The following is a 144,179-nucleotide window of genomic DNA, read 5'->3' as shown; positions in this document are numbered from 1 at the left end:
CGCTCTGTCCCTTGTTATCTGAGCATAAACTATATTAAATTTCAGTTCCTTACATCTGTGGTTGTCCCTTCTACACATCCCACAGGCCTTTGCCTTTCTCTTCCCTATGCCCAAGACATTCCCCATCAACTTTTCTATTGTATGTACTACCTGTCCTTCTGCTTTGAGGACAGTGTAACTTACTTTCTTTTAGAGTAGGCTTCTTGACCCCCACCAATTTAGATTAGGTTCCTTTATTAGATGGTCTCATAAAGGTATATTCTTTTCTTAGCATATATATCATTTTATTATTACATGCACCTTTATGATTGTTTAGTATCAGCTTCCCCTATTAGACTTTAAGTGTTTAAAGCTGGGACAGTTTCTGGGTTTTTCCCACTATTGTAGTATCAGATTCTTGTATAGTGGCTCTCATATAATAGTTACAGATTATTTGTAGAGAGAATGATTTAAATATCTGTACAATGCAAATGTTAAAAGTTTTCGTCAAGATCAGGGCAGAAGCTAAAAGTGAAGCAGTAGAATTAGTAATCTTCAGCTTCTTTCCATGAGCTCTTTCCATTTTGGATGTTAACTTATTCAAGCCATTTCTAGCTTTGGACATACAAAAATGAAGGCAAAAGCAAAACAAAACCAAAAAAACTTCCTTATCTTCATATTCTTACCTAGCTACTATCTGGTTTCCTTTTCCATTATAGCCACTGAAAAAATAAAAGATAACATAGTGTTTGGAGAACATGTTCAAGCTAAAAGGCTAGGATTAAGTTTTAACTCTTCTGCTTAGTTAGCTATGTGACCTTTCTTCAGTTTCAAACAACAAAGTAAGAAAAATAATATTTCCTGATAAGATCTCTTTGAGGGTCAAATGATAAAATGCACATAAGGTGCTCACACAGTGCCTGACACACATTAAGTGCTCACTAAATGTCAGCAGTGGTTTTCATTGTCATTGCCATCATCATTGTTGCAAAGTGAATTGTGTCCCCCAAAGTTCATAAGTTGAAACCTTAACCCCCAATGTGACTTTTTTGGAGATAGGGCTTTTAAGGAAATAATCAAGGTTAAATGAGACCATAAAATCAGTCCCTAATCAAAAAGGAATTGTGTCCTTATAAGATACCACAAGCATGTGTACACAAAGAAAAAAAAAAGTCCACATTAGGACCCAGAGTGCATAGCCATTTTCAAGGAAGGAAGGCCCTCCAAAGAAACCTGACCTGCCAGCACCTTTATATTGGACTTCCTAGTCTCCAGAACTGTAAGAAAATACATTACTGTTGTTGAAGCTAGTTCACTAGTCAATCCTCATCAACCTTTTAGTTATCTCTACATACTCTTCTCTTTCTCCTATTTTCTCTTTATCTACTGATTTCAGATTTTTTTCTATTGTGGAACAATCATAAATTAGTGATTCATTTTATATAATTAAGTCCCAAATGACCCTTTCTTTTTTTAATCTAGTTTGACTTCTGTTAGTCCTTGATCATCAACTTTTTTCTCCCTTGTGATAATCTCTGTTCTTGAAGCTGCTACTTAGTCTTCTTATGAATCTGCTTCTCAAAGTCTAGTCTCCAACTGCACCTAAATGCCAGTGTTCTTGAGGGCATTATTTTTTGTATTCAAGTCTGTTATAACTACTTAACATATATCCTTTGGCCAATATAATAGATGGAGTAATAATCCCTTAAAGATATCCATGTCCTAATCCTTGGAATCTGTGAATATATTACCTGGCAAAAGGAACCTTGTAAAAGGAGTTAAGATTATGGACCTTAATATGTATATATACTTTGTAGGTACTATGACTTGGATATGGTTTGCCCCCACCACAATTCATGTTGAAATTTGATTACCAATGTGGCAGTGACAAGAGGTGGGGGAATCTTTTGAGAAGTGATTAGGGTCGTGAGGACTAGGTCATCCTGAAAGGGTTAGTGCAGCTCTCCTGAGCACTGCCTATTGTGAGAGGTGAGTTGTTACAAAGCAAGTCTGGTGCTTCTTTTCAGGCTCTCTTGCACACTGTTCTCTCTTTCACATGCACTTGTTTCTCCTTCCATTTTTCTTCCACACACAGAGCAACACATAGCCCAACACCAGAATCTGATCGGATGCCGTACTAAGCTGTTAGACTTCCAGAACTGTGAGCAAAATAAACCTCTTCTCTTTTAAAATTATCCAGTCTCAGGTGGTTTTTTTTTTTTTTAAGTGTAGTTATAGATGGTCAGCATGCCTCTATATTATTTGCTTATTTTGTATGTGGTGCTGAGGATTGAACCCAGTGCCTCACATATGCTAGACGAGCGCTCTGCCACTGAGCCCCAGCCCCAGTCCTAGCCCTCTCTGGTGTTTTTAAATAGCAACAGAAAACAGACTTAAGACAGCTGAGTTATCCTGGCATGGTGGTACATGCCTGTAATCCCAGCTACTTAGGAGGCTGAGGCAGGGCAGTTGCAAGTTTGAGGACAGCCTGGGCAACTTAGCAAGACTTTGTCTCAAATTAAAGATAAAATATGCTGAGCATGTAGTTCAGTGGTAGAGCACCCCCCCACACACACACACCAAAAAAGACAATTGGATTGGCCCAATTTGATCACATAGGTACTTAAAAGTGGAAGAGGAAGACCTAACAATCAGTTATAAAGATGCAGTGGAAGAAGAGACAGAAGAGATTTGAGTGTGAGGAAGACTCTATGTAATGTTGTTGGCTTTGAAGATAGATGGAGAAACCACAAATAAAAGACTATGAGTGGCGTCCAGAATCTATCAATTGTTCTCATCTGACAGCTAACAAGGAAACAACTGAGAAGTCACAAAGGGACTGAATCCTGTGAGCAACTTAATAAGCAAGAGATAGAGTCCTCTTTAGATCCTCTAGAAAATAATCCCTGCCAACACCTTGATTTTTTGCTTGTGGAGACCTATGTTGGACCTTTGAGGCAAGGATCTCAGACTCATTATGCTGGAACAAAATTCTTTTCCCTAAAAACGCTTCATGTTTCTAATACTGATTGACATTAATCTTCTATCAATCTTCTATCTGCCTCATGCAGAGATCTTGAAATCAGCTTAAACTCCTTCCTTTCTTTTGCTTTATTTCTGTACATATCCCTACTGTATGTAATTGTTAAAACCAAATCTTTTTCATTCAAGGTCCATCACCACTGATTTAGAATCCCACCATTTCTCACTTGTATTTGTCAGATAATCTCAACACATTTACCTGCCTGTAGTTAAAAGTCCTTGCTAATTTATTCTTCTGTTCCTGATAGTGACCTTTGAAATGGTATCATGTTTCTCTCCTGCTTGGTTTCTCATTGCTATTTCAGTGTATTTCCAACTTTTAAGCTTTACATTCAAGGCTCTTTATAATGATCTCACCCTGATTTTCTCTCCAGCCTTGAATTTCTCTGCTCCTTAACACATATCATCCTATCTAGCTATAGTAATTGGCTTACATTTTATTGAATATGTGATTTTATGCCCTCTATGTCTGGTATGTAATTTAACCTCTGATTGGGATGGTGTTCATTCCTAAGTAATTCCTTCAGTCTTCAACCAAATTGTCATTTTAATACCTGTCACCCTTTTCAGACTGTTGCCCTCCTTTGTAGGACCTGTAGCACCCCATGTACATTTCTGACATTGCACTTATCTCACAGCATTATAATTTTTGTTTATATGGTATCCTCTTCCTTTTAACTCTAAGTTCCTTGGGGATAGGGGACCTTTTTTTTTTCCCCATTCTGTGTTAAGCACATATTGTAGTATCTGACACTTAAGGACTCATTAAATAGTGTTTAAAAAGTGAATGAGAAGAATGTCAAGGCATAAAGATTGTGAGCTACAGAAGAGGGTTTCTACACAAATTCTACATGAGTTTTTAAGCATCACTTAATTTTAGATGGCAATTTCTAAGGTAGTTCAAGGGTAGCCTTTTGTCAGTTCTACATAAAAACTAGTAAGACAGCCTTTGAATTTGGTATTGGGGTAAGAGTAGACAGCTCACTGAAGAGTCACTTTAGAAGAGAGAGCCATAAGGGTGATGAGACAGTAAGAATGCTACCAGACCCACTCATTTCGTCCACTGTACTCATTTACAAAAGGGATTACCCACCTTTGGTTTTGTTTCCCCTTTTTTAAAAGCTAAGATCTTCTGTTACAAGAGTCCCCATATTAAAAAACATTAAATTATCTTCAGTTTTCTTTTAAGTTTGACTGATGTTCTAACAGTAGTTACTGTGTGGGGGTTCCCAGCCTTGGGAAAAGAGTTAATAATGAAACTCTTGATTACAACATTAGCTGTGACCAGGGACAGTTTTATTCTATTCTTCGTGTTATGTAAAATGCTCCTCTGTTTAATAGTACCCCTTCTTTTCATTTAAGAAGGAAATATACATGGTTAAAAGTAAAAATTTTCTTCCTTTTTTTCCTCTCTTAGGAAGGCATAACTTCCACAGGATCTTGATCAAATTAGGTCCTGTTTGCTTATTTTGTGTTCTCAATCCACAGATCCTATTTTGGTCATTCTGTCACATCTTACAGCTGATAGTAAATAATGATCGTTGTCCATTCCATTTAAAATAATATTTCTTCTTAAGCCTATATCAATCAGTTTTGTACAGAGGAAAACAATGCAGATCAGAATACTTGAGGAGACAGAGCCTTGACTGGACAGACTGAGGGATGTGGAGAAGAAGTGAAGGAATAATGAACTGGATCTGGTCAGGGCCTGCTAAAATCTCTGTGTGCTTGGCATCATGGAATTGGGTGTCCTTCTCTTGGATGGTTGTCTAGGTCTTTTAACCACCACAAGTTTAATGAGACTTCATCATAACACCTTTTCTTACCACCATCCTACCTTGTGGTATGTTGGCATGACAGAGGCATGATTATAGAGCCAAGTAGTTTCCTAGAAAATTTTAACAGAAAGGTAGTGGTTTCATGTGTCAGTTTTACTTCCAGCCTTGCAATTTCAGTCATCATTGTTATCATAGGAAGATTTAAAAGGTGTGTGAGTGTCTACATGATGACCTCATCTTTTACACTTTACTCACTTGCTCTGGCACACTCTCTTTTGAACTTACCTGGTTTTCCTCAGACATTGGAGGCATGCTGTTTGTTCTAGTTCAGCATTGTCTAAAAGAAATATTTTAGACAATATTTATAGAAATGTTAGATAATATTTATTAATATTAGATAATCTGTTTATAAATTAGTCAATATTTTTAAAAATCTAGATATCATATAATTTAAAATTGAAAGTAGATGCACATACCTGAGTTGTTCCAAACTTTAAAATTTTCCAGTAAATCAATAACACTTTCTTCATCACCACGTCACATTTAAAGTACTCAGTAGGCACATGGTGGCCAGCCACTAATGGAGAGTCCAGTTCTAGTTATTGTCTATAAAGAGTGCTTTCCTACAGATAATTACAAAACAAAACAAACAATTCCCTCACCTCCTTCAAGATTTGTTCAGATCATACCCTGTCAGTGAGGCCTACCTTGATCATTCTATTTAATATAACAACACACCCCTGATCCTCACACTCTACACTTACAATCCTGTTTATTCCACTGTACTTCATTCACTTCTTTTCACCAAATGATTAATTTACCATTTTCATTGCTTATTGCCCCTCCCCCACCTTTCCTCCACTACTTGCTAGATGTGAGCTTCTTGAAGGCACGATTCTGTATCTTTGTTTTATTCACTGATGTGGCCCAACACCTACAATAGTAGTTGGCCCATAATAGAAGCTCAGTAAACATTTATGGATGAACTTTATTGAATGAATCATTATAAAGTCTTTTTGAAATTATTAATAAGTGCATATTTATATCAGAATATAATTCAGAAAGAAAAGCATCATTAGCCAGCTCTCTCTCAAATGCTTCGCGAATGCATTCTCTGTACATCATACCATTTTAAACTGTGAGAACTGAGGAACACACAGGTTATAATGTAGTTAGAAAGACAAGATTCACAAGAGAAGATAATATATGGAAAATGCTAAATTCTGTTGCAAAAACTAGAAAACTAAAATTACCACTGGTTGTGCTTCATATACTCCTTTGAGAATTTCTCAATAAGTATTTAAGTTGTTATATATTTACATATTACTGACTATTTGACAGGGACTTGGGGACTAGGAAAACATAGTAGTGTAAAACCTTGAAAATTGGTTTACAACAATGACATTAAAAGATAAAATAATTTAAATTCTAGAAATTAGTTTTATACGAACATTTTTGGTTTTTTTTGTTTTGTTTTGTTTTTGTTTTGCAGTACAGTTCCACTGAACTTCATCCTCAGTGCCACTTTACAGATAGGATCTTGTTAAGTAGCCTGAGTTTGTGTTGAACTTGCCACAATCTCCAGACTAACTGGGATTATAGACATAAGCCATAATGCCCAGTGTCTCATACAATTTGTTTAGAGATTCATTTATTATACAAAATTGTGAAGAAAATTATCTTGGACCTAGAATTATATACTAAACTGTTAACCATATTTACATTTTAATACTTGCATTAATATATACAGCATCCATATATTAAATACAATAAAATAACATGCTCATTATATATTGCATGTCATAGGGATAATATTCTATATTGGTTTGCAAACACTAGGGCTGGGGAGGTAGCTAATGGTAGAGAGCTTGCCTTGCATGCCTGAGGTCCTTTGTTCTATCCCCAGCCTGGCAGATGACAACTCAATACATATGCTCTTTCTGTGTTTTTATTGTTTGGTACAGGGGATTGAACCCAAGGGTATTTTACCACTGAGCTACATCCCCAGCCTTTATTTTGTATTTTCAGACAGGGTCTCACTAAGTTAATGAGGGCCTTGCTAAGTTGCCGAGGCTGAACTCAACCTTGGGATCCTCCTGCCTCCACCTCTTGAGCTACAGAGATTACAGACATGCACCACCACAGCCCTCAATACCAGGCTCTTTATTCTCTCTGTAAAAGTCTGTTCTGTCTGTACTCCAATCACTTTACTAGTGGAGGGAAAAGGTAAAAAATGCCAAAACAGGGAAGTTTATAGGAAAGAAGAAATCGCATATAGGATAAGAATTGAGAGTAGAAGACTTTAGAATAGAAAGAAGGAAATGAAACAGATTCCTATGTCCTGTCTTCTCTGGACTGAAATTCTAGAGAAGTTTCATATAGGAGTTGAGAAACACCCTGGTAAGTTTCAGGGATCCTTTAGCAACAGAGATGGTTTTTTTCTTCTTTTGCCTGTCTTGGGCAAACTGGAGAAATTTCAAGGTCTCTTAGAAAAGCATTGTGTCTAACAAATTTGAAATAGCAAAGTAGTAGTAAGAATTGAGAGAGGACAAAATTTCCTTTCTGGTTTTCTACAAAATTAAGGTTGCTATTATGGAATCCCTAGGTTTTTTTTGAGCCTACCTAGGGAACGTAAGTTGGGGGTACAAGCCAGCTTACATTATTTTGTAAGATGCTGGGGAAGAGCAAGGGAGCTCATCTACAATTAGTGGTAGAGCCACCTAATAAGGTTAGAGGGTAGAGATTTGGTTCCACTTTAGAATACCCAGTGCCAGCAGGCCCCAATGGAGGGATTTACCAACGGACACCCCCTTATGTAGAAAATACTAAAATACTGAGCCAACAATTCAATGTCATCATTGCAGGAAACTTGTCAAATGGCTAGACCCAATTACAGTTTTTCCCAATATCAGAGTGGTAATGTAGATGAGGAACCATATGCAAAAAGGAAATTATATTTTTTTGTATTGGAAATCAACACTTCAGAAACCTCCATATCTACTAATAGTAAAAACAAACAGAACAACCTCTCCCCCCCTCCTTTTTTTTTTTTAAGTACTGCAAATTGAACCCACTGAGTTATATCCCCCAAGCCCTCCACCCCCACTGCCTTTTTTGGAGACAGGGTCTTGCTAAGTGGCTGAGGCTAGCCTCAAATGTGCAATCTTTCTTCTGACTCCCAGGTCACTGGGATTATAGGTGTGTCCTGCCACTCCCAGTGGTAAAAACATTACTCTTACCAACTAAAAGTTAGTCACTCTGAATTGAAGCAGTCTTACTCCGAGTAAATACTCAATTAAATTCAGAGGTTTTCCCTTCCATTTGTTCTACCTCAGAGTGTAAACGTTGCCATGGAAGAAGTTATCTTGTTCTGGTGCTGACCTCTAGTGGTCATTGGCTGTCACTGGGTTGTCTGATCCAGCCCAATCTTCAAAAGGGATAATTTCCGTTCATTATTGTAACGTCCTTACTTGGCCTCCAGTCTTTAAGACTACTTATGTTTTGCCCTCACCTTGTCACAACCTCAGGCTCCTTTAAATCATCCAGCTCTCTCTCAGCCTCTTCCATGAGCCACTGCAACTTTACAGATGCTTTACTGTAATAGTCTTTTGTATACCTCTGTGGGTACCCAGAGATATCCCAAGGAATATGTGGGCAAGATGTTTGTTGTTGTTGTTAAAAATTCACTGTATTTAGCCATGGTATGTATAAGTAAAATGCATCAATTTGAATGTACAGTTCTATGATTTTTGACAAATGTGTGTTATCACATAACCACTACTGAGTCATGATATGAAATGTTTCATCACCCAAAGAATGCCCTCATGCCCATGTTGTATGCATCAGTAGTTCATTTTAAAAAACAACTTTACTGAGATAGTATTCAGTATTCATATACCATACAGTTCATCATTTAAAATATACAATTAAATGACTTTTAGGCTATTTATAGAGTCATATAACTATCATTGCAATCATTTCCGAACTACTGATATATGCAGCAACATGGATAGATTTCAAAGTATTATGCTAAGAAGTAACAAGAGAACCTCATACTGACTGTTTGTTATTATTTAAATAGCATGGTAAAAAAGTAAAACTATAGTGGTAGGAAGCTTATTCATGCTTGCCAGGATCTTTGGTTGAGGGAGGAGATTGAAAGGGTCATGAGAGTGTCATCCCAGCAACTTGGGAGGCTGAGGCAGCAGGATCACAAGTTCAAAGCCAGCCTCAGCAACTAAGTGAGGCCCTAAGCAACTTAGTGAGACCCTGTCTCAAAATGAAAATGGCTGGGCGTGTGGCTCAGTAGCTCAGTGACCCTGGGTTCAATCCCTGATAAAAACAAACAAACAAAACAACAACAACAACAACAAAGTCATGAGAGAACTTTTTCCATTGCTTTCATTTGCTCTTAAAAGAAACCTATATGCATTAGCAGTCTTCTTTATTTCCTTCTGTTTCTAGATCTAAAAAAAACTGTTATTCTTTTTATTTCTATAGATTTGTCTGTTCTAGATATTTCATATAAATGTAAATGTTTCAGTACTAAATTTATTTTTACAGCTGAATAATATTCTATTGTGTGGATGATATACCTCAGTTTATCTATTCATTAGTTAATACATTTAAGTGGAACTCTAGAGCACTTTTTGACTATTTTGTAAATAATATTGCTGTGAACATTTATGAACATTTGTATAAAAGTGTTTGTGTGGACATATATTTTCATTTAATCTGGGTATATTCCTGGGAGTTGGTATACATGCTGGATCATATGGTAACTCTGTTAAACAATTTGAAGAACTTTCCCCTTTTTATTTCCAAGTGGCATTCCATTTGTCTGTTTAGCAGCTGATTGATATTTGAGTGGTTTCTATCTTTTGACTATTATGAATTGAGCTACTATATGACATGAGGACATACCCTTTCATCTTTCTTGAGTAAATTCCTGTAAGTCGGCATTACTGAATCTTATGGTAAATGCATGTTTAACTTTATTAAAAGTGACCAAATCGTTTTCAAAGAGTACCATTTTGCATTCCTAGGAGCCACATGAGAGTTAGTTGCTCCACACCCTCATCAACCTTCAATGTTGTCAGCCTTTAGTTTAAGCTAATCTAGTCGTTTTAATTTGCTTTTTCCCAGTGATATGATGTTGAAAGTCTTTAATACTTGTTTTCACGTATCTGTTTTCCTTGGTGAAGTGTCAGTTCACATCATTCTGCAATAATTGTTCAAATCAGTTCTTTTCTTGCTTGAAGAAGTTACAGCTCAGCAGTCATACTGCTGCTACATTCACTCTTCTGCTTCTCTGATTACTGTTTTGTACCTTTCTCCAGTCTCTTCAGATCTCTGCCACTTCAGCTTCATCTTTTGCTACTACTTTTTTGAGGAAACTGAAGCAATTAGAAAAGAATTCTTAGCATTACAACCTCTACTTTCTAGCATCAGCCAATGTACTGTGCCTTCTCTCCTGTTCATTTTGGTGAACTGTTCTTGTTTTACATAAGACCACCTCCTCTACTTCTGTGCTTGGTCTCATCCTTTTTGCCTACCTAAGGACATTGATTCAGTCATTCTTCCCTCCCTCTCCTATGTTAATGTTAATGAATGTTTCCCTCTCTACTGGATCATTATGCAAACATAATGTTATTTTCCATCTTTAAAGAACATTTTGGAGTTTCTTATTTTTTCCTAAGCTCACCATCAAGGCGCTGCTGTGTTCCTTTTATCTTTTTCTTTTCTAAGGAAAAACTCCTTATTGGCTATCTCCAGTTTCTCCTCTTTCCATTTTCTCTTATACCATTCCAACAAATTCTTCATCTCTACTTCTCCCTCAGAATTATTCTTATTAAGGCTGTCAGTGTCCTCTTCAATGCTGAATCCTGATACTTGATGCATCAAAAGTATTTATCACTTTAGATCTTTCTCTTGAAAATATTTTCTTCACTTACTTCTAGGATAATTGCTCTACATAGTCTTTCCCACTTCGATCAATGACACCTCCATCCTTCCAGTTATTCAAGCTAAAAATCTAATCTTCACTTCTTTCTTTTGTAACCCACATCCAATTTTACTTTATTTTCACCTTTAACATATATTCTGAATTGAAGTCCAAACAATCATTTGGCATCTATAGATCATTTCCATTTACTTTTTTGAGTTATAACACTATAGAGAATATAATAGATTCTTTTGGAACCCACAGATTTTTTTAATATATCAAAAAATATTGTGCTAGCCAGGCATGACAGCACAGTCCTGAAATCCTAGTTACTCAGGAGACTGAGGCAGGAGGATCTTAAGTTCAAGATCAGTGTAGGCAAGTTCGACTCTGTCTCAAGATTTAAAAAAAATTAAAAGATTTGGGAATACTTGAGTTTAAGCCCTAGTACCACAATAAAAAAAAAAAAAAGTATTGTGTTTTTTGTTTGTGTACCTGCTTTCTCAGGCTTTTGGCATAGAACCATAGAGTTATAGAGTTACCTTTCCTGTTTCTGAAGTGTTTGGACTTACAATGAGCCACATCCCAGATCTCCAACCTGCAAATAACTTGTTGTGGAACTTCTTAGCCACTGAAATTGAGTTTGCCAGTTCCCTAAAAGAAATCCTATATTAGTTTGGTCTTTGTGGAAAACCCTAATATACATACCTGCACATCTCAATGACAACACACGCACACACACACACACACACACACACACACACACACTTTATTACCTTTGCTGCTACTATCCTGGTTCAAGTCACAATAATCTCTGCTTGCATTATTATAATAAACTGTAAAGTGTTCTTACTGCTTTCACCGTACAGACAAAATGACCTCTTAAAAAACACCAAATCATGTCAAAACAAAACAAAAGACACTTTTTTAAAAAAATACGTAACATGAGTTTCCCACAACCCCCATTATATCTCTGATCTTATTTGTACTATTTTTCCCTTTTTTACTACTATTCTGTTCCAACCATTTTGGCCTACTTGCTATTCCCTGTTCTAAACTAGACCTTCTCTTGCCTTGGATCGGTGGCACCTGCTCTTCTCTGTGCTTGATCATTCTTCCACTACAGTCCTCATAGCCATTCTCCCTGTCTCCTTCAGGTCTGACCTCAGGTTTCACCTTTTCAGTGAATCCTCCTTAAATATTCAATTAAATCTGTAAATTCTCTGTGCACTCCTAATCTCCTTTGTGCTATCTTTAAAAAACAAATCACCGTAGAATTTACTATATGCTCACATACTTATAAAATTTACTTCTTCATTTTAGTTGTTATTTGCCTCTTCCCCCAAGAATATAAACTTAGCAAGGACAAGGTGTTGACATATTTTGTTCACTTGTGAACCCCAGAGGTAAACTGTGCCTAACAAAAAGACTCAAATGTTTGTGGAATGAATGTGAATGCAAGAAATAGTTAATTCAGGTGTGGTAGTACTTGACTGTTATCCCAGCTTCTGGAGAGACTAAGCAGAAGGATCAGAAGTTCAAGGACAGATTGGAAAATTTAGCAAGACCCTACCTCAAAATAAAAAGGACTGTGGATGTAGTTCAGTGGTGGAATGCGCTGGGATTGAATCCCCAGTACTGGAAAAAAAATTGAGTTAAAAACTGAGACAATAATGAAAAAAAAAAAAAAACATTGAAAATGAACAAGGCCAAACTTACTTTGAGCATCATCTAGTGTTTGTTATGCTTTTTATGGTAGACTCAATTTTCTGTGTGATACAGAGATAAATCTGGGAGATTTTGAGAGACTAGAAACAAGAACTCCATTATTTCATTCCCTTATAGGCCCATTGGCTGAAGATCTAAAAGAAGGTTAGTGTGAGCATAAAGCCTAAAAACATGTACAAACCCTCTTTTCCTTTCTAACCTTTTTTTTTTTTTTTAAGAAAATAATGTTGTTTCTGGGAGTTTGCTCTGTGTAATTATTCTTAGATTGCTTAGTGAGGTAGAGATCAGATGTTTTCGAATAGTTTGAAGAGTACCAAAAAAATTTTTTTAGCATCATAAAATTCACTCCAAGTAAGAATACAAAATATAATTATGACCCTGACCAAATATGAAAGTTCCTCCCAAAACAACTCTATTAATGATTGAGAAAGTACTCATTAAAGAAAATACAAAATAGGTGAAAAGTATGTCAATATTTAGGGTTTTTTTGGTAGCAAAAAATATTTTTGAAAATAACAATGAAAATTTGTCTCACTTTAAAGCCTACATTACCATTGAAAAAATGTCAGCAGAATAAAAAAGAAAGAGAAAAGGAAAAATAAACAAAATTACCAGCATAAAGAAAAGGTATGTGTATTTGATGGTGGAAAATTACTTCAATGAATCACAATGTCTAAAGTCTGCAATCAAAATAAATCTGCAATAAAATTGCATAGGTCTCCCCCTGTCCCTGCGTTTTGCACAGACAGTTGTTATAGTGTTCAAAAAATCTGCTGGTTCATGTGTCACATCAAGGAAAGGCCACAACAGAATCTGTGTTACTCTTGGGGCATTTAGGTCAGGTTGCAGGTCAAAACACCTCTGTGTTTTAAAAAATAATTTCTTGAAGGACCATCTCTTTTAACTTAGCATAAGAACTTGGGGGCACATTTATTTGCAAATTAAAAGGAACAGTTTTATAATTTAATAAACTAAAAAAGTTCCTTTAAAAAAATACAGGACTGGGCGATGTGTGAGGTCCGGTCTCGATTTCCAGTATCATGAAAAAGTAAGTGAATAAAAAAATTTAAATACTAACAAAAGAACTCTTTTAAAATCCTGGTTAGTTGTGCACAATCAATATCTGATTACAAACATACAAATTAAGAAAAAGTGATTTGACCATTTATACACAACTTTCAGCACCAAATGGAGTTTGGTTTTTATAACTTCTTGCCAATGTTTTGTTTCTTCCTTCACTTTAGCTTTTACAATCTCAGTTTTATATGTAAGAGGGATGCTACTGTAAAGTTTTATTTAATTCACCTAAAGAAGTAGATTTCTGCAGGTTAGATATAATCTTTCATAATATAGCTACAGAGCTCTAACTTCATTTACAGAAACACTAATTTTTAAGTTACCCATCTGTTAAATAATTTTCTTACTTAGTTTAATTAACATATATTTTTCTGACTAAATTTGGTTAGAAAATACCATTTTCTTTCTTGTATTTCAAAATCGAAGTATTATAAAAGATCATGTCAGGCAGAAATCATTCCTTTTTCCTAAAAAAACAAGCAAAAAATATCTTCAGTCACCCTTTGAAAACTGTCTAGGATACAAAAAGTAATAGTACGTGAAAATTTGTTGTATAGATTTTTAAGAACCCCCAAAACAAAACCATGTCTGGACTGGAAAAAAGCATTTATTAACCAAATAAGCTCAGAAGTTAACTTCAAAAGATGAGAGTCTAATAAGTATTTTTAATTCAGTAAAAAACAAATAAAAAACTCCCACAAAATTCTGTTTCCCCTTTTTGGAAATAACTCTAGCTTGAGAACCAGTGATTACAACTAAACACTGGAGAAAATAACAAGCAAGCCATCCTGAAGATGGCAGAAGGACAACACAGCACATAAAACACAACAACGTAAATCTATTCTCCAGTGTCATATCCAGTCAGATTGTCCCCAGAATCCCAAAACACAGGGAGAAGATGAAGATTTTAGTCTCACAATAATTGTTTGTGTGCATATTACTCTCTGCCACCCAGGAATGAATGCTAAAAGTCCACGGGGCTGGGAATTTAATTTGGTAGTAGAGTTCTCACAATGTCCTGGGTTCCATCACCAGCACTGGGAAAAAAAAAAAAAGTCCATGGGAGTTCTAGCAGGTCTTAATTCCATTCACACTCTATAGGATAAATCCAAGGAATTAAGTAGTTTTTCACTCAGACAACAACTCTTCCCAGGCCATCTTATAATGTATAGACATTTCTTTGCCATTACCATTACACAAATTTGTTTAAAAATATGTCTAGTCAGGCACAGGGGCACATGCCTTTAATCCCAGTGGCTTGGGAGGCTGAAGCAGGAGAATCTCAGGTTCAAAACCAGCCTCAGCAACTTAGTGAGGCCCTAATCAATTTAGCAAGACCCTGTCTTAAAATAAAAAAGTGCCGGGGATGTGGCTGAGAGGTTAAGCCCTGGGTTCAATCCCTGATAACAAAACAAAACAAAAAAGTGTCTAGTTTATTGATCTGACAATTTATACACTGTTTATTTTCTTAGTATTTGTAAGCTAAGGTGAATTGTTTTGTTTTCTGGACACAGTCTGAAACTATGTAAAATGGTGTAAGCACTAGGATATTGTAACTAAGAGCTCATGTGTGACTTAGGAATGACCAAGTTCATTAATGTCTGACACAGAGGCTTTAGTCAGTTAAATTTGATCACAGACATAATCCCTTTACTATATAAAAAAATTGTACAGTATAAAATAGAGTCTTGCAAAGTACTTCATCCACTATCTGTGAATTTGCTTTAAGAATATCCTGCATCTAGTTTTCATGTAAGTTGCAACATAGGACATTCTGTCATGGGCTCTTTCTATTCGGAAGCATTCTGTTTATTAAGACTTGCCTTCCTGCAATTACCAATTCCTTGAATAAAAAACACACTCTTTTACAAAATCCAGTATTTATAACCTATATAAATTCTTAATTTGTACTTTGTGGGAAGATTTTTTTCCCCCTAAACATTAGATATAAAATTTATTGCATGCAGCAACCTAAGTAAACATGCAGTCAGAAATAATGACCTTCCATTGAATCTTTCTGAAGTCTCTACTGATCTCCTTTTGGCAGTTGACTCTGTTCTTAAATTACAGAAATGTGTTGGGTTTTTATTTTTAATTGATACCTTTTCCCGAATTAGTAATACCATTTTGATTATAGCAAAAGTTATTATAGCATAAATTTACATCACACTAAAAGACCTAACCAAAATTCTCAGCAAAAGGAAAACCAAACATGAAAGAAAAATAAAGATTTAGCTCATGAGGTATCCTTATAAGTCAAAAGCAACTAAAGACATATTTTCATTAAATGTTATCCTTATTCTAAATGACCACAACTAATGACCGTTGCATTGTGATGTTTTTGCTACATCTACCACATGCTCCTGAGTATTAGCTTTGATAAGTCTTATCCTAGGGGTAACTCTCAAGTTTCTGGAAATAAACACATGCTCCAATCAAAACAACAACACAGTAACAAACAAAAGAATCACAGATGTCAGTGGATGGCTTGAGATGAGAAGGGCAGTCATGATGACAAATTATGTGTAAGAAATTAAGATACCAAGCAGATAAAGGTATGAATTACTGTGCAAATCAGTGTGATTATATAATCTGAAATTTTGCCTTACACTGAAAGCTGAGTCCAGTAATAGGACTGTAAATTATAATAATAATTAAAAGATCCATTTTTTTTTCTTTAAAAATCAAGAACAAATGTATAGATTTCCACAACACTGTAAGCCTTAAGGCAATGCCCTTTCTTCTCCCTCCTTGTTATATACTCCAGTACTTGTGGCTGGTTCAGCCCTGGGCTCAGTTCTATCAGATGGGGACATAATATAATAAGGGTGGTCACCTCCCTTCTGCGCCAGTGGTTTGCAATGAGAACTTCTGCCCAAGCCAGAAATGTATGCTTTCCCAGCAGTATTCACAGTCATGATGCAGACAGGTAATGTTGGTCCAGAAGACTCTGTGCCACATAGAGACACATTATGTAAATGTGAGTGTCTTTCATGATAATTTAAAATGTTTCATGGAAGGTAATATATGTGTGTGTACAGGAAAATGCACATACCATAAGTATATAACTTGGTAAATTTTCAGACTGAATAATACAGCAGTGTAATCAAAACCTAGCTAACATACTAGATGCTTCCACATATGCCTTCCACTTATTACCTACTACCCAGGGTGACACCTCTTCTGACTTCTAATGAAATTAATGTGTTTTGCTTGATTTTTGTATTCTATATAAGCTAAATCATGCAGTTTATATTTTTATTTCTCTTCTTTTGTTCAAAATTTTATAAGATTTGTTAACATACATTAGTTTGTTCATTTTCAATTCTACATAAAATTTCATTGTATAAATATGTTTTGTAATTTGTCCAGTCTATTGTTGATGGGCATTTGGATGATTTTTAGTTTGAGGCTGTTATGAAATGCTGCTATGAATATTCTCTTAATGTATTTGATGTAAATGTGCATGAATTTCCAAACTCCTAATCTTTAACTTAAAAGGTTCATAGTGAAATCTGAAGTGTTTTTCAGCATTGCAGCCAATATATTCACTATGAGTACCTTACTCAAATGGGAGCTATACAATTCACGATAGCTAAACTATAGAACCAACCTAGGTGCCCTTCAACAGATGAATGGATAAAGAAATTGTGATATATATACACAATGGAATATTACTCATCCATAAAGAAGAAAAAATTTATGGCATTTGCCAGTAAATGATTGGAACTGGAGAATAACATGCTAAGTGAAATAACCCAATCCCGATAAACAAAGGCTGAATTTTTTTCTCTGGTATGTGGATGCTAACTCACAGTAGGGGTGGGGGGTAGGGAAGAATAGAAGTACTTTGGACTAGACAAAGGGGAATGAAGGGAAGGGAGGGGGCATAAGAATAGGAAAGATAGTAGAATGAATTGGACATTACTGTCCTATGTGCATATATGATCACATAACCAATGTAATTCCATATCATGTACAACCAGAAGAATGAGAAGTTATATTCCATATATGTATAATATGTCAAGATACATTCTACTGTCTTGTATAACTAATAAGAATCAATAAAAAAAATGGGAGCCATAGTCACAGGCATTATCAAATCTTTCCTGTTCTTACTGGACTTTGTTTATACTTAGGATTCTTAACATGTTATATTTAGGTTATTCGTGTCTGCTGTCAGATTGTGAATGCTTTCCAGTATTTTGTTTGACATGCTTATGTATCCTGGCACAGTACCTGAAATATAGTAAGCCAGCTGAGTGAATGGTGATAGCTATCACACTGCCAGTGATTAACAAAGCAAGTCCTCGTAGTTACGTGACTCATCTAGCTAGAATAAAATCCATGCTTTAGTCTGGCATCTTAGTGTCAAAGGGTTAGAAATGGGAAGTTATTTCTTTCTGAAAGAAGCCCAGAACTTTGAACTCAGAACTGAGCATGCTGTGGTTATAGGGAATTGCTGTGTCTTTACAAGCCTCTTGGAGATTTAAAGTGTTAACAGTGGTGATTCCAAGGCACAGTGTGGGAGCCAGATATAAATAGCTGAACACAAGTGGGGTAATATGCCACTGCCAAGCTACGACTGGGGGTGTTTATAAAAAGAAAAGCATTCCCTTCTGAACTCTCACTGTCAACAACATCCCATTCTGAAGACACACTCACCACAGCTGAGAGCGGGGAGTCAGTTTGAGATCTAGAATCATTTGAACCTCCTTCAAAGGCACAAAAGCCAGGTAAACATTTTGACTTATTTACACTCAGATTACAGAGGTGAAGAATTACAAGGAAGAGTCTGATCCAGGGCTTCCTTGGCATATACTCCTTGGGACAGGTATCTATCAAATGTTATATTCCAAATTTTTTTGAAAGATAAGTTTAACACAAAAGTGACATTGTGTACTATACTTTAATATCTTTAATAAAAAAAAACTGCTTCTGAAGAATGATGGGACCAAAATGATCTATAAAAAGGAAGACTATCTCCTTAATCTATGCTATTTATTCCCATTTTCAGAATCTTAAAATGGTATGATTGGTAAGGTAAAATAGAGATTTCATTTCAGTTTAGTTTCAGTAATGTTGGAGATATGTGGAAGGAACCAAGATTGACCTGCTGTCTCCTTTAATTGAGTTACTTTATGGCTCTAGATGACTTTAGCTCTTGAGGACCTCTTATCCTGCTGTTTACCCCTTTCAGTATCATTAGTACTGGAATGAATATTGGGCATTCAGCCGTAGAGTTATATAATCTTTTAGAATTGCTGCTTACCCAGTTTTTTCTTACTCTCATTCCCACCTTCAGAAAGTTGTACGAGACACTTGTTTTTACCCTTAGGCTTTTCTTCATCATATTTGGGAGAAGAAGGTCTCCTCTGATAATCTGCTTTGTACCACTGGCCTCCTTACCTCCTCTCTCCTACCCAATGGGCATGCCTTAGTTTTCAAAGAAGGTAGAAGAAGAATGGAAGATGTGTATAGATGTGTTCCTGGAGAATTCTTAGAAAATGGGACCTAGGGTATCTATTGGAGACTGTGGTATTTTAGTTTGTATTATTTTATGTACATCCTAAGAGATTTAGAGGAAAAAGTTTGTCTACCAGCAGCTATGGTGGGAGAGAGGACATATCTGGAAGAATAAGGAAATGGACAGATTTAATCTTGAGCAAACTGAAGTTCTTTGCGTTTTGTTTCCTCATCTCTAAAGTAAAGGTGTTAGAACAGTAGATAAAACTTAATGGTTCTTGCAGTCATTAGAAATTTATTGATAACCACTTCCTGACCACCATGATATCCACTCTCACCCAGGATGAAAATATATTGTCATTCTGCTCTACTCCCCTAAACTTCTTTTTTTAGGTCTACTGAATTGGAATTTCTTTTTAATTTAGAAAAGAAAAATGAAGACAGGACATTTTGAAATGGTCACCATGCTTCTGGCAGCCATGATTCTAATGGACATCTTCCAGGTAATGTTGGGAATGGGAAGCATGTGGTCACTGGAATGGAAACACTTGATATAACATTGCCTGAGGTATCTGTGTGGAAATAAGAGAAGATAGGTAAATGAATTTATTACAAGTAGGGTTTTTTTGGTCATTTTACCAATATGATATGTGTTAATGTAGGAAGTTGGGAAAATTAAGCAAAAAGAGGACAATAAAAATCATTCATAGTCTCTCCACATAGAGGCAAAGACTCTTTAAGGTCTTCGTTCATATTGTCCTTTGGCATTTCTCTGTGTGTTTGTGTTTAATTTACAGAACATAGATTGACACTAAACAGTATTTTTTTTACCTCACTTTTAAGTTAATATTGTGCTACATACTTCTCCATACCAAAAAATACTCTGAAAATACCATGTTTTTTTTCCAAATAAGGTAACTCTATATTGTTTGGTTACATGGGTTTTCTAAAAATCAAATTATATAATTAATCTTTTCTCATATTGATTTTTTTCTCTGATAGAAATTATATTTATTTGCAGTTAATTCATTTAGATTGTTTAATATATCTCATTCAATTTACCCCAATGTTAGCTGCCACATCAACACTATTTGTGAACTGATTTTGAATGCCTTTTTTTAACTGTCTTAAATTCTTAAAATCATATCCATTTTCTAAATTTAATATTTTGATAAATTGTCTGGAGAATCATTGTATATTCTATTGTCTGCACATTCTCTTGTGTGTTTTTAAAATTGAACTAGCTAGGTGTGGTGGCACACGCCTGTTATCCCAGAGACTTGGTAGGCTGAGGCAGGAGGATCATGAATTCAAGGCCAGCCTAGGCAACTTAGGAAGACCTCGTCTCAAAATGAAAAATTAAAAAGGTCTGGGGATATAACTCTGTGGTAGTGATAGTGTCCCTGGTGGAGTTCAATCCTCAGTAAGCAAAAAAAAAAAAAAAAAAGATATAGATATAGATATGTATACCCACACATATATTTTTATATATACCTTAAAATTCACCATTTAAAAGTGTACATTTCACTGGTTTTTTAATATATTCACTATGTTGTACAACCATCACTACCATCTAACTGCATAAATTTCACCCTAAAAAAACCTATTAGTAGTCAGCTCTAATTCCTGCCTTCCCCCATTGCCTGGCAACCAGTAATCTACTTTGCATCTTATAGATTTACCTATTCTAGACATATCATCTGAATGAAATCTTAAAACAATAGTATTTTGTGTCTTGTTTCTTTAACTTAGCATAATGTTTTCAAGGCCTATACAGGTAGTAGCCCCTATTAGTTCCTCATTTCTTTTTGTTGCTGAATGATATAGCTTTTGTATGACTGTATCACATGTTGTTTATTCATTCATCAGTTAATGGAAATCTGAGTTATGTTCATGTTCCTGTGAACATTTGTATACAGGTTTTTGTGTGGACATAAGTTTTCTTCCTTTCCTTTTAAATAATTTTATAATCACAATCTTTTATGACATATTTGGGGAACAATGCAAGCAGTGTGTTGTAGCATTGCACAGTAATGTTTACTTACATGTATACAGGAAATACATATATAAGTGAAAAGGAATTTTCAAGGGCTGTCGTTTATGCTACATGATAACAAAATTGTGAACATATGTTTCAATTCTCATTAGTATATGCCTGGAGTGGAATTGCTGGTTCCACTGGCACCTCTATGTTTAACTTTATGAGGTACTACCAAGCTGTTTTCCACAGTGACTGTACCATATTACAATCCTATCATAGTGTATTATGGTTCTGATTTTTCTGTGTGTGTGTTACTTGTTATTTTCCTTTTGTTTTTGTTTCGTCATGATAGCCATGGGTGTGGTGTCTTGCGGTTTTAATTTGTATTTTAAGTATTCTCTTGCAACATAATCGTAATGCATTTGTTTTATTAATGCTCTGTGATTTGTTTAACCAGTTTCTCTTCTTGAACATTTATTTAGATCATTTCCACATATTTTTATTACATTTTTTTGGTAATTGAATTTCATCAATATGCACTTTTGTTTTAATGGATAAATCAGAAAAATATATATAATCAGCTTGCTCACCTAGTCTTTCATACCTGTCTCTTAGTATCCATTCAATTGACCCTGAATGCTGGTGGCATTTGTGAACTTTGTCGCTGCTCAAGGCACGCACTGTACAGAACACACAATCAGCTGTGGTGTCTAGCCAGAAAGGCTTGATATCTAAAATTAGACATGTGGAGACTGGTTAGAGGCAAAGGGAAAAGACAGGAACATATTGGATCAACTCTGATATGAGGTGAGGAATGTGGGAGGTGGTTTCAGGGTCTCATGTCTTATATTGAAGTCTTGCAGATAAATCAGGCATTACTGCCCAAGCTGCACTCTGGTACATTCTGTGCTGCAGAGGAAAGTGCATTTCTTGACTATGAGACAGCAGTGATTTGATCTTCTGAAGCTCAAATTTCCCATGTCAAGAAACTGACCTACAAACCCAGGAGTGTAGGGGTCTCAGTGATTTCTGCAGGAGGATACTCTGTGGCTAATAATCAAGACAGTTTCTTATTCTGGTTTAGTTATCTCATTTGTAAAGTGGTTTTAATAATCATCTGTCCTAACTTTCATAAGAGTTTTCTTGAAAACAAAATTATAGTCTTTTAAAAGTGCTACATAAATGTCAGTTGTAGTTATCATTTGAAACATTTTCAATCTTGAGAGGCAACAGAGCATTTTGATTAAGAGGACAAGACTCTGGAGCCAGGCTGCTTGTATTCAAATCCCAGTGTAAGTCTCAATCTCTCTGTATCTTAGTTTCCTCAAAGTCTTTTTTAAAAAGGTTGCTAATGATAGTACCTAATTCTTAGGGTTGCTATGAGGATTAAATGACATAGTTCATATGAAGCACTTAGTGCCTGGCATGTGGAAAGAACTCTGAAAATGTTTGTTAGGCCTTAGAGATGGTGTAGTCACAGAGGGTGACTAAGAAGGAGTTACCTAGGAAAACTTCACAAATGAAGAACCAGCTTGTTATTGGTAGTGGTTGTAGTCAGTCAGTTTAAAAGTTTGACCTTAGACATGTTATGTTTGAAGGGTCTTTGGACATGCAAGTGGAGATATCAAGTAGTCATTTGGTGTGTAAATCTGGCACTTACAGGACATGTCAGTATTTAGATGATAATTGAAACTATGGGCAAATATATTATTGCCTGGGGTAGAATTGAGAATTAGAAAATCAGTAACCTTAAGAAACTCCAACATTTAGTGACCAGGTAGAATAAAAAGAAATGTCCTCTTGAGCTTGAATGGTAGAGGAATGTAGATTGGAAAGGTTGAGATGTAGTGGGAAATGAAGTAGTGGTGGCAAGAGTAGATATTTCTGTCAAGAAGTTTGATTGTGAAGAGGAAAAGAGATAGTAGGACCAAGTTTTGGTCTGATTTTTTAAAAAAAATGTTTCTCTCTCTCTCTTTCTCACACACACACACACACACGTACTTCATTTTAATTTGTTCACACAAACCTTCTAACTTAACAGCTCTTCATTAACGTTCTCTATAAGTTCTCCAACTGAAGTCCTTAAGCAGACTTAGGCAGCCATGTACCATACAACTATGGAGTAGTAGAAAAAGAAACTGTAGAAACCCATAAATAGTATTCCTGGGCAGACTTTCTCATCCTACTTTTGATCCATAAGTCAGTGTATAGGGTTCTTATTTAGTTCACCTATTTAGCCAGGTTTTATACTGGGTAGTTGGGATTTAAAGGTAAATCCAATACAGATTTTGCCCTTGAGAAACTTGCAGTATAATGCACAATTCCTATCCTGAAATAATAATCAATAACTATAATTTATTGAAAGCTTAATGTGTGGGTTAAGGGCTTTGCATATATTTACTATATAATTATAACAATCCTGCAATTAAATATTATTTTCTCCATTTTATCCTTTTTAAAGGAAAAATTGAACTCAGAAATGTCAAGTTACTTTCCCATTTGTAGTTAGTACTTGGTTAGTAATGGAAATTAAATTTGAATTCAGATCTGACTGGCTTTAAATTAATGTTATACCACCCTACTTCTTCTGGTATGTGAGCGTATGTGTCATTTAGATGATGTATTAAGTCTTTTCCAATGTATGTGACAGAAACACAGTTCAAAATAACTCAAGAAATAGGGAATTTATTAATTTTTATGACTGGTATAAAACATGGTCTTCTGATACAGCTATATTTAGGACCTCAAGTATGTTTTTTGAGCCTCATCTTTCTCTTTCCCTCTCAGTTCTTCAAGTCTTTCTTTATTGCTTTACTTTCAGAAATGATTCCCTATGGGACTAAAAAGATTATTATTGGACTTCCCCAGCCAATATTATCTTTAGGGTTTATGATTTTTAGAGGAAGAAAGATCTGTTTTTTCCTTTGGGAATGTTCTGTTTGCTAGGCCTTGATCACCTGCTTATATTTTGTATTGAAAGTGCAAAATCCATTTTGTCTATGCCATATGGGCAAGGGAGGGGCTATGCCCAAAGAAAAGAAGGTAATATGTGCCATTCCACTTACCTATCATGTACAGTATTTTGCATGTGATATTTTAGATTACCTCAGCAATCTTGAGTGTTTGAGGAAATGTAGCTAAGGATTTCATTCAAAGCCAGGACCACCACCCAGTTCTTCAGTTTCTTCTGTATAACAGCATTCAGGTAAATGAGTTACAGGCACTGTTCTGTTCTCATCCGCTTATATTTATTCTTCCGTATAGTTCTCATCTATTTATATTTATTCTTTCATATAAATGTCATATTAAAGCCTAGCATAATGGTACACACTCTTGTCATCCCAGCAATTAGGGAACCTAAGTCAGGAAAATTGTAAATTCAAAGCCAGCCTGGACAATACACCAAGACTCCATCTCAAAATAATAGAAAGGAGTGGGGATTCAGTTCTATAGTAGAGCACCCATAGGTTCAATCCCTCATACCAAAAGAAAAAAAAGTTACAGCTGAAAAAAAAATCATCAATAGCAATGGAATATGATTTATACATAAAAATCATGTCCACAGTTGGTTATAAGTAAGGAGAGATTGTTGTCATAGTATGAGAGACTGGGTATAATAATGTAAAAGAAAGTGATAAAGACTAAATATCTTTTTCAAGAGTATTAATCTCCTTTTCCTTTGAAGGTGAAGGCTGAAATGTTGGACATGGCAGATAATACATTTGATGATGAATACCTGAAATGTATTGACAGGATGGAAATGAAATATGTTCCCCAACTGCTCACGGAGGAAAAATCAACCCATCAGCTGTTACAAACTGTGTGGGAAAATGCAAAAGCCAAATGGGAAGCCAAGAAGGCTCAGATCTTTCTTCCATTGAATTTTAAGGATAACCATGGAATAGCTCTGATGGCATATGTTTCTGAATATCAACAGCAAACCCCCTTTTACCATCTCTTCAATGAAGCTGTGACAGTGGCTGGGAAATCTCGGAAAGGTTATATCTATGACTTCCAGTTCAAAGCTTTTCATTTTTACCTGACAAGAGCCCTGCAGTTGCTGAGAAGACCTTGTGAGGACAGTTACAAAAATGTGGTTTATAGAATAAGCCAGGACACTTCGTTTACATTTGGAGAGCTAAACAAAGCCAGGCTTGGCAATTTCACAATGGCATACTCAGCCAAACCTCAAACAGTCAATAGCCAACAAATTGTATTAACCATCCACACATGCTTTGGAATTCCTGTTGAAAAGTTTTTTGGTAAAGAAAATGAAAAAATTACCTTAATACCTTTGAGTGAGGTTTCCAGGTTTCACGGGATGGGAATAGCAATAATCTCATCCTTCAAAGCACAAACAAGACCTGCAGCCATTATGAGTGTGCATTTCTAGGTGGTAAGTGTCTCTGTTCCCTCTGTGCTTGTCTGGGAGGAATGGAGTGGGATTCTTAGGCCCAGGGAGAGAAGTGTTTGAAAGGAGAAATGACATTGGCAATTTCCAGGCTAGCTTCTTTTGTACTGTTTCTTTAACCATATTAATTTTTATCAAAATAATACATTTACAGTATTATTAAAAGTTAAAAAACAGAATAGTATAATAAGAGCAGTTATCAGCAGGGTCATTTGACAGTGGTTAGAAACATTCTTGATTGTCACAACTGAGGAGGAAGTGAGGGACTACTACTGGCATCCGATGGGTAGAGGTCAGAGACACTGAAATAATACAAAGGACAGCCCCCCACAACAGAGAAGTAACTGACCCAAAATATAACATAGTGCTATTGTCAAGAACCCCTACTATACCGTCAAACCTACTTTACAATGAAAAATAGCAATCCCCTGCCCTACCCATCCACTTACTCCTCAGTAGCATTTGTTTTTAATTATTGCAGCTATTTTTTTCATGTTTCTAAGGAAACAGCATGCTTCAACATGTGATTTCTTCATTTAAAATTTTTTTAGACACTGTCTATTGAATTCCTGCTAAAAAGAATAAGCACTTAGCCCTCATGTACTATGTTTTAGTTAAGAATTCTTTATTGCTTTCACTCCAACAGAAAACCTGACTGATAGTGTTCATTTAATAAGTCTAGAGGTAGGCTGTCTAGTGCAGTGGCTCATCTACATCATCAGTTACTCAGACCTTTTCTGTCTTTCTGTTCCCCATCCTTCAAATGTGGGTGTATGGATTCATGTTTGCAGGGTAACAGTTGCAGCTGTATACATCAATCTATGTCCAAGATAGAAAGGGAAGGGGATAACAGCCAAATCTGCCTATTTAATAAGAAAAGTAAAAGTTTTCCTAGAATCTCTAGTAAATTTCTGATTATAGATCATTTACTAGAACTATTTTCACTGAAAACCGGAAGAGAAGCTTGGAAATGGGGAAATTAACTTTCCTGGCTTCTGTAGTATAGGGAGACAAGAAAGAAGGGAATTAGAAATGACTGTTATGTCTGTCAAACCAAAGTATTTGATAACTACCACCCTCCTCCCACAATGTGTGCATATGACTGTTCTTGTTCTCCCCGAGTAGTGAAGACCAATCATCCAATCATAGCTGAATCAGAGTTCTTTTTTCTGTGCTTAAAAGTACCTCTTTTTCCCCAAGGTAATTTCATGATTTTTGTTGTTTAGTTTTTTTTTTTTTTACTTTGGTGTGTTTGTTTGGTTTTTTTTTTAATATCCCATCAGCAATTCAACTCTAAATTCTTTGACAGCAATAGAAATATCTTAATACAGTAAGATAATTTTTCATTTTATACTTCATCCTTCTCCTCCTCTTTGTGCTTGTCCTCCTCCTCCTGCTCCTCCTATTCTTCCTTGTGCTCTCCTCCTCCTCTGCCTCCTCATCCTTCTCTGCCTCCTCCTCCTCCTTGTTCTTCTGCTTCTTATCCTCCCCATTCTTCTCTTCCTTCTCCTCTGCCTTCTCCTCCTCCTCCTCTTCCTCTCTCTTTCTCCTCCTCCTTTCCCCATTCTTCTGCTTCTCCTTCTCTCCTTCCCCTTCCTCCTCTTTTCCTTCACTTTGTCTTCCTTTCTCCTTGTCTTCCTCTTCTCCTCTCCCTCCTGTGACTCCCCACCATCCTGCTCTGTCATATGCGTTCTAAGCTTGCTGAATGTCCTGAAACCTGTCCTCACTCTCATCAGGCTTTGCAGCTCCTTTATGAGAGATCCCCTATTTCTTGGATTTGCAACTCTTTCCCTGAATTGCTCCTTTGTTTGGTGGTGTGTATAAGAAATTATACACTGAGGCAAATTTTCTAAGACTGTGTGTCTGAAAGATCTACTTTTTTCCTTGAATAGTAGTTTTTGTAGATTCATATTTCTGTTTTAGAAATTATTTTCCTTTGGAATCTTGAAGATGTTCCTCCAGTGACATCTAAATCTGTAACTTCTGTTGAGAAGTTGAAAGGTACTCTACTAAAACTTTGGATGAGACCTGTCTTTTGTTTGTTTTGATATTTTGTGGTACTTGGGATCAAAACAGAGAGTCATACATGCTAATCAAACACTTTTTTACTGGGCTAAATCCCCTGCCTAAATCCTGTTTTGATTTGTTTTTTTTTTCTAAATCCTGTTTTTCAATCTGGAAAGTTTAATGTGTTTTCTTTCTTCTTAAACTTCTGAAACTTTGTGGTACTGTGCCTTGGCATATATGATTAAAGGGTGAATAAAAACCCTTTCTTCTATAAAAGTGGCCTCCTATTGATCTTCCCGCACAACAGGTGGAATCACAACCTTTGGTAAATAAATCTCTAGCTTGGCAAAGTGCATGTGAGCTGGGAGGATTGTGAATGAACTATAAATATTTGCAGGGAGGCCATTGTTTGGGACTTTCCTGAGTGTGGTGCAGCACACTCACGTATTTTCCTTGTTGAGTGCTAGAAGCAAACAGGACTTGTATCAATCCTGTACAAAATTGGCAGGTTAAAGGATACCCTCTTCTTATGTGGCAGGAAGTTACTAAACTAGGGAGGCTCCTCCACCCACCTGTGTGATCTTATTTCCTTGTTACTGACTGTAATCTTGGGGGATTAAAGAATATTCCTGGATTATGAGGATTACACTGAAGGTCATACCTAATGCTTACCTGCTGCTAAATAGTATGTGTTCCTTGCCTTGCATTTTTTTCTGCAAAACTCAGTAAACTGGTGAGGATTAGCCCTTTTGGGGTCTTGTGAGTGTGACTCTGTCTGAAATCAAAAACTGTTGCTGCTGGGTCAAGCATTGTGAGTGAGTACTACATACATCTTAGAAGTGGGTTAGACCTTTGATCTTGACTCAGTGTGCCCAAGGTACTGTGAATTAAAAAGGCTGGGTAGGGTGAGACATGCCTGGGTTAGGGGCTGATAGAATTGGATGGCAGAAGGTTTGTAACTTTTGAGGTGCCAAGGGTACAAAATTTAAGGAAATCTTCACTCTTAGGGCCATACATATACTTAAACCACTTGCACTTGCACTTGCCTCATTAAATTTTATACTCTAGGCCCCTCATTTGTCTTATTCTACTCCTGCATTTGACTTGCATTTGAATGATACTGTTTTTCTTGAGGGGGCAGATGAAGGATGCAACAAGTAAATTTGTGTTGAAAGGAAAAGTGTTCATTCTCATCAATAATTGTACATTGGACCTGACCAAAAACCAAGTTAACTAGAGTCAGCTGATACCTAATGGAAGCTAATCAAAGGCATATATCTTCTTCCCAGTTCCTCCTGTATCACAGGAGTTTAAAATTGACCGTGGTTTGGTTATATATTACTACCCCCCCTTATTCCTGGGCTAAGACCCTCAGAGAATGCCCATAACTGTAGAAAATAACAAACCCAATATTTTCCTATATGTATATACTTGTGATAAAGCTTAATTATAAATTAGGCACAGCTAGAATACACAACAGTAACAACTAATAATAAGATAGAATAATTATAACAATATACTGTACTAGAAGCCTTGATTGCCATCTCTTTCTTGAAAGAATCAAGGCAAATATCAGACTGCAGTTGACTACTGGTATCTGAAAGTGAAATCACTAGAAGTAGAAACTAGTTTACTATGAAAATCAACAAATACTACACCACCAAGTGTGTTAAACTTTACCAGCATATCACAGCCAGAAACAGTTGGAGTACTTTTGGTATTGATCCATTAAGCCAGATGTCATTTGTGGATCCCTCGCTACAAGCCAGATTTAGTACTAGTGCCTAATTGATGGGCTGTGTTGGGCAATGAAACCCATAAACTCCATGTTTTTGATTGGAATTGTGATATAGTAAAAGAGGTAGAGCTGCTGGTTTGATTCTGAATGAGTCAGGGCTCAGGAGCTACACGGAAAAGTGCATTATGAGTCCTGTGTGAAGATGCTGGGAGTGGAACAAGGATTAGGCAGAGGATACACAGCAGATTAAATGTGCAGACTAGCCACAAAGGGAGACCTTTGTAGATACTTACATGTATCATGTGTTTAGGGAGCTCTAAGCCACTGCACTTGAGTGTGTTGATTGAACCTGAGAGGAGTTATGGTATTTAAGCCTAGACTGGAGTTCTTTGCTGCCATCTATAGATAACTATGAGAATACAGGGTCCAAAAACCCTGTGGCAATTTAAAAACAAAAAACAAACTGCAACAATATGAATAGGAATTTTAAAAGCCCAGATCAGGAGGATACATTCAGAATCCTGTTCCATTGTGACAGGATTTACTATGACTCTGGATATGAAGAGATAATATTTCTAAAATGATAAAAAAAAATCTACAGCACTAAATTTAGTGTGCTAAACACAGTCCTGTGTTACTATGAGTTTCAAGCTAAAAATATATAGTGGATCTTATAAAAAGTAGTTAACTAAAAAATAGTTCAGTTTGCTAGGAGGTAGTGAGACCATAGATATTCCATTAGATGGTAGTCATCTAATAAGGGAATGAATTCTGAGAAAAAAATAACAAAATCCTTTCTTCTTTCTCAAGAGAAAAATCACTGCAGAATAATTATAATTGATACTATTTTTCTAGAAAACTTGGTAGAATATCACTGGTGTAATCAGACTACTTTCCTTATTGTTACAAATGACACAACTGAAAAACTACACCTGGATTGAGAGAACTGTGGATAGATTATAAATATCTACTGGAAAGCAATAGCTTTGGGATTCCCTACAATGCAAACATAATAGGTTTAACAGGAGAAAGCTTCAGAGAGCAATATTATCCCCTGAACTTGCATCAGTTTAAGAGCAGGATTGGCATAGCTGATCTGGCATTTTGGCCAATGTTTCTGTAGCGAGGGGCAACCTTGGTATAATGCTTTATATATTTACAGATTTGGGGGATCAGGGTATATCAATGTTGCCTAGTTGGGAAAGTGGCCTCATTAGAAAGAGGGCACCTCTGGACTTCAGTGGCTGTTTTAGCTTATTTTATTGAGCTTACTGAGGCCTGTCAAGCCAGTTCTCTACTAAGTCATCTAAAGGGGAAGAGAAAATGAACCCATGGGGCTATCCAACTTATTTCTTATAAATTCACCCAAAGTTCTTGAGAGCTTTAATAAATGTGTGTATTTCCATTGGTTCTGATTGATACCTCTTAGCTTTTCCTTGGAGTGGCAAAGTTTCTGTGCTGTTGTCTTAGATTGTCTGATATTGGAGCATCAATCCATGTAGCTAAAACAAATAGGAAGTGACATATCCAATACCAGATAGGAAGTGACATACCCAGTTCACCACATCAGTCAATGCTTAGAAGAATTTGGAAGACTGCCCACCAACAATTCTTTCTGATTCTCATCTACCACATTCATTCATCACTGTTGAATCAGTCAGGGATACAGACTCAGCAGGAAATACTTACTTAGAAATGTATTGCTAAAGGAATTGGCTTACACTGTTACGAAGCCAGCAAGGCAATTCTAAAATACACAAAGCAGGCTGGGAGGAAGGACAGACTGGAACTAACCCAAGCATGAGCTTATGCTGCTATTCAAAGTTTCTTCTTTTGGAACTCCTCTCTCTTAAGACCTTTCAGGTGTGATTTAACCAGACCTGCACAGTAATTTTGGGTAATCTACCTTACTTAAAATTAACCAACTGTGGACTTTGATCATATCTACAAAACATTCATTGTGACAACCGGATTAGTGTTTTATTGAATGACTGAGGACTAACCGATCCTAGACAAGTTGACATAGAAAACAGAGCCTCAGCCTATATTATTACCCTTTATTGAATACCAAGTTACTCCAAAGCTTAGTCGCTTAAAATAACATTTATTATCTTACTGTGGGTCAGGAATTCAGGCATAATTTAGGTGGACACTACAGTCATCTTAAGACTTGAATGGAAAGGATCTGCTTCTTAGCTCGTTCACATGGCTGTTTGCAGGGTACAGTCCTTCATGAGTTGTTCAACCAAGACCTCAGCTCCTCATGAGCAGCTGGCTGGAGGTCTTCCATGGTTCCTAGCTACATAGATCCTGTCATAGAGTATCACAACATGGCAGCTTGCTTCATCAGAGTGAGCAAGAGAGCACCAACACATCAGACTTCTGCAGCCTAACAATGGAAGTAACAGATCATCACTTTTGCTGTATTCTCTTTGCTAGGAGAAAGTCACTAGGTGCAGCCCACACTCAAGGGGAGAGAATTACAAAGCAGTGTGAATAGTAAGAGGCAGGATCATTGGCAGTCATGTCTGAAGTTGCTTACTATAATCCCAATCTAATCCATTAGTCTTGTCATCTCCTCTTGGGGATAATCCACCTTGGTTGTCCTTTTCCCATAATGATGAATTCTGTGTTGAACTCTGGGAACAAGAGAAAATTAGCCACAGAACCACTGAAAGCAAAGTCAGCCTCTAATTTCATAAACTAGTGTTTTTATCTGATTATATATGGTCTGTTCTTTGCTGAGGTTACATGAAATGTATTCATTTGCTGTAGTAAAAGCCAGTTTTATGTGAACATCCACCAAAATACTGAAGTCAGAGCAAGTATACTTATACAGGTATATTCTTCTTTCACTTCCCTTATTCTTCAACTCCTGATTCTTGGTGCTCGGGAACTCAACCAAGGTAAATTAGCATGGCTATTTACATCTTACAAATAGCTGATGATCCAGACCAGACAGCCCTGGAGAGAGCTCACTGGGAAGACTGGTAGAATTTTTCATTAGAAGTCCTAGTCCTTACAAATTATTTCCTTGTTGTGGTAGATTTGCTTATTGATCCATAAGCTGTAATAGAGACAATGGTCACATACACATCATCTGCTTTGTTAGTCCCCACATGGTTTCTTTAGGTGCTATCACTTATGTTTACATATGTAAGTAAAATAAGATTGAAATCACAAGTTATATTTTCTGCATTGAAAACACCATATAGAGGCACTTGAGTATGAATTTATCTTTAGTAATCCAGTTCTGGGTGACCCAGTAGCCTGACCATACTGTTAAGGCATTAGTGTTGTCACATGAGTCAATATAAGTGTGTTTCAGTCGGTCTCAAGGTGTTGTATCCCTTCCAGGATGGCCTTTTGAGGTTCACCTTATCCCAAAGAGCATCTGAGGCAAAGACCAATTTACCTCATTACAACAGATGAATACAACATTCCACCAGATTTGCCCAACCTAGGGGCAGGCTGTTTTATCAGTGTACTGTTGTCTTTTCAGGTGTCAAGCCTGGCACCCCTTGAGCCAGTAGCAAAGCAAGGCACCCCTCGAGCCAGTAGTTTGGGTAAAGTCTTAGATAAGTCCAGTGCAGCTTCTCGAACTTTTTCAGTTCATGGTGCTTAGTCATAATTTTTTTCAGTGTCCCTAGGCTAAAAGAAACATATAAAAGTTCTATTTTTTAAGTAAATACAAATAATAAGTATATCCTAATATCTCAGTAACTTAAAAAATACTACACATACTTTTTCAATAAAGTACTATTATTTCATTCTTAACCACACTTACTTGCTGATGGAGGTATGAGCCTATTAGACACTACATACAGCTTCTCAGACCTTGAAATTAGATTAAATTCTGTCTTATTTCCTGTTCCACATTGCTCTCCACATATACTTGCTTTTTGTCACGATTGCTTAAGACCCAGCTTTGGGAATATAGGATGATATTGAACAGAATGTAACTTGATACATAACATGTAACATATAACTGAACTGCCTTCTGTAGTAGTTCATTCAGTGTCCAGACAATAACAAGTGTGACTGTGTTTATCTTGAAAATTTAAAATACCCTTTGGTAGCCCTATGAGTTTATTTAGCATTCAGAGTACCAACCATTTTAAAACTCCAGTATTTAACAAGTTCAGGGATGTTTGGGTTTCCTTCTGGTAGGCAAGAGGGACTAGATCCAAAACCTGATCCAGTCATTGTTCATCCCATCTCCATTACTTAAAAAGCTTGACAGGTTTACTGAGGTATAACTGACATTCAGTGAACTTGTATAATTAAAGTGAAATTTATGATATGCGAACCCCCATGAAATTACCACCACAGTCAAGATAAGTAAGCATTATATATCTACTTCCTAAAATTTATTCATGCCCCTTGGAAATCCCTTCCTCCTCCTTTTCCTGTTTCTCAGCCTCATCTTCATGTATCCAAGTGTACTTTAAAAAAAAAATTTTTTTTAGTTGTTGATGAACCTTTATTTATTTATGTATATATGATGCTGAGAATGGAACCCAGTGCCTCACACATGCAAGGCAAGTACTCTACCACCGAGCCACAACCCCAACCCTGCTACAGGTATACTTCATTTCCATAAAGATTAGCTGGTATTTTCTAGAATTTCATTCATATACTATCATATTCTTTTTTGCAGAGCCTCTTTCACCCTGCATAATAATTATTTTGAGATTGATTCATGTTGCTGCACATATCAATAGTTCCTTATATTCTATTATAGAATACTGGATACAACACAATTTATTTGTGTACTCAACTGTTGAAGAAAATGTGGATTGTTTCCACTTTGGGGCTATTAAAAATAAATAATCTGTGAACTTTGTAGGCCTTCATATGGATATATACATACATTACCATTGGATAAGTATCTAGGAGAGTGTTGGCTAAGTTACATGGTAGGTGTTTGTGTAGTTTTGAAAGAAGCTGCCAAAGTGTTTTTCCAAAGTAGTTTTACGTTCTTACCAGGAATAAGTAAGAGTTCCAGTTCTACTACATCCTTGCCAACCCTTGTTATGCTATGTCCTTTTCATAGTTACAGTTCCAAAAAGATATGTCTTTTTCATTTGCATGTTCATAATGAGTAGTAATGATGAATATCTTTTCATGTACTTATTTGCCATTTATATATATTTAGTTAAACATCAGTTCTAATACTTTGCCCACTTTTAATGGGGTGGTTTGTTTTCTTACTGCCTCTTGAAACTTTTTTATATATTAAAGATAAAAGATTTGTATGATTGTGGTTTTCATCAAATTTGGGAAGTTCAGGCCATTGTTTCTTCAAATATTTTTTCACTCTTCTTTTGTGTGTGTGTGTGTGTGTGTGTGTGTGTGTGTGTGTGTGTGTTGTTGTGTTTGGGGATAGAATCAAGGGCTGAGTACATGCTAAGCACTCTTTCTACCACCAAGCTACACCCCTGGCCTATTCTCCCCTTTCTTTAAGAGATGGATAGGTTTATTTATTTATGTAAGTTTTTATTTATAGTGAGCTTCTTGAAGTTTCCTATAGTTCAGTGAGTCTCTGGTGGTTTTTTATTTATTTATTTATTTATTTAGTTAGTTAGTTAGTTAGTTTTTTCCCCTTTCATTTTAGATATTTTCTACTTTATGTATGTGTACATGTGTTCTGTTGCTTCTGTAATAAATTACCATAAACTTAGTGGTTTAAAACAACAAAGCTTTATTATCTTACATATATTTATTATATGACACATATTATAGGTATTCATTATGTAAATTATATATTTATGTAATCTTTATATAATATTATATTGTTACTTAATGTTTGTTATACTTGTTATATATATTAGTGTTATTCTGCATTTCAGCAGTCTGACATGGAACTTACTGAGCTAAAATTAAGGTGTTGTTAAAACTGCATTCCTTTCTGGAAGCTTAGGCAAGAATGTTTCCTTGTCTTACTCAGCTTCTAATGGCTACCTGTCATTCCTAAAATGTGGCCCTTCTTCCTCCAGCTTCAGAAGCAGAAATAGTATGTTAAGTCCTTGTCACATCGCCTCTGATGCTTTCTTCTTCCTCTCCTACTTCTAAGGATTTTTGTGTTTAGACTGAGCTCACCTAGATAATCCAGGGTAATTGTCTTATCCGAAGGTCAGCTAATTAGCAGGGCTGTTTGTACTACAGTCTTTAATTCTCTTTTGTCCAATAAAAGATACAGACTTATCTGAAATTGAATTCCAGAAAAGTTAGATATTTTGTCAAAGTTACATAGCTATTTGGTGGCTGTACTATGAATGCAAAAATACAATAGTTTTATATTTTGCATCCTACAAAATTATAGGTCTGTAGGCTAAGAATTGATTATCAATAGCTACAGATGAATTGAATTTTTACTAGTTTAGATTATATGTAACAAAGCTTTAATCTTTGTGTTTCAGGATTGAAAACTGAAAAGTGTGTCGAGAACTTAGGTAAGATATGCTTTAAAGTGTTCTCTCTCTAATGGAATTTTGTCAGTGTTTTCTCACAAGTATCCACCACATCATGGTGCTCTCCTACTGTCAGCCATCATTTTCTCAGAGCTAAATTGTGTTATCATTGCTACCTTTTCAGGTGGTGAGCTCATTCTTGATGTGAACTCCCCACCCTCAGCTCCATTCTTGCTTTTGCTCTTCTCTCAAACACTGCCTTGCCCTGGGACTACAGGGAACATGCCACTCGCCCTAGCCTATCCTTATGGGAGCTTTAGGACTCCCGAATCCCCTGCATCTCTAGCCATTGCCCTTATGCAAAGAGCTGAACTCTCATTCCTATGTTTTTATATCTTATAACAGTTGGAAGATGGAATGAATGGAGTGGACGGCTCAAAAGGAAAGGGTGGGCTGACAGAACCGTAGCGAGTTGTTTCTGCTTCCCCAGGGAAAAACAGAATGTAACAAATGTTTCTTAGAAGAAAGATGGGAAAGATTTAGGAAGGTAGAGAGAAATTCTAAGAGTATTCTTGAACAGCACTATCAAAAATCTAATAGATTTGAACCAAAGTTGCCAGAAAATGTCTTGTACAAATGTATCCTGTCAGTGGGTCCTTTTGAATATTTCCATATTAAAAGTTTTGAAAACAATGGTCCAATTATAGCTATATTCCTGACTACCTTTTCTATGAAATCTTCTTTGTGTAATTAAAAGGAATCCACATCCATTTGCCTATTGATTGAAATCTTATATTTCTTATAATAACCATATTTTATGTTTCTTAAATGTAAGCCAACTCAAATCTTTATTTTTAGTAAGCATTTTAAAATAGACTGAACCTGATATTCACATCTGAGTAGAGTAGCAAGTAATGAAAGCATATTTGTGTTTCAGAATATTTTCAACCGATCTATGTCTACAACCCAAGTGAGTATGCTCTTAATTTTTAAAAAATAGTCTTTATAAGGATGTTTAATGACTCTCCTGTTTAGCAAATGCAATTCTTAGCTGAATAAAAGAAGTTCTTTGCTGTTAAACTTGATGACTGTGAAGTGGGGAAACAGAACCTATTCTGGGGAAATTTGCCTCCCTCCGGTGAGAGAGAGTTGGTTTTGTGGGTGAATAATATAGAAACTTTCTGAGAAATAAGGGTGTTGGGACCTGAAAAGCTAATTGCTCAAGACCAGGTCTGGGAGGCTTGTGAGCCGTAACTCTATATTTGGTCATTGATATTAGCCTGTGTGAAACCAAAATTCAAATGTAAATAGAAAACTATATTTACAACTCTCAAATATGCTGACATTTGATATGTCCACTGAGAATAAAATCTACCTGGTAGAGAACAAAGAAAATTACATTTATTTGGGGCTAATTAGGATTGCAAGCCAGGAAAACAGATTCAGGCAATCTTGAAAATGTGCTCCAAGGTTTTATAAAATGGCGGCTGCACTTATAGTTTTAAACTGCAAGAAGGGTGAAAATTAGAAATACTTGTTAGGAACTGTGATTGGTGTTGGTTAAAATTAAACTGTCTTGTAAGAAAGGGAATGGGTTTGGACTCTCTGGGTAGTTTGGGATAAGGGATCCCTTAACAGAAGGTCAGAGGTTAACAATGTTTCAAAGGTCAACTCAACTAGAAGTGGGCATGTCTGCACCCCACCTGGGATCTGATTCATGGCCTCCCAGCTCCATTTTAAGTGCCCCAAACCAATGCTACTCCATTGTAATTTTTTTTTCCTTGACTAGTATCATTTGACTAAAAATATCTAGCTAATTATAATTTTTTTAGTTTCCATTAATGGAGATATATTCAGATGTTTTCTTTGTATTTAAGTTCCTTATGTGTTTGGCCTATTTGGTTACAATAAGTTTTTCTTTATTGGAGAAAAAAAGATTCACCCTTTCCTTAAGGGTAAATTTATGCCATTTATTTCATATTCAGGAAGATACTTCCTGTCTTGATGGACTTGTTTAGCAACCCTCTTCTTTTTTGTCTTTTTTGTTTTGGGGGTTGAACCCAGGGGTGCTGTACCAATGAGCTGCATCCCCAGCCGTTTTATCTTTTATTTTGAAACAGGATTTGTTAAGTTCCCGAGGCTGATCTTGAACTTGCTGTTATCCTGCCTCAGCCTCCCAGGTTGCTGAGATTACAGATGTGTGCCACCATGAGTGTCCGCAACCCCTCTTAATTGGCTCATTGCAGTCCCAAATTCTGGTCACTTCACAGGGACCTTAGCTAACCATTCAAAAATAGACATTTTCCTGCTTTCTTGAGATTTCTAGGAGACTAGTTTTATGGTGGTTTTTGTTAATACAGAAGGCCAGATGATAGTTGTAGCCCGTTAGCCAAGGTACATTTAGACTCTGGCTGACACTAATATTCAGTAGCAGTAGTCACTGGATATACCAGATGGTTCCTTATGGCCACATTACCATGAAAATAAGTGTGCACGTGTGTGTTTGTGTGCACGCGTGTGTGTGGATGTGTGTGTGTGTGTGTGTGTTAAACTCAGGGTCTCACATGCTGGGCAAACACTTTACTACCACAAAGCTATATCCCCAACCCTTTTTAAAATTTTTATTTTTTGAGACAAGGTCTTGCTGATTTGCCCTCATGGACCTCAAACTTGTGATCCTCCTGCCTCAGCCTTCCTTGAAAATAGTTGAACTGTAGCTTTAGTAAGTTCTGTTTCTTTTGATTCCTTGTTGTTTAGATCAGTTAAAACTGAATATTTTTTTTTTTTGTAACTTAGGTAAAGAAAACCAGAGTCTTGAAGACCCTGGTAAGACATTTTCATAAACTCTGGGGGATTAGATTTTGTAAGCATTCACTTTACAGGTATGAGCAAGCAGGCATGTTTTATAGTGAGGAAGAATGGGAAGGAGGCAGTGCCTGCCTTACTAGTTTGGCATATCAGGTAGAACTCTTCATAAAATTGACACAGCAGTTCTGTCTCTTGTCTCACAATCTTCAGGCAGTTCCTGAAAATAGAGAACAGTTTGTTACATGAACTCTTCTAACTGGGAGAGTTGGGCAGGCATAACACATAGCATTACTTTTTTTCCAAAATGAAAATGATGATTCTCTGTATTTATTTCTGTCTCTAGCAATCTCAATAATAGATGCTATTAGTTATATCCCTTGATTATTAGTACATACCTAAGTATTATCCCCAAGTTTTTATTTTGTTTTTAAAATATTATTGCTGTTATTATTATTATTATTATTATTAGGATTGGACCCAGGGCCTTTCACATGATAGGCAAGTATTCTATAACTGAACTATACCCCCGTATCTTTTATTTTTATTTTGAGACAGGGTCTTGCTAAATTGCTCAAGCTGGCCTTGAATTTGCAATCCTCTTGCCTCAGCCTTCTCAGTACTTGGGATTACAGACATATGCCACCACTCCCAGATGTTTTATTTATTTACATTTTTTTAGGGGATTGAACCCAGGGATACTCTACCACTGAGCTTCATCCCTAGACCTTTTGTTTGATTAATTAAGTAATTTTTTAAAAATTTTGAAACAGGGTTTTGCTCAATTGCTGAGGCTGTTCTGGACCTTGCAATCCTCCTACTTCAGTTTACCAAATTGCTAGGATTACAGGCATGTCACCACACCGCCTTATTTTTTAATGATATTATTCAGGTACTCTTAAGAGTCCTGGGGTAGGACTCTCCTTTTATAATTTTCTGGTGAGATGATAAATTAGAACAACTTTCCTTTACCTTTTGTTTTTCTTTTTGGGGTTCTGGGGATCAAACCCAGGGCCTACTGTATGCTTGGCAAACACTATCACTGAGCTACACCCCTACCCCCTGGAGGGTAATTTAATAGTAGACATACTAGCCTTAAAAATGTTTTTATCTTTTTATCCAGTTATAACACTTTTAGTATTTGTCCAGGGAAATTAGACATAAACACAAAAAAATTATGTACAAAAATGTTTCATCACAGTTGTTGGAGTACCAGAAATTTAGAAACATTCTTAGTGTCTAGCAGTTGAGTGCTGTTAAATAAATTTATATACATTATGAAGCACTAAGCTTAAATTTGTTTTTGAAAGCATTTAAAGATATAAGAAGGTACTCCTAATTCAATGTAAATAAGTAGCCTGTGCAAAATGATTGAACTAATAACTATAATGACAGTGGAGCTGAACCAGAGACTTCAACCCTGTACTATTTCATTTAAAAGTGGTTGTCCTGTGACTGCCTTATGAAGATGAGGCTGGAGATCCAAGGGCTGATCATGGTAGTTCTTAGGGAGTTTGAACTTAATTCTGTTGAAAAGTGAAGAGACATTGAAAGGTGCTTTTATTGTTGCTTCTTTCTTTCTTCTTCCCTTCACTTTCTTGTCCTTTTCTCTTTCCTCTCCCCTTTTCTTTCCTGCTACCAATGGGGAATTAATAGATGAATGGGCACATTAACAATGTAAGGTAATTAATTGACACTAGTCAATATTTATTCCTGTCTTTAGGTATGAAAATCCTTGAATCCACTGAAATACCTGGTAAGATAGTTTTCTGTTGGTCTCTGAGCCCAAGTATGAGGTGAGAATGGTTACCTGGACATTAAAGAGAATGTTATCATGAGACAGTATTCACGGATATTTCTCTTATAACTATGTCAGTCGTCTACAAAAATTTAACTAGAGAAAAGTATAAAGAAAGTGCCTTTCCTCTCCAGCATTCATGTGATTTTGGAACAATCTCTGAGACAGGCAAGTTAGCTGTGCTGGGGTCATGGCTAAGAGCAAGATTGCTGGAACCTGGATGTACTAGACCAGCACCTTCCAGGTTTTACAGCTAAAGTAACTCAATAGAAACTTCAACTTCTTTCACAGTTGTTAGCTTTGGTTAACAAGTCATCATGTGGGATGGATCTCCAGGTTACAAAACCTAGTATTCTCCTGGCATAGACATACACTCAGTGAAGTGCTATGGCGGAAGACTCCTGTAAACTTGGTGTGGATTTCTACAATAAGGTTTTATGGAGCCAGAATTTTTTAGTCAGAAGCCAGAAACTATAGTGCAGAGGGAGCTTTGGGGCTTGTACCTCTTGAATTCATCAGGCCAGAGTTTGAAAATTGTTTTCACTGGAGCAAACTGAAAGTTACTGAAAACACCTGTGATTCTGCAAGTGTTTTGTTTTTTGGGATTTTTTTAAACTTTTTAAAATTTTCTAATTAGTTATACATGGCAATAGAATGCATTTTGATACATTGTGCACAAATGGAGCACAACTTCTCATTCCTCTGACTATACATGGTACAGTCACACCAGTAGTATAATCATATGTGTATGTAGGGTGTTGAAGTCTATCTCATTCCACACCTCTCTCCCCTCCCCTTCTCACTCCCCTCTACCCAATGCAAAGTTCCACAAGTGTTTTTCCAGCGTATTTACCATGACAGATTTAACCTACCTTGAATAAATAACCTTTACAAAAATGGATACTTTTAAAGTGAGAGCTATAACTGAGGACAAGGCCATTGAGGGGCCTTGAACTTCTATGGCCAGAGAAACAGAACAGCGACTCCAGTCATGTTCTTCAGAAGAATCTCAGAACTTTATGTACACAAGGGAGGGGAAGAAAAAAGCTCCCCAAATTAATTTTTTCCTGAGATAATAAGAAAAAATGGACATCTGATATTTTACCCAAGAGCTATGACAGTAAATGATACTTCTATGCCTCAGAATTATCATCTTTCAAGTGTGGTCAACACTTGTCATATTTACCTCATGGGAATATCTGTAGGGACTATAAAACCACAAAATCTTAGGTGCCATCCCCTATCTAATGTTTAAAATTCTTTCTCCTGAGTTCATTGTAGTGCTTTAAAAAGTGTTTCATAAGTTTTGTTATTATGGCAATGATAATCTTTAAAGAAATTAGATTTTCATTATCTGCTCAATTAAATCTAACCATGCAGTGCTGAGTGCTGCCTAACATTGCTGTTGATGGAAACTGTGCCTTGCACAGAAACAGTATGATCACAGTTTGTTACAGACATAGGGTCAGAAAAGAGAGTTCAACAACTTTTTTATACTAACCCAGATTAGCACTGATGGATTTATTTGGCCATAATTTGAAAGTGAACCCCTTAGTAATACATGACACACCTCATCTGTCCATATCTCTTCCACTCTCTGTACCTGAGTTTGCATAATGCTTTCATCAGGGTCTTGATAGTAACACTGTGGTTGTCTGAATGATGGCCACTGAGCAGGGAGCTGTGTAGACAGACATACCCAGCTTCGGGAAGTCGCTCCTCTGCCACTTTCCTTTAGGTAACATTATATAAGTTACTTTGCTTTTGTACGCCTCTGCTTCTACCTCTGTGAAACGAGGATACTCAGTCTTTCAGAGTAAATTAAGACCTAATGAAGTAAAATACATGATAAAATAAATAGTAATAAAATAGTAAATGGTAGCTATCATTATTAACTGAAAATCTTTTTTTTTTTTTCATTTAGGAATAAAAGTCATAGAACCAGATGAAATAACAGGTAATAAATTCTTTATTGGGGGTGGAGGCACCATGGGGTTCTAAGTCCTTCACCATAATCATTCAGTTATGTCAGGCTTAGGGCGTCTAGGGAAGACATTTGGGCTCTATGGTTTCTGACATCCTTGTCTGCATGGCAGAGGAGGGAAATGTTGAGAACTCATTTCACTGTGAGCAGTGGGCTGCTATTAAGGTTCTCTGGGCCAAGTAGAAAAAAAGGTGCTTGACCTGAAACTGGAACGCTTGCCGTCCAGCTGTGCTTTTCTGTTCCAGAGTGAGGCAGAAGGCTTTCCAGAGTGAACTGGAATAGTGAGGGAATCTGTGGACATATCATCAAAGAACTGTGAATGAGAACTATTCATATATTAATATTGAGCTCCTCGCTACCTTCACCGACAGGACACTGTTTTGCTGAGATTATGTTGTATTGTGCCCTCTGCTGGAAAGCTATGTGTAGTGCAGGCTTTTTTTAAAGGCAAGGTCAAAACAGTTCACAGGTTCTCATTTAATCCTGTGCCACTTATCTCAGAGATGAGGAAATGAACATAGGAAGATTAAAGGCTAGAAAGAGACAACCAGGACTCAAACGTTTCAAGTTTTGTGTACTTTCTCCCATGTGACACATCTTCCAGACAGATTGATATACATCTTTATTCTCTATCCTGAGCTCCTAGAATTTGGGTTTAAAACTGTGAAAATATGGTACTAATGAAATATTTCAATCCTAGACACAAACTTGGAGATAATGTAACATAGTGATTAAAAGTAAAGGTTTTGAAATCAGATATTTCTACCTCTTAGCCTCCATGATTTTATGTATGTTGTACCTCAAAACATTTATGGGTGTTTTAAAGAAGATTGTGAAATATGGGTAATATAGCTACCTAATAGGATTGTAATAAGTAAAGATGATAATATACATAGAGCATTTTCACTATGCCTGACAGATAACAAATAATAATTCATCAATGATATACTTGGGAATCTGAGTTGTTTGTGGAAAAAGTACTTTTTTGGTAAACAAAATTTTAACCTCTATTTTAATGGAAATGCATATTCATGGAGAAATTTTTCAAAGACCACAAATGAATAAAAACTAGACCCTTCTGCAACCCCCCATATATCTCTAAGCTTATTTTCCTGCCCTTTGGGCCCACTGTCAGAGATAATGCAAGTTTGCTTAATCTTTATTGGATCTTTTTCTTTTCTTTTTTTCTTCCGGATAAATAGATGTATAATGCCATTAACTGAAATTCTCTTTATATTTTAGAAGACGAAAGTCAAAGAAATACCAACAGTCCTAGTAAGCAATATCTCATTTCTTTTGTTGATTAGCATGTTTCTGCAATATAGAAAAAGTGAGAAATTCATTTTTCTTTATAAAAGAAGTTGCAAGAATTTAAGGTATTTTAACAGTGGAGTATGTTATATTCAAATGTTTATATGTATAGGGGCAACTTTGTTTCTTAAAAAATCATTTTCAGCTGTGTCTAGAGACTATGCTGTTTTAGTTCTAAATCTTTTCAACCCTTTTTTATAATAAATATTTTATAAAGTCCTTGTATATCCTGAAATAAAATTCATAGATGTGCCTGCACCCATAAAAAACCATAATGTTCTGACTATAATTTATATAACAAAATAACATTTCAATATGTAAATGCTTTGATTATATTGAAAGGCTTAATGAAAACAGACATTTGAATTTAAGAACAGATTAGAAGCTGTTCTATGCAAGAAGAAAGTGAAATTAAACACAGTGTACACTAGATAAAAATGTTTAATGTTTATTAAAACTATCTGAAAATATTTTGTTTATATGTAAAACAGTTTTTGGTTCTGGATTTGATCACTAAATAGATTTTTAACTTACATGTATGTCTAGCAGTGCATTTGAAAGTTGTGCATGAAGTAGGTTGATTTTTCATTGTGCGAGACTCTCTTGAGCATCTCAGGATATCCCACCTCCACCCCATCCGTGTAATAATAATAAAAAAAATATTCCTTGATAGTTGTTCAGATTGCCTGTCAGGGCTTACTAGCCTCTTGAGAACCACTGTTCTGCAGTGACATAGTAATGTATGAGTTTATCCTGCCTATTTCCCTGTCTCTATGCATACAACTGCATGTTTATAGGTATGGCAAATAAATTGACATGAGGCTTTTATAAAACTTTTTCTTGGTTTCACTTATGAAATACGGTTATCCCATTTGGGATAATCTTTCCCTCTACAGTCTGTTTAAAGAAAAATACAGCCCTAAATCCATGCCTGAGTTTAGAGCAGTGTAAAACAGATTATCTTGTAGATGGACTTCACTGCTCCTCTCCAAGAGTTCAGATGCAAGGGAAGCAGTCTTCTCTACAGCCATGTAGAACTATTTTTTGTCAGCTTGCAGAATCAGTGCTTTAAAATGAAGTTATATCTAATTGTACACTGGTACCTGTTTGAATGTGGATGTCAAATGTCTTGTTTGAAATAGAAGAGTCAGAGACAATCTTTATCTTGCACAAATATACAGAAAATAGAAACGGAAATTTCTAAGAGATTCAAAAGAACTTTAAAAATTGTCTTGGCTATATGGTAAATTAAAAAGCCTGAGAAACCTTAGCTAAAACCCAGAGCAGCATGTCCTAATGATAAATGCATATGTGCATGTATGTGTGTGTTGTGTGCGTATATATATATATATATATATATATATATATATATATATATATGCACATGAGAGAGGGGGTGGGGAAGAGAAATACAACCTGAAATTTGTTAAGAACTACATTTGTTTGAAAACTTTTCCTAAGTAGAAGCATTTCAGTAAGCTTATAACTCAACTCTAGCATTTACATATTCAGGATATATGGTATAGGTGATGATACTTGATACTAAAAATGATGTGTCAGTGACTGTGTGTTCTCATTCACAGCTCCAGCCCCCGATCCATTTCCTGTTCCAGGTCCCAAAACCAATCCTTCTGCATCCTCTGGCAAAAGGCTTCTTCCACCATTTGGGACATTCATCATTTTAATCAGTGCTTCTGCTGTAAATCTTTTTGTTGCTCCATAGTTTAATATAGTCTGTATCTTTCTTATTCTTTACTTGAAATACACTACAGGGATCCTATAGGAGATCAAAAGGAATGATGTATTTTTCACTTGTTGGCCAAAGCCACTTTATAAAATGAGAACTGTATATTTGTTATTTGTTTTGCAATACAGAAAGTTGGTCCAGATATAATGTCACAGAATTAACTTTTCTTTTATTTCTATATTAATCTTATTTTTTAAAAAGACAAACTGTATACTTTTGATTGGATTCAATAAAAGACTTTAGTATCAGAAGATGTTATTTCTGTAAATTGCCAGGTATTAAAATGTCCATTACTAATGTTAGTGATTAACACCAGAATCAGTTTTAAAAGATCTCTTCATCTCTTTGAAGGAACAGACTTTGCCTTCAAATAGTATCATCCCTTTTCTCTCAATCTCTTCATCCTCCCTCAATAATATAAATATTACTCTTTATAAACACTGACAGTTTACAAAATGTTTCACTAATTTGAATCTCATGTTAACCCAGGAAGATTGACAGGATATCGAATATATCAAACAAGGAAAAAAGAAGTTATATAGTACTGTGGCAGTTGAATAGTGATTAATTAAGGGATGGATGTTGGTAGCCAAGACTGATATAAACCAGTACTTTGTCAATGTTTTTGTTTTTGGTACTGGGGATTAAACCCAGGGGTGCTCAAGCACAGTCACATCCCCAGCCCCCCACCCTTTTTTAAATTTTGAGACAGGGTCTTGCTAAGTTGCTGAGGCTGGCTTTGAACTAGAGCCTCAGTCTCCCACGTTGCTGGGATTACACACAGGGGTAAACCCCTGTGCTCCATCTTTGTCGATGTTTCAAAACAGATTTAAGATCATTTTCAAATCTGAACTAGGTGTTAAGGATTTAATGTTTACTAGGTGTTAAGGATTCAGAATGAAGAATAAAAGGAGTGGGGAATAAAAAATAAAAGGGACTTGAAATGTGACTCAGTGGTTAAGCACCCTTGGGTTCGATCCCCAGTACTGGAAGAGGCAGAATTATAAAGAGGGTAAATATATCAATGGCTGCCAGGGGTGGGGTGGGAGGAGGCTGAACAGGGCAAGCATTAGAGATTTTTTCTGGACAGTGAAAATGTTCTGTATGACTTGGCAATGATGGATTCATGATATGACACATTTGACAAAATCTACAGAACTTATAACAGAATTAAACCTTAATTACATAAATTTTTAAGAGGCTAGGGATCCCAGGATGGAATGCAAATGCCAAGAGGAACCCAACTGTACAAATTTAAAAAACTGTGTGTTGGGGGATATTGAACCCAGAGCCTTGTACAAGCTGAGTAGCCTTTTTATTCAAAATTTTAAGGGAAGACTGTTTACAAGAACCACTAACCAGTTGAGAACTAGATACAGAACTTCTGGCAAATTGAGTTATAGAATACACCTTAGTAGTAAGGCTGAAGTGGGTCTTTCTTCCTCTTCCTCACCCCAGATTTAGAACTTAACATGTTAATGTGCTTAGGCTGCTGTGATAATGCAGTACCGTAGATTGGATGGTTTATAACAAATTTATTTCTCAGTTTTGGAGGCTTAGGAAGACCAAGATCAAGGTGCTGGCAGAGTTGCTTCCTTTACGGGCCCTTTTTCTTTCTTACAGAGAGCTGTCTTCTCACTGTGTCTCACATAGCAGAAGGAGCCAGAAGTAAGGCACTAATTCCACTGGTTGAAGACTCCACCCTTCTGACCTGATCACCGCACATCCAAAGACTATCATACTGGGTGTTAGAATCTAATTATAATTCTTACGGAGACACATTTAGTCCATAGCACTTGGTTATCATTTAATTGGAATACATAGTACTACATGTGGAAGGCATATTTAGGATGCCTAGGATGACTGGCTTGTCTTTAAAAGGCAGACCCTGACTCTTGTCTAGGTATATTCATCTTGTGGAACCAAAAACCTAATAGTACCAGAACATGAAAATAAGCATGGTGTACATCATTAGTGATGTGCCCACTAGATTATGTGGCTCAGTGAATAACAATTCTTATCATTTAGATCAACAGTTCTTGCTATTATAAAGAGGTATGCAGAATATCTGAAACTCCTTTCCATCTATGGCTACATAAATGAGAACAGTGGATGTGCCTATTTCTGAGCCAAGGAAAAAAGGTGCACAAGTAAGGAAAATCCTTTCCCAACACTGTAATGGGTAAGAAAATATGATGGAAGGGTATAGAGTAGTATAACAAATTTGCACGCTGTGAACTGTCAAAAGTGACTATAAAATTCTCGTTGCTAATTTGGAAAGAACAATCAGTTTTAAAGTTCCTAAAGTTCCTAGTCTCCTTACACAACTATAACCTAGTATGCAGAAATTCCTTCAGTGGGTTCTCATTCTGGATATACATGCATCCCATCTCTGACCATCCCCGTAAATATAACTGAAAGATTTATGAGACAGTTTCTTGTAAGACCTCGCAATATAAGCCAAAGCATCACACAGTAATGCAAAGTTGCAGCACTTCAAGAGGTGCCAACAAGATGAAGCCCAGGTATATATAGACTATAGTCAGAAATATAGTTAAAACAACTGGGTTGTTAAAGAAACAATATTTAACAAATGCTAACTCAGATTTTCTGTTTTCAGATACTAATGCTATATTAGGGAATTCTTATCCTAGATGATATCTTAAGACTAAAACCCCTTGATCCATTACAATTATGAATTTAGAATTTGTGTGGACATTAATGGTCTTTCCCCAAAAGCCAAATAAAGAAAGCACAGACAGAATTATCTAAAATTACAAATTAACAATTTATTTAAAAGTTTTCATCTTTTTTTTTAGAAATAAAGAGGTTTAAATAACAAAAAGTTTGCAAAAATGGTAATTTTGTTATATCCTAATTGCTTAGGTGTGTTCTGTAAATTCCAAATAAGTAAAATAATATAAAAATATATTTTTTTCAAATCTTTATAGAACAAAAAGAAAACCACATTAACCATTAAATACTTTTGGGTTTTTCTCTACTCCTCCCACAGATGAATTCAAAAATATAAAAACTAATGTACATTTACACTCTGAAGTACAAATCTCCAACAGCCCAGTAATTATGTGCAAAGTAGACATATATTTACTTGCTATGGAAAGTTGAATGAAGAATCATCACTAAACACTGATTATGGTTCAGAAAATGGTGTTGTGAAAATGTACAATCATACATATACTTTTGGTAATTATGTACTTCTCTTTTTAAAGTAATTATAGCTTTCAGAGGTAAATCTTTTGAAGGTTATCTTTGAAGAGTTGTGAGGTGGCTATTTTATTTCAGATTTGTCAGTAACTTCAAAAATCCAAGCCAGGAGAGGGTCATTTTCTTTTTTTCTCCACGTAGTCAGTCAGTTTCATTCTCTTAAGGAAGGCCTGATGAAGTTAGTTAAGAAGATGTATTCCATGAACCACCAACACAAGTTTGTGAACTGTCAACTAAAGACACCACCTCTGACATGGATGGATTCATTCAATCCATGTTCTACCAACTTAATGTCTTCTAGATCATCTTTTATGATGCTAATCAAGTGACTAAGGCCTTCCTGTTGTTGTTTCAAATGCTAGAATAAAATACAACATATTAATGTGTTATGCTATTAAATTGCAAGCTACTCATAAGAAAAAGACTATTTTTGACTATTGTACTAGCAATACAGTACCTAGCTCTAAATAAATCATGTATAAAAATTTTTACTACATCATTTACTAATAAAAATGTTATATAACCCACAGTAAAAAGTATACTCTCAAGAACAAAAAAACATGAGCAACATATTAAACAGAAATATTTTTAGATGGCTGTTCTTTTTAATCAACCTTTGATTAAAAACAAAGGTATAATATTAAAACAGAACTTAAAGAAGGTACTTAAATATAGATGAATGTAGCCAGAAAAATAATCATTTTAAAAACCAAATTTTCATGTTTTGAAGTACAGAGTATGTAATGATGGTAATGGTGATGATGAACATAGTTGCTAACATTTTTAGGAGTCCTTCCCATGTACTAAGATACTGTTTAATAGCTTCACTGACATTAACTTGCATATTAATTCATTTAAAATCCTTGAGCACCCCTTGGAGTACCAGGGTCATTTGTACTTTACAATTAAATAAACTGAGACACAGGCAAGTAATTTGCCCAAGGCTATAAAGTAGATGGCAAGCTGTGGTTCAATTCCAAAACATTTTGGAAAGGTGGATGTTTATATGATTTCTAATTTTACTGCATGTATAGACTCTTTAATATGGCTCTGCATTATAATATGCTGGCATCATAATTTTAATGCGAGTACTTACACCATAGACTATAACTGACCATGTGTATACTTTCCAAGAACCTAAAAGCCAAAGTTTTTTAAAGTAGCATAAAGCAGCAATATCCATTCTAAAGCACATAGTAATACTAGATTTGTTGTTAATGACATAACTATCTAAAATCCTCAGGGTCAGGCCAACATACCTAATATGTTTCACCAAGTTTGCCATCTTTATATATAAACAACAATAACAAAATATATATACGTACATATATAAATACACATACATATATTTTTCTTGTTGCTGCTGCTGTTGCTAAGGATTGAATCCAGTGTTGTTGCTAGGGACTGAATCCACTCTACGAATGAGTTACACCCCCAGTCCTTCTTGTATTTTTAATTTTATTTTGACAAATGGTCTTGCTAAGTTGCTGGGATTATAGGCATGCAACACTATACCTGGTTTGATATATGTTATTTATACCCAATCGATATGTGAATAGCTTTCATTAAATAAATTTGTATTTATACTAATGAAAATAAGCTACAGTAATATTTCTTTTTCATTCAAAGTGAGCCTTAAACAAAAGGTTGGAGGTTCTGGATACCCCAACCTCTCCATAGGTCCCTCATGGGTGAGGGGATCAATAACTCAACATACTTGTATGCGGCATACAGGTTGAGAAGGTATGATCTACAACAGGAGCTCTTCAATTTAACATGCATACAGATCTCCATATGACCTTGGTTGAGTAGATCTAGAATAAGAACTGAGATTTTGCATTTCTAGTGCTGCTTCTGCCTATGCTTTATGTAGCAAGCTCTAGATAACTTTGGGGCTTTTATTACCTCTAAATTCATCCTTTTTATGTTGAGAAGAGGTGGTGGTGGGGATGATTCACTTTTTTTTTTTTTACTGTGGTAAAACAGAAAATAAAATTTATCATTTGAACCATCTTTTAGTTCAGGGGTATTAAGTACATTCACATTGTTGGGCAGCAATCACCACCATCCATCTCTAGAACTTTTCACCTTCCCAAACTGAAATTCTGTACCCATTAAATAGTAACTCTCCATTCCCTCCTCTCCTCATTCCTGATAATCACCATTATTCTTTATTAACTGGACTACTTTAGGTACCTCATGTAAGTGGAATTATACAAAATTAGTTCTTTTATGGTTGGCTTCTGTCATTCAGCATAAGGTCTATCCATGTTATAGCATGTGTTAAGAATTTTTAGGAGGAAATAATATCCCATTGTGTGTGTATATACATGGACGTACATCTGTTCAGTCTCTGCTTTCAACTTCCTTGGGTCATATAGAAGTGGACTGATAGATCACCCAATAACTCAATTTTTAATTTTTGAGGCACTACCACATTGATTTCCATAGAGGCTCCACCATTCCTTAACAGTGCATGAAGGTTCCAACTTTTCCACATCCTTGCAACATATTATTATTTTTGGATAATAGCCATTCTAATGGATGTGAAGTGGTAAGCTGACACTTTTAAAAAGTACATCTTTTTACAACACTTACCTGCTTAATTTCTCGCAACAGATCTGCATCTATGTAATATCTTTCTTCAGATTTGACTGCTCCAAAATGATTTTGCATTCTGATTTGGGACATCAGTTCATTTAGTCGGCCCTAAGAGTAAGAATGGGTCAAAATACAACTGCTAACAACAGCAACTAATTCAAAAAGAGAATCTTTTTGAAAGGATAGTTTCAAAACTCTCAATTAAAAATTTCCAATTCTCGCTCTGTACATTATCTGAAGCACTAATACAAGCCAAAAAAAAAACATGACTAAGTTCACTTTAGAAAGGAGTTTTCAATTAAAGAGAACACAATGTTTAAAAAAAAAAAAAAAGCAAAATTCTTGTTTGAAAACTGCTTGAAACTTGTCTGCAAATCCACCTGAAATAAATTCTAGTTCTATGTCTTCAAAGTGCTTACTTTGAACTGAGTAGGTGCATTTAGTTCACATTGAATTGTATCTAGCTGAACCCGCAACTGTTCTTCATCAGCCTGGATAGCATAACCACTTTTCCTTTGAATTTCCTGTTTGATTAGGACCTGTTTAAAAAAAAAAAAAAAAAAAAAAAGTCATCAATACTAACAACTCTTTTTTCAGTTATGCAAGTAATTTTATTAGTTGCTGAAAAAAAATTAGCTGAAAACTACACTAACAAAATAGCTGGGCTTAACAGTTCAAGAGCTGACTCACGGTTCCATGGTACCAGATAGAAGTATCACTTAAGTGCTGGTAGAAGGAGTACAACAGTTCTTTTAAACCTATGGTTTTAATGCCTTTTTTAGAAGCAATAGAAAAGGTATGTAACAACACCAGTTTTACACATTGATAGCCTTTCAGAATCAAGGGTCTTTTATATAAAAATGTGAGCCTATAATATTTTAAGTTTTTAAAATTTTTATTGGACTTTTCCTTCAGATTTAAAAAGCACATTTGCCTGTCAAGAAACAATACAAGAATATAAATGGCAAATTTTCTCCTCATACTCGAGAAACAGTGGTGACTAAAGTTTGTTCTCCTTTACTTTTTGTTGTTCACACATACAAAACATGCATGCACATACATGGACCCAAAATACAACTATACTGTTTGTTATTTTGTGACATGTTTCTTTCTTTATGCCAACTTAACAGTACATCAGGAGTCTGCTGAGACCACTAAAGGCAGACTTGCTCTGCTCTTACTCCCAACCCCAGGTTGCACTGTGTCAAAATTGCAAGTTCCTTCAAACTTTCATCCATGCTCCTAATCTTTTATGAAAAATGAGGTATTACATACATATAATTACAAAGTTAAAACTATTACAATCACATGAAAATCCTTAAGAGGTATGGCTCTAATTTGTCTTTTTAATAGCTGCATGCCTTTTCATGTGTTATTAACCAATAATCAATCATCATTATTCTTGACAGGTGTATATTTGTTTCTAGTTATGACTATGAATGATGCTTTACACATTTTTGTGTAAAGATCTTTGTAGACCCCCAATAATGAGATTGCTGGGCTAAGTATGTCTTCAGGTATCTTAGAAGCTGCCTTCTCCCCAAATTCTAACAATGTAGATTCACAAACCACTTGAGTTACCTTTCTGCCAGTCCCTGGTAGAGGTGGTTAAAATTTTCCAATCTGATGAGGGTAAAAAGATTGCATTTTTTTTCTTTAATTTGCAAATCCCTGATTCCTAGTAAGCTACAGGAGCATCTTGGTTAAGAAGTAACTCTGTTCTTCTGTGAAGTGCCTTTACACATCTTTTGCCCACGTTTCAATTAGGTTTTCTTATCAAATTATAGAATCTTTTGGATAATATGTATATTAACACTAGAGAGAAAATAAGTGCTTTTTGTAAAATTTCCACAAATATTGACACATGGCTTCTGGTATCTTTTGCCATAGTTTTCTAAATCTTATGTAGTAAATTTTGTTTTATAGTTTCTGATCAAGTGTCTCTCTTAACTCCTCGAAGTTATACATGCAGCCTCATAAATTTGAGTTGAGTCTTTAATGTACTTTTGTATTTATATGGTGCTGTGGTCTAAATTTTATTTTCTTACAGATGGAGAGCCAGTTATTCCAGCATTGTTAACTAAACAATCACACTGAATTGAACTACACCTCTGTCATATATCATGTGTCCAGACATACTTGCATCTACTTACAGATTCTATATATTCTCTTCCAGAGATCTTTATGTCTAATCCTATATCAACACAACACTGATTTGAACACAGGAGTTTTAAAGTAGGTTATAAAACCTTACTTGTAAGGGAAGATCCCCTTCATTTTTTCTTTTTTGTTCCCCAAGAAGCTAGTCTCAAACACTTACCCTTCTTTATTAAAAAAAAAAGTTTAAAGAATATTTTAATCCATTTTTAAAAAGCTTTAATTTCTTTTTAAACTTTATGAAGTCTTTTAATCTAAGAATATGGTTTTATCTATTTGTAAAGACCTCAAATCAGATTTTGTATACTTTCCTCATAAATTTATTCCTAAGTATTTTATAGTTTTTGTTATCATAACAAATGGCATATTTTCCTATTTCCATTATGGTAAAAAAGCTAATTTTTATACTTCATAATTAGCCAGCTTACACTGGCTTACATATTCTATGGTAAATTCTCTTGAGTTTTCTGTATAATCATGTCATCAGCAAAAAGACTGATCTCTGTTCAGTGTTTATATTATTTTGTTGCTTATATTTTTGAAAACCTCCATGATAACAGTGATTAATAATGATAAGACTGGGTATTCTCAGGGTCTAGGTTCTAAATATGACTTTTATGTTTTGTGCCTTTTGGAATATATGCTATTTTTGGTAGTCTATTATATATTTTCCTTTAATGTGTCAATATACTGTTACACTGAAAGATTGTTATAGAACCAACCCTGCATTCAGAAAAAAACTTTACCCAGTTGTAGTATATTTCCTTAGAATTTGACAAATAGCTGAATTCTCTTTGCTTATACTTCATTTAGAATTTCTGGGGTTTTCTGGCCCTAATTCAATGAGGTATAATCCACATACAACAAAAATTCACCCACTCAGGTGTAGTGTTCTATTAATTTTGACAAACATACAGTCATGTAACCATTACCACAATTACGAGGACCCGAGTTTGATCCCTAACACTGCACGCACCGCCCCCAAGAGAGAAACAAAGAAAAAATTATACCAAAAGAAGTACAAGAAGTTTAAAGTAAATTCTAACTCTGGTAAAGGAAGTTCCCTTCAATATTTCTTTTTTGTCCTCCTAGAAGCTAGTTTCAAACACTTACCCAAAACAAAAACAAAAACAACAGTGAATGAAAACTTGCAAAAAATAAAACAAAGTGTTTGGGATATAGCTCAATGGTAGAACTCGTGCTTAGTATGTGTAAGGCCCTGGGGTAATCCCCCATACAGCCCACAAAAGTATATATGAAATATTTCCATCACCCCAAAAAGTTCCCTACTCCCTCTCCTCTTCTCCAGCTTCTAGCAATACTGTCCATTTTTGCATAATGTCATATTAATGGAATCATGCATTATGTAGCCCAAGTCTTTTTTTTTTAACATAATTGGCATTTTTTAAATTAGAAATATCTGTTAATCTTTTTTTTAAGGCACTAAAAACAGAGATGTAAAATGGTACCGTGATTGGAAAAAGTTTGACAATTTCTCAAAAAATTAAAAACCATATGACCCAGAAATTTCACTCCTAGATTCATACCCAGGAAAACAGAAACATAGATCCACATAAAAAACACACAAATATTAATGACAACATTATTCACAATAGCCAAAAGGTAGAAACAACCAAAGTGTACATTAATGATGAGTAAATAAAAATGCAGAATATTCATGATGAAATACTATTCAGCCATAAAAGAAAATGAAGCACTTTAACATGCTACAACATGAGTTTGTATTCCTTCATTTGATTTTTTAAAATGAAGTTTTTTTTAAGCCTATATATTTTTCTCTTGAGTAGTTTTTGCTACATCGCACTGACTCTGGTATGTAATCTTTGTTTTCATGATAGTTTATAATTTCAGTTTTTTATGGTTCATTCTTCTATTTTCTCTTGTTAATTAGGAAGTTCTGTTGTTTTTAACCATTAGTGGTTACATTCCCTTTTCTGGCACTGAAAAATCACAAGTATTTTTCTACTTTATGAAGACTAGACATCAGTGATTTCATATGTGCTTTCTTCATACCAAGATGCTTTATTTCTTCATGGTTTTCCCTCATCCTGTTACTAAGATGTGAACTTTAGAAAAAGTTTTAGTCTCCTTACTCATCCTGTAAGACTTCTCCAATGTTTTATTGAGGTAAGTTTGGTACTTACAATTTGGACCATTATTTCTTCTGAGTCTCTTTTTTCTATTACAGAAACCTGTATTCAGCACATATTTCACATATATCATCTTGTAAATGTTGGGGGGAAAAAATTCCAAATTACTACCTGTAAGGTTCTGTGGGAAAGATCCATGAGTTTCCTCTTATATTGCGCAATTTTGGCCATAGTTGTAGTTTGATTCTTTTGTAGCTCACTAATATCTTCGGATATAATCTGTGGGAAAAAAATGTCTTTTTGGTAAGTCAAGTATGGGTACTACAATTATTTGTCAGGTACACCTATATGCAAAGCCTAATTCTTAGATAAACTTGAAATTCATCTCTCAAAATACAAAATTCTTCCCCTTTAATTCTGCATTTATAGTTCTTCCTCCTTATGTGTTGAAAAATCATAAATTACTTTTAAAAGACTTCTTTTGAGCTCTAGAATATTTGGGCAATACATAGTAAAAATAAAACATGTATTTCAGAAATAAGGAATTTTAAGTAATATTATGAAATAGAACCAACAACCAGATCTGAAGGGAAAAAGATAAGATCTATATGATAATAAGATATAATACAGTCCAAAATCACTGTTACAGAATACTTGGAGTAATCAGATTGGAGAGGAAAAGAAATACTAATTCTACAACTGAATATATGTTTATGCCACTGGATCTTTGATTTGTTCTTTGCCTGGCTTAAAATCCTACTATTCTGCCTTACAAAATCTTAATCTTAACAAACTAGTTTAAAATTTCTCCATGTCACTAAAGCATCCCAATTGGATTTAATCCTATAACTGTCCCATCATAATTAATCATTCTATGTCACTGGCTAATATAGACATAGAAAAGAGGATAAGACTGTACAACGCAAGTCTACCTGTGCACATCACCTTGGAAGGAAATAAATGCCAGACCATTATGAAGAAACAAAATTAGGTGGCCATCTTACCACCCACAGTATTTATCAACAACCTAGGAATTAACCAAAAAGGAGCATGCAAGATTTTTAAAAAGAATATTTTAAAACAATTTTGAGGGACATAGAAGACATCAGTGATTAAAGAGACAAACTATTCATGGATGGGATGGTTAAACATCAGGATTCAATTCTTTACTAATTAAATGTAATTCTTTACATTTAATGCCATTCTATTAAAAATTCTAATTTTGAAAAACTGATTCCACTATCTTTATGAAAAAATAAAGACCCACAAAGAGCCAAGAAAACCCTGTGAAGAACAAAAACTGAAAATTCAATCCAATAGCTTTTAAGATGTGTTGCAAAGCCATAAGAGCAAAAGAAATGTAAAACTAATGTGAAAACAGACCAACTGGCCCCTGAAACATAACAGATCTAGAATTAGATCATTTATATACATATACATATATATATAAACATGTTATAACTGAAATTCTTAGATAAATGGAGTTAATCGAATTTCTTTTGGATATTTGAAAACCAGATCCACCATTCAAAGAAAAAGTTCAAGCCACATAATATATAAAAAGATGAATTCCATTGAGAACAAATGGGCAAATGTGAAAGATTAAACTCTAAAGGTAAGGAAAAAAATGTAGATGAATCTTAGAAGAATGGTTTAAGCAAATTCCCAAGGACAAAAAAGGAAAAAACAAAAAAATCAATGTATACCATTACAATAAAAGTAAAGAGTTCTATTGCACAAAGGACATCAAAGCAGAGATAACAGATGAAAAACTCAAAATTACTTGTAATATTAAAAATGAAGAGGGGTGGCCCAGTGAAGCAGCATAGGCCTGTAATCCCAGTGGCTTGGGATGCTCAGACAGGAGGATCGTGAGTCTAAAGTCAGCCGCAGCAACTTAGTGAGGCCCTAAGTAACTCAGTGAGAATGAAATACAAAAGAGGCTGAGGAGGTGGCTGAGTGTTAAGCACCCTTGGGTTCAATCCCTGGTACCAAAAAAATAAAAATTGGGGTTAATATCTAAAATAAATGAACTACTGAAATAATATATTGCATTAACAAAAATGAAGGACAAAAACCATTTGTTCATTTCAATAGATACAGAAAAAGCCCTTGAAAAAATTCAACATCCCCTCAACAAAACATGGTACTGAAAGAATGTACCTCATAAAGGTCCTATTATGACAAACTCATAGCTAAACTCCTACTGAATGAGGAAAAACTCAAAAGCTTTTTTTTGAAATCTGGAAAAAACAAAACAAAACAAAACAAAACCCAGCATGCCCACTTTTGTCACCTGAATACAGTTTTGGAATTCCTAGCTGATCTATAAGGAAAAGATACCCAAACTGGGCAGAAGGAAGTTAAACTGTCCCTATTTGCAAATGACATGATCTTATATATAGAAAACCCTACCACCAAAAATTTCTTAGACCTAATAAACGAGTTCTGTAAAGTTTCAGGATATAAAAATCAACATAGAAAAATCAGTATCATTTATTTCTACATACTAACAGTGAACTATTTCACTGTTAGTGAAATAACAGGAAATACAATCCTATTTGTATAACAAAAACTACTGGGAATAAATTTTTAAAATACTGGGAATAAATTTAGTCAAAGAAATTAAAGATCTCTGCACTTGAAAATATAAAACAATGATGAAAGAAAATGGAGACAAATAAATGGAAAGATACCATGTGTCCACAGATTGGAAGATTTGATATTCAAAAATGTCTACATGAGCCTGGCGCAATGGTACAGGCCTGTAATGCCAGCGGCTTGGGAGGCTGAGACAGGAGGATTTCAAGTTCCAAGCCAGCCTCAGCAACAGCAAAGTGCTAAGCAACTCAGTGAGACCCTGTCTCTAAATAAAATACAAAAGAAGGGATGGGGATGTGACTCAGTGGTTGAGTGCCCCTGAATTCAATCCCCGGTACCCCTCCCAAAAAATAAAAATAAAAACAAATAAATCCACCCTCCCCTAGGCAAACTACAGATTCAAATGCAGTGACTATAAAAATACTAATGACATTCTCACAGAATAGGAAAAAAAAAAAATCCTTGGCTTGGGGATAAGTTCAGTGGTAGAGCACTTGTCTACTGCAAGGCCCTGGGTTCAAATTCCAATATTTCAAAAAACAACTAAAATTTGTATGGAACCACAAACAACCCATAAATAGCTAAAGAAATCTTGAGCAAAATAAATAAATAAATAAATAAAGCTGGAGGAATCACACTGACTTCAAGATCTATTACAAAGCTATAGTAATCAAAACAGCAAAGTAGTGGCATAAAAGGAGACACAAAGACCACCAGAACAGGAAGAGAACCCAAAAATAAATCCACACATTCACAGCCAAGAGATTTTCAATAAAGGTGTCAAGAGCACACAATGGAGAAAGAAGTCAATTAATAGTGTTGGGAAAACTGGATTATTCACATGCAGAAGAATTAGATCGTTACCACTCACCATATACAAAAATAAACTCAAAATGGATTAAAAAGAATCTAAACTTGGAACTATGAAACTACTAAAAGAAAAGGTCCATGGACGATGGTCTAGACAATGATTTTTTTTTTTTTTTTTTTTTTGGACATGACCTCAAAAGCAAATTAAACACTTCAACAAAAGAAAAAGGGAAATGGAATTATATTTAACTAAAAAGCTTGTACTGCAAAAGAAACAATCAACAGAGCACAGAGACAACCTACAGAACAAAAGAAATTTTGCAAACTACCTGATGAGTTAATTTCCAAAATTTATAAGGAACTCAACAGCAAGAAAACCTGATCTAAAAATGGGCAAAAGACATTTCATAAAAAATGAGATACAAATGGTAAACAGGTAAATGCTTAACATTAGTAATTGCCAGGGAAATGCAAATTAAAGCCACAATGAGATATTACCTCATACCTGTTGGAACTGTTATAATCAAAAAGACAAGAGTTAGGAGCAGGATCTTGGGAACCGGTGGCAGATGCCATGCTAGGCCACAAAGGCAGCAAGAAGCAGTCTTTGAAACAATCTAGGTAGTAGGCCAAGGAAATGGATGAGGAAGATAAGGCTTTTAAACAGAAATAAGAACTTTGACAAAAAGCAAGCTGTTCCTTATGTCTGCTGTGATGGTCACGTGACCCTTGATTCTATTCCTATTTAAATGTCTGGATTCCCTACCATAACATCATTTGCAACCTATAGTTAGAAGTGTTGTCTTGAAGTCTGTTGTAAATTTAACAAGAAACTTTCAATTAAAAAAAAGAAAAAAATTAAGTGTTGGCAAGGTCATAGAGAAAAAGGTACCCTTATATATTGTTGATGAGAATGTTAAATTAGTATAGCCAATTGTAGAAAACAGTATGGAGGTTCCTCAAAATATTAAAAATAGAACTACCATATGATCCAGCAATCCCACTACTAGCTATCTATCCAAAGGAAATTAAATCAATATGGAGAATATCTGATTTCTGATATTTATTTTAATACTACTCACAATAGCCAAGATATGTGTTCAACCTAAGTGTCTGTTCAACAGATGAATAGACAAAGAAAATATAGTATATACACACAAAGGAATTTGGAACATGGATGAATCTGGAGAACATTACGTTAATGTGGAATAGGTGAGGTACCAAATGACCTCACTCATATATGCATTCTAAAAAAGTTGACACAAATAGAGAGTAGAATAATTATCAAAGAGGTTTAGGTGACTGGGGTAGGGTAAACAGGTTGATCAAAGCATATATGTTTAGAAGGAATATTTTAAAAGTCCAGATAGGCAAGTATATAGACACAAAAAGTAGATTAAGTGATTGCCTAGAACTAGCAGTTGGGTGGGGAAAAGGTAGGTAAGATGGAGGGAGAGAAATGGGAATGACTACTAAATGTTACGAAGTTTATTTTGGGGTGATGAAAGTATTTTAAAATTGACTGTGGTAATGACTGCACAAACACTGTAAGCAAACTAAAAACCATTGGATCATACACTTTAAATGGGTGAACTGTACCTCAATAAAGGTGTTTAACAGGGAAAAAAAAAAAAGGGACATTACATAATATAATAAGGTAAATTTGCCATGAAAACAGTTCTAGATAAGCATGTACCTAACAACAGGGCTTCAAAATACATGAAGCAAGTGGGCACTGTGGTGCTCAACTGAAATCCCAGCTACTTAGAAAGCTAGTGCAGGAGGGTCACAAGTTGGAGACCAGTTGCTTAGGTAACTTAGTGACATCCTATCTCAAAATAAAAGGTGCAGTAGTGCACACCTGTAATTCCAGTGGCTCAGGAGGCTGGGGCAGGAGGATTGTGAGTTCAAAGCCAGCCTCAGCAACCTAATGAGGCCCTAAGCAAGTCAGTGAGACCCTGTCTCTAAACAAAATACAAAAAGAACTGAGGATGCAACTCAATGGTTGAATGCCCCTAAGTTCAATCCCCAGTGCCCAAAAATATAAAAAATAAATAAAGGGATGGGGAGTGTAGCTCCAGGATGTAGAGTGCCCTTGGGTTCAATCCCTAGTACCACAAAAATCAAACAACTGCCCCCAATCCCAAAAACAAGGGAGCAAAAACTTATAGAAGTTAAAGAAGAAAAAAAAAAAAAAAATTCACACCATTGCTGTAGAGTTCAGGAGAATATTCTTTCCAAAGGCTCATGGGTTATAAAATCTTAACAAAGTTGAAAGAATTGAAAGCATACAGTTAAATTAAAGAAACTAATGAAATACCAGAAAAATCTCCAAATACTTGGAAATGAAACATACTTTTAAATAATCTATTAGTCAAAAACAATCAAAATGAATTCTCAAAGGATATTAGAAAATAGTATGAGTATCAAAAATTTGAAAATTAATATTTTTGAATTATGTCAAATCAAATTTATATGATCTTAGGGACCCTCTTATAAAGAAGGTAGTTGTATAAAGCTATAATTGTTAATGTGCAGTATACTGGTTCCCCATAACAACCCATGAGAAAAATGGCAACCCATGAGAAAAAGAATTAAATGTCTACAATCCTCTTCCTACTTCCAAGGCCAGAGAATGAAAAGCTAGTTGCTTACATCTAATCTGGTCTGATGCTGCTTAGTCATCTGATCTTGAACCTTCAATCTTCGAAGCAGCTCTTTGAAACCCACCATTGGTACAGGAATTAACCTGAAGAAATACAAGTAGTCAATCTTCTGATATTAAGCCTATTACGACAAAATATAAAATTTTTATAGTAACATAATTTTACATCAAATTTCAAGATTGATGAATATGAAATCAAGTGTTACATTATATTTTATTCATCCTTTTTTACAAATAAGGAAATACATAGTTCAGTCAAAAATTATAATGAAAATCAACGTAACTGGGGAAATGGCACTCAGATTTCTTCATCCCTAGAAGTTTTCACCACACTATGCTGCCTCCCCCAAATATTTTTTTTTAAAGCAATGAAAATAAACTCCTTAAATGTTCATATTGCCATTAAAAGCTCAGCTTACATCTGTTTGCTTCCATAGTAGTAAATATTAGCTCGAATATACACTTACTTTTCAGAATCAGGATTATCCACCTTGGCTTGTTCCCAAATAATAGGATCAACACCTACCACAAAGAAAACATATTTTTTCTAAAACAAACTATTTTCTGTTCAAATATTTGTATGGGAAAGATTTTCCTCAAAGTAAAACTAAAACTCAGAAGCTATAATAAAAAATGATTGTAAAATAGGATCATTCTAAAAATAGAAAGTTTTATAGGACAAAGCTTAAACAAATAAAGAAGTACAGATTGAAAGGAAATGCCTAAAACCTATAGGATAATAATAGATTAACCTCCAGAATACAATAAGAGCTCCTATAAGACAAAGATCCTAATAGAAAATGGACCAAGGACATAAATAGGTAATTCACAAAAAATACAAACATTTAGCTAATTCAATTTTGCTGGTATTAAGGAAAATGCAGGTTACAATAAGTATTAACTTTAATTTCTTGTCATCAGCAGCAAAACATCAGCAGCAAAAAATATCACTGTTAAGAATTTAAATGGAGCCAGGTGCAGAGGCAGCACACCTGTAATCTCAGCAGCTTGGGAATTTGAGGCAGGAGGATTTTGAGTTCAAATCCAGTAAAAGCACTGGGGATATGGCTCAGTAGTTGAGTGCCCCTGAGTTCAATCCTTAGTTACCCCCCCACCCCCCCAAAAAAAGAATTTAAATGTTAGAGCTTTTTTTAGAGGGCAATTTGGCAATATCAAACATGTATATTAACATACATAATATGGATTCATATTACATTTCCAGAGATCCATTCTAAAAAAGTATATACCTGTGTAGTACAGACAATTCTATGAGGAAACAGTTTATAAAACTGAAAACTCAGAAACAACACTGGAGTTAAACAGCAACATATATCTGTAAAACACTATGTAGTGTTTAAATAGAATAAAATTTACCTTCAGGTACTGACATGAAAAATACTAAGGAAGACTACAGGTGAAAAGGCAAACATCTGTAAATGTACAGTGGAAAATCCTTTTTCTAAAGGAGCTATAAGTACATATGTGTAAATTTAAAATCACAGAAAAGAATTAATAGTTACTTCTAGAGAAGGAAAATAAAGGAGAACTAGTCAACCTAGTTAGGTTTTACAGTAAAACAAAAATAGGTTTTATTTGAATATTCAGTTTAAACAAGAGATAACCTATAGGAAATCAAAATAATATGAGGGTAGATGAATTATGTATTTTTTCTTTAATTCATAATTTCTCAATATTTCTAACAAACATTAGCTATATAATAAGCAGTTACATGAATGAATAAATACAATATTCAAAACTATCTCACAAATAAGTACACATGTGATAAGCTCATACTCATTAACATTAATGACCAACCAACATCTCCCAAAAGAAGGGGAACACTTATTTCTAAATCTTTCATTTTTTTCAATTGTATGACTCCAGAAACATACCAGCAGGAGGATTCTGTAAAAGCTGTTTGATCTGTGCAGGAGAAAGTTCTGTTCTAGTCATAGAAAGCGTGACACCAAGTTGTTGCAATTGTGTTTTTATATTGGCTTGTTCAAAATGTGCATATAGTGTTGTAGCTGGAACTCTTCTTGATGTACCATTTGGAGAACGCTCAACAACATAAATGACAACTTCTGTCCTGCAGGAAAATAACCAACTTATAAAATATTGAGCATACATAACCCAAAGCCACAAATATCAATACAACATATAATTTTAGAAGGGTGCTAGATGAATTCAGAAATGGTTTTTACAAGGGAATTAAATTTTTTCCTCAAATCTTGGAAAATAAACCCTCATTCACTTGTCAATTAATTTATATGATAAAAGTTAAAATGTGGCAGGTAAATAAGATAAAATTTATCAAAAGGTTTGATCAGCTTCAAGGTCCTATTATAAATATTATTTGATAATTTTTCCAGAACTAAGAAATACTTTGAAGACTCTGCTGAAACTTATGGTTTGCTTCTCTGCATTACTGATAGCAAGAAGTAAAATTCAATCTTAAAATCCTAAAGTAAATGCCTTGCCACTAAGACTAACAATTATATGTAGGACAAGGGAAGTAATCATTTATTCATGAATGAACACGAACAGTAATGTTAACTAAACTTTCTAGTAACATCACTGTGGCATTCAATTTGCATAAAGCCATGATAAAATATTTCCTTCTGGTCTTGAATGAAAATCTATGAAATTATTAGCATCTAATAAGTTAAGAAAACCAAAATCAAAAACAAAAAAAGATCTTAAACATTTATACAAATACTGAATAATCACCAGTTGGAAAGTAACATTCTGTTCTGAGATGTAATCTGTGCTTCAGCAACAAAAAACTCTTCTGATTACTCTTTTTGAACCAGGGCATACAGAAATAAACAGTATATTTTATGTATACTTACTGATCATCTGGCAATGTTTTAATACCCTCTACATTTACAGTTAAGGTCTGGTTTCCTCCCAAAATTTTGTGCAATGATTCTACCAACTGCTGTTGTTGGCTTCGAATATCTGTTTCCTTTTTGTTGAAAACTAAAACCACTAGCCCATCTTCATCTTTATTATTGGGCATACAACTATAACCTACTGCCTGTGAAGTAACAAAATAAATAATATTAAAAATATGTACAGATCTTAAGTCAAGTGTTTAACATTAATAGCTTAATAGATGTTCAAATGAGGGAAAACAGTTTAAAGCTTGATTATGAAGAAAATAACACATTCTGTACCCAAAGAGGTCACACAAGTATAAACTATATTATCCAAGAATAATATAAACATGGTGAAATTAAAGTATGATCTTTAGAATACTAACTGAAGAACTTTTACTGGGACAAAATTTGATATTCATTATTGTTGAATATTTTGAACCACAGAAACAACTTTTCATGTTATCATAAATATGATTGCAAAAATCATGGGCCAACTGTATTTATTTCAAAATATACCTGATTCATAGAATCTTAAAGTTTAAGATAGATAAATAAGTGATTTACCAATAAACACTTTTAGTGTACAATAATGAAACTGTCAGGTTAAAAATACTGTAAAAATGCCTATCATTTTATGGTTTCATGTAACAAAACTTTATTAAACAGACTGATTTATTTATTTATTTACAGTTGTAGATGGACAACATGGCTTTATTTATTTTTTTATGTGGTACTAAGTATCAAACCCAGTGCCTCACATATGCTAGGTAAGAGTTCTGTCACTAAACCACAGCCCCATCCCCAAGCTAGTTTTTAATGCAATATTAAACATGATAAACTATAGTTTGCAAAAATATTGCTCTTTTGCACAGAAGCCTTTTATCTTGTTACCACTTACATATAACTTTTAAAAAGTATTTAAATTTACTCAAGTGTACATTATGCATTTTACTAAAAGCATATTATACTTCAACTTTTGAAAAAAGAAATTTAAATTGTTATATTCAACTTACACTTACTATTGCATTTCTTATCACTAAACAAAAGGATTAAAATTTCACTAATGTACTCAAAGAGATATATAGGTTTGACCTTTGCAATCCAAAGTGCCTCGAATTCTGAAACTTGTGTCAACATGATGCTGTTAAGTGGAGATTTCCACACCTGCTCTCAAGTGATGGGTTTCAGTCAAAATAGCAATGTGCTTCAGACTATATGTATAAACTACGTATTATAAGTGAATTTCATGTTTAGACTTGGTTCCCACCCCCAAGGTGAGTTTCATTATGCATATGCAAATATTCTTACTCAAATCTGCAATCTGAAATGCGTTTGACCCCAAACCTGTACTTTTTTGTTAGAGTGATGAGACTAAGTTCTCTAACAAGTCAGGCTGATCACTTCTTGTTCCACTCTGTTCAAGCATCTGATCCTTAGCTTTGTAGCTCCAAACACAGGATTATGTACACATTGGATAAGTTTAAGAGACTGACATAGGCCAACATAACTCAGAAAAGGTTGAAGTACAGGGGTAGGGGGTATACAGCTAAGTGGTAGGACATTTGCTAGCATACAAAAGGCCCTAGGTACCATCCCCAGTAACACACACACACACACACACGCACACACACAGGTTGAAATATAAACTTGACTAAAATACATTAACTTATTACAAAAAACACACTGTCAAGTAGACCTAAATACTCTCACTAGCTGATGAATAAATATCTGAAGTCAAATTCGGAATGAGATGGTTGTTTGACAAACAAGATATTAGAACAAAGAAAATGTACAACATTGTTTTCTTGGCTTTGGCTATTTATAATACTGGCAATAGGTTTACATGTGCCAAGGAGAATTGTCCACTGACTGTTGCACTTTGCTTACCAATGTTATATGAATATAGCTAATGTCTAATTTTGAGTTTCTTCTTTACGGGTGTCAGACAGACCATTTCCCTTTAATTATAATCACATTTTCTTTAGTCATATTCTGATCACTCTGAGTCACACATACAAGAAATCATTTTGATTTTATAATTTCTGTATTTTTAAAAGTATAATCATACCATGTTCAAGGAGTACTAAAGAACCAAGCAACTTGGTTTTCTTGATGTAATTTTAATACAAAAGTCACGTTCTTTCTAATGTATTCTCTTTTAACTGAAAGTCAAAAACAGTATTAATACCTTAAATCGGCAAAAGGGATTTTCTTGTGTGAATTCCACAGGTGGAATATTATTATTGAAATATCCTTTTCCTGTTCCCCAAAATGCCTGCAGTTGATTCCATTTTGCCAAAATAGCATCTCTCTCATCTCCCAATAGAGTTGGAGCAGAAAGCGCACTCGCAGTATTTATCAGCTGGTTGGACTGGGTAGGAGCTTGAGCAGGCTGACTGAAGAGACCACCTAATGCTAAAAACAAACAAACAAACAACACAAAAAAAACCCAATTCAAATCCTTAGATGTAATAGGCAGAATGATGTCCCTCCTCCAAGATGTCCTTAACCTAACCTACAGACCCTGTATATGTTATCTTACGTGGCAAAAGGGACTTTGCCGATGTGATTAAGTATACTGCAATAAGAAGATTATTCTGGGATTACCAGGATGGGTTCAATGTAATCATAATTGTCTTTTAAGGTAGAAAAGGGAGCTCAGAGTCAAAGTGAGATTGGAAGATGCTATGCTGCTGCTCTGAAGATGGAGGAAGGAGCCACAAGCCATGAAGTGTAGGGAGACGGTAGGAGCTGGAAAAGGCAAGGGATTGGATTTTCCCCCTAGGGCCACCAGAAATATCACAGACCTGCCAACACTTTAACACAATGAAATCTATTTACCTGGATTTCTGATCTCTAGAACTGTAAAGTAATCAATTTCTGAAGTTACAAGCTGCTTTGTGGTACTGTTACGGCAGTATGGGAAACTAAGACACTAGAACAAATCTTATAACATTAAACATGTTGACTGGGGTTGTGGCTCAGTGGTAGAGCACTTGCCTAGCATTTGTGAGGCACTAGGTTCAATTCTCAGCACCACATATAAATAAGTGGATAAAATAAAGGTCTATCAACATATTAATAAAATATTAAACTTGCTTTTCCTAATAATGACAACTTTAAAAAAAAAGCATATGGACATGAAAAATAAAGTTTGTAAAGTTACAGGATTTTTAAAAATAACACTGCTATTATATTTGTATAATATAAATTGGGAGATATAAAGTAAGTTAAAATCATTATATCAGCCTAATAAACACTGATTACAAAGAAATATATAGTGAAAAGATTAATGTACTAGGCATCAGGATGCTAGGCTAAAGTTTTAGACAGCAGTGTAACTTGGAGCAATGCCTCCAATGGAAACAACGGCAAAGGTGACAGAGCAGATAAATACTTTCAAAGTATGAGTTAAGAAAGCTGTCAAGAACGGGCTGGGATGCAGCTCAGCGGCAAAGCATTTGCCTCACGTTCATTCTCAAAGCCCTGGGTTCAATCCCCAGTTCCAAAAAAGAAAAGAAAAGACAAAAAAAAAAAAAAAAAAAAGGAAAAGAAAAGAAAGTTGTCAAGCAACAGGTGAATCACTACATGGCATTAATTCACATGACAAAACAGTGATCTTCTGATGATCTGATTATATCAAAAGTCTCAGGTTGATACTAACAAAGGGAAGAAAAAGTCTAAGGCTCAGAGCTTAAGGCAAAGTTTATCTAGCTAGAACTTATTAGCAATACTGGATTTTCTTTGTACTTAATTTTGGTTATCTTTTTTTTTTCTTCTTCTTTTGGAGGTGAGGGCGGGGGGGGGTGTTCGTCAGTATACTGCCCAGGCTCAAGTAACCCTCCTGCCTCAGTCTCCTAAGCAGCTGGTACCACCATGCTTGGCTAGTTATACTTTCTTTATAGCAAATTATAATGGTTTGTTTTTCCATTTAGAGCAGCAATACAGATCTTCCTTAAAATTTTTACTACATAATATTAAGAGGAAAGAGATTTAAAGAAACTTCTTAAAGGGATATACAGATAAGGCAAAAAACCATGAAGATATTTACCAAAATGACCTGAGTTTTAGAACAAACACTACATTTGACATTTAAGTTCTCTCTCAGCTCTAAAGAGCGAAAGTACCACCAAACTTCGTAGGCTTCTACAGAGAAAGAGAGAGGCTCCTGTTACCATCCAGAAGAGTATTTTTAATACCCAAATGGGTATATAAAAATTGGAAAGAAATGGACTGGAAATCATTAAGAATCCTGGTTTAGTATAAGCTTCCTTTTTTAGCCTTGAACAAGAAATTCCAAGGCTTTTTCTTCAACTTTTAAATGAGGAAAGTGAAGTAGGATCTATACTGATTTATATTCTGCCTCCCCTTTTACACTGGATTACAGTTACACTAGTCTACTCAAAATTCACTAGCTAGAAGACATTAATGAACTCAAATTACAAAATCCAATAGACTCTCTTCAAGTCTTAGCATATTAGATTTCTTATACCTTCCTACCTTGTCAGAGCCCTTTTGCTATTATTTCTTTAGCTCCCCAAAGAAAATCTTTAACGTCTATTGAACATACCCACTCCTAAAAAATCCTTCTCCTTTATATATCTTTTTAAAAAAATTTTTGTTCTTTTTAATTATACATGACAGTAGAATGTATTCTGACATAACATACATACATAACTTCCCATTTTTATGGTTGTACGTGATATGGTCCTTTAGAGTTCTTAATATTTTCTCCCCTGGTGTGTGTGTATAAAAGTTTTTTTGTGTGTGGTACTGAGGATTTAACCCTGGGAGAATCTACTACTGAGCTACATCCCAGCACTATTTTTTTTTTATTTTTTCGGTACCAGGGATTGAACCCAGGGCACTCGACCACTAAGCCACATCCCCAGCCCCTAATTTGTATTTTATTTAGAGAAAGGGTCTCAATGAGTTGCTTAGCACCTCGCTTTTGCTAAGGCTGGCTTTGAACTCTGGATCCTCCTGCCTCAGCGTCCCAAGCCACTGGGATTATAAGAGTGTGCCACCTTTTAATTTTTTATTTGAGGCAGGGCCTTGCTAAGTTGCCCAGCTAGCCTTGAACTTGTAATCTTCCTGTCTTAGCTTCTCAAGTAGCTAGGACTACATGTGTGTGCCACCAGGCCTGGCCACATACAGTGTTTGTGTGTGTGTGTGTGTGTGTGTGTGTGTGTGTGTGTTTATTATGTATTCATGCAACAAATCTAAGTGTCAGACAGCTAAATACTAAGGATAAAATGGTAAATAAGGCAGACAAGATCTTCTAAACAAATTGAGCACATCAAACAAATATTGACAACTGTGAAAAGTTTCTCTAAGAACAAAGGCTATGAGTACTAAGTAAGGGAGTAATTAAGCCTGAGAGAGGGAGTCAAGAGAAGTCTGTCTCATCAGAAGTAGTCAGCTAGGCCATAGGAGTAAGAGTACAAACAGAATGTGCAAAATCTCTGCGGGGAAGAAACTGGCAAAAGCATAAGGAGTACTGAAGGATGTGGTAGGGATAAAAATAGGATGGGGGTATCAAAGAAGTGTTCCCATTTGCTAAAAATGTGACAAGGTGAGCATCAATAATAATAAGCCTGGTGCAGTGGTGCAGGCCTGTAATCCCAGCAGTTCAGGAGGCTGAGGCAGGAAGATCACAAGTTCAAAGACAGCCTCAGCAATTTAGCAAGGCCCTACACAGCTCAGTGAGACTCTGTCTATAAATAAAATACAAAAAATGGGCTTGAGATGTGGTTCACTGGCTGAGCATCCCTGGGTTCAATCCCTGGTACCAAATAATAATAATAATAATGATAATAATAATAATAACAACAACAACAACAACAAATGCAACTAACTGAAATATATTTATTAAAGCCCATACATTCAAATGATAATTTTAAAAAGGTCAAAAATTTTAAAAATTCCAATTCACTGGACTCTACTGGAAATGAGGCCACGAACTCCTTCTTACAAAAATTGTCCATTAAAAATAACTTTTCCTGTCTTTTCCATTAAACTATGTATCAGGGTAACCAATTAGACTTGGGGAGAATGAAGAAAAAACTCCTTTTACAGGAGAATTTCAGTTAGGAAGGAGGAAATTAGAAAATTACCATTTTGTAATTTCTCATAAAATAACTCAGGCAATGATCATCAATGAATGAAGTCATTAGATTAAAGACCAATGAGGAACTTGATAAGACAGAGATCAGCTACTACCATATTAACCCACTAATCAATTTTAGGGTCAGTGAAAGTTGGAGAGCCTTCCAATGTGATATATATGAAACACATAACACCACCTGCACAGCATTCTTGCCTACAAGTCTCAGCTGAATATAAGCAAGTCACTAAAGCTAACCTCATTTATCAGAATTATGAAGGATGAAGTTAAATAATACAAAGAAATAACCATTTAAATAATACAAAGAAATAACCATAAAAAAATACAGAATGGGGAACATTTCACAGGACAACTGGCCCAATTTCTGCAATAATTCATAAGAGGGAGAACAGGAAAAAGGGAAATTCTATATACTAAAAACCTTAAAGAGGCATAACAAGAAAATTAATGTGTGGACCTTATTAGGATTAGAAACACCAAATGAATAAAACATTTTGAGACATATGAGGACATTTTATTATGGATCAGGTATTAGATAATATCAAGGAATTACTGTGGATTGGAATGATGTCTTTTTTTTTTTTTTTGTACCAGGGATTGAACTCAAGGGCACTCAACTACTGAGCCACATCTCCAGCCCTATTTTGTAATTTATTTAGGGACAAGGTCTCACTGAGTTCCTTAGTGCCTCACTGTTGTTGACACTGGCTTTGAACTTGTGATCCTCCTGCCTCTCCCAAGCTGCTGGGATTACAGGCATGTGCCACCATGCCCTGTGATGTCCATGTTTTTAAAGAGAAAAACACTGTATAAAGGGTGAAATGATATGTTTCGAATTTGCTTTAAAGTATTTCAACTTAAAAAAAGGAAAAAGGAGCTAGATGAAAACAAATGTGACACATTCTGACTTTTCATGACTCTAGACAGCAGACATATAAAAAATAGTAAATGTTCACTGGATTCACTGAAATAATAACTGACCTTAACTATTTGATAGAGTAAAGAATAGAAACCAGATTAGTGTGCTAAGAGGAACGAGCAGTAGAGTCTACTCTAACGATCATTTCAAGTAGTCTGTGAAAGGAGAAGATTGGTAGTTGAAGTAAAATATGAAATACGATTTTTTGTTGGTTTACAATTGTTTTAAGAGAGAGGAAAAACAACTTCAGGTTGTTTACATGTGGATAAAAAGGACACAGAGAAAAGTTGAAGACTTTTAGGGGTTGAGGAATGTAGTTAGAAGAATCAATAGCACAGGGCTATTCTTGAAGATAGAGATCCATGGCACAGGCATAAAAATCAGGAGAAAAAACTGCTTACAGATGGAAGGAGAGAAACAGATTTAAAAGTGGAAAAGTTGAAGGAACTGCAATGAAGGATTCCATCTTCTCTTTGAAGAGGGGGTCAAGATCATCTGTTAAATAGAGAAATTTGAGATTTAAGGAAAATAAAGGTTCAAAATAACTGCTATAGAAAGTGGGAGAATAAGTTGAAAATAGAAAATCTATAGGATTACCAAGCAATGTTGAGGTCCCAACTGAGACTTGTGATCCAGAATTTACAGAGGTTATTCAATCTTCTGTGTGATTTTTTTCTCAAGCACCATTTGAACAGATTCACAGGTTTAGGCTTTCTCTCTCTCTCTTTTTTTTTTTCCAGGCAAATGTGATACATAGTTATGGAAATTTAGCATGCTGACAAGAGTCACTGAAATGTAAGGGCATGTAGTCTAAGCAGTTAAAGAGATTATATCAGGTAGACTGGGACCCTAACCAAACAGGCTCACATAGGCCAAAGATGGAAAAATTTAAACATCAATAAGAATCAATGCATTGGATTAAATAATGCTTGAGTCTCTGACCAAAAAATAAAATCAACTTTGAAGAATGTTAGGGAACCAATTCTTTATTCTGAAAGCAGTAGTAAAGGGAAAGTTTCAATCAAATAGATGAGATAAAGCTTTTCTTTATAGATGACTCCAACAAACAAATGGAAGAGAAATCAAGGTGAAATAGCACTATTTCTTAACCCCTACTGAATTAATGGATCTAGGTAATGATCACCAATGGCTGCTAACATCACACAAAGAGAGATAATCAGACATTATATGCCTTTTGATGATGAATACACTCCCAGGAAATAGTCTTGCAAACAAAATCTGAACTATCAATATAAAAAAGCTCCTGGATCCAACTGAACTCCTAAGAAATACAGAGAACAAAATAATGTGTTAAACTATAAGAATGCAATCAGGGGAATGAGATTGATCAAATTATGTTATAAGCGAGTATGAATACGGCATAATGAATTCCACCATTATATAAATATAATGCACCAATAAAAAAAGAATGCAACCAATAAAGTCTTAACAAAAAACTAAGACAAATGATCTGATTTCTTCAATAAATTAGAAAATAAGAGAGAGAAAAGAGTAACACAGAGTTTTAACACCGAAATCAATACTACTTATACACTTCAGAAAAGAAAATGATAATAAAGGAGGATTGTAGTTCCTCTAAAGGGGAAGTAACTATAAAGAGAGAAGGTGGTGGCCTTCTTAAGTGGCTGGCCAGGGTCAATCTCTCCAAGGTTCATCTTATGTATACTTCAGTAAGCTGAACTCTTGAGTAGTGTTCTGTGTTATTTTAAACAAAGTATTTTAATGAAATGATACTATACAAGGGACCCTATAATCCTAATCATGTTCATCAGTTTTCTCCCCAGTTGCCATCATATATAAACATGTAAAGTAGCTTTTGTTCCCCTTTGGAATGTTTATAATTCTTAAAATAATAATTCACTAAAGCGTTTTGAATGATGCACTCAATAATGTTAGCTATTATTGCTATGGCTTTATAGCGAAAGATGTAAACATCATACTTACTAGTTTGCTGCTGCTGTTGGGTATTAAATCCTCCAAATCCTAGTCCAGTTCCCAAACCAGTACCTAAACCAGTACTAGTTCCTGTTGTTGTGCCAAAACCAGTACCAAATCCGAAACCTTTGTTCTGAGTACCACCAAAGAGTCCTTTGAATGAAAAAAATGAAAATTGAAATTCTGAAGGTTAAAAAAAAAAGTTGACCTCTACCACATTTACTTCAACTATTGACTTTTGATGGCTTCTTACCAGTTGTGCCTGTGTTAGCTGGGGCAGAAAAGCTGAATGCAGAACCTGCAGTTGTAGATGTTGTACCAAATCCTCCAAACCCACCTAATTAAAAAAGGATAAAAATAGAAAGGAAGATTCTTTTCTACATATAAAGGCAATTTTTCAAATTATTTCATAAGTAATTGATACACATAAAGTAAAAATGTTGATCTAAATTTTCCTTCCTCTAATATTTTTTTAAAATTATAGTACTAATCAAGAAGTCAATATACAAGAACAACTAAATATTTTAAATAGAAATAAATATCACACACAATACAATATCCTCCACCTAAAGGTAATTCATTCATAGCTGAGAAAACATATTAAGCCTACTGCCATAACTCTAAAATGACTATTATGTACTTTAGTTAATTATTATTGTTATAGTTATTATTATTTTGAGATGTTGTCTATGTTGACCAGGCTAGTCTCAAACTCAAGATCCTCCTGCCTCGGCCTCCTGAGTAGTTGGGATTACAGGTATGAGCCACCATGCCTGACTCTTAGGTCCTTTTTTTTTTTTTTTTTTTTTTTTTTAGTACTGGGCATTGAACTCAGGGGCACTTGACCATGGAGCCACATTCCTAGCCCATTTTGTATTTTATTTAGAGTCAGGGTCTCACTGAGTTGCTTTAGCACCTCACTGCTGCTAAGGCTGGCTCTGAACTTGAGATCCTCCTGCCTCAGCCTCCTGAGTCGCTGGGATTACAGATGTGCACCATAGCGCCTAGTTCTTACATGTACTTTAAGAGTAGGGAATGCAAATTCAAATGCCTATAAGATTTAGACCAGTAAAATTAGTGAGGAAAGTAGACCAGATGTTTCCTAAACTGTTTAAAACAAAGCTTTTAAAAAATGACAGCAGTTCCTAAATTCCTGGATTATTGTTGCAGAAGAATGGTAGTTTACTAGATCACACTATTCCCACTTTCTCTCCAAGAGAGACAGAAAATCTGAATGTTCTATATAAAATTTACAGGTTTTGTTTTTGGTATGTGTGTGATGCTGAAGATCAAACCCAGGTCCTTAATCATGCTAGACAACTACCCCTGTCCACATTTCTAGATTTTAAAATCTTAATTCAACTTCAAATGTTTTAAAAAATAGTGTTGTGGGAGGCTGAGACTAGAGATTACAAGTTAAAGTCCAGTTTGGACAACATAGCAAGACCCAGTCTCAAGAAAAAGACTGATTTGGTGAATTAATTTATATCTATATTAGCTTATATTTCTACTTAAGTCCATGACAAGACCAAGCAACTTTTCAAAGGAAACATACTATTGTATAAGAATGTGTTTCATGAAGGAAGAGATAAGGGGAAAAATACAAATGGAAGCAGTGGCAGAGAAGTTGAGCGGAGCTTAGCACCACAATGTGGAAACTCCGACAAACAAATTTCTATTTTAGGTAAGTCTAGAAACAAAATTAATGTTAACCATTTCTAACAACATATGAATGGAATGGAATGAGAGTCAATCTAAAATCATTTTGTTTTTACTTACTGTCAGTTTTTAGCTGATTATCAGTGTGATGGCAAAAACAACTTTCAAGGCAAATATTTGATATATTAATACCAAGTTATACCACAGGTTTCCTAAGATTCTAACTTTAATCTCAAGTTCTTGTAACAAGACAGATTCATCAATATATTGTAAGACAAAGGATAAAAGAAAAAACAATTTGGTATTAACCATTTAATTCTGATTTGGAAAGTTACTCAGAGTACAATGTGTATTGCATACATAGGCACAACTAAACATTCTATTAACTTATCTGCAAACTACTGTCATAGTGCAAACTAAATGATAAAAGGAACCTGAAGTATTAAAACACTTTTAATCTTTTCATTACTCCTCACTTCCACAGAATAATTTATGATATAATCTGAACTGACTACACACTGAAAACACTAGTCAGTGTCTTACCATGTTCCACAATACCAAAAATGTTTTATTAATATTATTGCATCTTGCACAGACACAAAATAAAGTAAACAAGAGTTTCTACTGGTACATTGCTGAAAACTAAATTAGTCAACATGTGAAAGGAACTGAAACATAGTTTTATTATCACGACTCAAAAATTAACAGTGATAACTCCAAATCAACATTAAATCAAACAAATACCAACAGGTTTATTTACTGTTGTTGAATTATGAGCTGGGTGGCTTTACTTGGAAACACAAACTTCAAAATAAGGTTTGTTTTACCCAGTGCCAATTTTAAGCAAACAGGGGAAAGTAAACATACTAAAGGACAGTAATATGCATCCACTTCAAATATATCTTAATAACAGGTTATTTTATCTTTGGAATTTAAACTATTTCTCAAACCGTTTTCAACTCAGACACTAAGGTAACTTTTATTTCAGAAACAAGTGAATGAACAAAAATACCTAGCTTCCCAAATAAGTTTTAAGAGGTAAATAAAGTTTCAAAATGCATATAATTGGCATGGGCATAAAAGGCAAAATGGATGATAAAACTCATATACGAGCAGCTGAAAAACAAGATTTTTCTATGGTATCACTGTATGTAAAGTATACATAAACCTATTTTAAATTCAGATACATATCTATTACAGTTTGTGTCTGCAAAAATTTTAAACTTCAGATAATCCATAAACAATCTTTGTAATTATCTTTTTGAATGCAAAGACATCTGGTTCACTTTTTAGAACTCAACATGCTATAAATTAAATTTCTCTGAGCATTTCCTAAAAATCCAGTGAAGATCTGAATTTTTCCTATAATCATATGTCTTATAGAAATATATGCTAATCTAACAAGTTGACCAAAGGAGTACATTATTATTAAACAGGTGATAAAACAAGACTTAGGTTACTGCTGTTCGTATAAGACTGTTTCTCTTGGAAACACAAGAACAATAAAATGAAAGCCCGATGAAAAATGCCAAAAAAAAAAAAAAAAATGAAAAATGACTGCAGGAGTCCAAGAATTCCAGGAAAATCAGCCTGTCTGGTGAGCTTACAATTTGAAAGATACATCTAATAATAATTTGGAAGATACAAAAATTCATTCCAAATGCTTATTTTATTCGTTCAATTAACTGAAAATTTAACAAGAGAACATTATAGCTTGCAAGACCTTCCAAAAACCACAACTTTTAAGACAGTCACAACTTGATAAAAATGTCTTTGATTTGACATTAGGAAATAAATTTCCTTCCCTTATTAGACAAGTCACTGTTCTTTCCCAAACTCTGGAAACCACGAAACATTATTCTTGGACTCCAGCTCCCAACATTCGTTTACGACCCCGCAGTTATCTACCTGCACTTGCCAGACTGTTACCAAAATTGAACGGAGTCGCCGAGGTAGTAGAAACACCGAAATTCCCAATATTAAAGTTCACTGCAGGATTAGCAGTTAATCCGAAACCCCCAAAATTAAACCCACTGGCGGTGGAGTTGGCAGTCTCAAGCCCACCAAATCCTGATAGGCGTGTAGGCAAAGAAACAAAGTTGTAAAAGGGGAAAGGGGAAAAAGAAGAAAAAGAAAAGCAAGATAAGGATTAGAAAAACCAGCAAGAGACTTCACAGAAGTGAACAAACCTGACTTCGCTCCAAACAGGTTGAGAAAGCAGAGGAGGTGGGGACAGAGGGAAGCAGCAGGAGCGTGAATTCCCTCCGCTAAGACCACAAGGGGCTGGGGCTTAGGCACCGCCTCCCAGGGGGGGCAGGGACCCAGGGAGCCTCAGGGCAGCTCGGGGCTCCCCAACCTTATTCTCGCCCGAACTACGGTGTATTCCCGCTTGGTCGGAAGGCTGATGTGCAGAGGGGCTGTGGGTATCGGGTAAGAGGAGACCAGAGCAGTCTCCAGCCTCAACGAGTCGGACTCCCCATCGGCGGGAAGAGATCCGCTGGAGGACGGGGCCCTGCGGGGACCCACGAGCAGTGGGCGAGCGCCAAATAGGGCCTCGAGTACCCCGGCGGTCTCCTCAGGAACCGCTTCGGCCCGCCCTGCCGCCGCCCGCCCTCTTCCATTTGCCCCCTAAAGTCTTCGGCGTGGTCGTGAGACCCAGAATCTCCAAGCCCGCATCTCGGCTTGGACCAAAGGGGAATGGACCAAAGGCTTCCCCTGTTCCGAGAAGGTCCGGGGGATAACTCACCCGCGGGTGCCGCGGTGGCTGCAGCGGTGCCCGATGTGCCCGAAGGAGCCCCAAAATTGAAGGCCATGTCGCGGGAGCGGGGAACCAAATGAGAGCAAAACGCTGCTCCCGCGACGCGACGCTCAGTACGCTCCTCTTTTCCGTCCGGCAGAGAAACCACAAGCCGTCCTACCGCGTTCCGCCCCTTTCTGGCCTAGCCGATGAGGCGGGAACAGACCTAGGGCGTAGTGGGTGGAGAGTCAAAAGGAAACGCCCAGGACCCGGTTGCTTCCGGGGGGGTGGGGCGGTGTTTCGTTACTTCACGTGGCGTGGGGCGTCACAACTCAGGTGAATCCTGGGAAGTTCACCTGGGTATACCGTTTGAGAACCCTTAGAAATTGCCATAGCAGAGTTCTTTGGAAAAGTTCCGCAGGGGCTGAAGTTGTTACTGTAGAGATATACGATAGGCAGCTGGGAATATGCACGTGCTAGAGTACAGTTGCTGACCTACTAAAGAGAGGGCCTAGGATTTTGGAAAGGCTCTCTGAGGAAGTGATGTTTGAACCCAGTCCTGAAGGATGAGACGGAGAAGCAGAGGCAGGAAAGAGGACGCATTTCGGAAGAACTGAAAGATAATAGTATAGTGGCAGCACGTTGTGTTTACCATGTGCCAGGCAGCCTGCTTATCATTTTACATTATTTTGATCCTTGACGTCTAATGAGACAGTTGACGATTATTCCCATTTTATGGCACGGGGGAGGTTGTACTCTTAACCCGTGAACAGTAAGGTGAGCACAGAGGAGAGTAGAATGGCCAGTGAGCCTTATAACTGCTGATACCTACACCCTCCATTAGCCCTCAGGATAACTCCCAGAAGATTCTGCTGTTAAGCACTTTTTACAGGTCACAGAAGAGGAACGAGGTTGAGTTGCTAAACAGCTTACCGAAGCTACCCAATATCACCTTGCTGGTAAGTTTTGGAGTCTAGTTTTTAACTCAGGTTCTTGACTCCAGAACCAATTTTTTTTTAACATTATAAAGAGATTTAGACAGCCAGCAAGAATTTGAAAGTAGACAAATGAGACAATATCTCAGTTAATGAGAAAGGAAAAATAATAAAGGTTATGACATGGATTACTTGGGGAGAGTTCCCACATAATCCCAGTAATTATGAACTAGCCAAAATTATAGCATAACTCCACTGGAAAGATGGGAGAAATAGAAAAAAATATGTGTATAAGGAACATGGTAGGAAAGAGCCAGTCTTCATAGATGGGAGTCAATAGGTAATACTAAAACTGAAAAATTTTAAATAAATATACCTTAAAATTTACAAAGCAGATGCCATCTAGAGTCAAGATGCTAAATTAAAAAAACAAAAACAAAACTAAAAGAGGTACCTCTAGGTGTGGTGTTTGTTTTTCTTTTTCTACAACGTACATGTGCTCATGTGCTCCTATGGGTGATTTTAATAAAAATAAAAACAACATAAAAGCCCATGTATCTATCAAAAACTTACAAATGTCCTTTGATTCAGCATTGCTACTTCTAGGCATTTACCTTATAAATGACTTGGCAAAATTACAGAACACAACCTTATTCAATATGGCATTATTTATAATGATAAATGATTGGAAACTGGTTTGGTTAAATCAATTGTTGACACTTACACAAAGGGGTACTATTCAGCCATAGACTTGGAACAAAAAGGAAAGCTCTTTATGCATTAATAAGAAAGCTCTCAAAGATAAATCACACACACATGCGCACACAAAAAACAATTCAGAACACTATAGTATGCTACAATTTGGGTTAAAGGGAGCTAGAAAACATAAATATACATATTTGTTCAGAATATTCCTGGGAGATATACTTTTTAAAAAATTATTGGTTGTATCTGGGATGATGAATTGGGTGACTAGGAGACAGAAGTAAAGGAAGACTTCACTTGCTTTTTAAAAATGTAAAAAGTTTATTTATTCAAAAATTAATAATATTAATATACTCTTGGTCATTATTGCAAGATTCCTACTGAGAGCCATGATATGCAGGTGAGGATACAGAAACAAAGACTGAGGAATGTTTGGTTGATTCAATGTAGAGGGGAGGGAAAGGAGGTGTCTATCAGGAATGCTTGGTTTCTGGCTTGAATAACAGGACAGATTGTGATGCCATTCCCCATTGCGAAAAATGAGCTCCTTTCTTTACTTACTGACTTGAAGACAAGGTGACTGAGGATATCCAGCAGGTGTTTGGATATGTGGGGCTGAGATTGAGCAGAGAGGTTCATGTATAGATTATAATTGAAGGCAGGGAAATAAATGGGATTATCAGGGAGAGAGTATCAAGGGAGGGAGGTTTCAACTGTGCATCAGTTTTAAGAAGAGAGCAGAGAGCTCTCATGGAAGCCTGAGATAGACTGTCCAAGTCCAGATCACTGATCAATTTTTGTAAAATACAGCTTTATTGGAACACTAGCATACCATTTATTCACATTTTATTTACAGCTGCTTTCAGGCTTCAAACAGCAGAATTGACTAGTTAGACATGGCAGAACACGTGGCTAGCAAAACTAAAACTATTTTCTATCTGGTCCTTTGCAGAAAAAGTCACAATCCCAACTTAGACCTCCACAGTGGCCCTCATAGAGCAGTGAGCAGGACTGTCTGAGTATGAGCCAGGCAGTTCATTCTGGGTCACCTGGAGAACAAATTAGCTGGGGCTGGAACAACCCCCTTCTCCTAGGGAAGGAGCACCCAAGCTCAGGTTCCCATGGAACCAATGCCATCTCCCCAGCAAGACTATAACAGGGCATTCCCAGACAACAGTAAATCATTGGCATTCCAAATCCAAACCACGTGTTGCTCAGCAGCTTGTGTGTGTCCCCATTGCCATAACTGCTTCTTCATGCTTGTCCTATCAGAAGGGAGTGAGCAGGGAGACATAGTCTCCTTTCAGAGACCAGTGCTCTGGCCCTCAACTTACTTCTCCATGGGATAGCAGGAGGATGGAGGTTCTGTGCCTTCTTTTTTTCTGACAGTCTTGGCCCTATACATTTTAATTTTCCCCTATAAAACCTATTCCTTAGCCCATACTGTGTGGCTTTATGGAATTCACCAGGAAGAATGGCACTTGACAGCTGAAAACAGAAGATCCATCTTGCCTACCAGTGGGGACCCCAAAGGGACCCACTTGGCACAACAGCCTTCTAACATTTCTCTGCATTCATGTCCACTTTTCTAATTCATTCTTTACCCTGAAGCTAGAATGGGTCTTTCTAAACAAACCTGTTATCTCACCTACTTTCTCTCCACAATCCTAGTTAAAACACTTTAGTAGCTTCCCATTGGTCTTAAAATAAGCCAAAATACAAAAATCTTTACATTGTTTAATGAGACCCAACATGACATGACCTCTCCTTTTTCCACAGCCTCATCTTCCAACACTTTTCCCTTTCTGAATTCCACCCAAACATCTCAGTCACTTGGAGTGAGTATGCTCTTGGGCACATTCTATTCTCTCTATCTGAAATACTTTGCTTTGCCTAACTATAGCTCTTAGTCATGTTCTCAGAGCATCATGAAACTTCGTTGAAATATTACACTTACCCATATGGTCATTTGGTTACTGTTTTTCCTCTAGACCATAAAGTTCATGTCTATTTTTGCTCACCAGTAGCCTACTAGTATAGTACCTGGCATATAGTGGATGCCCAATGAAATTAGTTGAGCACATTTTTAGGTATAATGTAGAAAAGCCCCAGGCCTTGGTGCCACATAGTGTATGATTGTGTTTATATGAAATGTATAGAGAAGGCAAATCTATATAGACAGAAAGTAGATTTAGTGATTATCAGGGACTGGGTATGGGGAATGACTGTAAACTGGCATGAGAGATTTTATTGAAATGTTTTATTGAATTGTTCTAAAATTGTACAACTAAGTAAATTTACTAAAGATCATTCTATTGTATATTTAAAATGGGTGAATTTTATGGTGTGTAAACTATATCTCAAGGTATTTAAAAGTTTAAAAATAGTTGAACAAGTGGAAGAATATAATTTCTGTAAATGGAACTTTCATCTTGTGATAAACACACACACTTCTGGCCTTTATGTTTTATACCATTCACCTTATATCATACTTTCTTAATCATTGTTCCTGGATATGTTTTAATATCTGTTAGTCTTTTAAATATATTTTCTGGATTTTTCTATTCCTTGACTTGAAATATTAGGCTTGGTATGTTACAAAGTTCCATGTGTCTTTATATACCTTTGTTTAAGAAGGTATATAAAGGTTTGTGTCACTCCCCTTGTGACACAAACAAGCTGAAATTGGATTTGGGATTCCTAGAAAAGGCATATGCTGGGGACCATGTGTCCTTGATGTATAGGGACATATGTAACACAGAGCAATGAACTTTATGACTGATTTGGATCTGCTGTGATTTGAGGAATAAGATGTAATTTTGGAGAGGGAAAGGTTTTAAGATAATCTGAATTTTTGGACTAATAATGGGAATAGTAATTCCTAATATAGGGATTATGGAATAATAGTCCAGATGTCCCCAGAAACAGAAGCTTTAGAACCTCTCCAATAGCTTTCAGGTCCTCCTGAGTTTTTCTGGGTGGACTTGTCTGCATTTTACTTGCATGTTCCTGGAGGCAGATTTGAAATAAGGATATTAGTGCATGTAGATGATTTGGGAGGGAGCAGCAGCTAGGGGACAGGAACAGTGAGGCAGAATGAGGAAATGCTAATAAAAAAGCAGCTCTCACTGAGCACAGTCCTGGTTTGGGAGCCATACAGAAAAAGCATGAGCACTGTTCCTCTATGGATTAGAACATCAGTCATTGTGCCTTCTTTAGTTAGAGTGGCCCTTACATTATTAACTCTCCCCATTCCTGTGGGGCTTCCAAAGGCTCTGGAGAAAGCCCTGAGGCTGAAAAGTAGAATATGGGACCTGCTTGGAGTGGGACTCCAGGCTGCCTATAACACTCCTCCACACCTGAGCAGATATCGATGGTGGCCTGAAGGGATGTGATTCAGGGTTGCATCTGTCAAGATTCATTTTTCAAGTGAAACTCCATAGACAACTGCACATCAGATGACATATGATTCCCAGTGAACTTTTATATAAAGTTTTTATTAGTGAAACATTTCATTGCATTAAGGGTAGAAATAAATCATACCAAGAATCACATGAAATAAACCAACGGTATAAGATACATGAAGAACATTCTGACACAAGCAGTATACTCCAGTAATAATGTCCAGAGGGCCAACTATGAGGATCACCTTTGGCAGAATTCATATTTCAAGCAATTTAAAAATTAGTCTCCCTTAAGTAAAAACCCCAATAGGGGTTAGTTGTGTAGTGCTTGTTCCACTTGACCATTGGTGATCTTTCTAGAACATGATGCAATGAAGTCAAATGGGAAAAGTCTGGAGCTAAAAGTGGCAAAGCCCATTTCCTGCCTTGTGTTCAACTCCCAGTTTTCCCTGCCTGTCATGCTGTGATCACAGTAATGTTGACAATCCCAAAGCCTCTGGGGGTCTTTCCAAGATGATGGCTGTGAGGGAATAAGCAAGAGGAATAGTTTCAACCTAAAATCAAATAGGTACATTCATTCTTCTTAACCAACCTATAATTTTGACTGCAGTTTATGGGTTTGCCACAGACTTTTCAGAAGGAAAATATCAAATGTAATTTTAAGTTGTCACTATTAAGAATCATGGCACAAAAACATAATCAATGTATATTTGGTCTCCTTGCCCATATGAGATTTAGTCTAAATGTGTATATCATTTATAGTATTGAAAAATCTTCTCACAGATATTCATATCCTGAGAATAAAACTGAACCAATGAGTATACTGGCCTATCTGTTTCATTAGTGTGGACAAGTAGATACACGAGGAACAAAATATGCCAACTATATAATTAAATATTGATAAATATTTAATGTAGGTATTTGGCATTACTGAAGTTCAAATATATTTGATTTCAATGTTCGCCTTTTGGTGATTTGGGTTAGCTGAAGTTTCTATCTTGATTTATAGAAAAGTTTGAGAGTTTAATGAATTGTCCCTTCAAGAAGGGACACACATTATAGAGGAAAAATTGGGGCATGTAAATTGAAGTGATTTATTACTTCCCTATAGGACTAAGAAACTATGTAAGCGAAATCCATGATTTTTTTTCTTCATTTACTTACACTGAAAATCCAGTTTTAAACAACAACAAAAAAATCCCTTTGAATGATTCAGTTGTTAGGAAGTTCTATAGGCACTTTGCCAGAAAACTGTGTAGGCTTCTCAATTAAAATTGCATGGCAAACTTTGAGTATCAAAGAAAATACCCTTAAATATGCTTGAATCCTGAACACTGTGACCTAATGATGATTCCCAATCTTTTGCCTTTGATTACACAGAAAACCAAGAAGTGTTTGGAAGAGACTTGTCTCTGCTTCTTGTCCCAAGGGCACCTTTCTTTAAAGCACATTTGGTGGAGTACTTCAAATACTAGTCATTCTGTCAGCAAAATGATTGTCGCAGGAAATGTAGGGCATTTTCTCTACTCAGTGAATGACAGTGAGCCAGAAAACACTGGAAGAAACTGAATCTGAGGAAAGAACTTACAAAAACAGTTTCAAGTTACCAAGAAGACTGCTGCAGAAGAAACGTCTTTGTAATCTAGAGACTTCCTGAAATCTATATGTAACTTAGGCAATGGATGAGTAGACTTTTTATAGTTATAATTTTACCCCCCCAAAATCACTCAATAGTATTGTAGTTAATACAGTATCATATTTGGCAGGGATAACTGGGGGTGGGGTGTTCACTGAGTACATTCTCCCAGAAGCATCTTTCCACATCAAGATAATTTTGACCAAAAATAAAGTTAACTATCTACAGATGTATGTCATACCTAGCATTTAGTTCTACTCTACATGAAATATGTGTAATTATCTTCACCAACCTTATTTGTGCATTCTCTTTGTTCACAAAAGTACAACTTAAAAATCTTTAGGAGCTTATCACTATCCACTCATGGGTATCACCCCACCTGATCCCTTCCCTGCTTGATCCCTACACAGTATAAATGTAACCAGAAGACCATGTTATTTTCCTGGAGGAATCTGAACTGAAGACTAACATGAAATGCAATATATAATGTTTTAAAGAGGAAATCAGATGCATTTGAATAATGTACTAGAAGAGGTTACCATTTTACCCTGGGTTCAAAACTCTTATTTACTTCTTTTGGGGAGTGAAATGGAGGAATACAACATAAAGCAGTATATATGTATTTTGAGCACAAAATTTGGTGAATGAAACATACTGAATAAGGTTAAACCAGGTAGTATTAACAAGAGATGCAGAGACATCATATCTACAACTGGTCACAAAATTCTGTAGCTACCTAACAACAAAAAAATGACTGTACAAGAGTTTATTAAATACTTACTAAACATGTGAAAAAACAGTTTTAGAAACCATGTGATTTTATGAAGCATAATGGCCAGCCATGTCAGCCAGCTCTTCACCTCTGGCCAGTATGCTCTCGTCACTTGCCAGTATTGCCTTCTCCCTCCTCCTAACACACGAGGAATCTGTGAGGATGTGGAGTTTCCCCTGTCATGGTCTAGTTCAGGACAGTTCACGTGTTCCTTCACCAAGCTCAGGTGATGGTTAAATTCAGTTAGGTTCGTATGAGAGGTGCTCTTTCATCTGCTGTTCCCTGAGACACAGAAGAGAGACAGCAGGGAAGTTAGGTATTCACGTCAGAAACTGCCCCATATATGACAAGTTGGGGTTGGGGTGGTAGGTGGAGGAAGGTGGAGGGAGGAGAGCCTAATGGTGTGATTAAGTGTATCCTGGGCCAACACAGAGAAGGATGCTGCTCTGGTATGGGGTGAAAGTGGTCAGAAAAGGCCTACCGGAGAAGGTTAGGTCTGAAGTTTAAAGGACCTTTGAAGAAGCAGGCCAAGAGAAGAAAGGTAGTGAGATACATCCGGAGATTCCACTCCCACCAAGAAAGCCCCATTCTGTCTCCCTGCCTTACTCAACACACCCTTCTTTGACACACATGCCTTGCTTACCATTTGGTCCATCAGTGATGTAACCAGAAAATCACTGTGCTCCCAGTCAGAAAGTTCCAGATTCCATCCAATGAGCCAGCTAATGGCCCTTCGATGAAGCATAGTTGAGGAATCCTCCAGAAAGTTAATCAAGTAAGGGAGAAAGAAGTTCCTTCAGCCAGTACTCACCTCCTCCATGGATCCCTGTCCTCGACAAGCCAGCCAGATGAAGACCAAACCAAAGAATACGCCCAGTGCCAAGATGATGTAGGGTATGTTGGTGACAATCAAAGTAGTGTTAATCACAGACTTTAGTCGACTTGCAGTCTCTTTATCAATGAGAACACTCTGGGGAGCAAGAACATGATTGTCCCTTGATGACTAAGTATCAGGGGTGTAATGGTTTTCTTTCAAATCACCCAACAAAATTTGGTTATATCCTTTTTTTAGTAAGTCACATACTGAAAATCGATTTATATATTAGAGTAACCAGAGAGGGAACTTATTCATGAATATCTTTTGTCCTGAAGACATATATTACTCTTAGATTGGAAAGGAGGGAAAAAGAATTCAGAAATGCTGAGATAACATATTTTGTATCAGATAATTCCTGCAAAATTTAGCTCAGCATTACCTCCTTCCAGAAGTTATCTCTGACCATCTCAGACCTCACAAAAGACCTATTCTCCAGGCTTCCTCCTCACCCTCTGGAATCTCCATTTGTTGTTTCTGCATTCCCCATCATAACTGTGGTTTACCTGTTTATCTCCCTGTGACTGTAGGGTCAGTGAATGCAAGATATCTCAGTCACCTCTGCACTGAGTATAGCACCCAGCACACAGAAGGTGACCAGTTAATCCTGGTTGACTACATGAATGAATGAAACACTCCAAAAATGGTGCACGGAAAGTGTTATTTCTGTCTTGGTTCATCTATAGTAATCAGGGCCAGATGTCTCAACACAAAGCGTTCAGGTAAGTTGTAGGGCTAACCAGAATTCAGAGTGTTTTCAGCATGCAGTGCAGAGGTATTCTCATCTAGTGTCATGGATGAGCTGTATAAAGACCTTAATCTCATAAAAACTATGGGCAACAATTCTGGCTTAATTTGCACTGGAGTGAGTCAGAAGATGGAATTCTATGGCAGTTCTTTCAAAAACTGGCCAAGGTCCCTCAGGGTCAGAGTTTCCTCATTGGAAAAAAGATGTTGGGGCAGCAACTTCCAAGGTCATTTCCAGGTCTAACATTTCATTTTTCTAGGGAAGAGAAAAATCAAACTCTTAGCAAGAGCAAAAGCAAAAGGTCTTACTCAATGTTCTGGATTCAATTTGGTCTTTAACAATAAGGCAAAGCAAAAGCTAGGGGTGGAGAGCACTTCAAACATGCCACTCTTCTGAACTCAAGCTGGCAGGAAATGGTCTATCTGCATTGTCAAAAGTTCTGTGTTTGTGTCCCTCCCCACAAACCATGACAATGACAATCCTGGAGCAATCCCAACCAGATCCTCTAAATTGGCAAATAACTGCCTGAATTTTTCCTATGAAAAAATAAAGCTTGTCTTAGAACCATAATCAGAGTTCATAAAAATGACCACCAACATAATGCTAAATGAAGAAATAAAAGATGTAAACCTGCCTCTCTGGTATGATTTCAATAATATCAACTCATAATATCAAAACTAGAAAAATACTTGGACATCTGAAGATGTCAACTGTCCTCCTCTCTGAGAGAAAGACTTATCAGTGATTTACTTTATGCATACTTTTTTTTTTTTTGGTCATTTCCCAACAGTTCTATAAAGGGCACACGTTTTACTAAATATAAAACATTAGACTTTGTTTATTTGTCCCTGGAAAAAAATTTTAGAAAACATTGAGAAAAAAAAATACATTAAGTGGGCTTTAGATTTTATGAATAGTGATTTTAAAAATTCCTTTTCTTGCTAATTTTACTAAATTTTCTACAAATAAGTATTTTGAAGGAATGGAGAAAAATAATAAAATGCAACTTAAAATGCAACCATTAATAATGGAAGTTTACCAATCAATAATTTATTTAAGGAGGAAAAATGTGTTTTTCCTTTCAACACTAGATGAAAGGGGAAATGAAGACATGTATCTGATGTGTGACTTAGAACACAGTTTATCACAGGGTCTTACACTGACAGGGTTTCAAAGAAGGGGACAAAAAAGGCTTAAGAAGACATATATGAGCTCTGGCTATTCTGTTTCAGCAGAGCCTGACAAAGCCTCATTTCGCTTTTGCCATTTTGTTTCTCACATAACCAGTTCCAGAAGGGAGTTTTACCCAACTAATGTTCTTGAGAAGGAAAAATTCTGTCATTTCTCCAAAACTCCCAGACACAGACATTGCCACACAAACATTTAAGAGAAACTTTCTTAGGACAGTTTTAAAAGTTATCTTTCCCCCTACATGGTGGCACATGTCCATAATCCAGGTGCTCCAGAAGCTGAGGCAAGAGGATCACAAGTTCAAGACCAGCCTGGGCAATTTAGCGAGCCTCTCTCTCAAAATACAATAAAAAGGGCTGGGGTGTAGCTCAGTGGTAGAGCACTTGCCTAGCATGTGCTACTCCCAGAAGCCCCCTACACACACAAGTATCTTTCCCCACTTTTTCATATCCTAAATTATACATAGCAACAATAGAAGACATCATAATAGAAGTTTTCCAACCTTGGACAGTTAAAACATACCCGTGACTCCCTCCCTCTCAGAACTTACCTCATTGAGATACATCACTGGGAAAACCATGGTTCTAATGTCTCCTGTTTCACTACAAAGACAAATGATGACATTATTTTATAGTTTTCCTCATCACCATAGCACACTCACCTGGAGAACATGTTTATATGAAAATTTCAGTACACATTTTGCATTAAATTACCTGGAATTTATAGCAGACTTCTTAGTTATCTTTACAAACATATCAATCAGAAGTTAGATTCCAGTGTGTCAGCCTAGCAACTCCAAGGGCTGTACTTACTTTACATAGCATTTTATCAAAACACAAACCATTGAAAGTAAACTCATCAAAATGATCATTCTTCTCCCTAGAATCATCATAAAAAGACTACACCAGACAGAACAATGCCACTATTCCTCAGAAAGTTTTGTAAGCAGGTCACTTAAGTACTAGCTTTGAAACAAAAGTCAGCTGAATGTTTTCCATGTGCCAGCTTTGTGCTGGGTATTTTGAGGACATTATTTTATTCAATTTTTGATGGCAGTAATATGCAGAAGGCACTAAAACTATTCCAGACTTACAGGTGAGAAAATTACAGCTCAGAGAAGATAAGTAATTTGCTGAGAATTGCCATGAGTGAATGGTGGAAACAGGATTGTATTCTATTTTGACTAAGGTTCCAGATTTTAGCTACAAAATTATATTGCCTCTGAAATACATACACAAATGACAACATGTAGGGGTTTTTCTTTTTTTTCCTTTTCTTTTTTTTTTTTTTTTGTTTTTTTTTTTTGTTTTTGTTGTTTGGTTTTGTTTTTGAGACAGAGTCTCACTATGTTGCCCACGTTGGTCTTGAACTTATGGGCTCAAACAATCTTTCTAATCTTCTTGCTTTAGCCTTCCAAGTAACTGGGACTATAGGCACACTCCACCATGCCTGACTGATAAAACACATTCTTGCAAACCCTGTTTGCTTCTTAGAAAGAACCATGAAGTGGAATTAAATCTGGTGAATTCAATGGGGGAAACAAATCACGATTGACAGATGGTAGACAGATAAATAAAATATGTATAGTTTTGCATCCTGATTTTCCTTCAACATTATATCATAAGCATTTTCTCACATCTAAAAAAACGTCCCATTGAAAGTTTGGAAAGGAGGTTATATTTAAGAATTCAAATTTAGGAGTGGTTTAAAGATGGACTATGGGAGGAAAAAGGCTGGACTCAAGAAACAATTTTAACTGTCCAAATGAGACCTTGTGGCTAGCCCCAGATGGAGCAGAAAGAGGAGAGGGATAGCAACCAGAGTCACCGTGTATGAGGGGAAAGGCTCAATGGAGTGGGTAAAAGCAGGCTGTATGCACAAGTCTTACTAGCTCTGTGAGCTGCTGTAAGTTTCTTAAATTCTCTGTGCCTTGGTTTCCTCATCTGTAAAATGAGGATAATACAAAGTTGTAAACTAAGTGAAGTGCTTAGAACAGCTACAGAAAGTATTTGGTTAAATAAAACAAGTAAATTCCAAGACCAAGGCACCCATGACCCATGCTGATCATGCCCACACCCTGAAGGATGGGGTGAGCAGTTAGAAGCCACCCCACCAGAAAGTCAAGATAGTAAAACTGGTCTCTTGCCTCTGTAGAAAGAAAAACTTACATATAGTCATCCATTTTTTTGACATAAATGTTAATTTGGAACCTCTTGGCTGCTCTTAGGATAATTCCAGTCAACTGCAAATCAGAAGTGAGAAGAAAACATTAGGATTTATTACACTACAAACACAATATTTTCAAGTATCATTTCTGTGAGGTTCTAATAAATGGGTGGCCATCACCATGTTTAACAGGTAGAGTGATACAAGGGAAAACTGAACAAATATTGATTGTGTCAGGTAGACTGATGCTTTCATATGGATGTGCATCCTTGGGAATTCTATAAATTTTGATTCAGTAGGTCAGGAGTAGGGCCTGAGACTGGGCATTTCTAACAAGCTCCCAGGATACTGCCAGTTTACATGGCAAAACCTGTGAGGATCCCAGCAGGAAGGAGAGCCCACAAATCTGAAGTGCTGGACATCCAGGGCAGTTGTCCAGAGCTAAGAAGAGGATGGTGGTCCCTGCCTGAGAATGGCATCCAAGTCTAGGCCTACATCACAGAGCTCAGGAAGAGTGGTTATATCAGTTGTCTTCCCCAAGGCAGCTCCATCTTTGCACTAAGCTTATAGAACTGTGTCCATCCCTTGGCAACAAGCACTGCTCTCGGTTCGGCTGATGGGAACTGACTGATGACTGAGGGAGAAGGAAGAAAATCACACTGATCTTATTCAACGAAGGGTAAGATCACTGGTTGTCAGATACAGATGTGATGAGTGTAGTTAAGAGTGAAATGCCCATGAAATGTGGTACTAAAAGAATATTCTTTTATTATTCCATGATGTTCAAAGTTCCAAGATGAAGTTATGTGACCTGATGTAGCTTCTACAGTGAGAGACTCTCACATTGTGAAATGATACTCCTATCATTTCAACATGATCCTCTATGAATACAGGACCAAAGTGTATAAATATATCTGATATTTTAAAAATTAATAATATTGTATAATAAACTCTCAAAAGTACCATAGAAAGAAGTTTACCAAAAGTGACTGAAGCTAATATACATATTTAAATTTTAGCCAAAATATTCCTGGCAGTGAGCAAACAGAGAGATTTCTTCAACCTTACTGATCTGTGCCCCAAAGGGAAAAACATATATATATGCTTAGGTCCAAGGCTGACAATGGAAGGACTGACCAGGTAACACAGCTCCAATCCCAGGGGTTTCCAATAGCTGAATTTTCACTGTTGCTTCCTTCCTTCCTCCCTCCCTCCCTTCCTTCTTTAAGTAAGTTTGCAGATATTTCTGCATATTAGAGTCATAGACTCAACCCTCTGATGACAAGGCTGTGAGACCATGCCTCGACTTGCATTGATCTACTTTTTCTCCATTTGAATACACATATGTAAAAAAGACAGTGTATTTCTTAAGATGCTCAGGACTAAATGAATACTGCATATACAGAATAAAAAAAATATACTCTTTTACCAGGAAGAAGTGTGTACTCACAGGATTAATGTCCACAAATGTTTCATGATCTTCCTTATTTGGATGCATACCATCTATGGCAGAAATAAACCTCTCATCTGCCTGGTAAAAGTGTGGAAAAGACATAATAATGGGTGCACCTGCATTTTAATGGAAACAAATGAATGAAGGTGTTTTTAAAATTTTAAAATATAAAATGTATACAAAGTTCCAGAAGGCAAAGTTAGTTCCTAAAGAAAAAAGAAAAACCATACCTAAATAAACTTGAGGACAGTGGTCAAGCTAAAACACCTTTCTATACCTTCTAACTCAAGACTTATATTTCATTTTCTGCCAGCTCATGTACCCCACATTATTTTATTGCACATTATATATACTGCAGTCCTTGCTAAATTATTTATTCTTCAGCAAATATTTACTGAACTTATGAAGTGCAAATGCTTTATGTATATTAAGTAATGTTCCCAGCAGTCCTATGAAATTAGAACTACTATCCTCATTTTGCATTTGTAGAAGCTGAGGTTTACAGAAGTTACAAAATTTGTCCAGGGATATGTAGCTCTCAGGTTAGGGAGGCGGAATTCTAATTGAATGAGGACATCTCACATCAAAGCAATCATTTCAATTGCAATTCTTTGGGCTAGAGGGTGTGGCTCAGTGAAAGAGTGCTTTCCTAATATGTATGAGGTTCTGTGGTGGGTTTGTGCCCACCACAAAGAGGAAAAATAAATTCTCTACCAGTGAATGGAAATATATTTTTTCCTTGTTTCTGCTTTTTTTTTTTTTTTCTTCTTCATACCAGGGATTGAACCCAGGGGCACTTAACTACTGAGCCATATCCCCAGCCATTTTTATATTTTATTTAGAGACAGGGTCTCACTGAGTTGCTAAGGGCCCTGCTAAGTTGCTGAGGCTGGCTTTGAACTCATAGTCCTCCTGCCTCAGCCTCCCAAGCTGCTGGGATTATAGGCATGCACCCCCAAGCCTGGTTGTTTCTACTTTTATTTATTTATTTTTTATTGTTTACCAAAGATGAATCTTGTTCTCCTGGATATGTTGATGCAAGAATTTTTAAAGAGTTTGCCTGGTATAAGAATCCAAGGGCTGGGGAGATAGCTCAGTTGGTAGAGTGCACGCCTGGCAAGCACAAGGCCCTGAGTTCAATCTCCAGCACCAAAAAAAAAAAAAAGAATCCAACTATTATGTATAATTATAATGTACCAATTTAAAAATTACAAAAAGGAGAGTTTGTCTGGTTGAACTGTATGGCTATCTGCTAACAAGATCAAGGTCTGCCCACATGAAGACTGAACAGGGAAATAAGTTATTAAGGAAATCTACGCCAGATATGGATACTGAAAAGAAGATATTGCTGCCAGGAAAATATGTTTTTGGAGAAACGAGCTTATTGGCAACTAATTTAAATTCACTTACATACATACCAGCCCATGGCTCAAGGTACACTCCATCTCTCATATGTTTAGCAGTTTGCACTTTACTGCTAAACAGATCCACAAAGTCCCAATTTCCTTCTCTGTGACCTATGATGACCTTTGAAATGTATTTTTAAATATCTCTTGAGGGTTTAGTAAGAGTCAGAAACTGTCCACAATTATAAAAGGAGGATTCTGAACGTCTCTCTAGTAAGCCATTTTGAATAATTCTGCAATACATGACTGTTAAAACTAATCTTCAAGAAGAAGATAGCTCTGTCAGCTGTATTACTGATAATGCTGCCTCATTCAGTATTGTCAGTGGTACAGATAAAAGGAGCAGATAGCTCAGACATTAAGAAATACTGGGAATCTGTGGTCAGGGTTTAAAACTAATTCTACATCAAAATCATTATGAATCTTCGCCAAGATATGTTCTTTCTGAAAATCAGGTTATCCAGCTTTTAACTGTGTGAAACATGAAACCAGTTAATTGCTTTATACATATTAGCTACATGAAAACATGCAAAGCCCTTAGAATAGCAGCACATGCAGTAGAAAATGCTCAGTAAATATAACATATTATTACAATTAAGACTTCTAAACTACTGCCCAGGAAAAAGAACATGGCATTCAAAAAGAACATCACAAAAAAAATTTTGTTTTTTTCATTCAATAGCCATGTTACAAAATATTATTCCTGAAAGATCAGAATCCTTCTTTCTCTTGGGCTGGTTCTGTGTTCTTAGTTGCACTCTCCCTCCTTCTGCACTCTAGACACCCACAATTGTGGTCTAAGTTCTCACCATTCTTGCAGATGCTGACATTCAACACTCCTGATCCCAAGCAGTTTCCTTCAGGTAGACAAAAGCCAGCATTGTCTGAGGTATTGGCTAATATTTCTGCAGGCACCTTATACCGAAAGGCAGGGAGTCCCTGTACACTCTCAAAGTCACTGAAAGTGATGTACACTGACCTGTTAGAATGCAAGAATAAAAAGTCAATGTGGGATAGCTGGGTCAAATGGTGATTCCATTCCAAGCTTTCTGAGGAATCTCCACACTGCTTTCCAGAGTGGCTGCACTAATTTGCAGCCCCACCAGCAATGTATGAGTGTACCTTTCCCCCCACATCCTCGCCAACACCTATTGTTGCTTGTGTTCTTGATAATCGCCATTCTAATTGGGGTGAGATGGAATCTTAGGGTAGTTTTGATTTGCATTTCTCTTATTACTTGAGATGTTGAACATTTTTTCATATATCTGTTGATTGCTTGTACATCTTCTTCTGTGAAGTGTCTGTTCATTTCCTTAGCCCATTTGTTGATTGGACTATTTGTATTCGTGGTGTAGAGTTTTTTATACCCAAAGGACTTAAAATCAGCATACTACAGAGATACAGCCACATCAATGTTCATAGCTGCTCAATTCACAATAGCCAGATTGTGGAACCAACCTAGATGTCCTTCAATTGATGAATGGATAAAGAAACTGTGGCATATATATACAATGGAATATTACTCCGCCATAAAGAATGATAAAATTATGGCATTTGCAGGCAAATGGATGAAACTGGAGAATATCATGCTAAGTGAGATAAGCCAATCTCAAAAAACTAAAGGACGAATGATCTCGCTGATAAGCGGATGAGGACATATAATGGAGGGTGGGAGGGGTTAGTGTTAGGGTTAGGGTTAGGTTTAGAGTTAGGGTTAAGGAAGGTGGTAAGAATGGAGGAAGGAAGGACTGTACAGACGGAAAAGACGGGTGGGAGGGGTGGGGGGAAGGGAAAAAAATAACAGAATGAATCAAACAACATTACCCTATGTAAATTTATGATTACACAAATGGTATGCCTTGACTCCAAGTACAAATAGAGAAACAACATGTATAAAAAAAAAAAAAAAAGTCAATGTGGGCTCTAGTCAGCACAGTCTGCCTGGAATGAGTTAGTGAACAAGAGTTCTCAGGGACAACATGGCCAAAAGCTTATGGGTAAGTGGAAAATGAAAATGCGAAAGAATGATTGAAAGGTGCTCCGCCGAATCACTGGGAAATAAAGTAGGTCAATTGTAATGAAAGATGTTTAAGAGGTGGCAACTGTGGTAATACCCAAAGAAGGCCAGCGAAAAACAGAACGTGTGGTAGAAAATTAAGAAGATAACATTGAACCAGGGTGTGGTAGTGCACGCCTGCAGTTCAGCCGCTTGGGAGGCTGAGGCAGCACAGAGATTCCCCATCCCCAAAAGAAGAGAAGGAGGAGGAGAAGGAAGACATTTGGAATAGAGGCATGTTTAAAAACAAATAAATAAAAGAGTCCTCTAGACCAGCATGGACACAGGTCAGTGTGGTGACCACAAGCAGAGAAGGTGGTGGCAAGTGTAAGACACAGGCAAAGCACAAGTGGAAAAGGCAGCAAGGGACTTGGTCAGATAAAGTCTTAGGAACATGAAAAGTGCCACATTGGGCAGATATTTGATTTCAGAATACACAGTCATGAACCATATAATGACATTTCAGTGGGTGATGGACTGCATACAGGACAGCGGTCCCATAGGGTAAGGCCTAGTGACATCAGCACCACATCAGTTGTGTGAGTACACTTTTTGATCTTTGCCCAATAATGAAATCACCAAATGATGTGTTTCTCAGAACAAATTCCTGTCATTAAATGATGCATGACTGCATTTTGATACCCATTTCCCTGAATAGTTTCCATGTTTTGCCCCCGTCATTCATTTAAATTGAGTACAACATTATTCTGCCTTCTTTACTGTTTCAAATGCAGTTCCGTGTATTGTTATACTACCCCCTTACACTTGCATGGTGCCTGATCGACAGAGCACATTCATGTACACTGTCCTCATTGATCCTCTGGCCCTTCATATGAAGGCGAGAGGAATAGCTTCCCAGGTCTCATTTTTTCATCTTGGAACCAGAGGCAATTGTGCATCTTTGCAAGGTAGTGAATCACATGGGAGTTGCCTTCCACTGCACATCCTAGCCCGTGGCATTTTTTAATATTTCAGGCAAACAGAGGAAATAGTATAACAAATACATTTATACCCGCTTCTCAGAGGAGTAAAAATATATTATGGATATCACCAATGCTCTCTGTATAATGTTTTTGGTTTCTTTCCTTTTCTGCCTCCTCTGAGGAAACCACTATCCTGAATTTGGGGGTCTGGTGTTCTTTTCATGTCTTCATGCTTTCACATATTTGTGTATTCATAAACTATGTCCTTGTTACCTTTTAAAAATATTATATAAACAATATACCATATTCTCTCTCTGTAATTTGCTTCATTTGGCATTACATTTTAAAATTTTATTACATTAATGCACATATCTCTGGTTCTTTTATTTTAAATCCTATACGATATTCCATCATACGAATACACCACAACTTATTTATATTCTCCCTTTTCATAAGCACAGATTGCTTCCAATTTTTCACTAGGATAGTTAACGTTGCCTCCTGTCTATGCCTTCTTGCATGCAGACATAAGAGTTCATGCCTAGAACCATCTAACAGAACTGCAGAGTCATAAGTTTGTACCTCTTTGCTTTATTTAACTTTACCAAATGGTTCCCCAAAGCCAGTTATACCAGATAAGAATATGTTTCCTCTGTCCCCAATCTTTTTGTTTTTTGAGCTTTGAGTATTTATTACCTATTTTTTTAAACACTTATTTAATTATGCATTCATGTAATTTAATTTTTAATTATATCTATGTTTAACAACAGAGTCACAAAACTCCCCCAAATTTAACTGGTCTGCCAGAACAAGTCAGCTCCAGTATAACACTAGCTACGACCCGCAACAAAGTCCTTAATAAGGGGAAAAAGGAGTATCAGCAAACCAAAGCCTGGTTCAGGACACCAAGGACATGAAGGGTAGAATTTACATTTTTTTAAATTTATTTTTTCATATTTTTATTGGTGCATTATAGTTGTGTATAATGGTGGGGTTTGTTATTACATATTTGTACATGCATAAATATTACAATATAATTTGGCCAAGATCATTTCCCAGTATTTTCCATTTCTCTCCCCTCCTCTCTCTCCCTGATCCCTTTCCTTTACTCTATTGATCTCCTTTTAATTTTCGTGAGATCCCTGCCCCTCAACCTTTCTTTTCCATTTTCCTCTCTAGTTTCCACATATGAGAGAAAACATACGACTCTTGACCTTCCGAATTTGACTTATTTCACTTAATGGTCTAAAATTCCATCTATTTTCATGCAAATAACATAATTTCATTCTTCTTTATGGCTGAACAAAACCCCATTGTGTATAAATACCACATTTTCTTTATGCACACATACAGTGACAGAAGACACCTAGTCTGGTTCCCTGGTTTGGCTATCGTGGATTGTGCTGCTATAAACCTGGGTATGCATGTATCACTATAGTAGGATGTCTGTCCCAAATCTTTGAAAAACTTCCTCCAACCCTCTGAGTTCCTCTGTTCCACACTACACCCAAACATCTCCTCTTTCCATCTTCCACAGGTATCTACTGAAGAGAGTGGTTGGATAGAAGGCGAGTGTGATGTTCTACAGGAGAGGTGGCAAGGATCTGAAAGGGCCCAACTGTGGCACAGGGAGCAGGCTGGAGAGGCGGGATGAGTCCAAGTGCCTCCTCTGAGGGCAGACTGCTGTCACGTGCTGCCTGCATAAGTGCAAGAGAGGAGGAAGAGCTACAGGTCTACCGGTCAAGGACGCTGGCATGGCTGATGGCAGGTGGTGCAGTTATGTGAGACAGGAAACCCTGGCAGAACAGCAGTGTGGAGAAGTGTGAGCGCAATGAATCAATAGTGTGAAAGGCTACAGGTTCCTTCTGCCTGGAAGAGAAGTTTCCCAGGAAGCCCCGCAGGAGTTGGTGAGCAGGAAGATGGAGGAGGCAGGGGTGGGCTGTGCCAGCAGTCTGAGGGTGGAGGCAGAGGGGCGGTGGCATGACAGAAGAGCAGGGTCAGGGTGGAGAGGAAGCTGCCTTCATGGAGGAGACTTGACCACGTTCATTCATAGATTGGGAAAGGCAGGAGGGAGGGAGAGATCTCAGGGCAAGGGCGGGTAGACATGATCAAAGGGAGGTGATTGCTTGGCAGAGACCCAGAAACTCAGAAATATAGATAGTAGTTTCATTTATTTACCTTCTGTGTACAGACTGCCTGTCAAGTGGAAGAAGATAGGTCAAACATTATACTTGGCAGCATATCACAAGAACTAAGAGTCAATTCTGTACTGTATGACAGGTCTTCCACTAAATATTTTACTAACAGTAATTCATTTGTCTTCATAAGAATTTCTATTCTTGCTTTACAGATATGGAAAATGAGGCACAGAATGATTAAATAACTTGCCCCAAGTCACACAAACCAACACAGACACCATTGGCTGAGGAACTGACTTTCTCAAAAAGACTCCTAAGGTGCAAGAAATAGAATCGAGAATCAATAAATGGGATGGTATCACATTAAAAAGTTTCTTCACAGCAAAGGAAATAATCAAGAACATAAAGAGAGAGTACAGAATGGGAGAAAATCTTTGCCACCTGCACCTCTGACAGAGCACTAATCTCCAGGATATGTAATGAACTCAAAAAAATTAACACCAACAACAACAAAAATAAAAAAAATCAATAAATGGGCAAAGGGACTCAACAGGCACTTCACAGAAGAAATACGAATGGTCGATATATGAAAAAATGCTCAACATCTCTAGCAATTAGAGAAATGCAAATCGAAACTACACTGAAAATCCATCTCACTTTAGTCAGAATGGCAATTATCAAGAATACAAGGAACAATAAATGTTTGCAAGGATGTGGGGGGAAAGGTTCATTCATACATTGCTGGTGGGACTGCAAATTGGTGCAACCACTGCGGAAAGCAGTATGGAGATTCCTCAGAAAACACTGAATGGAACCACCATTTGACCCAGTTATCCCACTCCTCAGCATATACCCAAGGGACTTAAAATCAGCATACTATAGTGAAGTGGCCACTTCAATTTTTATAAAAGCTCAATTTACAATAGCTAAACTATGGAACCAAACTAGGTTCCCTCCAACAGATGAATGAATAAAGAAAATGTGATATATATACACAATGGAATATTACTCAGTCATAAAGAAGAATGAAATTATGGCATTTGCTGGTAAATGGATAGAACCAGAGACAATCATACTAAGTGAAATGCGCCAATCCTAAAAAAACTGAAGGTTGAATGTCCTCTCTGATATTTGGAAGCTAACTTACAATTAGGGGGCGGAGAGGAGAATAGAAGTTCACTGGATTATACAAAGGGGAATGAGGAAGGGGGATGGGAATAGGAAAAACAGTAGAGTGAATCAGACATAACTTTCCTATGTTCATATATGAATATACGACCAGTGAAACTTCACATCACGTACAACCACAAGAATGGGTAGTTACATGTATGTAGAATATGTCGAAAACACTCTACTGTCATGTCTATCTAAAAAGAACAAATTTAAAAATTCATTGAAAAAGAATCAACACAGACAGGTTCTGGAGTCTGTGCTCTCAATGTGCCACCAGTATTTATCGCCATTATGCCTAAGTGTGTTGACATATAGTCCTCACTCTTTAGGTGGTCTTGTAGTCAAAATCCTTAGTTAAAAAAAGAACTTATTTTTAAAGTTCTTACCTGCAAAAATCAGATGGGAAGACATAAAGAACTTCATCCTTGGCTATTAATGGGTGAAAAGAATCTCCATCTGTTCCATTAATCATATTGCATTTATCTGTTGCCCACCAGTCCAGTGACCTACAATTGATAGCACAAGAAAGAGTCAGGATGATCAAATTGGAATATAGATTCTCTTAAATGGTCAAGACTTTTCAAGATGTAACTGGAGTTGGTTCTTCACAGTATATTCATACGCAGACACAGAGTGCTAGGGACTAGGAGGGGAGAAAAAATAGGTCCTGGACCCAAAATCAGTCTTAATCAACGTAACAGCCCCGAATCCCTATTTCCTTCCTTCAAACTGTGTATCCTACATAAAGGTTTAGAAATACTGATTTACTTAAATCAATAACCCAATTTAGCATTAATAATGTATCATTAAACCAACCACAGACAGACTTTGAATAGACATATCTGGCTCTTCAATATTCATGACAGACTCAATCCATCTTCTGAATAGTACTCTCTTCCAAAAATAACAGAGACTTCTCTTGGATCACAAGAAATATTGAAATGACTTCATGCTCACTAAAAGCACATTTGAGATAGTATTTTTAAAAAATTTTTTAGTTGTAGGTGGACATATTATCTTTATTTTATTTATTTATTTTTATGTGGTGCTGTGGATTGAACCCAGTGCCTCACATTTGCTAGGCTAGCACTCTACCACTGAGCTACAGATCCAGCCCTAGAATGTTTTTAAAAATAGTTTTTAGTCAGGTGTGGTGGTACATGCTTATAATTTGGGAGACTAAGGTAGGGGGAACACATATTTGAGGCCAACCTTAGCAACTTAGTGAGACCTTGTCTCTAAATAAATAAACAAACAAATGTTGGAGGATGTAGCTCAGTGGTAAAGCACCCTGGGTTCAAATCCCAGCACCGTGTGTGTGTGTGTGTGTGTGTGTGTGTGTGTGTATGTGTGTGTGTGTGTGTGTGTTAAATTAATGGTACATGCAATGGAATAAATGTTATGTCCCCTCCAAATTGAAGTGTTGAAATCCTAACCCCCAAGGTGATAATAATAGACGGTAGGACATTTAGGAGGTGATCAGGTCATAAAAGTAGAGCCCTGATGAATGACATGTGTGCCCTTGTTAAAGAGAAACAAGTGACTCTGTTGCCCCTTCCCATGTGAAGTTACAGTGAGAAGAAAGTCACCCATGAGGAACCAAGCCCTCTCCAGACACCTGTCAGTCAGTGGTTTGATCCTGGACTTCCTTGCATCCAAAACTGTGAGGAATAAACTTCCGGTTTTTGTAAGCTACTCAGTCTATGATTGTTTGTTATAGTGGTCTGAGTGAACGAAAACAGTACAAAATACAAGAGAAAGGAAAGGGGAGGCAATATGTAGAAATCCTCCTAATTTCTGTTCAAGATGACACTCCAAGTTCATGAACTGAGGGACTTTCCCAAGTGAGAATAAAGTTGTGGTTGATAAAACATGAAAGGAGAACATCTAGAAAGTCCATGCTAAAACCAAACATCTCCCTAGACATGGAAGAGATGATAAATGCCAAGCGGTAATTAAGGTTAAAGATGCTTGGCTACAGATTTGGAAGCAAGGAGAAAGCACTGAAACTCAGCCCTGAAGTTAATAAGGATTAAAAGTGGTCCACCATGGGTTTGAAATCAGGGTCCTAGGGGCAGAGATCGAAGGGGTTAAAGAGTTGGACATTGGCCTCCTGTAATCCCAGTGACTCTGGAAGTCTGAAGCAGGGGATTGCAAGTTTGAGACCAGTCTGAGCAACCTAGATAAACCCTGTCTCAACATTTAGAAGTCATTAAAAGGTCTGTGGATGTAATTCAGTGATAGAGTACAACTGGGTTCAGCCCCCAATGCCGAGAAAAAAAGAAAAGAAGAAGTCAAAGAGCCTGGTGTGGTGATGCACATCCGGAACCCAGCTATTCAGGAGGCCGAAGTAGGAGGATAACAAGTTGGAGGCCAGCCTGGCTAACCTAGCAAGACCCTGTCTCAAGATAAAAAATAAAATAAAAAGAAGGGCTGAGGATAAGCATGTGGCAGGGCTGTCTGCAGTTGTATTTCACAGGCTACTCAGAAGCTCCCTGTCCCCTGGCCTGGGCTTGTGACCCCACCCTTTGGGACCCTTCTTTGTCTCCCAGTTCAGAAGGCCTTAACTACAACTCTTGCCACCGCCTGTTGGGCTTTCTGCTGCAAGCCAGTGCCTGGTGCAGACAATGACCCACCCCACCAGATGAGGCAGCTCTAGCCCCCAGCTGTGATGGAGCACACTAAGAAGGCCGTACAAGCTCAGTGCCCTGGAGCTGTCCCACTGGCCCCTAGAACGGGCTATAGGGGTTGGATGGGCCTTTCCTTCAGATGTCTGCTAGAAGCTGTACTAGCTCCTGCGTGCCCAGCTCCTGGTGTCCTCCTGCCTGTGCCCTGGTGTCCTCTTCTCCTGGGGCCTCCCAGCACTCGGGCCCATCTCCCTCTGTAGTTTGCAGTCTGGTGGGTGAGATGAGTGGAGGTGACATGTCCATTGTGTCCCCTGTACAACTGGCAATGTGAACCACACTTGGCCCCAGCCCAGGTCTGGTCCTTGTGCTAGTGTTGGCACCCCTTGGGTCCAAGTATGGGTGACCCACCAGGGTAGCCAGTACCATTAGGAAGCAGAGGTGGGCTGTGTCCTCCCACCTGGTTAAAGTTCCCCGTTTCTTCAAGTTGTCAGAAGGCTGCATGCTGCCTGCTCCTCCCCCTGTTCCACAGGTTCCTTTGTTGGGGGTTCACTGGCAGGACAATAAAGAGTTACTGAATTAAAAAAAAAAAAAAAGAGGAGGTGGAGCTTGTATGTGGTTCAGTGGTAGAATGCTTGCCTAGCATGTGCAAAGTCCTGGGGTCCCTTCCCAATGCAAAAACAAACAAACAAACAAGGTCAAAGAAAACAGCTTGTATATGCTGTTTGAATTTAAACTTGTAGAAAGCAGAAAAACCCAGATATACGCTCATAACCAGAAGCTCAGCCCAGCTTTCTGCTGATTTCCCCAGTGAAACTGTGGGAGGCTCCTGTGTGCACACTGGTTCTGGACTGTGGGCTCCAGAGTGTATTACTGGGAGGAAGTACAAAATTGAAACCAAGAGAGGTAAGGACAGATAAGTAAACACGTGTACACAGACAGCAGACTCACATCCCAACTAAGATGATTCTGCAAATCGAGACTCCTTTAATTGAATGAAACTTATATCAAAGGACCAGAAACAAAATCAACAAGGAGATGAATTCTCTTTAGAAGAAATTAAAATAATGAAACAACCTGGTCAATACCTTAAATATATATGCTGGTTAGTATCCTCAAAGAGACAAATGAAAAATAGCATCCTTAAAAAATAGTGGAAAAATTACTTAAAAAATAAAAAGAAAAGTATGAAATAAGGAAGAAACAAAATAAAAAATGAAGAAATCTTAGATATAAAAAATAGGGTTTTTTTTTTGGGGGGGGGTCAGTGTAGGAATAAAACGCCAGACTATACACAGCTAGAGAAAACTGAAGAATTGGAAGAGAGTTCTAAGGAATTTACACAAATATAAGTTCAGAAAAATTAAAAATTAAAGGACCAAGATACAGAAACAAGATGAGAGGCTTCAAGAAATGTTTAAGAGGAATTCAGGGGCTGGGATTTAGGAAGTGAGACTAGGGCGAATACCAGAGAAGCAGTAATTGAAGAGATACTTGCTAAAACTTTTCCAAAATTTCAGAAAGACAAGACACCTTGTATTAAAAGTATGCCTCAAGGGCCAAACAAAATAAATACAATAAATTCAGATCCGGACACGGTTTTGCAAAAGATAAAGGGAAAAGATAAAGGCCAAAAGTCAATGGAATAATATCATCACAGTTTTGATGGGTTGGCCCAGAATTCTGTACTTGGCTAAAATAATTCAAAACTGAAAGTGGAATAATGATATTTAAAATAAGCAAAGTCTCAGAGAGTTTGCCACCTCAGAGCCTTCCTGAATGAAAGAGTTAAGAATGCTGGGTTTCTCCACCTATTAATATTCTGGACTTGGGAATTCTCTGTGGTAGGGCTTTTCTGTGATGGTGGGGTTTAGGGCTGCCATGCCACTACCCACTAGATGCCAACTGCACTCCTCAGTTGTGACAACTAAAAAATATCCAGACCCCAACAAATGTTTCCTGGGGGACAAAATGACCCATGATTGAAAATCACCATGTTAATGCGTAGTCTTTAGCAAGAAAAAAAGTGAACCCAGGAGGAAGAAATGAGAAGAAAACAAAAGTATAAATTAATTTATAAATTAGTAAATAAGTTGGTAAAATAATGATTGTTTTTTAGCTTATATTTAACTTCATATGAAAGTGAAACAAGGTGTAGACGAGAATCACAAGGAAGATGTGCATGTGTGGGTGTGAAGATCTGGGTAAAATTATTGTCTTGTTTGGAAGGAGAAAAGAGAATGAATAGATGTTATTGGGAAAAGTCCTGGTTACATATAAATCATAAAAACCTAAGAGTGGAAGCAAATGTAGAAATAAGTGCAATATATCAAATAATATAGCACATATCACAAATGTATCTATAATTACAACATGTATATACAAAGATTAATCTCTCCTATTAAAAGACTGGAAAATAGATTGTATATAAAATGATATTCAACCATATCCTGTTCACAAGTAACTTTCTCTTCCAGCCCAATACCTGGTCACCTGGCACTCCCCCTACCCCATCACCAGAGCTAATATTTATCCTGGCTTCTTCCAGATTCTTTCAGGGATCTTATATATTTGGGTGTGTGTGTAATACGTGTATGTGTGTGTAAATATGTTTGTGTAATGCATACATATGCTTTAAAATTTTATATAACTGTTAATTAAAACTAGTTTAAAAATTGTGAAGATTGTGTAGAGACCCCCTCATTCCACACCCAGTCTCTCCTATCTCTAGCATCTCACATCACTGTAGGTACACTTCCTACAACTAATAAAGCAACATAGATATGTTATTATTAACCGATGTCCATACTTTATTCCCAGTTCCTTAGTTTTTCCCTGATATCCTATTTTTGTTCCAGGATCCATCCAGGACACCACACGACACTGAGTGGTCACATTTCCTGGGGTTCTTCGGTGCTGTAATACTTTATCACACGTTCCTTAGTATTTGATGACCTTGACAGTTTTGAGCAGTAATAGCCAGGTATTTTTTAAAAATCCCTCAGTTAGGATTAGTCTGGTGTTGTTCTTGTGGTTGAGCTTTTGGGAAGAAGACCACAGACAAAGTGCCACTTTGTGCCTGTTATCACCATGGTGACCACATGACCCGCCACTGTTGATGCGTCTTGGCTCCCTAGCTGAGGAGCAGTGTGACCGCTTTCGCCTGTGTGAAGTGACGGCTTTCCCTCCGCACGGTGTGCTTGTTGACATGTTCGTGTTTAGACATGTTTTTTAAATTTTAATTTCTTAAAAGAGGTAGTATGTTAGGTATACTGTTCAGCATTTTCCCTTAATAACTCTTAGAGAAATGCTTTTTTTTTTTTTTTCCTGTTCTTTAACCAGCCAGATGACTGACATGGAAGAAGCACTAACAGGACAAGTTAACCATTTATTCCCTGGGTGTTCTGGAATCTACCTTTGAAACACAAAGAAATGCACCTCACAGATATTAGCTAAGTTTTCTGTCAAATTATTCCAGTGAATTAGAAATATGGTAATGTGAATATATGTTTATATCACACATAAAATTGTTATTGACATTTTTCATTGTTACCCAAAGTTTCTTTTACAAAAATACACATGATGAATTTTTCTCAGAACTTAAAGTCAGTATGCAGTCTATTTCCACAAAACTCATTGTATATCCCTTTTTCCTGGATTGTTCTGAAGTTTTGAAGTAAATTGAATGTTCAGGAATGGAAGTTCTTGACTTAGGCTCTAAGAATTGCCCTCCTTCCTAAAAGCTTTCTCATTTTTCTGACTCTAAAAAAATCAAATTATTTTGTTTTCTATGTAGCTTTATTATAAGCTGCCTCAGTTTCTTTTTTGGAAGTAATTTGTTGATATATTGTAAATATTAAAATATAAATAGCATTTTTTAAAAGCTACAAAACTAAACTCAAGCATATTTTATCTTTAGAGAAAAATACATCAACAATTCACAACCATGGAATTAAAAAGAGAACCAGAATCATCCCTCCCTTCCCAAACAATCATTGGTTTGAAAGTATTTGTGCTGTGGCTACTGCACATCCTTCCGTAACTACTGAGGACGAGAGACTTTTCACTGATTTGTAACTTATGCCTGGCCACAATAATTCTACAAATCATTAATATTTAATTTGAAGAACTTATTTGATTTGCAAAATAATTACAAGAATATTTACATATTTATACATCTTCATCCAAAATGCTAAAATTTTTAAAGAATGTATATTTAGTTCAAATAAAAAATGAAAAAAATAATTACACTGGTAAATCATTAGACTTACGTTTTTCCATTCCACTCCACAATCTTTGTAAAGTTAAGGTAATTGTCTTCTCCAGTTAGGAAAACATAATCTCCATCATTAGTTCCATTTTTCTAAAAATAAATGAATATGATAATTTTAAATCACTATGGTGGTTAATTTTATGTCACCTTGTCTAAGATAGGCTGACCAATTGTCTGATTAAACACAAGTCTAGATGTGCTGCTGTGACAGTGTTTCATGGATGGAATAAATACCTACAATTAGTTAACTTTAACTAAAGAAGATCACCCTCAAGAATGTGCGTGGGTAAGGCCAGGTTCAGTGGCACGTGCCTATAATCCCAGTTGCTCGGGAGGTTGAGGCATCACCATCAGCTGAACAAAGAAGTTTTGAAGAAAACTCAACATACCTCATAAAACAGGCCAAAATATGGGGAGACGTCGGGTCTGAAGGCATGGATGAGGGACAAGATCTCATCTTTGTAGCCCCAGAGCAATTCATCAACCGTGTGAGTCACAAAGAGCTTCTGCTGATAGGCTTTCAACATGGCTTCTATGATCATCTTGACGAAGTTGACCTGGGCCCATTCTATGACAGTCTAGGGGACAAAGGCAACTTAAGATCAGAGTGTGCGCTCTAAACACCCCCACCCCACACTCTTCTACTATCCCTCAGCAAGAGGGGCTGGAAACTTCGATGTTGAGGTTAAATAGCTGAAAATCAGTTCGTGAGCTCCTCTCTGGTTGCGTGTGGAATAATAAGACCCTTCAGTTTATTCTTCTTTCTCATATTACGTTTTGTAAATGTGAGCTCAGTATTCCCATTTGTAGGCTGTTATCCCAACCTCACAAAGGAAAAGTTCTTGTGAATACATGGCATTTTTGGCCACACGGTGGCGCTACGGTTCCTTCTGTGCGGGGCTGGAGGTTGGACCCTCATAAATGGTAATCACTAGGTGGCAGAGCAAGGCAGGATCTGGGATCCATATTCTCTTAGGTTCTAGGTCCAACAAGTTAACTGGATATGTAAGGGGCTGTCACCTAGAAGTTACGGGGGTGGGAGCCTCAGAAGAGGTGGGTGTACGTGAATCAGAAAGTTTCCTGGTCCCGGTGGCAGGGGAGGCTGAGGCAGGAGGATTGTAAGTTCAAAGCCAGCCTCAGCAACTTAGCAAAGACCCTGTCTCAAAATTAAAATTTAAAAAAAAAATTCAAAAATGTAAAAAGGGCTGGGGATGTGGCTTAGTGGTTAAACACCCCTGGGTTCAGTCCCTGGTACCCACCCCAACACACACCAAAAAAAAGTTTCCTGGGTCTCAGTATAGTATAGGTATAGGTGTTATTAAAAGGTGGAATTGCCATTACCAGTAGGTTCAAATCAATAGTCCAGTCTCTGCAATTTGAAAAACGGAGAAAAAAAATTTTTGAGAATTTGAAATCTGAACTAAGATAGAAATCTGAACTAAGAAGTGGTATGCAAATTCTATTGCTAGAATTTCTGAGACAAAAAAAAGGGGGCCAATAAGTATGTTTTAAATTACCAGCTACCCCCCTCCCCCAAAATCCTTATTTATCTCACAAGTGCTCACGCTGAGCACACAGGAAGAAACTGTAAAAATAAATCCTAAAATTTGTATTTTTACTATCATTTGAAAAGACCTTGTTTAATAGACCTCAGGAAAAAAGTCATCTTCTTTAAAGATGACTTTAAAGAAGAGAAGGGAAGATACATTTTTTACATTTTGTATATATTTATTTTATATATATATTAAACATAACAATAGCTCCTAAATGTAAAACCAAAACCATAACAGGCTTATCTTTATATTTCTTCTATAATCCACAATGATATAAAACCTCTCACTTACCAATACAGGAATATTCAGTGTTCTAATTAAGTCAACTTTAGGGTCTCCAACGGATTGGTTCCGTTCAAAAACATATGCCTTGTTGCTAACAGCAGATATTGTTGTTCCATTATCTCCAAATTGAACATTTGCCTTGTTTCTGAGTTCCCTAAAAGAAAAAGATTTTATTTGAAAATAGATAATACTTTCATAAGCAAGACTTTTCTTTTTTTTAGTATCAAAGTTATATTTTCAATACGATATTTCCGACATAATAATTAATTAGAGAGACTGTATCTAGAAACCCTTAAAACCTTGGGATTTAAACTAAAATGTGGGAAGAAAATGAGGCTTAGGATAATTTTCTCAAAAAAGGTTGTTTTCATTCTTTACCCCCATAATTGGAAACGTATAGCAGTCAAGAGCCATCTTTTCTCTGGAGGGTGGGGTGGGTGCCGTACCAGGAATTGAACTCAGGGGCACTCGACCACCGAACCACATCCCCAGACCTTTTTTGCATTATATTTAGAGACAGGGTCTCACTGAGTTGCATAGAGTCTCACTTTTCCTGAGGCTAGCTTTGAACTCGTGATCCTCCAGCCTCAGTCTCCAGAGCCACTGGGATTACAGGTGTGCACTACTGTAAGGACATCCTGATCAGAGAATTGAAGCAATCAACAAACTCTTTTCCTTGGATATAGTTTGGTCCTGAAATATTGTCAACATTTTCACTTTAGTTTATAGATTCAGTTTGAATTTCAATTTATTTACTAATGCCTTCTATTTCAGTTGAAAATTCATTTAAGAAATTGTGGTTTACTGGGTGTGGTGGCGCATACCTGTAATACTAGCTACTCAGAGGGCTGAGGTAGGAGTATTGAAATGTTGAGGCCAGCCTGGGCAACTTAACAAGATTCTATCTCAAAATAAAAAGGGCTATGGATGTAGTTAAGTGATACAGCATTTGCTTGTCATGTGCAAGGCCCTGGGTTCAAACCTCACTACTGGGGATAAAAAAAATTTTTTTTCCAAGGTTTAGTAAGTTAAAAGAGTTCATTCTTGTTTGTGATGCATAGTTCAATTTGGTTCAAGTTAGTTCCCCCAAATGAGGTATTAGGAAATCTCTTATCAAGTGTTTGGTGGAGCACAGTAGGGTAACTATAGTTGACACCAATAACTGAATAGTTCAAAATAGCTAGTAGAAAGAATTTTCAATGTTCCTAACATAAATAATAAATGAGATGATATGTTACTTGCCCTGACTGGATCATCCCACATTCCACATGTAATACACATATTGAAATGTCACACTGTACCCCATCAATATGTGCAATTACTGTGTTGAGCAAATATATATATATACATATGTATGTGCATATATATATATATGCCCATAATATATAAAGAACTCGAAAAATGCCAAAAATACAAATAAACCTATTAATAAATGGACAAAAGAATTAAAACAGACACTTCTCAAAAGAGGAAAACAAATGGCCAAAAAAAATACATAAAAAAAGTTCCACATTATTAGCAATTAGGGAAATGAAGATCAACAACACTGAGATTTCATCTCACTCCTGTCAGAATGGCAGTCATCAAGAATATAAACAATAAATTCTGGAGAGGATATGGAGAAAAGGAATACTTTTACACTTTGGGTGGTATTGTAAATTAGTACAACCACTATGAAAATCAGTATAAAGGTTCCTCAAAAGACGAGGCATGGAAACACCCTATGACCCAGCTATGCCACTCCTTGGTATTTATCCTAAAGAATTAAAATCAGCATACTATAGTGATATGCATATGCAAGTTTATAGCAGTACAGGTCACCATAGCCAGACTATGGGACCAGTGTAGGTATCCATCAACAGATGAATGGATACAGAAAATGTGTTTTATATATACATGAAGTTTTATTCAGTCATAAAGAAGAATAAAATTATGTCATTTACAAGAAAATGAATGGAACTTGAGACCATTGTTAACTGGCATAAGCCAAATTCAGGTCAAGAGTTACATGTTTTCTCTCATATATGGAAGTCAGAGAGGAAACAGAAAAAGAAAGGTGTTGGTGGGGGCGGGGGGGGGGGGTGTCCTTTGAAAATCAAAGGGTGATCAGTAGAGTAGAGGAAGGGAGCAGGGGGAGGGAAAGGGGAAATACTGGGGAGTGAATGGTCAAATTATTCTTATTCTATTGTGTGCATACATTACAAGGAATCCCACCACTTTATACAACTATAATGCACCAATAAAAAATATGGAAAAATAAATAAAATTAAGGGTTGGACCAGGAAAAACAAAAACAAAGTGATTTGTTAGAAGATGGAGGAGGAGAGGACATTTCAAAGCTAAACCCCTGCTCAGCTGTGGCTGGTGCCGACAGAGGGGACTCATCTGTCCACATTCACCTGGCATGCCCAGAATCTCCCTGCAGCAAGGATGGGGAGGAAACCTTCTGCACAGGTAGCTGTTCGTAATTCGAGCTTAGCACTGCACATTAACTGAGCTCACTGCTAAGGAACTAGCAGTAGAAAAAGTGACATCAGAGTTAATGCCAGGCTGGGGAGCCAAGAGCTAGAACTCAGAATAGGTCCAGGTGTCAACTTTGCCAAGTTAGAAAACTAATGTCAAAAATCAATGACCTTGCTAAATAAGGCTTATTTTTTTCTTGACCCAGGCCCTAGGTCATGAACTTAGAAGCCTGGATAACCCCAAACCTAGAGTCTGCTTCATTTATGTTTATTTATATTTACTGACTGGAGACGACTTTTAAAATGTTTTCTTTTTTGCTTACCCTGGAAGATCAAGGTTTGGAAAACTTAGTGAGATCCTGCCTCAAAATAAAATTTTTAAAAAGAAAAAAAAAAGGACTGGGTTGCAGCTCAGCGATAGAATGTATGCCTAGCATGTGCCAGGTCCTGGGTTCAATCCCTTGTAGGTTCAATCCCTTGTACTAAAAAAAGAAAAGAAAAGAAGGAAGAAAAAGAAATGTTTGGATGCTGATCCATGAACTATTGAATCAGGCAGGAAAACGTAATAGATTTTAGAAATAATTTTAGGAACAATAGTCTGAGATAAGGGATGGAAACCAAAAAGAATAATTTTAATTAGCTGAAGAATTAACCTCTGTGCATCTAATCCTCTAGGATACTGGATAAACTGGATGTCTGCAATACTCTCAAATGACCTTTATCTTTTAGTCATTTTGGTTCCTTCGTTCACCTAATCCTCTGCTGAGAGTTTACTGTAGGAAGTGACTGAGAGACGGGTAGGTTGAGATCTGACTGCTAGGTTTAGCTAGCATCATCCATACTTGCTCTGGGACTAAGAAGTTGCTCATTGTTTCTGTGCCTCAGTTTCCTCATCTGTAAACCAGAGATGGTAACATATCTATCTTGTAAGGTTGTTAATGAGAATTCAATCCACAGAAATCGACAATCCAGTGAGGATACAGATGACACATACTAAATGCCTAGAAGCATTAGTTGCTAATACCATGTGCCAGGGCTTGTGCTCAGCTCCTGAGAGACAGGATGAGTCCCGGTTCTTTTCCTTAAAGAACCCACAATAGGGCAGGGAGACCGCCATTGAAACACCACCTTCCTTGTGGTTAGTGCTTCACTGGATGACCACAAGGAGCGAGGGGACACATGGGCAGGGTGGCAACTGGGAATGTGAGTCCTGAGGGAGCATCGTCATACACCTCTGGTTGGTCCTGGAAGGGGTAGGCTGCCCCTAGGTGGGAGGTGGAGGATGCCTTCCAGACAGAGGCAGAGGGACAGCTCGACAGGCAGCACAGAATGACAGCACAGGACACGCTTCCTGACTGCAGAGGGGAAAGCTGTGGCAGGGAGGAGGATGACACTACTGAGGTGATGTGAAAGAGCAGCAGCAGGTGAGGGCAAGGCTGGACTCAAAAACCACAGCACGTGGAAATGAGTTTCCAAGTCTCAGAAGGAAGCAGGCCAAAGGCAAGTGCTAAGGTACCCCATGCTTCCTTCCTTTTCTTTTCTTTTTCTTTTTTCTTTTTTTTTTTTTTTCTGGTACTGGGGATTGAACCCAGGAGTGCTCTACCACCAAGTTACATCCCCAACCAAACCCTTCTTTTGTAATTTTTTTTTTTTTTTAATTTTGAGACAGGCTCACACTAAGTTGCTAAGGTTGATCTCAATCCTATGATCCTCTTGCCTCAGCCTCCACTCTAGCTGGAATTGTAGGTGTGCGCGTCCCACCATACTTAGATTTGACCCTGCCTGGTCAACTGATGAAGTCCTGAAAAACTACAGCTCAAACAGGACACTTAGTGTGGATAAAACAGAACTTTTCCTACTACAGAATCCTCAGTTCGAAAGCAATTCAAAGTGGCAGTTTTGGATCTGGCTTATATATGTCTTTAACAAAGAACAATAAAATTTAGAGAAATAGCAAGACAAAAGGATGCAGTTGCAGATTTCTAAAGGTATGAAAGCTGTGGGGAGGTGCTATAGATAGAATTTGGAATGTCGTCCAATGACCCATGTGCTAAAGGTTTGGTCCACAGCCCATGGTGCTATTGGGAGGTGGTGGAACCTGTAAGCGGTGGGGCCTAGTGGGAGGAAGTTAGGTGATCAAGGGTGTGCCCTTAAAGGGGATATTGGGATCCTGAGATACCTTCCTGTATCTCTTTGCTTGTGGTGAGCAGCTGGCTCTGCCATTTACTATGTTGTGCTGCTTCACCAACCAGACCCAAAAGTAACAGTATCAACCAACCATGGACTGAAGCTTCCAAAACTGTGAGCCAAAATAAACCTTTCCTCTTCAAGTTGATTATCTCAGGTATTTTGTTATTGTAATGAAAAACTAACCCAGAAGAAAGACATAAAGGAAATGACTAATGGGGTAAAGTTTGCACACAGATTCAATCCTTCTGGGACTGTCTCTGAGTTGATAAAAATTTGTAAAGGAGAATTTACATCTTGTCTTTAGGTGGGAAAAGGGGCAAAAGGAGGAAAGACTTTTTGTCTTTATAAATCTGTTATGCTTTTAGTCAAAGAGAGAGACATCCCTGTCGTTCCCCTACATCTTAACTTTCTTTAGTTCAATAATTCTTCATATTTTGAGGAAAATGTTTGGGTTTCTTTCAGTAACTGAGGAAAAGCAGTATGAGGAGGGGTCAGGAGAGGTCTTAGGTCATATTTGTTGAAGGCGTACAAGAAACAACTTCACTGCTTAAGTATTCCTGTCCCCAAACACCTACCATGACTCACATGGCTTGTGCAGGTGACTCTAGTGCCACCACATGCATTTAAAACAGACATCCAGCACAGTGACACACACCTGTTTCACCAGTGACTTGGGAGGCTGAGGTGGGAAGATTGCAAGTTTGAGGCCAGCCTTAAGCAACTTAGATTGACCCTTTCTCAAAATAAAAAATAAAAAGGACTGAGGATGTGGCTAAGTAGTAAAGAGCCCCTGGGTTCCATGTCCAGCACTAAAACAAACAAATAAATAAATAAATAAATAAATAAATAAATCTTACAGGGACCTGGTCACCACACCTTCTGCACCTGTTGGAGATCATTTTCTATTTTTCTTAGTTTTAAGATTAAGGATTTTAAAAAAATTTACTATTTCATCCAAAGCCACTTCTGTTCCTTTTTTTTTGCTACTAATCTAAAAGACACTATCATGGAAGAGTGAGTCAGGTTTAAAAGAAGGGCAGGCACTCTCCTTGGAAACAATCATGGAATTTTAAATTTTTTATCCTTTCTTTGAATGTAAAAATTTTTTTGTGCTTTAGCTGACAGATTAAGGATCCAAGAAATAGAAGCACACAATTTTAAAGTTTGAACATAGTTCCTGCCTTTGCTAAATGGCAAGGAAGATAGTTTGATCCTTTAAAAAATTACATGCAAAAAAAAAAAAAACCAGAATTACAATAAAATAGACTTGAATATCAAACCTTTGATGGGAGTAGGACTTTTTTCCCTTTAACTGACACATAATAATTGTCCATATTTTTGAGGCACAGTGTAGTTCAACACTGTGAAATGTGTGATGATCAGATTAGGGTAACGGCATATCTATGGCCCAATTTAGGAAGCAGTTATCCTTCCTTTGTTCTGGTAACATTCCAAATTTTCCTACTACCTATTTGGAAATACTCAATTAATTGTTGTCTTACTGTGTGCTATTAGAATATTAGAAGTCCTTCCTCCTGTCCCTTGAACTCACTGTCCCCCTCTCCTCAACCTCCCACCCAGGGCTCTACTCTACTCTCTGCTTCTAGGGGATCAATGTTTTAGATTCCACATATACATGAGATCGTGCAGTCCTGGTCTTTCTGTGCTTGACTTATTTCATGTATTAAAGCCCACACGTTAAAGGTTAGTTCCCCAGAGTGACTCTATTGTGAGATCATGGCACCTTTAACATCCTCCAGTTATGTTGCCCAAATGATAGGATTTCCTCCTTTTTTTATGTTTCAATAATATTCCATTATGATACAAGAACTGGATCTGTATGTTCAAGAAGAAAGGAATCATAGAAGAAAGTGTAGTAGTAACATATCCACACTATTAAATATTATCATAATCAACACTTATAAAGATCATGATATAACATGGAAAAATGCCTATATATATACATATATATGTGTGTGTGTGTGTGTGTGTGTGTATATATATGTGATGGGAAAATACCTATATATACTTACTTATATAATATACATTATATTATATAATTTACTTACAGAATTTACTTATATATAATATCTATTATGTATTTGCACATGCATATAGTATATATAGTATGAGGACCATCTAAAAGTTAAACTTACCCAGGAAAAATGGCTGAGAGGACATCCACCAAAATATTAACACTGTTATCTTTGAGACAGTGAAACCTTGGATAGTAGATTTTGCTCTTTTACTTTATTGCAGTTTCAAGTATATGTTTAGTGATTACTATCTATGTACATATAATACATGTATACACATACATATAAATATATATGCATAATATAATTTTATAATATAAATATAGCTTATCCTTTTAAAGATGATACTATATATGATATTATATATTTTGATTACTATTTCATAATCCAGTATTACTTCATAGTCAATGAACAATTTTTTAAAAGCCCACTTTATATCCCTCACATCTTCTTTTCTTTTCTTTTTCTTTTTTTAGTATTGGGTTTTGAATCCAGGGTTTTGTGAATGCTAGGCAAGCACTCTACCAAGCTACATCCCCACCAGTCCTTTAATTTTATTCTGAAACAAGCTCTCACTACATTGCCCAGGCTGGCCCCAAACTTTCAATCCTCCTGACTCAGCCTCCTGAGTAGCTGGGATTACAGGTGTGTACCACCACACCTGGCACATACCTTTTTTTCTTACTATCAAGCCTAAAAACGAAATGAACAAAATGGACAGTGTAACTAAGAAACCCAACATCATATAATGGAACATTTTAACAAATACATATAAGAAACACAGAATTAGTTGAAAAGAACTCAGACAATTATCTTTTTAATTTTTGAAATGTTAAGTAGTAGGAAAAATAGAAAAAGATGCCTAGAAAAATAAATTTAAAAATCTCAAAGTGGTTGCAAAGTCATGGGATACCATAAATCTGATACAAATTTTAGTAAAAGATTCATGAAGCAAAGTAGTGTTGATCCACAGCTTTATGAAAACACAAGTAAGACACTACATTCCTTACACCAGATGGACTGGTTTTTATCAACACGTGGAACTGCTGTCATCTTTTCCCAAGAGCAGACATAGTCTGAACTAGCCCAAGGTGTCAACGTTGAGGGAAATGTGCCAGCTGTCATGGTGGGGCAGGTGAGTCAGGCCTAGCACAGCCTTTCCCCACCTCAGAGATTTCCCATCACCAGCAGCCCCACGCCCTCCCCTTCCTTTGCCCCAGGTGCCTTGGCACAGTGGACACAGTCAGCTGACTAAGGTGGGAGGGAACCCACGGAACTACCAAACACCAGGGCAGGAGTTACTGAATGCTCAGCCTATTCTATACAGGAAACAACAGTCTCAAGTGACAGAAATGAGATCCACAGAATGACTACCAAAAGCAAATATAGAGACCAACAGGCCCTGTAGAGAGGCCTGAAAAGCCATGCTTTTCTATAAATGCCAGATCTCACAACCCATTTTAATCTAGTTAGAAGTTCTCAACAGTTTACTCTGTGCTTGTGCATATTCCTAACAAAGCCACTCTTTTTCAGGACCTGGTCCCTCCTTCTTGACCCTACTCTTGAGTTTCCCTGCCTAAGTTTTGTGGTTCCAGCTAAGCTACTCCTGTCCTTTGTTTTAAAACAATTTCTCCTCTTGTTTCTATGAATTTAAACCATAGCTGAGAATATTTCATTCATTTTTTTCCACCCATATTCATTAGACACTGGATGTTCAGAGATGAAAGGACTTGGTCCCTGCTCTCCATGGAGCTTCCAGTACTTTGGAAAGAAAGACGGATATGTAATCCAATTATTAAGATGCCTTTAGTTACTGTTGTAATAGACACACATACCAGGGACAAGTTCCCGGAGGAGGCAGATTTGAGCTAGGTAGAAATGTTGGTGGATTCACTCTTTGACAGAGGCAACTGACTCATGGTAGTGTTTTGGGTGGCTTATAAGTAATTGGAGAATTGAGCGTCCAACATGGCAGCCACTGGTGGCATACAGCTACTGCATGCTCAAAATGTAACTAGAAGGAAATGAAACATGCTGTAAATGTGAAAGGCACATGGTATTTCAAGGCCTTAGTATGAAAAAAGAGTGTAAAATATTTCATTAATAATTCTAAATATTGATAACATTGAAATGATAGTATTTTTGATCTTTTTGAATTATTTATATAAAATATTAAAATTATATTTGCCTGGTTTTTAAACTTTTTTGTGTGTGTGTGCCAGGGATTGAGTCCAGGGGTACTTAACCACTGAGCCAAATCCCAGTCTTTTTAAATTTTGAGACAGTGTCTTGCTAAGTTGCTAAAGTTGGCTTTGAACTTGTGGTCCTTCTGCTTTAGCCTCTCAAGCTACAGGGATTATGGGGGTGCACCACCACACCTGGCTGGGTTTTTGTATTTCTTAACTTTTTAAAATGTGTCTATTAGAAAAAATCTAAATGTCCTGTGTGACTCATGTTAAATTTCTATTGGAAAACTCAGAATATAAAATTCTAGGTTAAGAGTGCTGCAGGGGTTGCAGATATAGCTCAGTGGTAGAGTGCTGGCCTACTGCGTACAAGGCCCTAGGTTTGATTCCCAGCGCCAAAAATAAATAAATAAATAAAAGAAAGAAAGAAAGAAAGAAAGAAAGAGAAAAGACAGAAGAAGTGCTGCTATGGTTTGGATAAGTGTTCCCCAAAGGCCCACATGTTAAAAGTTAGTTTCCCAGAGTGGCTCTATTGTGAGGTCATGGCACCTTTAAGAGGTGGGATCTGGAGGAAGGTCTTCAGGTCACTAGTAGAGTGCCCTTGAAGGGGAGGGCCAGACTCCAAATTTTTCCCCCACCTTTTTTTCTTTTTCCAAGCAATGAGGTGAGTGGTCCATGCAATTCTGCCATGATGGGCTGCCTTGCCACAGACCTAAAAGCAACAAAGTCAACGGACCATGGAATGAAATCTCCAAAACTGTGAGCCAAAATTAAACTTTTCCCTTTATAAGTTGATTATCTCAAGTGTGTGTTATAATAATGGAAAACTGACAAATACAAGTACCAAAAAAAAATAAATTAAAAAGAGGTTAGATAAACAGAAGGAGTCAAGTCTCTAAGACCTTGGACATCAATCACACTAGGACATTTAGCAGGGAAGAGGAGGAAGTATCAGACATGCTGAACCTCTTTTGTAAAGTCACTCTGGCAAGAGTGGAGAAGAAATGAAGGCAGGGATCAGGACCAGAGACAGGAAAGCTCATGGAGGAAAAATAAGACAGTCAAGGAGGAATCAATCCTTCCTTCCATTCTACTGAATCTGCTTTCAGAAATTCCAAACCTTCTTTGTGCCATGAGCTCCATAGGCCATCTATGATGAGACCCTCAGGACCATTTCTCAGATCAACATTTTAAAATACAGAAAATAAAATACCCAGGATTACCAAGGAAACAATTTTAGTCATCCCTTGGTATCTGCAGGGGGTCAGTTCTAGCTCCCTAGCCCACATGCACATCCCCAGATGCTCAAGTCCCTTAGATAAAATGGTGTAGTATTTGCGAATAACCTATGCACATCCTCCCTTACACTTTAAATTATCTCTAGAATACTTATGACACCTAGTACAATGTAAATGCTGTGTAAATAGTTGCATATTGTTTTATAGTTCAAGAAATAATAACAAGAAAAATATATATACCTGTTCAGTACAGAAGCAATACCATAGCCCTAACTATGTCATCATCCCAGCAACAATGTAACATTTTCCCAAATATTTTCAATGACAGTTAACTATGCAGACAGACAGATGAACAAACTCAGAACCCAAAGATACAGAAGGCCTACTATTGCGTTCCCTCTGCCTTAACTCTCTTTCCCTCTCCGCTTAACTCTCGCCTGCTCCGGTCGTTCCGCTTCTCCGCTTCTACCCCTACTCTCAGCCTCTTCTCTCAGCTTCTGCTCTCAGCTTCTGCTCCTACTCCCAGCTTCTTCTCTCAGCTTCTGCCCTCAGCTTCTGCTCCTACTCCCAGCTTCCTCTGCTACTCCCCCGCCCATCAAGCTTATATACACCTCAACCAATCAGGGGAGAGCACACGAGGTAAACGCGCGGACAGCTGCAGGTATAGAATAGGTAAACAAGGGGGGCATGCTCTAATCACATCGTTAACTAGCCAATCATTGGAATTCGCTGGTCCTTTACTGTATAGCTGGCCACTTTTGGCTCAGTGCCAGGCGCCATCTTGACCGTGCTCAAGGCTGGGGGTCCCGGAAACCCCGACAGCCTACTATTTCCTGAAATAGTTATCATTTAAAAAATCTGTTATTTAAGAAGCAATATGTATATGTCCCTTTATCAACACTGTAAGTAAGAAGTAGTAGCAGGTTAAATTTTAAAGAATTTAAGAACATCAATAATATTTCAAACAGCTTCAGTGAGATACAATGTCTGTGCCTGCAGTAGTAGGGCCTTGGGGACTGCTAACACTACAGTGGTTTATTGCACACTTTTATACCTGAAAGAAGTGCTACATGGGACAAGCCAGAAGAGAATTGCCCATTAAAGTCACAGACCACCTTGAAATTTATCCAGAGACCCCTTGGGGATCCAGGAATTCCAGGTGTAGCATTTGCATATAACTAATGCAAGAACCCCTGAAAAAATGTTCCTGAGCTTTCCCCAAGAGTAATTAGTCAAGGTTCCTATTAATGGGAACATGGAGGGCTATGTTTACAGTTGAACATTGTTTTACTTCAGGATTTATTCCTAAAACCACATCTAACAGAGCATACTTATGCCCAGATACAACAACCACAACAACCAGGAGACATTTCAGCAGAATATTGATTTTGCTTTCAGTTGATTAGAATCCATGTCTTCTTCCTCTTGGTGTTTTGTCTTGTTTTATTTTGTTTTCAATTTTGGAGATGAGGTCCAGGCTAGCCTCCAACTCCTGCACCAGGTAATCCTCTTGCTTCACCCTCTTGACTAGCTGGGAGGACAGGCTCATAACAGCACCCAGCTTACAGTCCATGTCTTTTGTCTCAGGAATCAAGGATAATGACCACAGGAACAGGACAGGAGACCCAGAGGGGAAGACATGTGTTGGGGTTCTTTTTTAGTTTTCGGGGGAGGTTCGTTCCTGAGGAGGCAGTCTCCCCCTCACCCTAAGGAATTTAGTTAAAACAACCACACTACCACCTCACAGCATACTTGGGATCCTAATCCTATAATCAGGTGTTGCCTGTAGGAGAGTCTCAGACAGAGAACTGCTCTACCACAGCACAGAGTTTCTTTAGTTGTATTTTTCTTTAGGCATAAAAGTGCTTTAAAAAATGAGGACCACAGCAGGCACTGTAGCCCACACCTGTAGTCCTGGCTATTTTGGAGGCTGAGGCAGGAGAATCACTTGAGCCCAGGAGTTTGAGGTCAGTCTGGGTAACAGAGTGAGACCTTGCCTCTCAATAAATAATAAAAATAAGGACCCAAGAGTTTTCTTAAAATTCCTTTATATAACAACTGGGTTCATCTTTTCCATTCTGGATGTTGAATTATGCAGACTAAATAAATTCATTAAGATTAATAATAATAGCAAACACTTGCTATCACTGACTGTGTGTTAGGCATTAGTTTGAGCATTTTATAAATACTGACTTACTGAATCATTTGCTCTTCAAATAATCCTACTTGGGGGTTTTATTTTTCTCCCTACTTACAAATAAGGAAACTGAAACACAGTGAGTCTGTAAATTGCAGAGGTGGGATTAGAAACAGGTCATCATCTGATACCAAAGGTAGAGTGGATCACTGTAGGACCAGGGCTTTTTAATCTCTGGAAAATATTGATTCATAACAAATGAAGCAGGCAGTCATCCATCAAACACTGAGTGACCAATTATGACAGATTATAGGCATTTTGACCATTTAGCAGTCTTGATAAAGGAAGAACTTACTCTCTGCTTCCTCTGTCAATCTATGAATTTTTAACTTGGCAAGGAGAGACTTTACTGGAAAGATGACTACAGAGGGAAGAAGAAGCTACTGTAATAGGAGGAAGAGGGCGACTGCAATAGGGAAAAAGCTCTGATTATAAGATCCCCAAGCATCTTCCTCTGCTCATCTTTTTAAAAATAATTAAAGCAATTCTCCCATTTCGCCACTGTTTGGAACTGGTGGTTACTGCCAAAGACTCTAACCAACCCTGCCACTCGGTTATCTCTCATACCCAGGATGGGTTGGGGAAGGGGGTAGATAAGAAACAGAAAGGTACCTTAGACCAATGGTGAATTCTGGAAACTAATTTTAAAAGGTATGTGGGAAAGGAAAATGGTGGGGAAGATCCTAAAACTCACTAAAAAGTACCAAGGGGTGACCTTAAAATAGTCAGAGGTAACTCTTCATGGCAAACAAAGTGCACTAGGACTTGGGCAGTCCCCGCAGTCATTTTCTGTTGAGGTACCACACACATCAGCAGTGTTTCAGACAGAATGGAGCCAACACTTGTGCTCCCCATGTGGCTCATGGGGTAATGCTGGCAGAGGCAATGAGGACCAGGCACAATGAGGTGGTTCCATATTTCCAGCATGGCAAGTAGGCTGGTGGTCAGGACTTACCTGTAGGTATATGGCCCCACCTCTTCTAACCGAGGGGTCTCTCCTCTGAGGATCTCCTCTGGATTGGTGACATTGAAGAAATAGAACTGGGTATACACGGGCAGAGGGGGCTTCTCCCAGGAGTCAAAGATCTCAGTACCATTCCTTAACACCATATTCTAGGAAAGAAAACCAAAAGGAGATTTACAAAACTGTAAGACCATTGGCTTTGAACATGAAATAGGAAGTATATACCCTACTCTGATGTCCTAGCTCAGTTATTTTAATTATTCACAGGCATTCAACTGCAGTCTCTTGAGAACAGTTCCATGCATTGCACCAAGAGGGCCCATATTCCCATTAAGCCATAGATCTTCAATAAATATTTGTTGTAAAGGGAGATTGCTAGAGACATAGCTCATGGGTGGGAACATGGCATTGCCAAAACCTAATGCCCCACTTGGCTTTGTTATTTTCAAAGATTTCACTGACAGTACAGTTGCTGAAGAATTTAGCCTCTTCTGAAAAGTACCATACACTTCCAGCTTGCCCAGGTGAGACAAGAACAAGTAGACAGGCCCACGACAAGTTTGGGTCTTTCAAGTTGATATGAAACCATACTCATCCTGACTCACTTCACCACCAGGGGTTTACATGCATTTTTGTATAAATTCCCAACAAATTCATAAAGTATAAATGCCTATTCCTGTTTCAAAGACAAGGAAACCAAACCTCACTGAGGTTAAGAGACTATGGTAGACTGTTTGTCCATCATCCTTGCTTTTCTTCCTACCCTTGCCAGGTATTTTGGGCTGAATTACATACCCCTATCACCCCCAAGTTCATATGCTGAAGTCCTAACTCCCAGTGCCTCAAAATGTAACTATAAAGGGTACTGAGTCTTTAGAGGGGTAACCAAAGTTACATAAGGTCATAAGGTTGGGCCATAATCCAATATGACTAATCCAAGAAGTTAGGAAATAGATAAATGCAGACAAAAGATCACCTGAAGACACAGGGAAAAGATGGCCATCTACAAGCCAAGGACAGAGGTTTCAGAAGAAATGAATCCTGCTATCAAAGGACAAAAAAATAATTTAAAGATCTTACTTGACTTTCTTTGCTGTAAAACAGAGTAAGAGTTCTGATGTGCTGAGCAGAGGAGATTGGTATTATGTACAAAAAAGGACTGAAAGAAGCAGAAACAAAGAATAATAAAGAAGATTGGTCATTTTTGTTACTTTCCTTGTAAGCAGGGGCAGGGAGATTGACCAATAAAAGTTCACTTTTGACAACAACTTACTTCAGGTTCTAGGAAATTTGGTTCTCTCCCTCTCTTTTTATTTTGCAGAAGATAAGATAACTTAGTTTTGGTTGGTTAACTTTATTATGAATGGCTTCATTTTGATTTTTAATTTGGTCTCTGGGGGCCTGGTGCAGGAGCTTAGTCCAAAACAATGGCCTCTTAGTTTCTGTTGTTCAAGCTACCCCATCTGTGGTATTTATTACGGCAGCCTTAGCAAATGAATAGTCATGGTTCCCTCATGGCAAAAGTATTCTTCCCACCCCACTGATTTCAGGCCAGGCCAACTGATAAGATTTCACCAACTCAATGTGGGTGGGTGGTGGCAAAGCACCAATTTGAAGCTAAGGGCTTAAGATGCATGGCACCTCTCCATCAGATATCTTGGAGATGTCATCTCAGCCAAGAGAAGAGCATGGCACAGGCAGCTGTTGATTCTCAGCCTAGATCCTAAAATGGGAATGTGCAGACCAGACCTGAAGTTGACCAGAAGCCTAGAGGTCAGCCAGTCAAGCTGGAACTGCAGGCCAGCCTATGCTTACTGAGGTGGAACAGATGTTACTTACAAGACAATGATATTCAGGTGTTGTATGTTATTCACAATTGCCTGATAACATAAGCCTGATAAATACAGTGGCCAAAGCTAACATGCAGGCTCCTATTACCCAGTAGCCATAACAGTCTTCAATATGTTGAAAGAGAAAAACTGTAATTTAATAGTAAAAGTTATTGAAGAACACAAGAAAGATAAAAGCGCAGGATAAGATAAATAAACCAAAAAGAACAGTAATTAACTTTAAAGGTTGGGAATTTGGATCACTGTTATTTTCTCCTTGATGAGATTTTGTATTTTCCAACTTTAAAAATAATGAGTAAGGAAATTAATATTGAGAAAATTTTAAAAAGAAAACTGAGAAAGAAAAATGGGATCTACTGATACAATATCAATATTTTTACGCTAGTGATAAAATAAGAATCAAATTGCAAGCAAAACAGCCCCTGATCTTCCTGTCACTCCCTCTGATGATGAAGCTCTGAGTGACAATAACTAGAGACAAGTTTCAGAACAGGTTAGAAAACCACTGGCTAAAAATGTACTGTAACAAGCATGTGACAGAATATCAAGTTTGAGTAGCTCAGGGCTCCAAATTAAAAGAAGCAATGTTGCAAGCAAACTCAATGACACCGCTTTATTATTTAACTGAAAACATACCAAGAATCTCTGCTGAAGAAAAAAAAGGTGACTGTGGAATAAACAAATATAGAAAACTGGAAAGTCATAGCATGGCCAGTTGTCTGGATGACTTGAGTAAATTCACACCCTCAACTTGACCATTTCATAGAGGGGATTACTCTTGGTTTGCATCAGTTTGGAATGTCCAACCTTTGGTTTTCTATCCAAACAGGTCGTTGTTGAAATATTCTTGGTCTTGCTGGGCGTAGTGCTGCACACCTATAATCCCAGTGGTTGCGGAGACTGAGGCAGGAGGCTGGAGAGTTCAAAGCCAGCTTCAGCAAAAGCGGAGTGCTAAAGGTGCTATGTAACTCAGTGAGACCCTGTCTCTAAATAAAAAGCAAAATAGGGCTGCTGGGGATGTGGCTCAGTGGTCGAGAGCCCCTGAGTTCAATCCCAGTACCAAAAAAAAAAAAAATACTCTTTGTCTTTATGAACTGATTTAACCCATTATGTCCTATTGTCCTATCTACAGAATTCCTATAAAAACTTAAATTGGGCAATTTTATAAGTGTCCTAAAATTTTTATAGGTTTTTATAGGTATCTTATAGATAAAATGATGGGATGAGCTGAGATCGGGATGATGAGATGGAAAAAAGCAAACCATGAAATCTCTTGTGTTCTTCCAACTTCCAAGATCCTACTATTAACTCTTTGGCAAGTCTTTCTCATCTGCTCTGCCACACACTGATCACTTCCTGTTCCAGGTGTGGAGATACTTCATCAACCATTTAAGGCAGTTAGGAGCTTTCTGACCTTTTATCTTACCTTCCAAACAGAAGTCTAATCTATGTGAGGAGGAGAGAGGAACAGCCAGTTCAAGCCCAGAGTGCAAGAAAACACCACAACTGGAAGGGTCCTCAGGGCTGATAAGAGGTACCCAGCCTTTATCTACTTACGTCAGATTTGGGTCTGGAACAAAGAGCAGCTTTTCCTCCACTCTCTCATTCCACCTTTGCATACAACATTTTAATAAAATATTTATAACATACTACACATTCTAATTATACAGGTTATATGGTGGAGTCTCTCCATGATCAAGTGCACATACAGCACCTCAGAACAGCCCTGTCACATGATTAATATGTTACTTATAAGAAGGTCTAATGTGTAAATAGTATTACTTATCTTCTAAAGGATTTTGAAGACCCATGCATATTTAAAAAGTTGTTTGATTTCACTAAAACAAGGGTTTCTTCTTCTTTCCCATGAAGTTCCAGAAAAGGGCAAGACAATAATTTTTCCTCTTCCACAAAATGCTTGCGTGCCCCTCAATAGGACACATTCTCCCTTTCTTTGAACCTTCTGACATACAGGAATCACTTAGAGGGAAATGGTTAGCACAGAAAACATTTAAAAATTGAAGTTTCTAGGAATCAACACAAAACATAAATTTAGCAACCTAAGATTGGAAGAAAATTGCAGCTATTTAGTATGTTAATGTATTAAGTTATCTGTTAGGGTCTCAAAACAAAAGGTGCTTATCTACAAAAAGAAAAGGGCTTTTGTTTTATTTTTTTCTCTCTTTAATACTCCCTACAGCACCTAGGACAACCAGGACACCTAGGACAGTGTCCTACCTGGAGAAATATTTGTTCAATCAACTAAATATAATCCTAGAAAACAGACACTAGCTTCCATTGACTTTGCTTGTAATGTTGGAAGAGAAGACAGTCTTGATCAGATTCCTTCAGCCAGACAGAGAAAGCCAAGGGTGGAGGCAGAGAGTGGGGAGAACCCAGGTGTAGCAGAATCTGCCATTAGCCATGTCTCTAGCAACCAACAGGGGCTGTTTTTATTGTTATTACTAATGTTTTCATTTGCTTGTTTAGTTAGGGAGTCAAGTCTACTAAATGTTTATTTCTCTCCTGAAAACAGAGGAAAATGTTAAAGTCAAAGTAGCTTTAACATTTTAAATGTTAAAGTCAAAGTAGCTTTAACATTTTAAATGTTAAAGTCAAAGTACCAGAGAGCTAACCAGGCTGATTCACATTTGAGCATTTTCTTGGGGTGCATAAATTTCAGGTGTTTTTCTTTTCTTTTCTTTTCTTTTTTTAAGTAGACGACAAAATTTATTAAGTTTCACCAGATTTTACACACATGCATGTGTGTATAGGTCTATATAATTTTAGCATAGTTATAGATTTATATACTCAATACCACAATCAAGATACAAAACTATTCCATCAGCACACAGGAACTCTTTGTGCCATCCATGTATAGTCACACATATTCCATACCCCATCTAGTCCCTGGCAACCATTAATCTGTTCATTCTATAATTTTGTAATTTCAATAATGTTATATGAATATTATTGTACAGTATGTGAACTTTTGAGATTCTTTTTTTGTCATTCACCACACACAATACCCCTGAGGTTCATTTAAGTTATTGTTCATTTCATTTCAGAGTAGTAGTCCACAATATGGATAATTTGTTTAACCATTTACCCATTGCAGGACATTGGAGTTGTTTCCAGTTTGGGGCTATTATTAATACAGTTGGTATGAAAATTGTTGTATGACTTTTTGTGCCAACATAGGTTTTCATTTCTCTGGGATAAATGTCCAGGAAGGCAATTGCTGGTTTGTATGATTAAGTATGTTTAACTTCATAAGAAATTTCCAAACTCTTTTCCAGAGTGGCTGTACCATTTCACATTCCTATCATGAATATATGAGGACAGTTTTAATCCTCAACACAATTTTTCTCTTTAACCATTCTAAAAAGTGTGCACATCATACATCATCATGGTTTTAATTTGCATTCACTGATGACTCATGAAGTTTAACATCTTTTCACGTGATTACTTGCCATCCATATATCCTCTTCAATGACATGTTTATTCATATCTTTTGCTCATTTTCTAATTGGACTGTTTTTTACTATTGAGTGTTGAGCACAAAAGTCCATATTGATTAGATACTATATGGTTTACAAATAATTTCTCTCAATTGATAGCTTGTATTTTATTCTTCTTAAAAAATTTCTTACAGAATCAAACTTTTTAATTTTCATGAGGCTTAATATATCAACTTTTTTCTCTTATGGATTGTGCTTTTGAAGTGAAGTACAAGAACTTGTCTCCTGAAGATTTTTCTCCTATGATTTTTTTCTACAAGTTTTGTAGCTTTACATCTTATATTTAAATTCATGATACTTTTTTTTTTTTTTTTTTTTTTTTTCGGTTCTGGGGATTGAACCCAGGACCTTGTGCTTACAACCATGATACATTTTGAGGTAACTTTTATAGAAACTTTTAGTGAGGTTTAGGTTGAGGTTCTTTTTTAAAAAATGTGCATTCAGTTGCTTCAGCTTGATTTCTTCATTGAATTGTCTTTATTAGTTTGTCAAATTAGTTTGGCATATTTATGTGGGTCTATTTCTGGGTTCTCTTCTGTTCCACTGTTCTATGTGTCTATCCCTCTGCTAATACTTTAACATCTTGATTACAGTAGCTTTATAGTAAGTCAAAGTCAGGTCATGTGAGTCCTCCAACTTTTTCTTCATCAAAATTGATTTAATTAATTTTACACTGGATATTTTCATCTGTTCCCATTTTGTCTCCTGCTTTATTCTAGGGAATAAAGTTCTTGCATAAGTTCTTCTTTTTCTTGTTGTAACTCCTGCAAATGCTGTTGGTTTTGCTCCAATCTGTCCTCCAACCACTGTAAAAGAGGCCCGCCGACTGCTGACATCTGACTGCACGGATTCTTGGTAAACATTGAACCATTAGGGATCTTGGTTACTGAGTCCAGATGTGTAAGGCTGTGAATCCCCCTATGTGCATCCTGTTCCTCCTGGCATAGGGTCTTGGGCAGCTGCACGGCTGATTCAAGGCATACTTTCCCAATGGTGAGATGAAGTACAATATGGATTGGAATTTCAATTCTCTCATACTTTGAGCTCTTTGGGGCCTGTATGGATTGGAAGCAAGTGTAGGGTACCCAGCCAGTCTTTGTGTTTTTATCCTCTATGAAACAGGAAAAAATAAGTCCTACAAAATGTTGATCCACCATCTGGCACATGGCTTGTGTGCAAACATCAACATGTGAAGGTCAAACAGTTATATGAGGATGGGAACGATACCAGCCCACAACTCTCATGGGGTGACATGTTAATTCAGCCAACCTCTCCGCCTCTGTTGAGGCTGCCGATGGCTGCTCTGGAGAAATTTCTGCGTGGTCCTTCCTCCTATCAGAACGTCACAAGATGATGACAGAATGAATGTGAACAATTCTGACGGTGTCCACCTTTTCAGCAACTGTGTGCATTTCAGTTCCAGTATATGCAAATTTGGAGCCACTCCTTGTGTTATCATTCAACTCCCCCACGCACAGCCCCATCACCTCCTTCTTTTCTGTGCTCAAAGCGTGGTTGAGACCAACTAGGAAAGTGTCAGACTCGAGATGAGCCGCTTGCACCGCCTGTACCACCTGCACCGCCATCTTGATCCGACCCTGTTCCTGTTCGCCTCGGGCCCACTTTGACCTGACCAACCGGTTGGGAGCTCCAGCAACAGCTACTCCGGCACCCAGCGACTCAGGAAATTTTCTTAAACAAGATTCTGCATACACTGTGATAAGTGTCCAGAAGAATCAGCAAGGAACACAGAATGCTAAATCAACCACCCTGACAGTAACAGGAAAAGAAATGGTGAAGTGCAGCGGTGGGTGGCTGCTCCTGGTGCCTCTGGAGAGCTGAGCACAGAAGCATTAGGCTCACCTTGTTTCTAAGGACAAAGGAAAGACTAGAATGAATCGATTCTCTGTTTCCATTCCTTCTCTCTCCTTTAGTTGTTTATCAGTAACATTTTATAAATCTGATTTTCACTTAAAAAAAAGATAAGGCACAATTATTTTTAGGGTAACTAAAACTTTAAAATCTTTAAATTATCTTTATTTCCCCATCTTAATGTTTTCACTTTATCTTGTCCCCATATAGGCATGCTTTACATCTGCTTTTTACATTTAACACAGATCATTAAGTATGTTGCTTATTTCTATGAGGTCTTTTTAATTTTAATGCTTGCTTTTTGCTCTAACCTATGAACTCTAAATTTTCTGAGTCATTCTTTCCTGTTCTACCTTCTGATTATGGGGGAGGGTATCCCCCCACCACACACACACAGAGCAGGACCAAGCGTGATAGACAAAAGCTTTACCACTGAGCTGCACTCCAGTCCCTATTTCTAATCTCAGGTTAATACTTTGTTGTTTCAACCTAAACTGGGCTGGAAGAGAGGACCATGATTCATTAATTCATTAATTCCTGCCCCTCTCTTTTACTGTTTCACATTTGCTGAATTGCCTATATTTCAGCAGACTCACATGATTAGCTTTTGTTTATTTTCTTCTTCTTCAGACTATGCCCTGAAATCCTCTCAACCCCAACCTGTAGGTGGTAACAACCAAGACCACAACCATTTACTAAGCACTACAATTACGTCCAGAGATACACACACAGCTCATCTCAGTTAATCCTTATCTCCTAGTCCATCCCTCCTCCCATTATTATACTGGTCTAATCTTCTACAACTCCTTCCTGTGTCATCTCAACATAGGCAGGTGGCATATGGTCAGGAGTGTCAAATGAAAACCAAATCTGACTTCGAGAAGAGACCATTTGAAAGGATTATTGCAAAGGGAAATGGAACGATTCGTAGTTGGGAGACAGTTCTGACAATGATATCTCCAGGAATCTCAAAGTTAGGCAAGGGTTTTCCCGTTTACAGGAAGAAGTTAACAGGGTCAGAAGATCAGGGTGTGGGGAAAATTAGGGTGGACGCTGCTGCAAGTGGTGGAATCAGACAGTGATCAGCGCGGTTCACAGATCATGGGGAATTAATTTTACAGGGAGACAGGACTTTAGATCTCCTTTCTTTGTTAAGGATAACCAACTCAGAATTATGACCTCAGGTGAACCAGCAAGTGTGAGTGAACTGCTCAGGTTTATCTTTTGGTTTCCATCCAGCTCCTAGGCAACCAAAAGTCCAAAGAAAAACATTGGGAAGTTTCCAGAAAGGAAGGAAAGAAGGTAAAACCATTTCCAGAGAAGGGGGTACGCTATGCTGTTCAGGCATCTATAAACAGTCTGGCTTGAACTCTTCCCTCCAACTTTTAGGATAGAAATAAACATTTGGTAGACTCGACTCCTTAACCAAACAAGTCAGATTAAAACACTATTCACAATAAGAAAACAGTCCTTGACGGCGGGTCAGAGTCACAGCCGGCTGCAGATTCTGTTCCCGTGGCTCTCCCCGGCGGCCGCCTCTCGTGGTAGTTCTCTGCCCTGGGAGCTTCCTGCGTGAGTCGGCGACATCCAACGAACTCTCCCACCTCCTTTTATTCCATTCCAATCTCCCCCTCAACAGTGGTGATTCTTCTGCACTTAGGTCTCTTTTTCTCCACCTCGCGGCTGGATGGTCGTCGTGGAACCTTCTCTAAACCCGGGGTAGACCCAGGGCTCCAGGTTTGGGAGCTCGTGCGCGCACGGCGCACGCGCGCACCCCCCCTCCGCCCTTCCCCCCAAGTACGCGGGGAGAGGGGAATGAGAGCAGGGAGGGAAGTTGTAAATACAGCTGCCAGCGTTCCTAAAACAGTTGCATCTTTATTTTTATCTTCTCCTGACTTTCGGCTCAGAATAGAGTCACCATCAGTACCACTTGCCAGTTGCTAGAGTTAGGGGCTGTCCTAGGGGCTTTATGTACATTTTCTATGAGCTTTAATTCGGGTCCCGCAAAATAAGAATTCTTATTTTTTTCGATTTGTATAATTCTGTATACTTTTCCTTTGCCGTGACAACTCAGAGTCACAGGAAAAAGAGAGAAGAAAAATATTTCCCCTGTGGTTCATGCTATCACTATAAACATGTAGGTTTATTTTTCTCTGGCCTTTTATAAATAAATCTTGTATATATAAAGAAATTATATATTTTATATATAAATAAATATGTATAAATATATACTATACATAAATATATTTTTATATATAAATAAATCTTTTATATATAAATTAAGTCAAATTTGATAAAGTCCAGGTGTGCAGTGTTGCAAAGCCTGTGCTTGGCCACCCCACAGCACCCCTGTTGAGCGTCATCAGATTTAGCAAATAAAAACACACATTGTCCAGTTTAAATTGAATTTCATATAAACAACAAATAATTGTTTAGAATAAGTATATCCCAAATACTACATGGGTTATGTAAAAAAATGCTTTAATCCCTCCAAGATGCATACTAAAGGATTTAGGGGCAGAGTGTTATGATGCCTGTATCTTATATTTAAAAACTTCCCCAAAAAAGTGCATATGAGACAAAATAAATATGGCAGAATATTAACTTATAATTCAAAGTGAACAGAAATAATGCAGGAGACATACTCTCACTAAAACATTTGTTATTAATTGGAATTCAAATTTAACTGTGTGTCTTGAAGTTTATCTTGCAACCCTACCCCGGAGGGACCACAACTACAGAAAAACCATAAGTTGATCTCCTACTTCCTGGAGAGTCACCCTGATGTTTCAGAGAAAGGAAACTAGGGCAGCTGTGTGAGGCTGTGGGCAGTTCCCCACCCATGAAGAACTAAGAAAGTATGAACTGAATCCTAGAGCTTCCTGGTGGCTGCCCAGTCCCCTCTTAAGTTATGTATTCAAAGAAAACCTATCTACCTCATGCCACAAGCAAAAGTCCAGAAGAGGGCCCTGTTTTGATTTAAACTTCCAATTTCTGGCCCAGATTCTCAACATGCACTCCTGGAGCTTGCTCTGCAAAGGAAAGACTGGGACACTAACAAATAATAACCTTAAGCTTAGGCCTGGAGAATGTCTGGCACAGGAAGCCATTCATTCTGTCAGATACAAGGAGCCAGTATCCCCAGTCACAGCCCCGTGCCAGCCTAAACTTAACACCATGGCTTGGGAACAACTGATCCCCTTTCTCTACGGATTCTGCTGCAGTGACAGCCACGGGACGAACCTTGTAATCAGCTGAGTTTTCTTCATTACACCAATTTTAAAAATTAGCATAAGATTTTAAATCAATTTTACCATGTGACTTTGGATGGCACTAATTGTAATCAAGCAGACATAACATGATGAATTTTTCCAAGCACAATACTGTGACTACCAATAAAAGCAATATTAGTATGATTACCAATTCATGTGATGAATTTGCAGTGTCAATAGCCAAACTTATAATCTGTTCTGAAAATTTACTTTTCTGTTAATCAGTCAGTATGTATATAGTGAGGGTTTTCTATGTCTGACAGGCATAAACCTGTTTAGGTAAAGACACAAAAGTCCCACTGACTTATAAGCAAGAAAATATAGTATTTTCATCAGATAAAAATACCTAGGTACCATGATAAATTATCAATCAATGGGAGTTTGTATACTCATATTATATTTAGAAAAGACAGTTAAAGGCACAAATAATATTACTGCAAACGCAAATGAAAGAAGTCAAGCGCTGCTTTCAATCTCTACTCACAAGTGGGGCTTCTGATGGTTGTTACCTTAAATCAATGTTACTCTGTCCTCCTCTCCCTACCCATTCCATCTTGCTGATTGTAGAAAATTTGGACAACAAGTAAAAGGAAGAAAATTTAATTGTCCTGTGATACATGCTAACTATTATTAATATGGGGATTTGTTTCTCTCTGGTACTTTTATCTAAGTACATATGTGTATTTTGGTTAAAATGGAAATTGTAAGATATGTATTATTCCATATCAATATTTACTCACCTTTCATAAATGATTATCTTTATTATTAGTTTTTGAAAATATTATTTTAATATCTGTATGTTTCCACTGCAGTGATAAATCAGTTTAGTGGTTTTCTTATTATTGGACAGTGTTTTTTTCATACTACAGCGAATGTTCTTGAATATCTTTGTCCAAGTTATTGATTAATCTCTTAGAATTAATGAGTCAAAATTGTCAAAATAGATGAGCCTTTAAATACTGCCCAGTTATTTTTAGAAAACAGTGTATGAGCAAATACCTCAGCATCTCCACATCAATACTGATTTTAAAAAATGTTTAGAAATTTTTGCTTATTTTGTAGTGGCAAAATAGCATCTTGGATTACTAGAAAAGTATATTTTTGATCATGTATGAAGCCAGATTGTTTTAAAATAAAAGTAAAATTTCCACCAGCATAATCTTAAACTTGAGTGGATAGAAAGCAGATCAGAGGCAGGACTGATGATAACCTCCATGAGTGGATGACAGTGGGCAGGGAGTCACTGACCAGGCTGAGGCCTGAGGTGTAGGAGATAGATCAGATACAGGCTGGATGAGCTTCCACTGCTGACCTCTGACATGACTTAATACAGTCATAAGGCACATCACCTCCAAGTCGGCCTGACGATGACCTTTCAGGAAGTTAATGCCACAAGAGTTGTTGAACAAGTTGTCCTGGTATAAGCCACTTGCAAATGATAAAAATAAGCACTCAGGGAATTGCATTAGACTTTTGATGGGACTCAGCAATACTTTTAAGGAAACTTTCATGACTCAAGAGCACTGCTACTCCTTCTTTAAGGGCAACAGAATGACTTAATAATTAAACACAATTTATACATCCATGTTGCCATTTACACAGTCTAAATTCACCCAGAGGTGATGCAGATCAACACTGAGAACCTGAATAGTGTATAAATGGATCTTATTGGATTCCAGATGAATAAAACTTGCCAAAAATAAAAACATCTATTGTCTTGCTTTGTGTTTAAAAATTTCTCCCTGAATTAACCAAACCCAAAACAGACTCTTGTAGTTATTTAAGAAATGTCCACTAAACATTTACTCTCTGTTGTCCTAAAAGAAATAAGATGCCATTAACATTCTATCCTTATTTTAACCTAGGTACAAGTATATTGGCATTCGTTATTTTTGTATCATTGTTGTTTAACTCATTTGGCTTTATTTGTAACTGTCATGATTTTGGCTAATGAGATTTGATAGTTCAGATTCAAAGGCTAGTTCATGAATGAGCTGCTACTCTGTCTATAAAGTCCATTCAGGACTATATGGAGGAATTGCTATCCCCCAAATCCTCCTGCCATGAAATACCCACTAGGGTATGATTTTAGAGATTTCAGGTGATAACAAATGTGCCGCTAAGGTTAGGAACTGCCAGTCTAAAGGGAAAAAAAGCAGCTACCAGAAGGGAACTTAAACATTAAGAGAGTGAGCGAGAAAAAGAATTTTAAGATGTGAATAAAGAAGAAATGTGGCCATGGGAACAATCCCCAGGTTCTGCATGTAACTTATGCAGCCAGTCTCTTTTTACAACCTGTTTGTTTATGATTATATCTCTTAAAGTTGAACTATGGGATGTGTTCCTTACCTACTTATTGATACCTATGTCCCCCACTTCCTTCCACTACTGATTATCAGAAGTTAAGTATAAAATGAAGATATCCCTTAAAATGGACTTGCAGGCACGGGGGGGGGGGGGGGGGGATTGAAAAAGACACAAAATTTCATTTAGAAGGAATAAGTTCAAGAGATCTATTATAAATTATGGTGACTATAGCTAAATAGCAATGTATTGTTGTGTAACTGTTTTTCAAAATTGTTGAGAGTAGCTTTTAAGTTCTTACCACAGAAAATGATAAGAATATGAAATAACATGTTAAATAACTGGATTTAGTCATTCTACAATGTAAACGTGTATCAAAACATCATGTTGTATACCATAAATATATATGTTTTTTTTATTTGTCAATTAAAAGTGAATAAATTTTTTAAAGTGGGACTTGTGATGAGTGATGACATTGCTATAACAAGGGCAATGTGCCTCATTCTTTCTGGAAAGGGTCTGAAAATCAGCACTGAAGACGTAGGTCAGATGGATGGATTGAAGAATTTACTTCTATGAAGAAACATGCCCTGTCCCATTTTTGTTAAACAAGGGACCCTCTCAAGCTATCTTTCCACTTCCTTCTTTTGGTAAACAAGATCAGATACAGAGAGATATTTTCTACTAGAAGAAAGACAACAGAGCAAGCACGATGAGAAGGGCATTGGGATCCAATGGGGGTGTGAATGACAGTACGTGCTGTGATAGGAATGTCTATGTCCCTCCTAAATGTCCATGTGGAAATCCTCACCCCCAAGGTACTGGTGTTAGAAAGTAGGACTTTTGGGAAGTAATTGGGTCTATAAGAGCAGAGCCTTTATGAATGGGATTCAGTGCCCTTATAAAAGAGACTCCAGAGAGCTCATTTGCCCCTTTCACTTGGTGAAGTTTTGAGAAGACTTCCATCAATGAGGAAGTGGGCTATCACCAGATGTCAAATCTATCAGTGCCTTGACTTGGACTTCCTAGCATCCAGAACCATAAGAAATACATTCCTATCATTTATAAGCCACTCAGTTTTTGGCTTTTTGCAAAAGCAACTCAAACGGTTTAAGACAGCACAGAACAAGGAACGCAGGTCCCCAATAAAGGCTGGTCCTATTGCCATGCAGGACTTGGTGGGGCCAGTACTGCTGAGAATTCATCCACAGGTTCCAAGAGAAGTTAGAAATACAGATCACTGGGTGAAATTTCCTTTCCTGCACCCCCAATCTCCTGGGGATTAAACCTCTAGGGCCTCACATGTGCCAGACAAGCACTCCACCTCTGGATATATCCCCAGTCTTTTAACAAGTCTGAATTTTTTTTTACATCCCCAGCCTTCTAAATTTTTATTTTGAGATAGCCTTGCTAAGTTGTTGAGGCTGGCTTTGAATTTGTGATTCTCCTGTCTCAGCCTCCCGTGTAGCTGGGATTACATGCATGTGCCACCAGACCCAACAAAGTTTCCCAATTTTAAAAGTATAAACCATTCAAGAGGCAAATATGTGAACAATGTCCTACAGAATGGGACAAAATGTAAAGCTAAACAACAACATGCAACAAAATCATTCCCAAAGACATAAATTCCATCCATCCATCCACCCTTCTATTCAGCCAATAATTTTTATTGACCTTTTTTTTTTTCCCCAGTGCTGGGTCTCAAGTATGCTAGGCATGTGCTCTATCACCGAGCTACACACCCGACCCCTGACCATCTATTTTGTATAAGGTATTTCATTTGACAATATGAGAAGATGATATAGAATTAAATAAGATAGGATCTCTACCTTCAGAAAGAGATTTCAAACTAGTTTAAAATGATAAATGAAAAAAAATGATAAATGATGTCACATGCATTGAAAATTCTTACAGGGCTGAGGCTAGAAGGGAATCATTGAAATTCAATTATAGAGATGCAGGTATTCTCATTTAGTTTGATCAGCACATAGGTAAAGACAGGAGATTTGCAAAACCTGAAGCACTAGTGGCCCAAACTATTGTTCTTAACACTGAGTTCCTGGGGACACTTGAAGGATAGTCAATGAATAAGACACTAACAAAATTCTGGTGGTTTGAAAATATTAGTAATATAGTTTCCAAATTGGTCTTACAGAAATATAAGGCAAGGAAATTATGTATTTTTTAAAATATTCTAAAAATCAACATTGTTCAATGAAAACTGGATCGGTGTGGTCTGTGAACCCCTAGGGTCCCCTAAGACCCTCTCAGGGGGTTCCACAAAGTCAAAACTATGTTAACACTGAGACAGTGTTTGCCTTTTTCACTCTCATTCTGAGTGTAGAGTGGAGTTTTCTGGATGCTACCTGACATGTAAGTTTTCCCTGATCTAATGGCTAATGGAGTATATACTTGGGTGTTCTTCTGTTTGAAAAAAAAATCTTGAAAAATATCAGTTTTAATTTTTAATATTGTAAACATCAATAGATATACCCACAGAAACAAAGTCTTTGGGGTTCTCAATACTTTTTAAGAGGGTAAAAAAGACAGAAGCAAGAAAACTTGAATTGGATTATAAAGTCTGTGCGGGGGTGGGGGGCACTGTGTCTTGTTCACTATTAGATCCACTCTGCCTTGCAAATGATACACACTCTGTAAATACTGGCTAAATAAACGAATGACTGCCAAAGCGAATACCTAAAAGTGCTTTTAGAAATGGAAAGCAAACAACCTAAATAGCCTTTATTTTCCTTTGGATGCTTTAGTTTAGTTATCATCTCCGATTAAAAACAGTCCCTTCCTCAGTGTATTGTGTATGTATAGTATATATCTTGATAATAAAGGACACAAATGTCTACTCACTTGGCCAACCTCCTATGTTATCATTAATGAGCTTATTTCCACCTGCTGATTCTTCTCCGGGAAACAAGCAAATGTCTGGCAGAACAGATGGCCCCTTTACTGTGGCCTGACAGACTGAAATCTTGCACTTTATTAAACAAAATTAAAGCAAAACGATTTTCATAGGCAAGAACTTCTCCTCACCCCAATCTCTGCTTTAATGTAAATCTCTGCTTTAATGTAAATTTTGCAGAATAATAGTAATTATTAGGGGCTGGAGTTGTGACTCAGTGATAGAGTGCTTGCCTGGCATGTGTGAGGCCCTGGGTTCTATATTGAATACCACATATAAATCAATAAAATTAAAGATCCATTGACGACTAAAAAATATATTTTAAAAAAATATATCTCAACTAGAATCCCTGTCTCAAGAAATGAAGATATGGACTAAAAATAATCGCAATCCAAACTCATAATGGATTTCATGATTAGCTCCTTAACTTGATTCAGCAGGTCTGGGCAGAGTCTGATATTTTCCATATTTTCATAAGTGATTCTGATGCAACTCCTTGAGTCTAGGGACTACGCTGAGAATTACTGGTCTACTCCATCATCATAAATATTAATAATGGGTACATTTGTGGTCAAGGCGGAATAGTAAGAAACTGAAAGAAACATACTATGATTGTGCTATCATAAGATCATATTTCTAGAAGCCAGGGAAGAGTTGAATAATTTTGCTTAGGAGTTAGAAGAATCTTGCAAGGAAATAAATGCTATTGCCTGTGTAGCTCTCTGATTTCTGCTTGTGCTGAGTCAATCACATCGCTTTGATATAAACCTGGAAAGGAGAAACTAAGTGATGAGGCACATCTACGAAAATCTCAGCAGCTGAAAAGCCACACAGAGGTGGGGCTTGAGAAGCCCCAGATGCATAAACAGCTAGGGCAGGATGAGTAAGCAGAGGAAGCTGGTTGGTGGAGAAAGAAAAGGAAAGAATGGGAGAGTGTGCCTGGTTTCTGCTGACTTTCCAATTTCTACTGTACTCTCAGGAGGACTTAATGTGCTGTGCTTCTCGCCCTTAGGTTTCTAAGGGCTCCCCCTTCCAGCTTTATAAAAAGAAAAACAAAGTTTTATCTTGCTTGAGCTAGCTTGAATAGGACACAGCTCTTAAAGAGCATGAGTCTTAAAGAGCACAATCCTGGGCAAATGGAAAATGTGGCCATCCTTGAGGTGGGGAACATGGGTTTAGTATCAGGAGACCCAGCACGCATGCCTAACTCTATACCTACCTCTCCATTAGGCTGTAGGTAAAGTACTTACTTTCCCTGGGCCTCACTTTGCTTGAATGCAAATAACAGATTAAATGATCTCTGAGTTTTTTTCTGATTAAGAAAAATTGCAATGCATGATTAGCTTTGAATAGAAGCAACCCAGGAGATAAGGCACATACTGAGGAAGGAGCCCTTTAGGATAATATATAGCTGATTTTCTTTACATATACAGCAATAAAATTGTTCTACTGATTTTACTTTAAAAAAGAAGTCTTTGAAAAAATTAAAATGGAAATAAAAAAGAAGACTCTATATTCACAAATCAAAGCTACTTAGTTAAGATTGATTCTATTTTATCTCTTGAGGCATCAATAGAACAGCTCCAAAGTTGCTATGCTCCCAGGGAGGCCAGCTGCTACTCATTTGCCCAAAGCCTCTATCCAGGTGAAGAGTAAGCGTGTTTGTACTGTTCATCCCATTTGTGAGACCTAATACTGTGCCCTGCCTTGGCCTGTGAAGAGGAGGTAAAGGATAGGAATTCTTTTTTCCTCTCGCTGGTTTTCTTGCCAGTCCATTCCTTGTTAGCCAGATCTGACTTAGGCTAGTTCTACACCTCCATTTCTGTTAAATGTTCAAACTGTCAACAAGTCTGTAGGGATCAGGAGGTCAAATTTACTATTCTGAGGTACATAGCTGCCCCTAAATAAAAGGCACTGTGCCTGTATCACAGAATCTCAGATATTTGGAGGTAGAAGGAATTTGAGTTACTATAGAAACTTCAATTAACAGATGAGATGGGTGTGGTGGCAAACACCTGTAATCCTAGAGACTTGGGAGAATGAGGCAAGAGGATCACAAGTTAGAAGCCAGCCTCAGCAACTTAGCGAGACTTTCAGCAACTCAGTGAGATCCTGCCTCAAAAACAATAAAATAAAAAATAAAATAAAAAGGACTTGGAATGTAACTCGGTGGTAAAGTGCCCCTGGATTTTATCCCCAATAAAAACAAAAACAAAAACAAAAAGCCTATAGCTAAAGATAATAATGAATGTTAATGTTCTGGCATTGTATGAGGCACTAAGCTGGTTGCTTTACAGAAATAATTTTATTTCATTCTTTGACAACCCAAGGTATTCTTATTATCCTCATTTTCAAAATGAGAAAACTGAGACTTTCAGGGTTAAATGATTTGCTATTGGGAAAAATTTTTAATTGGAAAATAAATATAAAATAACTTACCCCAATCAATAAATCAGCAAAGGAAATGAACACATACTTCACAGAAGAAGAAATATGAATGGTCAAAAAATACATGAAAAATGCTCAACATCTCTAGCAATTAGAGAAATGCAAATTAAAACTACACTGAAATTCCATCTCACTCCAGTCAGAATGGCAATTATCAAGAATACAAGGAACAATAAAGGTTTGCAAGGATGTGTGGAAAAAGGTTCACTCATATATTGCTGGTGGGACTGAAAATTGGTGCAACCACTCCAGAAAGCAGTATAGAGATTCCTTAGAAAACTTTGGAACCACCATTTGACCCAGTTATCCCACTCCTCGGTCTATACCCAAAGGACTTAAAAACAGCACACTACAGTGATGGAGCTACATCTATGTTTATAGTAGCTCAACTCATAATAACCAAGCTATGGAAACATTGTTGAAGGTGTCCTTCAACAGATAAATGGATAAAGAAAATGTGGTATATATACACAATGGACTATTACTTGGCCATAAAGAGAAATGAAATTATGGCATTTGCTGGTAAATGGATGGAACTGGAGAATATCATGCTAAGTGAAATAAGCCAATCCCCAAAAAACCAAAAGTCCAATGTTCTCTCTGATTTGTGGATGCTAAACCACAACAAGGGAAGGTGGGGAGGAAAAGAGGAAAGACAGTAGAATTAATTGGTCATAACTTTCCTAGCCTTGTATTTGTATACACGACCAGGGTAACTCCACATCACGTATGACCACAAGAGTGGGAACCTAAATAGAATAAGTTATACTCTGTGTATGTATATTCTGCTGAAATACATTCTATTGTCATGTATAACTATACATAAAATTTTTTTAAAAACTTGCTATTTGGCTTACTCAACATAATCCAAGTATTGTAGGTGACAAAAAAGAATTTGAGTCTAGTTCTGCTGTTTCTCAGGACACTCTTCTTTCCATTAAAACTATCAAATGTGAGTCTGAGACAAGAGGATTGCAAGTTCAAAGCCAGCCTTAGTAAGAGTGAGGCATTAAGCAACTCAGTGAGACCCTGTCTCTAAATAAAATACAAAACAGAACTAGGGATGTGGCTCATAGCTGAGTGCTCCTGAGTTCAATCCCCAGTACCTTTCCCCCCAAGAAAACAAAAAAAATTATAAAATGTGAGACAATAGTGGCTCCGTTGTGGAATGCTTGCTTAGCATGTGCAGAGCTCTGAGAATAAAATTAAAAAATGAAACAGCGAGAATTTATTATGTCCCTATACTGCTATAATGTAGCAGGCACGGTGCCAGGTGCCAAGACAATTGGTTGTGCTACTAAATGAAATACAACAAAAAATTCTCCCTTCAGACTTGTAGGAGGAAAAGGGTCTGCTGGTTCTCTGCACTAGATCTTCAGGAAAGTTCAAGTGCTTGATAGAAAAGCTCTCATTAATGCCTTATGTATCCCAGGAAATGGGTATGGACCCAAAAGGAGGAAGGTACTACAGAGTCTTTCTTTACAAATGAGAACATTGAACAGCAACCATTATAGAGCTTGCCCAATACAAGGCAGTCCCTAGGGAGCCAACACAGCTGTTGGTACAAGAATATTTTAGTTTTTTCCCCTATAGTCACTGGCCAACATAAAAGTCCCCCTTCAGTCACCTCTGGTCATTGCAGAGCACAAGGACAATGATCACTTGAGACAAATTATTCTTACAGGAATTACTTCTCACAATTAGCCAAACTATGCATTTGAATTCCATTCCTTTTCCCTCTCCTTTTTTTCAATGGGCAATCTTCAAATGAAAAAACTAGAACTAGCAATATCAGAGTGGATTCAATTACAACTATATTATAGTCAAGTTATGAAAGAATTATTAATATTAATAATAGAATATTAGTGGAACTATGATGACTACCTTATATTAGTCACCTGTTTCTTGCCTGACACTATGTAACTATTCTACATTTAGCCCCACAATACTACACACGCAGAGGCAGATACAGATTTTGGGGGTCCCAAAGCTTATATAAATTGAAGGGTCCTTCTTAGGAGAAAAAAATTGGGATACAGAATTAGGTACAGGGCTTTGGAAGGGCCTGTGCAAGTAAGGGATCCAAAGCTTAAGCTTCATGAGCTCCATAGTAAATATACCACCATGTGCAAAATAGCTAACATCTCTCATCCCCACTTTTACAAGTAATGAAACTGAGGCTCAGAGAAGTTACCCAAAGGAAAAACTTGAAAATGCAAATTTAGGATATGAACACAGTGTGTCTGACTCCCAATCTCATGTACATTTTCATTGTGTGGCTTCTAATAAAAACAAAATTGCTATCATGTATTAAGTGCTAACCACATCCCAGAAAAATCATACCCATTTTCTTGAATAATTCTTGCAATCTTTCTATATACTTTAGTTGTTATTATCTTCATTTATAGATAGGGAAACACGAATGAAGAAAGATTAAACAACTAGCCCATGGTCATCCAGTTAGTACCTGAAGCCAGGATTCATTCCTGGGAGTTTTTGCCTGCAAAGTCCTTACTCTTTCCCACGGTCCTGTGCTACCTTCTACCCTACAGATTATCCAAGAAAGAGCAAAATGGTAGAGCAACATTCCCAAATCTGTACTGTAACTTATCAGTCTGAGGCCATTCCTCAGGGAGAAAATCAATTGGAAAAACTTATACAAAGTTCGGTCTTAGGCTCCCTTACAGCAACCCAACCCCCACCCCCAACCCTGGCCAACATGAAATGGAGACCCACAGGGAATCTGAGGGCTGGCTAGAGCTAGAGCTAAGGAACTGGGAAGATCACTCATCCTATCTGGGTCTCCTGAAATCAGATTGCTTAACTCTAGACTCACAAAGCAAGGGTTTACGTCCTCAAATAAATCCTGTGAAATCTTGATTTGGATGTGGAGAGTGGAGAAAGGATTTGGTTTATTTTGTCCCTGAACTCAGTACTCAGGCAAAGAATGGTCTTTGAGAAGCTCAAACAGTAGTTCTTGTCTTCCCTTGGCAATGAACTTGTGAAAAATTAAATGATGCTTTGCCATGGCACTTTCTTTAAAAACTGCCTTTAATTGCCAGATCCCAAGTAATTTATTACTTCTGAAAACCTCTGTTAAAGGAAGATGTCTGTTATCATCTGGAATAAAACATTACTAACCAGGAAGTAAAGTGACTCAACAAGGTCTGGACTCTTTTTTTTCTTTTTTTTTTTTTAATCTAGCTGATAACAAGTGTAGATTACTGGAAGAAATGAGGTATAAAGATGTTGCTGCTAAAAAGAAAGGCTGCTCCAGTGACTTTTTTTTTAAAAGGAAAAATTGATCACAGTAACTTTCTCTTGTTCCTTTTTCCACGTGGCTTGGTGGATGTGGGTGAAAGGGCAGAGGAAAAAAATGACCAGTGAAATCAAAGGATGGAAAGGGCTCCTGACATGACTAGCTTTGCAGCCCACGCATGCAAGGGGAGAGACAAGTCCAAATTCTTTTAGGGACCTAAATGCAACTCTGCCTGAAAGTGGTGGCTGTCTGAAAAAGGCAAGAATGACGGTGAGACAAGGCGATACAGGCTGTCCGTAGGAAATACAAAGCCGCTAAGTCCATCTAAGCAGATTGTGATGGATGAAATGTCACCTAGCCCAAAGGCTTGGCCTGCCTACCAACCGCCCTGCCCAGCGCAGGAAAGCAAGAACACAATAGACCACACACCCACTTCTCATCCCCAGCCCCACACCACTTCAAAGACCAAGCAAGCAGCTAACATAACCTGCCTCTTCTGTGGTGTCTTTCATTTCGTTTTAGTTCTTCTTGAAGCAGAAAAACAGTTTGGTTACGACAGAGATTGGGGTGTGGGAAGCGGGTGGGAAGAAATACAAATGACAATATAAGCGCAAGCGTTTTTGAAAAGTCAAGAATCACAGTCTAATTTATTATTATTAAAGGGAACACAGTCATCTGCATTCCTCGCCATCCTTTAACCCTCTCTACGAAGCACAGAAAGAAAGGAGTGTTCCAGTCCGGAGGGTTTGACCGGGTGCAGGTCTTCCCTGCACACGGTCCACGGTGCGAAGTGTCCTGGAAACACACACACACACACACACACACACACACACACACACACTCACACCTGCCCCTCTCACCTTCTCGATCGTCTGGTCCACGGCCTTCTGAAAGACCCGGGCCACTAGCAGTGTGACGCCGGTCACCAGCAGAAGCAAGGACAGTGTCCCCGCCGTGTAGAAACAGCATCTGCCCATTCTGCGCGCGGCTCACGGGCCGGGTCAGGCCGCACCCGCCTGCTACCCAACTGTGAGGAGGGAGGAGCAGCCGCCACGGCCTCCGCAGTCGCGGCGAGAAGACCCGGGACCCTTTGGCGCCCACGCTCTCTGGTGCCCAGCTCGCGGCGCTGCCCCGGCGGTGCGCGGTGTCGGCTCCTCCGCTGACCGAGCGCGGCCCTCCGAGCACAAGGCAGACGGGACCGCGGGGTGAAGAACGGGCTTGGTTTCGGTTTCTCTCGCTGGGACAGCTCGGGAGGGTGGAGGAAGCTTGCAGAGCCTTGACGCCTCCCGGTCGGCCTCGCCGCAACCCGGGGAAGCGACCGCCGGCGACTGCGCGGGGAAGCGGGCGGGGCGGAGGAGAGGCCGCAGTCATGTGCCCCGCAGCGGCGGCCGCGATTCGGCCGGTGCCAGCAGTTGCAGGTCCCCGCAGGCCCTCAGCGGCTGCGGCTGTGACTGTAGGACCATGGCCAGCACGGGCCGCGTCCCCAGCCCCT

The 144,179-nt window shown here is 37.2% G+C and overlaps 3 protein-coding genes and 1 pseudogene across 4 annotated transcripts; 1 reads left to right on the top strand and 3 right to left on the bottom strand.

Annotated features, from left to right (window-relative positions):
* The first annotated feature begins 18,331 nt into the window (after nucleotides 1–18,331).
* On the top strand, nucleotides 18,332–45,460 carry Art3 (ADP-ribosyltransferase 3 (inactive)). Its single transcript, XM_047566361.1, is given in 11 exon segments — nucleotides 18,332–18,382; nucleotides 19,440–19,517; nucleotides 24,681–25,296; nucleotides 25,299–25,391; nucleotides 35,574–35,606; nucleotides 36,502–36,534; nucleotides 38,361–38,390; nucleotides 40,093–40,125; nucleotides 42,092–42,124; nucleotides 43,394–43,426; nucleotides 45,046–45,460. Coding segments are annotated over 10 exon segments (1,113 nt in total). The 5' UTR covers nucleotides 18,332–18,382; nucleotides 19,440–19,448; the 3' UTR covers nucleotides 45,186–45,460.
* A 2,511-nt stretch (nucleotides 45,461–47,971) lies between these two features.
* On the bottom strand, nucleotides 47,972–77,838 carry Nup54 (nucleoporin 54). 2 transcript variants are annotated; one of them, XM_047566359.1, is made up of 13 exons: nucleotides 77,669–77,838; nucleotides 76,831–76,992; nucleotides 73,517–73,600; nucleotides 73,273–73,416; nucleotides 66,450–66,676; nucleotides 64,232–64,419; nucleotides 63,272–63,468; nucleotides 61,847–61,901; nucleotides 61,370–61,463; nucleotides 55,475–55,582; nucleotides 51,455–51,574; nucleotides 51,033–51,143; nucleotides 47,972–48,792 (listed from the first exon to the last, which is right to left on the bottom strand). In XM_047566359.1, the coding sequence occupies exons 1-13, from the start codon at nucleotides 77,733–77,735 to the stop codon at nucleotides 48,664–48,666; spliced, it is 1,686 nt and encodes a 561-aa protein (XP_047422315.1). In that variant the 5' UTR covers nucleotides 77,736–77,838; the 3' UTR covers nucleotides 47,972–48,663. The 2 variants fall into 2 exon arrangements, with proteins under 2 accessions (XP_047422315.1, XP_047422316.1); XM_047566360.1 differs by lacking the exon at nucleotides 76,831–76,992 and having other exon boundaries at nucleotides 47,974–48,792; nucleotides 77,669–77,837.
* Nucleotides 77,839–82,775: 4,937 nt separating this feature from the next.
* On the bottom strand, nucleotides 82,776–143,979 carry Scarb2 (scavenger receptor class B member 2). The gene is made up of 12 exons (XM_047566153.1): nucleotides 143,548–143,979; nucleotides 121,239–121,396; nucleotides 107,981–108,128; nucleotides 106,526–106,714; nucleotides 106,135–106,226; nucleotides 99,626–99,745; nucleotides 93,759–93,928; nucleotides 91,541–91,659; nucleotides 90,093–90,166; nucleotides 88,475–88,526; nucleotides 85,923–86,081; nucleotides 82,776–85,393 (listed from the first exon to the last, which is right to left on the bottom strand). Exons 1-12 carry the CDS (start codon nucleotides 143,662–143,664, stop codon nucleotides 85,355–85,357), a joined length of 1,437 nt encoding a protein of 478 aa, XP_047422109.1. The 5' UTR covers nucleotides 143,665–143,979; the 3' UTR covers nucleotides 82,776–85,354.
* On the bottom strand, nucleotides 126,943–128,546 carry LOC124994367 (lys-63-specific deubiquitinase BRCC36-like; annotated as a pseudogene).
* Nucleotides 143,980–144,179: the final 200 nt, after the last annotated feature.

Source organism: Sciurus carolinensis, chromosome 10 (genome assembly GCF_902686445.1).
Source record: "Sciurus carolinensis chromosome 10, mSciCar1.2, whole genome shotgun sequence".
In the NCBI taxonomy this organism is placed as follows: Eukaryota; Metazoa; Chordata; class Mammalia; order Rodentia; family Sciuridae; genus Sciurus; species Sciurus carolinensis.
This window is presented reverse-complemented; position numbering and strand designations above follow the sequence as displayed.

Excerpts from the sequence above, each read along its gene's own strand:
- Scarb2 (XM_047566153.1), bottom strand. The coding sequence starts at position 143,664 with ATGGGCAGATGCTGTTTCTACACGGCGGGGACACTGTCCTTGCTTCTG. Across the intron at positions 108,129-121,238 it reads GTGGGGCCATATACCTACAG|GGAACTCAGAAACAAGGCAA; the intron begins GTAAGTCCTGAC and ends TTTTTCTTTTAG. Across the intron at positions 86,082-88,474 it reads CAGTGATGTATCTCAATGAG|AGTGTTCTCATTGATAAAGA; the intron begins GTAAGTTCTGAG and ends CTTGCTCCCCAG.
- Nup54 (XM_047566359.1), bottom strand. The coding sequence starts at position 77,735 with ATGGCCTTCAATTTTGGGGCTCCTTCGGGCACATCGGGCACCGCTGCA. Across the intron at positions 61,464-61,846 it reads GATAATCCTGATTCTGAAAA|GTTAATTCCTGTACCAATGG; the intron begins GTAAGTGTATAT and ends GTATTTCTTCAG. Across the intron at positions 51,144-51,454 it reads ATGCACCTACTCAGTTCAAA|GGCCGACTAAATGAACTGAT; the intron begins GTAAGCACTTTG and ends TCTTACTCTTAG.